This window comes from Mus caroli, unplaced genomic scaffold (assembly GCF_978045245.1).
Source record: "Mus caroli unplaced genomic scaffold, Mus_caroli_1 scaffold_4, whole genome shotgun sequence".
In the NCBI taxonomy this organism is placed as follows: Eukaryota; Metazoa; Chordata; class Mammalia; order Rodentia; family Muridae; genus Mus; species Mus caroli.
The window spans coordinates 109467562-109611740 of NW_028227259.1; the positions used below are offsets into that span (position 1 = coordinate 109467562).

The 144179-nt window shown below is 41.9% G+C and overlaps 3 protein-coding genes and 1 pseudogene across 10 annotated transcripts; all 4 read right to left on the reverse strand.

Annotated features, from left to right (window-relative positions):
• Nucleotides 1-15236: 15236 nt before the first annotated feature.
• LOC147005319 (guanylate-binding protein 6) lies at nt 15237-92404 on the reverse strand. Of its 2 annotated transcripts, none has more exons than XM_085836954.1 (11): nt 92298-92404; nt 35994-36201; nt 34670-34797; nt 24045-24154; nt 23663-23859; nt 21316-21561; nt 19714-19994; nt 18840-19046; nt 17535-17637; nt 17013-17206; nt 15237-16116 (listed from the first exon to the last, which is right to left on the reverse strand). In XM_085836954.1, the coding sequence occupies exons 2-11, from the start codon at nt 36175-36177 to the stop codon at nt 15931-15933; spliced, it is 1836 nt and encodes a 611-aa protein (XP_085693080.1). In that variant the 5' UTR covers nt 36178-36201; nt 92298-92404; the 3' UTR covers nt 15237-15930. The 2 variants fall into 2 exon arrangements, with proteins under 2 accessions (XP_085693080.1, XP_085693079.1); XM_085836953.1 differs by lacking the exon at nt 92298-92404 and adding an exon at nt 38789-38888.
• On the reverse strand, nt 64450-92359 carry LOC110294195 (guanylate-binding protein 6-like). Of its 6 annotated transcripts, none has more exons than XM_085836950.1 (13): nt 92298-92359; nt 87895-88054; nt 86406-86507; nt 83453-83660; nt 81587-81714; nt 74476-74585; nt 74094-74290; nt 71776-72021; nt 70710-70990; nt 69851-70057; nt 67966-68068; nt 67444-67637; nt 64450-67043 (listed from the first exon to the last, which is right to left on the reverse strand). In XM_085836950.1, exons 2-13 carry the CDS (start codon nt 87994-87996, stop codon nt 66846-66848), a joined length of 2076 nt encoding a protein of 691 aa, XP_085693076.1. In that variant the 5' UTR covers nt 87997-88054; nt 92298-92359; the 3' UTR covers nt 64450-66845. The 6 variants fall into 6 exon arrangements, with proteins under 6 accessions (XP_085693076.1, XP_085693074.1, XP_085693078.1 ...); XM_085836948.1 differs by having other exon boundaries at nt 91991-92307; XM_085836952.1 differs by lacking the exon at nt 87895-88054 and having other exon boundaries at nt 91991-92307.
• A 17859-nt stretch (nt 92405-110263) lies between the features above and the next one.
• LOC110294446 (large ribosomal subunit protein uL3 pseudogene) lies at nt 110264-111586 on the reverse strand (annotated as a pseudogene).
• Nucleotides 111587-112339: 753 nt separating this feature from the next.
• Nucleotides 112340-139853, reverse strand: LOC110294315 (guanylate-binding protein 6-like). 2 transcript variants are annotated; one of them, XM_085836958.1, is made up of 11 exons: nt 139696-139853; nt 136919-137126; nt 134770-134897; nt 121797-121906; nt 121415-121611; nt 118162-118407; nt 117144-117424; nt 116260-116466; nt 115168-115285; nt 114677-114870; nt 112340-113768 (listed from the first exon to the last, which is right to left on the reverse strand). In XM_085836958.1, exons 2-11 carry the CDS (start codon nt 137100-137102, stop codon nt 113556-113558), a joined length of 1878 nt encoding a protein of 625 aa, XP_085693084.1. In that variant the 5' UTR covers nt 137103-137126; nt 139696-139853; the 3' UTR covers nt 112340-113555. The 2 variants fall into 2 exon arrangements, with proteins under 2 accessions (XP_085693084.1, XP_085693085.1); XM_085836959.1 differs by lacking the exons at nt 134770-134897; nt 139696-139853 and having other exon boundaries at nt 136919-136989.
• Nucleotides 139854-144179: the final 4326 nt, after the last annotated feature.

The following is a 144179-nucleotide window of genomic DNA, read 5'->3' on the forward strand; positions in this document are numbered from 1 at the left end:
GTAAATTCTCCTGACAAATGGAGATTCTCCAGATACTTAAAAGTTACACTCATATAAGAATTTAGCAAGGCCTAGGAAATTAGGAGGGTTGTGATATTGCATTATTCACGAGGCCTGCCAAGAGCAGAACCCCTGGTGCTAGCCTTCACAAGGTTCAAAGGTATAACACTAGAGTATGAAATTCTTGCCTGTCACTAAGCTGATCCTAGGCAGGACTGCTTTATCTTTACTGTAAACATTTACCTGGTTCCTGTAAATCCTTTTGAAGTCATTCCTTTGTTTTGTACCTGGTAACTTCAATGTACCTTGCCTGCTGTGACTTCCTACCCCTTGTATTTTCTGTACTATAAAAAGTTTGATGCTTGACCTGACAATATACTCAGATTCTACACAATCTCTCATGTTGGTCTGTCTGTCAATGGCCGACACTTTGACCACCTGCAACTAGAGACACGTTCTATGCAGACAAAGGAACCCAAAAGGGTCTGCGACAGATTTGGCACCTTCGAACAGGGACACCAGAGCAGGTTAGTCTTTATTTCTTTTTCTTTCTTATTTCTTTCTCTTTTTACTTTCTCAGGCAAAGATAGGATCTTGTTATGACCCTGCTGCAGAGGGGCTGTTTTGTAGATCAGTTAAGAGATGAGTAAGTTTTATCATGGGGCAGTCAAAATTGAAAGGGAAGAGGTTGTTTCTGCCGGTCTTTAAGCACATGTTGTCTGGAAGAGGACTAAAAGGTCTCGGATAAATCTTTACAAGAATTTTATGATTTCATGCAAAAAATCAGTCCCTGGTTTCCTGTAGGCAGCTGCACGCCCAAAAGATGGCACCAACCAGCACCGTAAACAACATCATTGCACAGGTGCCAGCCTGAATCTGGCGCCAACCCCTCCCGAGCGGGTGTTACATATCAAAGGGGCCGACAGACTGACAAATCCCAGGAGGACATGTAGCTCTCCCCAGTGCTGGGGTGGAGATGGGGGGTCCTCCCGGGAGTTTTCCAGAGTTCCCGAGCAGCATGGAGGTGTTCCAGAAATAAAGAGAGCTGTTGAGAAGAATCCGACCGTGTTGCGTCTTTTCTTGCTGTACAAGGTGAGCGCAACAAAGTGGTGGCCCGTATGGGGAACGGAGGATTTCATGGATTCAGAACTCTTCAGCTGAGGAACGGCAATACCGGTAAGTCTCCCAAAATTGATCCCTGGTTATAAGGAGGGATATGATTCTCTTGCCCGTAGACCCAGTGTGGGTAGCTCTTAGTGTTTTTGTTTTGTTTTTTGTAATTTCTGGCCTCTGCTTTTGGGTGATAGGAGCAGTTAAGGCAGGTCAGAAAATTTTTATGGAACAAGAAAGTATGTCAGAGGAAGATAGGAAACATATAAGTAAAAGAAAAAAAGGGGCGAAAAAGAGAGAGAAAAGGAAAAGGGAGGAAAGGAAAATTCAAAAGGAAAAGGAATTAATGAGAAAGGAAAGGAAATAGCAAAAGGATATCCCTCATTAAAAGACTTAACAATAAGTTCAGCAAGTTCTGACTCCAGTGACTCAGAGCTTGATAAAGATGAGGAAGCTGACCTAGAAGAAGAGGCAGCTCGGTATGAGAGGGATAGGTACGAAAAAAGGGGGGTCGGCTGGCAAAGGAGTAAAGTGCCAACCGCTCCACCTCTTAACCCTGAGTATACAGTAAAAAAGGAATCCACAAAAGCTGGTAAACAAGGTACCTCATTGTGCCCAGAGGTTTGGAAGGAAGCTGAACTGACTTTCCCTGTATTCTTAGATGGCCAGGGACGACGGTATCATGAGCCAATAGATTTTAAAACTATTAAGCAGCTGGCTGAGTCAGTCCGTACCTATGGGGTGAGTGCAGCTTTTGTAGTTGCACAGGTCGAGGCACTTGCTAGATATTGCCTCACCCCGGGGGACTGGAATAATATTGCTCAGGCTTGTTTGTCGTCCGGACAGTGTTTAGATTGGAAGTCCTTGTCCTATGAATATGCAAACAGTCAGGCAGCAGCAAATTTAGCCACAGGACAAGATCCTCAGAGACATTGGGATGTAGACATGCTTCTAGGTTTAGGACGTTTTGCTTTAGATCAAACAAATTATCCTGAAGCAGTCTATGCTCAAATAAATGAGGTAGCTACCAAAGCATGGAAGGCATTGCAGAACAAAGGCGCAGTCTCAGGCAATCTTACGAAAATCTTGCAGGGTCCCACAGAATCATTTTCAGACTTTGCAGCACGCCTCATTGAAGCAGCCGCTAGAATTTTTGGAGATCCTGACATAGCTATGCCTTTAGTAAAACAGCTAGTGTATAAGCAATGCACTAAGGAGTGTAGAGCAGCTATTACACCCTATAAACATAAAGGTTTAGAAGTTTGGATGAAGGTTTGCAGAGAACTCGGGGGCCCGTTAACCAATGCAGGCCTGGCGGCAGCTGTGATACAATTGGGTAGATCTAATAATGATACTTTTATAAATGTGGCCAGAGAGGACATTTTAGAAGACAATGACCCGAAAATGAGAAAAGGACTCCATTAGATAAACCTAGACAGCCAGGAATATGCCATAAATGTAGAAAAGGAAAACATTGGGCTAATGAGTGCAGATCAATAAAGGACATAGAAGGCCGACCATTACTAGCAGGATATACTAAGGACATAGAAGGCCAACCATTACAAGCAAGATATAATGGCACTAGGCCAAAAAATGGACAGCGGGGCCCACGTCCCCAGGGCCCTCAAATATATGGGGCTCTTCAGAAAGACCAGACGAGACTTTGGCCATCTCTCCGTCATCCGAGAGACCACGGAGAGACACTACTGGCTCCGCAGGATTGGACCTCCATTCCACCACCAGACTCGTATTAACCCCACAGATGGGGGTACAACCCATATATACAGATTTTAAAGGCCCCCTTCCCAAAGATACTGTAGGACTATTGCTTGGCCGTTCATCTTCTGCTTTAAACGGACTACAAATTACCCCTGGAGTGATTGATCCAGATTATACGGGGGTTGTGAAAATCTTAGTGGCCTTCCCCAGTGGTATTTCAGCTATCTCTCCAGGAGATAGAATTGCTCAATTATTGCTATAGCCAAGTTTGCATAAACATTTTCCAGCAAATAATAAAATAAGAGGAGAGAGTGAACTAGGTTCTACAGGTTCTCGGTTCACTTTCTTATCAATGGAATTAGGAGATCGCCCCATGTTAACTTTGGAGGTTGAAGGACGATCCTTTCTGGGGTTGCTAGACACAGGTGCAGATCGCAGTATTATCTCCGCTCATGATTGGCCGCCAAAATGGCCTTCGCAAACATCATCTCAAAGCCTCCATGGTCTAGGTTATAAGACTGCTCCCCTTATAAGTGCTAAGGAATTAACTTAGAAACATGAGGAAGGTAAGTCAGGGAATTTTTTTCCTTATATTGTGGATATTCCTGTGACCCTATGGGGAAGGGATGTCTTAACCCAAATGGATCTTATATTAACTAATGAGTATTCCCCACAGGCCCGAGAAATTATGTCTAATATGGGCTACATCCCAGGAAAAGGGTTAGGAAAGTCATTACAAGGCAGGACTAGGTTAGTGCCCACAAAGTTCAAACAAGATAGAAAGGGATTGGGTTTTTCCTAGGGGCCGTTGAGGGTGGTATACCCATTACTTGGAAAACAGAGGAGCCTGTATGGGTTCTTCAATGGCCTCTTTCCTCTGAAAAATTAGTAGCTGCCAGAGAATTAGTAGAGGAACAATTGAAATTAGGACATATTCAACCTTCCCAATCACCTTGGAATACACCCATATTCGTGATTAAGAAAAAAATCAGGCAAATGGAGGCTCCTGCAGGATCTTCGAGCCATTAATAATCAAATGCAGATTATGGGCCCCATACAGAGGGGTCTGCCCCTACTTTCTAGTTTGCCCAAAGAGTGGCCTATTATAATCATTGATATTAAAGATTGTTTTTTCTCTATTCCCCTTGCATTGTGTGATAGTGAGCGCTTTGCCTTTACTCTTCCTTCTGTAAATAATGAAGAGCCTGATAAACGATATCAATGGATAGTTTTACCTCAAGGGATGGCAAACAGTCCTACTATGTGTCAACTTTTTGTAGGAGAAGCCCTACAACCTGTCCGTGATGCATTCCCAAATTAAGGATAGTACATTATGTAGATGATGTCCTTCTTGCCTCAAAGAATAAAGAAAGTTTAGATGAAGCCTATATTAAGCTAGTAAAAGAATTAGAAATGAAACAATTATTTATAGCTCCTGATAAAGTTCAAATGGGAAATTTAGGAGAGTTCTTGGGTGCTCGAATTACTCCACATTGTATAACACCTCAAAAGATAGAATTACGTAAAGATCATTTAAAAACATTAAATGATTTCCAGAAATTGCTAGGCGATATAAATTGGATTCGTCCATATGTGAGACTATCAAATTTTGAATTAATCCCTCTTTTTGATATATTGAAAGGTTATCCACAGCTTTCGTCACCTCGTGCTCTCACCCCTGAGGCCCGAGTAGCATTAGAAAAGGTAGAAAGGTATTTAGAAAAGGCCAAACTGTATAGATGGAAAGAGGGAGAGGACATCCTCTTATGCATTTTGAAGACATTCCGTCAACCAACAGGAGTGTTGTGGCAGCCAGGTCCTCTATTGTGGATTTATCCTCATGTATCTCCCAATAAAACCGTTGAATATTATCCCATTGCTGTAGCTCAATTAGCGATTTTGGGCATTAAATCGTGTATTCAACATTTTGGAGCACCCCCTCAGAAAATCATTACACCTTATAATGCTAATCAAATACAGATTCTAAGTTCTTTGATAGATGAGTGGGCTCTATTACACTGTAGTTTTGATGGGGAATTAGGTAATCATTATCCCAAAGATCCTTTGCTACAATTTTTTAGTGAACATCCAGTGATTTTCCCCAAAGTCACAGCATCTAAACCCATATCAGGTGCATTGGATATTTATACAGATGGTTCTAAAACAGGTGTTGGTGCCTATGTAGTTAATTCTCAAAAACCCGTTCTTTTTCAATACAATCCTGGCACCCCACAACTTACTGAATGTAAAATTGTGTTGGAAGTATTCAAAGCTTTTAAGGAATCTTTTAATCTAATCTCTGATTCGGCTTATGTAGTAAATGCAGTGCGTGCATTAGAAATTACAGGACCCACTAGACCTACCAGCCCTGTGTGCACCATCTTATTAGAGTTACAAAAATTGATTTGGAAAAGAACACATAAATTCTTTATTCAACATATACGAGCTCACTCTACCTTACCAGGCCCTATGGCAGAAAGAAATGCCTTAGTGGATGCTAGCACTCGCATGGAATTTATTTTTCATGCCACCCCACTGGAGCTTGCAAAAGATTTTCATCGATTGTATCATGTTCCTGCTGCTACACTTAAGCAGAAATTTGATATCTCTCGAGCCTCAGCACGAGATGTGGTGTTACGATGTCCACAGTGTGTACAATTTCACCACCCTCCTCATGTTGGTATTAACCCTCGAGGATTGCTTCCTCTAAAACTGTGGCAAATGGATGTTACTCAAGTCTCAGCATTTGGAAGATTAAAATATGTTCATGTTTCAATTGACACCTGTTCAGGTGTCATTTTCGCCTCCCCCATGTCCGGTGAGAAATCCCGCAATGTGGTTGGCCATTGCCTAGAAGCCTGGGCAGCTTGGGGAAGGCCAGATAGTTTAAAAACTGATAATGGCCCCGCATATACATCAAAATCATTCCAAACCTTTTGCAAAATAATGCAGGTTAGTCACTCTACTGGCCTTCCCTACAATCCACAGGGCCAAGGCATTGTGGAAAGAGCACATCGAACCTTAAAAGAACTCTTACAAAAACAAAAAGGGGGAATCGCCCATGGCCAGCCACCCAAAGAACAATTATCTTTAGCTCTCTTTACTTTAAATTTTTTAATTCTGGACGAACATGGTCGTTCAGCTGCAGATAGGCATGCTATGACCTCACCTATCCTTAAACAGGATGTCAAATGGAAAGATATCCTAACTGGAAAATGGTATGGCCCAGATCCCATTATTTCAAGATCCAGGGGAGCTGTTTGTGTTTTTCCACAAAGTCAAGAACACCCGATTTGGGTACCAGAGAGGCTGACGTGAAAATTACTCCCCCCCGACAGAGATATAGATTGTAATAGTTCCAGAAGGACATGTTTGTTAGCAGAATGTTGGCAGGGTATACTGCTGTGGTTGTGAAATTTCTCACCTTTGTGCCTATAGTAGATTTTGAAATGTTTGCCACCTACGCCCATTAGGTGCCCCTTGTATAAAGTTGTATAAGCTAATTTCTCTCAGTCTCTTGAACAGATTCACCTCTTATCTGAGTAGGAAATTGGTCGGCTAAAGCGGAGCAGTTGTCCAGAAAGCTGCTCCTCCAGATTGCCAAACTCAACAGCACTCGACTTGACCCTGTCACCTTGGGGGACTTCACTTCCTGGATCACCAATGCCTTCTCATAGTTTAAGGAGTGGGCAGGAATTTTGGCCTGGGGAGCAGTGGTCCTCCTGGGTTGTGTCTTTTGTGTCTGGCAAATGAGAGCACGCTCAGTATAAGGCAGTGGTGTACCAAGCATTGATGGCAATTAAAGAGGGCATCTCCCCTGAAGTTTAGTTCCTCTTTTGTAGAGTTCACCCTAGGTCATTTAGCAGTTACTGTCACACAGCACTGCAGTATCCAGAGACGGGCAACTTTCCTTATGCACAGACCAACCTAAGACACGGGGCCCAGTGGCGATAGGGTAACCCTAGGACGGGTAAGGCTGTGACATGAAAGGATCAACCTAAGACAGGAGCCGTAGCCTATGGACAGACTTGCCCAGACCTAGTCCAGCATCATATTATTAAACAAAAAAGGGGGAGATGTAGGCAGCCACACGCCCAAAAGATGGCGCCGACCTCCGGTACACCGGCGCCGTAAACAACATCATTGTGCAGGCGCCAGTCTGAATCTGGCGCCAACCCCTCCCGAGCAGGTGTTACATATCAAAGGGGCCGACAGACTGACAAATCCCAGGAGGACACGTAGCTCTCCCCAGTGCTGGGGTGGAGATGGGGGGTCCTCCCAGGGGTTTTCCAGAGTTCCCAAGCAGCATGGAGGTGTTCCAGAAATAAAGAGAGCTGTTGAGAAGAATCCGACCGTGTTGCGTCTTTCCTTGCTGTACAAGGTGAGCGCAATAGTTTCCAGAGGAGGGAAGCTTGACATTGGTGGATTGGAAGTGAGTAGGTAAGGATATGAGGAAGTTCCATGAAGAAAATTCATCTAAGGAAATCCCCAATAATGCCTTTATTTTGTGGCAACAAATGAGGGATCTATTGACTGAGAAAACAGACTTAGAATTCCTTGCAGAGGAAGCTCCTTCAGAGCCCCCTGATGATCAGAAAGAGAAACAGTATGCTTGTACTAAGAAATCGTACAGTACAGGCAAAAAGGGGAAAAGGCTAGAGAAAAGTGAATCAGAGACAATGGACAATGAAGGTGATGATGAATGGGATATTACTGAGGGGATGGCAAAGTGTGAACTTAAGGGAAGAAGAGATCATTTTTGTAACCACCTAGACAGCAGTGAAGAGGAGTCTTTAATTATGGCATCAGTCACCCGCAGACCGGTACCAAAGCCGGGTCGGCTCTTGCTGGTTGGTTTTGATGCTGCCATGACAGAGGCAAAAAGACAAGGAGACTTTACACTCACTTGCCCAATAATTTGTGTAGAAGGATGTTAGCCACGATGGGAACCTTTGCCGTTAAAACCTCCTAAGGAATTACAGTCAGTAATAAAAATGCTGGGTCCTACTTTACCTTATACCTTACAGGTTCTGGATGCAGTAGCAAGCCAGTGGCTTACTCCTTATGATTGGCACCAAACGGCAAAGGCTACTCTCACTCCCGGAGATTTCATTCTCTGGAGAACAGAGTATGAAGAGAGGGCCAGAAAGTTAGTTCAGGAAAGATCTTCATCGAAAAATGGAAGTAAACCCACAGTGCCCATGCTTCTTGGGCAAAAGGACTATGCTAAACCAGCAGCCCAATTGAAAAATTCAAAGGCAGTGTTGGAGAAAATTAATCAGATAGCCGTATCCAGCTGGCAGAGTTTACCTCCACCTGGGGCTAAGTCCACAGTCCTTTCAGGAATTAGGCAAAAGCATGATGAGTCTTATAAGAGTTTTGTGGCTAGATTGGAAGAGGCAGTTTCTAGGATGCTTCCTCCCTCGGAAAGAACTGATATATTAATGAAACAATTGGCTTGGGAAAACTCGAATACCTTGTGCCAAGACCTGATCAGACCAATCCGCAAGACAGGCCCCCTACAAGATTATATAAAAGCAAGTGTAGATGCCTCACCGGCCGTAATTCAGGGGATTGCTTACACTGCAGAAATGTAAGGGGAAACATTTGGCGCCTATGTCAGAAATATTTACGGAATTACATGTTTCTGGTGTGGTAAGCCAGGGCACCTGAGAAAAGATTGTAAAAATCTCTCAGGAAATAAAAAAAGCATTCCTTTCAGGTCCCTGCCCACAATGTGGCACAGGAAGAAAAGTCTCCATATGCATAAAATGAAAAAAAGTCTAAATAATGTTTTAAAAAGAAATCACTTGAGTGACTTCACTGAAGAAAAAAAATGTGTTCTGATACATTTTTTTCCTATTTATTTTTATTTATTTTTTTTATTTATTATTTTTTATTACATATTTTCCTCAATTACATTTCCAATGCTATCCCAAAAGTCCCCCATAACCCCCCCCCCCCACTTCCCTACCCACCCATTCCCATTCTTTTGGCCCTGGCATTCCCCTGTACTGGGGCATATAAAGTTTGCAAGTCCAATGGGCCTCTCTTTCCAGTGATGGCCGACTAGGCCATCTTTCAATACATATGCAGCTAGAGACAAGAGCTCCGGGGTACTGGTTAGTTCATCATGTTGTTCCAACTATAGGGTTGCAGATTCCTTTAGCTCCTTGGGTACTTTCTCTAGCTTCTCCATTGGGAGCCCTGTGATCCATCCAATAGCTGACAGTGAGCATCCACTTCTGTGTTTGTTTGGCCCTGGCATAATTTTTCATTAAAGATAGGGACCTTCATACATGTGGATATACATGATACAAGCAACATTCTGAGAAGTTGTAAGCATGAACAGATATTTCAATATGGCATAACAATGTGGTGATTTTATCCTTAGGAAAATGGATTTGAATGCTTGGTTCCCAGTTGGTAGAACTGGTTGGGAAGGATTAGGGGGTGTGTCCTTGATGGAGTTGGTGTCACTGGGTTGGACTTTGAGATTTCAAAAGACTCAAATTCCCATATAGCTCTTTCTGTCTGCCTTGTGCTTGTAGATCAGAGATGCGTAAGATCTCGGTTACTGCTCCAGGGCAGGCCTGCTCGCCTGTGCACATGTTTCCTGCCATCATGGTCATGGAATCACCCTCTAAAACTATAAGCCTCCAATAAATTCTTTCTTGTGTACATTGCCTCGGTCATGGTACCTTAGTAGAGTATACTAGAAAAGTTACTAAGACATGAATATTATCAAATATCTTTTTCTGTATAGAAAGAAAACAAAGTACTAAATAACGTGCTACAATGAAATATTCAACACATAGCACCATAGAAAAATATGATTTAAAAAGGAAGCTCACAAATCCCTGTGACTCTGATTCCCGGTCCTGAGCCTTGGCTACTGATGATGTTAGAACAGAAACGACTGGATTGCTCTAGAATGATTGTATCATGATTGTTTTCAGAAAACTGTGCCATAGAAAAATTTTTAAAAAAATACAGGGTGGTCAAAGACAGAACTCACCACTCTGGAGAGTAAAAATGTATTGTCTGTGGACATGTTGAAGCTTTCCACTCTGGGGTTGCATCCTGAGGATGAGGGAGAGGGAGTTACACTGAGCAGTCTTGCCCTGTTATAGGCCTCATTTTCATAATCCCTAACCAGGTAGAGACTTCCTCTACAATTGTGATGGTTTATATATGCTAGGCCCACAGATTGGTACTGTTAGGAGGTGTTGTCTTTTTGGAGTATGTGTTCAATGTGGTTGTGGCCTTGTTGGAGTAGGTGTGGCCTTTTGAGGTGGGTGTGGCCTTGTTGGAGTGGGTGTGGCCTTGAAGGAATAGGGGTGGCCTTGATGGAGTGGGTGGGTCACTGTGGATGTGGGCTTTATGAGCCTCATCCTAGCTGCCTGGAATTCAGTATTCTCTAGCAGCCTCCAGATGATGATGTAGAGCTCTCAGATCCTCCTGCACCATGCCTGCCTGGATAATCCCATGCTCCTACCTCGGCAATAGTGGACTGAACCTCTTAATCTGTAAGCCACCCCTAAATATATGTTGTCCTTTATAAGACTTACCTTGGTCATGGTGTCTCTTCACAGCAGTAAAACACAGCAGCTAGGAAGTGTTTATGGTCCATGAGATACTGAACAATCCCCAAGGGAGAATGTGATCCAACTGCACCCACAGAAGTGATGTCAGGTCATTGGTTTCATGATATGAAAGGGTTTTCCAGAGTCTGCTATGGACTTTGGTTTTGTTTGGGGAGAACAAATATCAACTTAGGAGTCTACCTCTTGGGCAAATGGCTCTTGACACTTCCAGTTACTGTCTGAGCTGCATGCTCTTCCATTTCACGTACCTTCATATTTTCACATGGAAAGTCAGCAGAGTACACTAAAGATAAAACAGGAAATCTGGAGTAACTATGCCAAAGAAAATGAATGTAGATTAAGCCATTCAAGACCCTTAGTAGTACATGAATAAGACATAGCTCTAGTGTGGCTGTATCTATGATACTGAAGGTGACCATGTGCACACTGGGCATTATTGACATGGGAAGAATTACCTGTCACAAGAGTTTGGATCAACTCGGGAAGTATTGAGCTGATACTTTGGTAAAATTGTTAAGTAGAATCTAAGTGGGTGAAATATAATTGAAGTCATGTGCTATTTCTAATGACTGAGAACTCACTCATTCCTGTTGAAAAGAAATTACTGATTTATACTGAAGACTAACCCACTCTATTCAAAACTTCAGTCCAAGGGGGACATAGCTGCTAAACACCAACAAGTAAGAGAGAAAATTATAATCTTGTTAGGTCAAAATTTGATCACTGAGGCATGCTGTCAAAAAAAATGTTCCATAATTTGGGACTTTTAGCAAATTTCCCCTCAGAAATTTTCACGGAATGACTAGAAATAGTTTTCATAGCTACTCGACAGGATGTCTTTCTCTGACGGGTTGTAAAGACACATCTGTGTGCATGTGCACATGAACATGTGACATATCGAGGTGATTGGGTATGTATATGTATTTAGGGCTAACAATAACTGAATAATCTAAAAGGGGGATCCTACTTGGAGAACACTGATTCTCCCTCTCAGCCACATTGATTGCCTATAGATCTTCATCTAGGTGCAGGCCTTGCGAAATTCCCCTAATGTGTCAGCCTCCACTCTGAGGATTTCCTCCCATAGTGCTATGTACACTGCCAGGGATAAAAGCAGTCAGTAGTCCTACCCTGAGCTTGCTAACATCTTTCTGACAGGTGGAAGGCAGGCTGGAGCTCCTCAAACCATTCACACAGCATCATTTGTACAGTAGAAGCAGCCATATCCGAAGAAACAAAAGCCCAGGCTGAGCAAAATCCTGCACTACAGAAGGAAGCAGCAGGCTACAAGGACCACAGCAGCACCCAGAACTCCTAGAAACCTTTGACAAGCATCTGCAGAGGACTTAGGCTGGGACAGTTTTCCCTGCTTAGTCTTACTCTCTTTATATGTTCACATTCAGACAATCTGCACCCAAGTGATCCTTAAATCTGTCTTCTGACTGGAACATCATATTCCATGGCATATGTATACACATGCATGCACACAAATAAACGAATACATAGAACTTTTTTTCATGAGAAAAGACTAACCAGGCACAGACTAAACCTGAGAAAAAGAACCCCTGAGCCTAGGACTTCTCCCTATAGCTAGAGCTCACTGGAGCTTCAGCACTTATCCACAATTCCAGGCCAGAGAACAGGTTCTTGCATCAGCCTCTGCTGCTATTCCTGTTGTCTACTGACAAGAACTCCCTTAAAGATCCAGACCTCCTGCATCAGAGACCAGGGATGCCATCACACTTCTGAGAGTGGCACTGGATCTCTGCTGACAGCCATGACTCCCAAGAGTTCAAATCTACTCCAAATGAATTGTTGAATCCCTGTGGCAATGAGTTTTATTCCATTAAAGTTGTTAAACCTGAGCTAGTAATCAAACACCTTTGTTAGACTGTCTATGAGTCTTCAGGTGGGGGCATTATCATGCCGTGTAGCATAACTTAGTTTAATATATACATATATCCCATGATCTCCACATTGACTGGCCAGGTAGTATGTCCTCAACTGCAATCTTGAGGTGGCAACAGATTTTTAATTGGACTTGATGTTCACTAAATAGTAACAAAATAAAGTAAAATTTGCTTTGCTATCTGACTAACTCATTATTAGAGAAGGCTGCTGAGATACTTCAGTGGGAGGTACTCTCTGCATACCACACCCGCAGCTCAGGAAAGTTGTGTGTGTGTGTGTGGGGGGGGGGATGTGCCTGCCTGCCTGCATGACTGACTGAGATGTGGAGAATATATGCTTAGGAGCTAGTGACATATTAGTAGATGCACTTGGGTTCACAATGTGTCCACCTCCTGTGTTTTTAAAGACTGGTATGTTTGAAGTCAGGATAGCTTTTCACAAATGTCTTCTCTGTGCCTTTGGGAAAATACTCATCGCCAACACACCTCTTTCTTGTAGACTTGGGCACAATAGAAACTTCTTGGTCCTTTTATGGCTTTGCTTTCTGAAAATTATCTAAAACAGACCCTGGAAATTCTACCTTCCTTCCAGGTAAACTTGTGGTAGGAGCCACCCTAATCTGCTTTCTCAGTTCACACCTCTTCTCCTCTCTCCCAGGAAGTATCTCAGTCATGGTAGATATCCATTCTCCTTTCTCATGTTATCCTCAGTAAAGATACTGTTCTTCCATTCCACATTGGTGATTAATGTTAGACTTGTCCTATTTTTCTTACCATAACTATTATTGCCACTTACCAGGCCTTCAACGTCCAAGTACTGACCAACCCAGCACGCTGTCATCTCAGCCCTTGTAGTGTCATTCTTCCAAAACCATTTTTAGGCACCAGATTGAAATACCAAATATTAACAAGCTTGATGTTTACTTTTATGCATTAAATTGTCAGGACAACATCTGACATTATACTTGGTCAAAACATTTATTTTTTCCTTTTCTGAATAATCCTGCAACTCTCATTCCGTATCAAAAAATCTACTTCTGAAAAGATATAATTCTGGCCACCTCAGCAAAGTGACTACCTAAATTAGAGTGTGGCTGTCCCAAAGGCACAAGTCAAGCAGCCTTGGAAGGGGGAGTGAGGATGATTATAAGAAAAGACAGAAAGAAGACTCAGAGAAAAGAATTAGAATTGGGAAGGTTGCAGGTGAATACCACATCAACCTCAAGTTTATTTTTCTTAGCTTTATTATATCTCTCAGTACCGTGGGAAACAATGTCACAAGGTGGCAGAAATAATAGCTGATGTACACACAGGATATCTTTTCTTATCCAGAGGATTTCCTGTTCCAACCACCAAGATGAATTGAACTTTCATCCCCTTGCCTTGAGCCTCAAGTGTATTTCCTCTTATAGTTCCATGAGTCAGTAGGCCAGGAAATCTGCCAGCAGAGCCTAACCTGACTTGATTGTGCCTGGCAGGTCGGCTTTCACTGAAGCAAACAAAATGGCTCCCAATAAAACAGCACCAAGATCTCTCTCTCCTTTACACAGTTCATTCTTTTGAACTTGACATTTCACAGGCATTAATAGAGAGGAAGTAGGCTTCTCCAAGATTCCAATAATCTTAAGAATGTCTACATTTTAATTTTGAAATAATTAATTTAAGCATTTTAAAAATAAGACCATATTGTTCTAAAATAATATTTTCTGGATATGATGGGGCTACAACAATAGTGACATTTGTTGGAACAAGATACATACTATGAAGCCAGTCAACATCCAGTGTGGAGAGGCAGTGAGCTCATGAGTCCCCACCCCTAGCTTAGGAGCTACTAGCAGTTGGTATCTGGTGACTGGGAGTCAGAGAGTAGGTTTTCTATGGGGATGTGGGTCATGATCAATTGTCCATGTTCTGGTAGATGGTGTCTAATGCCCAGGGACATTAGGCCAGCATTAATTTATTCACATTAAGAAGAAAGAGGAAGAGGTGGGGTAAGAGAAAACATGAAGATGGGAGGGGAATTTGAGGATGTCTTAGAGGAGCTGGGGTGGGTACACCTTAAATACATCATATTCATTAATGCACTAATAAGGGTCCTTGTGTCTTTACTCATATGGACCATTATCAATATTAACAGTATATTCCTTTAAATCTTACTTGTAAGTATGTATATGTGTGGGCTGGGGATATGTGATAGAAGTACCAGTGGCTCTTGGGTTTGAGAAAAGGAAGTCAGGTCCCTTGGAGTTAGATTTACAGGTAGTTGTTACCTGCCCCAGGAACCGAGATACCCTGGATGAACATTGTGCATTCTTCACCCGGAGCCATCTCTGAGCTGTCCACCTCCCATGTGCCCCATGTATTCTCTTATACTCTATATTATCATATGGCTCTTAATACAGTTTCCCTGTTACTTTGCAAATAAATATATATGATATAAAAAGCATGCATAAATTATTTTGATTGCCTGTTGAAATAACATTTTGATATGTGGCTTTACAAAAAAATGCATTATTTAAATTACTTTTAAAAATGGAAAGCCTTAAAGGAAAACATCATTAAGCTGCAAATATTATGCTTCCTGGTACTCAAGTCTTGTTCTTGGGTGAATTCTAGTGGCTTATGCCATTTCTAGAAGCAGATGTTTCATCATGCAGTGGTGAGTTTTAACTTATTGTCAATATCACTGTCACTTTCCCAGCACTCTTCATGAAATGTGTAAGACTGAGAACATCATGGAATGCACACATCACTTCAACTTTTGACTCCAACTTAATCTCTCTAGATGAAGCCAGTAGACTAGGTTTTTTACTAATCTTCCAGAGGGCATTTCATTTGTGTTCTTGTATGTTTGCATGGGATAGTAGCATTTCTAATAATAATCACACAGTTGTATGGTGTTTTGACTTTACTTTTAAGATATATTTTAGCTCAATTCAGATCATTTTACAGATAGCTTGACTGGCATTTGTTTCTTGTCTATATAGTACTCCAAGACCAAGTCATATTGAAATTCACTGCCAATCAAACAAGTGATGTTTAATTAGTTTCCGGGATTATCACAATTATGATATCAATGAATTTCCTCTTGCTGAGATGAAATACCCTCACAAAACCAACTTAAGAAAGGGTTTGTTGTGGTCTATGAATCATGATGATACACTCTGTCAAGGCTGGAGAATACATTCTGAGAGAAGTCGAGGCTGGCTTGTTGTATTGCATCCACAGTCAGGAAGCCACAAGTGGTAGGGCCATTTGTTTTCATCTTTCTCTGTTTCTTCAGTACACAGGAACAGTGCTGCCCACCCGTAGGATGGGTTTCCTACAATATTAACCTGAGAGAGTCCCCCATAAGCTAACCTGGGCTACATGGTCCTCATAGGAGTACCATAAACCTTGTCTCCTTGCTGATTCTATATGCAGTCAAATTGGCCAACAGTAATTACATGTAATTACTAATTGCGTAGCTTCCATAGGACTCATTTCAAAAATGTGTCCTCTAAAGGCTAACATTGTCTTTGCAGGCATGTATGAAACAAAGTGTATTTCACAGTCTATCATTTCCACAATTGTGAAGGACTCAATCATAAATGCTTTAGATAACGGAAAAGGTAATGAAAAAAAACTGTAGAAAATCCATTTAAGAGAGCGTCCTCAATTCGATCAGTGTTTCCTTTCTTATCCTTGATGACATCTCTCAGTTGCTGTATTTCTTTGTTCATTTCTTCAGCTTTCTTCTTAAATCCTTCCTCAAGGAAAGCCTTTTGATCCTAAAACAGTGAACATAACAAAGAAGTAAATAGTGCCAAGTCGCAACATTGTATGACTTAAAGTTTCAAAACTTTAGCAAGCGATCTTTAGTGCATTCCTAAAAATTTTCCCTTACCATGAAGAAGATGCACGAAAGATAGACCTACACATTATGAGGAAGTAGGGTTGAAACTTTACTAATCTTGATCCACCATGTTTGTTCCAGCTGCGATGCTAGCAGAGCTGTGAAGATGTGCTTATGCTCATGCCCAAAAAATGTCACTGGCCTGATTGCACAGCACTCAACCGACTTACACCGTGTGATAACTATATCTTACAGATGGGGGATAACTCACTGGATACTGAACAAGCTGATTACCATCTCACTTGCAGATGGACAATGGAAATCGCTCCAATGTCAAGTGCTTCTTCCAGCATGCTCTCTACCCCGGGGAAAGCTACAGAACCTGCAGAAGCTGCTGGTTCACTGTGCCTATGAGACTGGACATTTCTTCAGCTTAATGTCAACATAGATCATCCTGAGGAGGTTGGGGTTGGATGGGTATGGTTGTTGGGGACAGGCAGGTGCCTGATGACCTGGACAACCCAGACCAGTTGCTGAAATTAATACACTGCCTGCTTGGGAAGTTTATTTAGTGAACCCTCATAAAATTATTTTAAATATTCCAAGTCTATAAGCCAAACCACTGTAGTCATTAAAACCCTGAATGAGCAAAAGAAATCCTGATGTCCCCAGAGTCTACATAAAGAGCAAAATTCAAAGACTATATAACAATCGGGGGGGTGGTACTCCTTAGCGATAATATATTATGATTGTGTTCTTCATGTGACCTGGCTGACAACTTTCTCCCATTGCCTGGGGAATAAGAACCACCAGGAGGATGAAGAGCCCCACCTTCAGTTGCTTCTTCAGCATCATATCATGGTCTTTGATGTCCTGCTCTCTCTCCTGCATCAGCTTTTTCCTCAGTTGCTCTATGTTTTCCTTGTGACTTTTCTCTTGAGCCTCCATATACTCCTGCTGCTCCTTCTGCTTCTGTCTTAGCAGCTCTTGCTCCTTCTCTGCTGCCACCTTCTGGGCACGTTCCTCTGCCCCAGGAAGATTCCGGGAGAGAAGAAAGTGATGGGTCAAGTAAAATGTCAACATTCCAGAACCCAGAGAACAATTCAAATCTCAAAGGGAGCATAGGAAACCAGACTGCCCCTTGGTCCTCACCTGCAGAGCATGTTTCTGACAGTGATGGAGAAACCCTGCCCATGTGACTGAAACACAGCCAAGACTGCCTGTGGCATACAGATTGGGCATACACAGAAAGATAGAAAGCGACTGATCTGGCATGGATTTACTATGGCTTCCATCAGAAAGCCATGGTAGGAATCTGACCTCTCCTGAGAGCCAAGAGACATGTTCCTGTACCTGCAATGGCCTTCTCCCCAGCAGTGAGGGCTGTATCTGCCTGCAAGATGGAACTCTCGATGATGGCCTGTGACTGCAGAAAGCTCTGGAAGACTTCACTTGCCTGTAGGACCAAGAGGGAGCAAAGAACCCTGATAAATCCTGAGAGAGTGAGGACCCATGAGACTCACCAGAGTCCTCACTGTGCCTCATTGTTAAATGCCACAGTGAAGCCTGCAGATGGCAAAAGCTCTTCAGATGCCCTGGATACTTCCTGCTCTGTGGCTTAGTCCAGTAACCTCTGCTAGAGATGCCTGCATCCAATAAGATGCAGCCTGTCCATGTCATGTGCAGCTGTGCACGCTGCAACTTATGAAGCCTTTGGATATTGTATTCCACTGTAAAATACTGCATGGGTGCATATTAGCTACTTCCTTCTGATCTTGCTGTTTGTGTTCATTCATAGGTAAGTCACTTTAGCTGCCCAGGCCTTGTGGTAGAGATGTGTGACTGTGCACAGTAGTGGGAACATTGCTCAGTGCATTTAAATAACTAAAGAAAGGTCTAAAGAAAGTACTTACAATGGTATCACTGGCAATAACAGAGTAATATTTTTGCTATATTATTACACTCACTACTGCATAGGTAGATCATCCTGACAGACTTATACAGTTATCACTCAGAATGCTTTGGGAGAATATTTCTAAGAATTCATACTAAATAGGAGCCACTTTGCACCAAGCATGGTCAAGGTAAAGCACTTGCCTTGCCTTGCAAAGCCCTGACTTTGGTCACCAACACTAACATAAAGCTAAAGGTACCAGTCAGTCTTCATGTACTCTGACTCCTCTTAAGCAGTGTTGTGTGTTCTGGCTTTATGACATGCCCTTCCCTCTGCACTAAACTCCCATGCTCGCTGCCCCTCATCTTCATCAAGTTTCGATGTTTCCTGCTCAACTTCACCCCATTCACAGCCTGGGAATGTTCCCTGCTCCTCACCTTCACCCCTTTCCTATGCTCCCTGCTCCTCACTTCACCCCTTTCCTATGCTCCCTGCTCCTCCCATTCACCCCTTTCCTATGCTCCCTGCTCCTCACCTTCACCCCTTTCCTATGCTCCCTGCTCCTCCCATTCACCCCTTTCCTATGCTCCCTGCTCCTCACTTCACCCCTTTCCTATGCTCCCTGCTCCTCCCATTCACCCCTTTCCTATGCTCCCTGCTCCTCACCTTCACCCCTTTCCTATACTCCCTGCTCCTCCCACTCACCCCTTTCCTATGCTCCCTGCTCCTCACTTCACCCCTTTCCTATGTTCCCCACTCCTCACCTTCACCCCTTTCCTGGGAACCTGCCAGTAGTCATGTTCAATCTTCTCCCTCTTGTCCATGTAAAGCTTGTGTCCCCAAGGAACAAAAAATGTTGAAATATTTTCCATAAAATCCTTTGAAAGTCGATCCAGTTCTTCTTGACAATATTTATTTGATGCCTCTTCATTCTTCGACAGGAAAAGCTCTTTCTTCTCTCCTATTAATTCCTATAAGGGAAGTGTACAGAGATCTGACGAAATTTAAGGAATAGAAGGGAAAAAGTTCCAAGAATCATCATAGGAGAGCCAACTTACTTCCGATGAGAAAGCATTCCAGTGTAATAAGAACTCACGGGAATGTGAAGTGCTAAAACCTGAACTCAGATGCTCAAAAAGATGTGGAAGCCTACACTAAATGTTCTTTCGGTTCCTGGTCCTCAAGACCTTCTGAAAAGACCATCCTACAATCTCTGGTTCCTTGTGGGTGTCACATCCTGAAATTCTATCTTCAAGGACACAATGATATAACAAGGTACCACAGAAGAACGGTAAGCTGTAGAGAGACTCCAGTGAGAAACAGTGTCTTAGGAAGAGAAGATTATGGCAGCTTCAAGGATGCACTATAGATGTCCTGGCTAGGATCACAATCCACAAACATTAACTGGGTAAAGGAATTAGGACACTATATACTCATTATTCCATCTGTTCGACATTACTAGAATAAAAATACCGGAAATTTGGGAAGGGGACATGCAATCATTCATAACTGTATTCTTCATGATACTCTGAAACACATATCTTTAAATAATTAATGCATATATGGCCAATGAAGGCTCATCAACACTACAGTCTTGAAAGGGTAGCACCATGACAGTTAATGCAATCAAGAGATTACCACCAGCTTCTTCAGGAATTGCTGATTTTCATCCTTGAATGAATGCTCCATGAAGACAGCAATGGCTTCCTTCTCACAGGCTGCATGCACACCTAGTAGCTCCTGGAGAGTGTCTGTGGGAAGCCTCAGTTCCTGGTCCATCTGCTCACTATAGTGGTTGACTGCTTTCTGCACAGCTACTGAGTTCTCACGCTGGGCCAGAGTTGTCACAGCATCATCCAGACAAGGCACTGCTCCACTGTTGATGGCATTCACATAGGTTGTCACCAGAGTACCCAGTCCTTTGTGAATCAGGAATTTTAAGGGATAAATAATAGTGAATGGGATCCAAGGTGTTAAAACTATATTTTGAAAATTTTCACAACAACTCATGTGCACACACATATACACACATGCACACACACACACACACACACACACACACACAAACACACAAAACCTCCTTCAGCAAGCTATCAGTTTCTTTGTCCTATTCTCACTTTATTTCTTTGGTTTTCTAGTTCAGGATGTTAAAAAAAATTAATATCCATCCTCACCTAATAAATTCAACTGTCTATGAAAATGTAATTTTGTATTTAATACTTTGAATGAAAACATATGCATGAACTAAATATGAAAGGTATGTCACATTATTTCTGTGGTTATTATAAAAATATAAGTTTGCTTAAATACTAGTGTTTATATTGGAACTATTTAAATATCCAAATTATATTTCACATAGTCATTCTAACATATAACATACAAGATATCCCCTGTAAAAGTAGAAGGGATCAGCTTTAGTGGTTTAAACACTAATTCTATAATATATTAAGTACCTTTTCACTGGTGATTTTATTATCAGTTAAGAATTTTATGCAGGTATGTTACAACTGTAAATACTAATGATGTTGTCTGCATTCTTAAAGAAGGGTTTCTTTTTTTTATATACTTTTTATTAGGTATTTTCCTCATTTACATTTCCAATTCTATCCCAAAAGTCCCCCATACCCTCCGACCCAGTCCCCTACCCACCCACTCCCACTTTTTGGCCCTGGCATTCCCCTGTACTGGGGCATATAAAGTTTGCAAGTCCAATGGGCCTCTCTTTCCAGTGATGGCCGACTAGGCCATCTTTTGATACATATGCAGCTAGAGTCAAGAGCTCCGGGGTACTGGTTAGTTTATAATGTTGTTCTACCTATAGGGTTGCAGATCCCTTTAGCTCCTTGGGTATTTTCTCTAGCTCCTCGCTTGGGGGCCCTGTGATCCATCCAATAGCTGACTGTGAACATCCACTTCTGTGTTTGCTAGGCCCCGGCATAGTCTCACAAGAGACAGTTATATCTGGGTCCTTTCAGCAAAATCTTGCTAGTATATGCAATGGTGTCAGCGTTTGGAAGCTGACTATGTGATGGAACCCTGGATATGGCAGGCTCTAGATGGTCCATCCTTTTAAAGAAGGGTTTCTAATCTACAGTTATAAAATCTATACATTTCAGAATTGGGATACATGCATACTACCATAGTATATAAAATTAAAAACTTATATGCTAATAAGTTCAACATATACTACTCACTAAGGAAGTGTGATTTGAAGACAAAACAAAACACAAAAAAACTCACTATTCCCAGTGACCTTAATTCCCTCTTTGAGGGTCTTGATCTTGGCATAAGTGAAGATGTAAGAAACAAAAGCCTTTGTTACTTCCTGGAACTTAGGATCCAGTTGCTCTTCTGTGATACAATCAAGTTTTTGTAAAAGTTCTTTGTCATGCGTTGGCCGATCAAAGACAAAACACTTCCGGTTAGGAAAGAAAAGTCTGATACATTCCCTGCATGAATTGGATGCTTGCATTCTGGGTTTGTCACCTAGTGTTGGAGGAAACACAAAATTACAGGAGTCACCTAAGCACAGAGGACAGATGAAGGAGGCCCTGATCTACTTGAAATATTCTGCACTTACAGACTCTTTACAATATAATATGCAACACTTCTTTGCATATAAAACAAGTTTGAACTTGATAGAAGTCTGATCAAATATCTCAGGAGTTATTTGACTTCAGTGGAGAAGCCTATGGCTGAAATCCACAGACCTGAACATGGCATCAAGCATACTGTAGCTGTGGTGTCCTGCTGACTGAACAACAAGAGGCTAAAATTGATTTCTGGCCTAATCACTCCTTCCAGAAAGAGAGTTATAGGACAAGAAAAAAAAAAGAGCCAAAACTAAAAGATAACCATGTATTAAAAATAGGAACACTGGCAAATCTAAGATTGACTCCATAGTTACAGAAGGAGAACTACTTTGAGGCTACACAGAACTCATTTTTGTAAAAGTAAAATATACACTCAAAGAACTATATGTAACACTAAGACAGAAAGTCATGAAAATGTGAATGTATGTGTTGTGTATGTGTGTCTTGTGTATGTATGCATGTCTGCTTGTCTGTGGGTGCATATGGAAAGAGTCATTCTCCACCTTACTGGCAAAGGGTCTCTCAGGTGAAATGGAACTCTCTAATACAGCCAGTCTGGCTACCCACCATGCTCCAGAGTTTTCCTGTGTCCTCGGCCTGGATTGAAGGTAGACTATCATATCCAACCAGCATTAAAATAATTCTGGAAATCTTACCTCCAGTCCTCACACCTGGGTGACTGTGCTTTAACTATGGAGTCACCTCCTGGACCATATATTTGGGATTTTTCCTGAAACAATTTTAGTTGTTCATGGAAAGTTAGCAATGTGAGGTGATAGATGTATCATCTGTTCTACTGAGTAACCACTGCCTTAGTACCTGCATGTGTTCTATAGTATTTAGTTACAAAGCTCAAGTTCAACAAGGAAGAAAATTGTATACAGGGCTGTTAACCTTTTTCATCAACAATTATGAGGATATCCATGAGTTTGAGGCTACTATGGTCTGCACAGGGTATTCCAAGCTACCAAAGTCTACACTATGAGATCCTGTCTTCCAAAAAGAAAGGAAGGAAGGAAGGAAGGAAGGAAGGAAGGAAGGAAGGAAGGAAGGAAGGAAGGGCTAGTAGGTTGTGGCACACATCTTTAATCTTGATATATAGGAGAAAGAGGCACGAGATATGCTGTGAGCTCCGGGCCAGCCCATCTGGTCTACATAGTAGTAACCAACCAGCTAGGGCAACACAGTAACATCCTGTTTAAAATTAAACAATATTTAAATATCTAAATTGTAAGACTGTGCCTACTCCAGAAATTCTCTGAGATGAATAATTGCACTGATTTCATGGGCAGCCCTCTACCAACTACATGTGCAATGTTTAGAGAAAGCAGACAGAAAATGAGAGCAGTGAGCATTCCAGAATTGGTGTGACTCACAAGGCTCCATCTTCTTCACACTTGGGCTGACAAAGCCCATGCCAATGGTTGACAGACCATGAATATAACTGATCCTGACTCTGTGGCATGAATAAAAATGGGTAGCTATGACAGTCAAATAGACTCGGGAAAAACTATACTGACTATGGAGAAGGCATAATGTGAGAAGACACATGTGTTGCAGCTGCTTTTGCAGACAAGAAAATCAAGGCAGCATTAAAAACCTGTGTTCATCTATAAGGAGAACAATGTATCTCTCTGTGAAATGTATTTTAAGATGGGCTACATACAATAAATTCATGAAGAAGAATTAGGCAGCCAAAGGTTTCTTAAAGGAAGGACAACACAAAAACAGACAGTACAAACATCTGGACTTGAGCATGCATTGACTCTAGATGCTAACGTATAAACTGAAAAGAATGTCACCTTGAATAACTTTGCTGTGCTTTAGGCTCTACTCTTTCCAAATAAAATTAAACACCACATCCAAACAATATCAACCAATGACCTAGCATCATTTCTGTAGAACTCCATCCCATTGGGAAGACTCCACCAAGGATGGGAGTCACTCAGCAAATGACACCCCCCCCCAGCCTTCCTACCCCAGCCCTCCTGTACCTGGGATCAGCTTCAGGGCATTCTCCAGGTAGTCATCACTTGTGATGTCTTCCCCATTTAACTTCAGCTCCAGCATGAAATCCCGAACAGTCCAGACAAAGTCTGGAAAGAAACTCACAAACTCTGTGGAATTCTTTATTCCATCAGGATTTGGGGAAGACCTTGCTCTGATCAGCTCAGTGAGCTCTGTGACATAACTGGCACTTGGCTAAGGAAAAGGGACTTCATGCACACGCTCTCATGGTTCTCTTATTAAAATAAATCATTCTAAACACTCTGCTCTGCCCCATCAAAAGCCACATAGTGACAGGACAGGGCAGTGACTCCATATTCATTCCAGAGCACTCAATGAAACATGGTGGCTCAGATCCCAGAAGGATACTGAAGCTGCTCCAGGGCCTGGTGGTTGATGGTGTTCATGCTGTTGTAGAGGAAGGTGCTGCTCAGAAGCACGCTGAGGGCAAAGATCCACAAGTCGTTCTTAGGATCACCCTGGAATATATGTGAAGGAAAAAGGCTGAGCAGAGCACTATTCAGAAGTGACTTGGGCTGATCCTGTGGCCTTGTTACTCCAGGTACTCTGGGGGCCAAAGCAGGAGGAGCAAAAGCCCTTTACCTGGTTAAAGAAAGAATGTGAAGTCAACCTGAGAAACTTAGTAGAACCTATATTACCTTGCACAGAACAAATATATCAACTGGAGCAAGCATCTCAATGTTTGATCAGGTACACTGAATTTCATAGGCAAGGGGAGGGGAGAATAAACTTAAAATCATTTGCACAGGAAGACTTTCTTAACAGGTCACAGATCACACAGATGTTAAAAACAAGAATAAATAAATAGTTCTTTGTGAATAGGAAAAGTTATTTAACATTTATATTTCTCATAGATGGTTACTATCCAGAACATATACAGAACTTGAAAAAACAAAACAAAACAAAAAACAAACACAAAACTGACGGCACGCACTTCTTGGCATCCACAATACTGTCTGCATTTGGTGACTGTATGTGGGATGGATCCACAGGAGGAGCAGTCTCTTTATGGCATTTCTTTCAGTCTCTGTTCCATACTTTTTCTCCCTATCTGTTCTCATATTTTGTTACTCCTTCTAAGCCTGATACAGCTGTCTCCTGAGAGGCACTGCCAGAGCCTAACAAATACAGAGTTGGATGATCTCAGCTAACCATGGGATTGTGCACAGGTTCCCCAATGGAGGAGTTAGAGAAAGGACTGAAGGAGCTGAAGGGGGTAGCAACCCCATAGGAAGAAGGAAAACATCAACCAACCAGAACCTCCAGAGCTCCCTGGGACTAAACCACCAACTAAAAAGTACACGTGGAGTCACCCATGGCTCTAGCCACAAATGTAGCAGAGGATTGCATCAGTGGGAGAAGAGCTCCATGGTCCTGTGAAGGCTCCATGCTCCAGAGTAGGAGAATTCAAGCGTGGGTAGGCAGGAGTGGGTAGGAGAGTGGGGAGCACCCTCATAGAAGCAGGAGGAGGGGGAGGGTGGGAGGGAGTTTCAGGGGGGCTGGGGGGCGGAGACCAGGAAAGGGGATAGCATTTGAATTGTAAATAGAAAAAAATCCAATAAAAAACTGAATATCAAGAAAATACATAAAAATAAATGTCCCAATTTAAAATTAGTGATAGAAGTAAACATAGAAGAGTTCTGAAACAATGAGACACATGTGGCCAAGGAACAAATAAAAGGTGAGCCTCTGGTGTCCAACTGGGACACAGCCAGCATAGTTGAGCTGCATGCTGTTTCCTGAGCTCCACTGTCAGGCCAAAGGCTCTGCATGCCTCCCTGAGGAGTCCTGTCAGCAACAGGAACATCCAGCTAACCCCAGTACCAACCAGATGGCTATAGCATGAAGACACAACCAGAAAGATCCTGGGCAATATAGCACAACCAGGGCCCAGCTATCTTACCACAGCAAACCTTGGATATCCTAACATAGCCAAAGCAGAAGAAGATGACTGTAAACCCAATCTTATCAAGATTTTAGAGGCCTTTAAAGAGGAAATGAATAAATCCCTTAAAGAAATACAGGGAAATACAATCAAACAGGAAATGCATAAAACTGTTCAAGACCTGGAAATGTACATAGAAACAATAAAGGAAACACAAACTGAGGGAATCTGGGAGATGGAAAACATAGGGAAGAGATCAGGAGCAAAAGATGCAAGCATCACCCACAGAGTACAAGAGATGGAAGAAGGAATCTCAGGAATAGAAGATACAATAAAAGAAATGAATACATCAACGGGCCAGATAGTTTTAGTGCAGAATTCTATAACTTTCAAAGATGAGCTAATACCAACACTCCTCAAACTATTCCACAAAATGAAAACAGAAAAAACATTGTCAAAATCATTCTATGAGGTCAGTTTCACCCAGATACATAAAATACAAAGACTCGTAAAAGTAAGAATTTCAGACCATTGATACAAAAATAATCAATAAAATACTTGAAAACCTAATCCAAGAACACATCAAAATTATCATCCACCATGATCAAGTAGGCTTCATCCCAGACATGCAGGAATGTCTCAACATACAAAAGTCTATTAATGTGACACAACATATAAACAAACTGGAAGAAAAAAACATATCACATCATTAGATTCTGAAAATAGCCTTTGACAAAATCCAACATCACTTCATGATAAAAGTCTTGGACATATCAGGGGTATGAGGCACATAGACAAACAGAAAATGCAGCAAGCAAAAAGCCAACATCAAATTAAATGGAGACAAACTTATAGCAACTCTACTAAAATATGGATATATATTCAATATAATGTCTGGATTTCTACCTAAAGCAATAAGAAAACTAAAGGAGATCAAGGGAATACAAATTGAAAAGGATGATGTCAAAACACCATTATTTGTAGATGAAATGATAGTATACATAAGTGGTTCTAAAAATTCCACTAGGGAACAAATACAGCTGTTAAGCACTTTCACTGAAGTGGATGGGAACAAGGCTAACTACAACAAATCAGTAGCTCTCCTATATACAAATGACAGACTAAGAAAAGAAACAGGAAAACACTACCTTTCACAATAGCCTTACATAATATCACAGTGTAACTCTAACCAAGCATGTAAAAGACCTGTGTGACAAAAATGACAAGTCTTTGAAAAAAGAAATTGAAGAAGGTATTAGAGAATAGAAAGACTTCCAATGCTCATGGATTGGTAGGGTTAATGAAGTGAAAATGGCCATCTAACCAAAAGCTATCTACAGATTCAATGCAGTCACAACAAAATTCTAACACAGTTCTTTTCAAACCTTTAAAGAGCAAATCTCAAATTCATATGGAAAAATAAAAATCCCAAGATAATGAAAAGAGTTCAGTACAATCAAAAAACTTCTAGAAGCATCACCATTCCTGATTTCAAGCTGTACTGCAGAGGAATAATAATAAAAACCATACTGTATTGCAATAAAAACAGACAATTTGAACAGTGGAATAAAATCAATGACCCAGAGATAGATCCACACAGGAGATATAGAATAAAATTGAAGAAACTGATACATCAATGGGCCAGATGGTTTTAGTGCAGAATTCTACCAAACTTTCAAAGATGAGCTAATACCTACACTCCTCAAACTTCCACAAAATGAAAACAGGTGGAACATTGCTAAACTCATTCTATAAGATCACTGTCACCATGATACCTAAATCCACAGAAACACTCACTAAAGTAAGAATCAGACCAATTTCCCTTAATAACATTGATGCAAAAATAATCAATAAAATACTAACAAACCGAATGCAAGAACACATCAAAATTATCATCCACCATGATCAAGTAGGCTTCATCCCAGAGATACAGGGATGTCTCAACATACAAAAAACCATCAATGTAATACAGCATATAAACAAACTGAAAAAAAACAAAAAATGATACTATCACATCATTTGTTGTTAGAAATAGCCTTTAACCAAATCCAACATCACTTTATGATAAAAGTCTTGGAGATATCAGGGGTAAAATTTCCATACCTAAACATAATCTACAGCAAGCCAATAACAAACATCAAATTAATTGGAGACAAAGTTAAAGCAATTCTACTAAAATAAGGAACAAGACAAGGCTGTCTACTCTCTCCATATCTATTCAATATAGTGCCTGGAGTTCTACCTAGATCAACAAGAAAACTAAAGGAGATCAAGGGGATACAAATTGAAAAGGGAGATGTCAAAACACCATTATTTGTAGATGATATGATAATGTATATGAGTAGCTCTAAAAATTCCACTAAGGCACCTAGACAGCTGATAAGCACTTTCAGTGAAGTGGATGTGGACAAGGTTAACTACAATAAATCAGTGGCCCTCCTAAATACAAATGAGAGACTGAGAAAAGAAACAGGAAAACTCCACCTTTGAAAATAGTCTTACATAGTATAAAATATCTTGGTGTAACATTAACCAAGCGAGAGAAAGACCTGTGTGGCACAAATGTCAACCCTTTGAAGACAGAAACTGTAGAAGGTATCAGAAGATAGAAAGACCTCTCATGCTCATGGATTGATAGGGTTAACAAAGTGAAAATGGCCATCTTATGAAAAGCATTGTACAGATTTAATGCAGTTCTCATCAAAATTCCAACACAATTCTTTCCAGACCTTTAAAGAGAAATTCTCAAATTCATTTGGAAAAACAAAAAACTAAAGATAGAGAAAACAGTTCTCTATAATAAAAGAACTTGTGGAGGTATCACCATTCCTGATTTCAAGCCATTGCTATTATTATAGAGCAATAGTAATAAAAACCACATGGTATTGCCATAAAAACAGATTGATCAGTGGAATAGAATCAAAGACCCAGAGATAGATCCACATACTTAGAGACACTTGGTTTTTTACAAGGAAACCAAAACCATACAATGGAAAAAAGGAAAGCATCTTCAACAAATGGTGTATTTAGAAGAATGAAAATAGTGTACAAAACTCAAGTCCAAATGGGTCCAAGACCTCTACGTAAAACTGGATACACTAAATCTGATAGAAGAGAAAGTAGGGAATATCCTTGAACAAACTGATTCAGGAAACAACTTCCTATATGGAATACCCACAGCTCAGTCACTAAGGCCAACAATCAATAAATGTGACCTCATGAATTTCAAAAGCTTCTGCAAATCAAAGGACACCATCAGTAGGACAAAATGTCAACCTACAGAATGGGAAAAGACCTTCACCAGCCCTACATCTGACAGAGGGATAATGTTCAAAATATATGAAGAACTCAAGAAATTAAACATGAGCAAACTAAATAACCTAATCTAAAAATGAAGTACAGATCTAAACAGAGAATTCTCAACAGAGGAATCTCTAATTGCCAATAAGCACTTAAAGAAATGTCTAGTGTCCTCAGTGATGAAGAAATGCAAATCAAATGACTCTGAGATTCCATCTTACACCTGTCAGTATAGTGAAGATCAAAAACACAAGGGACAGTATGTCACGTACTTTGGTTGAGTCAGTTTGACATAGCGAAAGCTGGAAAACTGACCGATGAAGCAATGGGTTTCAAAGAGGACTCTCTTCCTGAAGTCTGACATTTTTTCTCCCCAAAATTTTAAAAATCATAATATTAATCCTCCACTCACCGTTAGTCTAATGTATAGACTCACGTGCACTCTATTAAGCATTACCTTATAGTAAATGCCTTTTAAGATTGAATTCTAACATAGCTAAAGCCTTTCCCAGTGTTCTAAGATACCAGATAACAGCAAGGAGCTTAACCTATTCAGTAACTAATTTAGCTCTACCATAAAACAATAAAACACTAGCCATTAGCTCAGTTATCTGCAAAAAGAGACTAAAAGTCTCACTGAGATAGAAATATTTACTACAAACTACATTCCACACCAGAGCAAGTTGATATACTATCCTGATAATGGGAATTCTCCAAACTAGATAAAATTTAACAAGGCCTAGAGAATTTCGGGGTCAGTGACACTACATTACTCTTGAAGCGTGTCAAGATTTAAACCTCCTGGAGCAATTAACAAAGTGTAAAACTTTTGCCTGGTCAGGGCTAAAGCAAGCGTTTATCTCTAAGTAAACATAGTCTTTTTAAAGTCACTCCTCTTGCACCTGGGAAACTTCAATGTACCGTATCTGTTATGTTTTACAATTTATGATATTCGCTGTAATATAATAGTCTCATGTTTTACCAAGAGATTACATTCAGATTCGACACCTCTCTTGTGTGTGTTTCTGTCTGTCCCATCTGACTCTTTGCCCATCTGCTCGAGAGAACTCTTTCCTACGCAGGCACGGGACCCAGAGGGTCTGCGGCAACAGTACATGCTGGTTAGGACAAGTAGCAAGGTGAACACTCCTCCATTGCTGGTGGGAAAAGAAAAATGCACAACCATTTCAGAAATCAGTATGTTGGTTGCTCAGAAAACTAGGAATAGTTCTACCTCGAGACTAAGCTATATCCTTCCTGGGCATATACCCTGGGACTGTTCAACCAGGGCCTTGGTCCAGATCCAGGAACTGAACCCAGAGTTAACGTCCTAAAGGGCTTTATAAGCTCATGATCTAGTTACACCTGTGACAGGTTAGTTCACCAATCAGGATTTAGGAACAGTGTGATTTCCTTAGGCACAAGTCTTTATCGTACACGTATCCTGCTTTCATTGGATGGGGTATTCAGCTGTGGCAATGGACTTGCCCTCTCTAATATTCATTTCCTAACTTGTCTACCAGGATTTGACTTGTCTTGCCTCACATTCGTGTCTTAACTTGTCTCCCAGTATATCAGTTGTGGGGCAGTGGGCTATGCAAAGACAGTCTGGTCTCCAGTCGAGCTGAGGTTGTGAACCCAGGAGAAACCCAGTAGTGATAATTCACCTACATGGGATGGAAGCCATTTCCTCATGTCTCCTGGAACCCTGGATCCTGTTGAAGTTACCACCCCCACAGTCCCCACAGAGAAGCATGTGGCTAGTAGTCATGTAGACAATGTCCCAAGCTTCTGACCTTCAAGCTAGCTCCTCCCAGTTACCTAACAACAGTAAGATATCAGCCCACTATAAGAGGGGCTGTTTGGCTCCACCTCATGCTCTCCTTTCACTCTCTTACTCTGCTCTCCCTCTTACTCTCTTAAGCTTTTACTTTCCTTACTCTCTCTTTCTCTCTCTCTCTTACTTCCTAAGTTTTTCACCTCTCTCTCTAACCTCTTAGTCTCTAACCTTTCTTCTCTCTCTCCCTTTCTCCCTCTCTCCTCTTGGCCATGGCCAGTCTACCTCTCTCTTTTACATTCTCTCCCCCCCCCACCCGACTTTCTACAATAAAGCTCTAAAACCATAGACTGTCTCTGTTCATCAAGGTCTGCTGTGCTTGGACGATGGGATAGGCTGTCTCCTACTGAGCTGTTTCTAATCTCTAGTCAGTAGGCCTTCCTGTGCTTGAGCCATGGACCAGACTAAGGACTCTTACCTGCGTGGGAACCTCTCTCCCTCTGCCATCTCTCCCATAACTCCGGGGACAAGGGTGTTGCCCCAGGGCCCCTGGTATTGGGGGCTGCCCCTTGTCCACCCCCTGCCATGTAGGATCAGTGGCTTAGATGCCCACCCAGGGCTGAGTGTAAAGTGTCCAGCAATCCTCCCATGTCTGCCTGTCCAGAGCATAAGAGGAACTCTGGCTGGACATGGACTCTTTCCCTCCCCCCTCTTCTCCTACACTCCCATGCTCCACAGTCAGTTACCCAAGTATATGCCTCTTTCTGCCAAGTAGGTTGTCAATTCTCAGGGAGATTTTGGGAACTAAAATTTTCTAAGCCATTACTCAAAATGGAAGTCTTATTGAAATAAATAGTATCTGATATTGGTGCAGACATCTCTCCTAGGTTGGTATCTATCCCAGGGGAGGCTTGTATCATAGAAGCTTATACACTAGTGCAGGAAATGCTGCTGGGTGCTTGGTTCAGGTCCAAGTTTACTGTAGGTAACTATACAAAGCAGTTCTACTGACTTCTATCATGATTGGTTTCCAAGGGCACAGAATGCAACAGAATATGTAATCAACTTGGCATTCAAAAGTTTCCTAGAAACAGTAGAAAAATAAAAATGTGTCCTTATAATGGTAAGCTAGCCAGGTTAACGTTACCTAGACCTAAACCTTTTTACCTAGGCCTTAACATTCCATCTGGATATTAATATTTTACCTAGGACTTGACAAAAAATGTCATCCTGAGTGAGGTAACCCAGATCCAGAAATACACCCATGGTATGTACTCACTTATAAGTAGATACTAGCCATAAAGTACAGGATACCCATGCTATAATCCACAGACCCAAAGAAGCTAAGTAATAAGGAGGGCCCATGGAAGGATGCTTGACTCTCACTCAGAAGGAGACATAAATTAGAAATCAGAGCTGTTTCTGTCAGATGGAGAGAGGGAACTGTGTGGGAAAGGGGATGGGGATGGGAAGAACAGGGTTAGGGAATCAGGTGTGGGAATCAGGTGTGGGGAAACAGGTGTGGGGGATCAGGTGGGCAGGAGTTCAGGTGTAGGGGATCGGGTGTGGGGGATAGAGGGCTGGGAGAAAGTGAAGGTAAAACTTAGGGAGCAGCATCTCTTGGACAAGCTGGAGATAAGATAGGGGAGATTCCTAGGAGGATACGGGGTGACCCTAGCTGAGACTCCTAGCAGGGAGGGATATAGAGCCTGAAATGGCTACCTCATGTAGGTGGGCAGCACTTCTAGTGGTAGGAGGGGATGCCAACCCAAACTATGTCTTGCCTACAAGATGTGCAGGGATAAAGATGGAGCAGAGATTGAGGGAATAGCCAACCAATGACTGGCCCAACTTAGACCCACCCTAAGGGAGACAGTCAACTCTTGGCACTATATTCTACTATGCTTGCAGACTGGAACCTAGGCTAATTGTCATCTGAGAGGCTTCACCCAGCAGCCAATGAAAACAGATGTAGAGACCCATATCAAAACATGAAGCAGAGCTTAGTGAGTTTTGTTGAAGAGTCAGGGAATATGACTGAGGGAGTTGGAGGGGTCAAGAATACCACAAGAAGACCTACAGGGTCAACTAAGCTATGCCTATGGGGGTTCACAGTTGTAGAGGAGATGTGACCAACTGCATCATGTTCCTGATAACTCCCTTGATGGGCTCTTGTAGAATCTCTTAGTAAGCATCACCTGTCAATAAAAAAAAAAAAAGCCTACAGCCAATGAGCTGAGGCAGAAAATAGGAGGTGGGGCTTCTGGAAGTGGGAGGGAGAATTCTGGGGAATAGTCAAGGGATTCCCCTGAAAATCTGAGGAGGAGATGTACATTAACCAGCCACTTAGCTGACCTCAAGTTAGAATAAGGGGAGATTCCTCCTGGGATGCTGAGAAGAGGGACAGAGACAAGCAGAGGTAAGACCAGCCATGTAGGTGAAGTAAGACCAGCCATGTAGGTGAATGCAGGTTAGAATAATAGGGATAAGTAATTAAGAGCAAGTTGGAGAACAAGCTTTGACTTGTGAACCAAGCATTTTTTAATAAATAATTAGTGTCAGACTTGTCATTTATGGGAATAAAGTAGCCGGGGGAGGGGGGAAAGCTTGGATTATTTTATACAGGCTATACCTCTGGAACACAACACAAGCCCTTTATCATGTAGGTTTTGTTGTTGTTGTTGTTCATGGTGGTGGTGGTGGTTGTGGTTCTTTTGCAGCTCTCAAGGATTAAACCACAAACCAAAGGGTACACATGGAAGGCCCTGTGGCTCCAGCCGCATGGGCCCTTGGTCTTGTGAAGGCTCAATGATGACTCAGCCTGGAGGAATGCCAGGGCACTGAGGTGGGAGTGGATGGGAGAGCACCCTCATAGAAGCAGGGGGAGGGCAAGGAGATAGGGCATTTGTGGAGGGAAAACTGGGAAGGGGAATAACATTTGAAATGTAAATAAATAAAATAACCAAATAAATAAATAAATAAATAAATAGGAATTCCCAGCATGCCCTCCCTATGGACTATTGATAAGTTTTACCATTTTTTTTAAATGTAAATCTGAGGGTTGTTCAGATGTCTGAATGGTAAGAATACTTGCTGTTCTTCCAAAGGACTGGAGTGTGGTTCCCAACATCCATGTCAGGCAGCTTCTAACTTTCTGTAACTCTAGCTGTGACCTCTGACCCCCAAGGATGCCTGTACTCACATGCAGAAACACACACTACACATAAGAAAACTAACAAAAATATATCTTTCAAAAATAAAAATATAATTCCTTAACCCCATCCCCAAAATGTACCCTTGGCATCTCAGAAGACAGGTCAGAAGCCATTCTTCACCCACTGAGATAAGCAGATGCCAACCACCTTCTCAGCAAATTGTCCTTACACATCACTGCTCCTAGTAGAAGTGACACTGTGCTGCCTGGGTCACTTTTTAAAACAGAAGGCCTTTTTCCTCTAGAAATACTCACAAGGCAGCACTTTGAATGACAAAGGCTTCCAGAAAAGACTTCCAGGAATAGAGAGGCAACAATAGGGATGGAGATCCACCATCCTTCACCAATCACAGACTAAGTCACAAGTTCCAGCCACAGCTTTCCCTCTGGAGACTGACAGATCAGAGGCTGGCCCCTGATAGTTCTTGCCTCTCACCCTACTGATTCGTTCCAGTTCCTGGACTATATCAGAGTAAACCCACATGGGATTCTTGGAGAATCTAGGAACTTTTTTTGAAGGAAGGGCCTTTATTCTGTTCACTAAAATCTAACTACTACGCCTTAAACCCAGCAATTTTAACTTTTGAATAAATTTCTACTAAACAGAATCAAATCATTCAACCAAATAGCAAGACATAAAAGCATGTTTTGCCTATTAAGATACAGGTCACTTTATCTGAGACTGAAGACTAAATAGGGCACTCTTTATCTCACTGGTTGCAGTTCAGTCAGAATTCACACATAGATTATAGTTAGATAACAAGGGCACAGAAGGCCCAGCCTGAGCCTCCTCCTACCTTTTCCACATCCCCCAGGCCCTCGGTGTCCAGGAGGACCAGGGTGTGCTCTGGCTTGGTGGGGTGTGGCATGCACCACATCCAGATGCCCTTGGTCTGAGACTGCACGGTGGAGCCCAGAGGGAAGCCTGAAGGGAAGAGAGGAGGAGGAAGGTCAGGATGTGAGTGTCCTGCACAGGCAGCCTTGTGTGCTAAATCCTCAGTGCCAAGCTGCCAGCATTATTGTGAGGGATTCTGAAGGTTTTAGGACTTGAAGCCCAGTGGAGGATGCAGGTAACTAGAGAAGGGATTTTGAAGGTTATAACTCAGTTTCCAGTCCCTTCCTCTGTTTCTGCCTGCCTCTTCTGTGAAGCCAGTTCCAATATCAATGAACCAAGAACTATGGAGTAAAATAAGTCAGGATAAGTGCCTCCTCATTAAGGTTTCCTCTTGAGTGTTTTGGTCACAGCCTTGAAAGAGTACAAAGAGGGGGCTATGCCCATGAGGACTGGCTGTAGCAGCAGAATGGAGGGAGTGTTGTGAGTACCTCAGCACTTGAAATGATTCCCCATCTCCCCTCAAGAAAGTCTTCCTTTATAAATGATGGATTCCAAGCTATAAGAAGCATTTAATCAGAAAATGAAGCCACACAAGGTCTCCAGATGGAAACAAAGAGACACCCACAAGGCAGAAAACATGAAGCTCTCTGGCAACTGCACAGAGTGTTTACAGCAGCCATGGTTGTACACACCTGCAATCCCTATATGCAGGAGACAAACATGGGCGGGTTTCCTGTAGTTTAAGAGCCACTAGGACCCCATGCTAGAGCCAGGCCTACCAACAAGACTTCTAAAAAAAAAAGAAGAGAAAAAAACAGAGAAATAAGGAAAGAAAGGAAGAAAGAAAGAAAGAAAGACAGAGATACAGAGAGAAAGAGAGGCAGAAAGAGACAGAGAGACAGAGAGAGAAGGGAGGGGAGGGGAGGAGAGGGGAGGGAGGGGGAGGAAAGGGAAGAAAAGGGGCAGGGGAGGGTATAAAAGGGGCAGGGGAGGGTAGGGCAGGGGAGGGTAGGGCAGGGGAGGGGAGGGCAGGGGAGGGGAGGGGAGGGGAGGGGAGGGGAGGGGAGGGGAGGGGAGGGGAGGGGAGGGGAGGGGAGGGGAGGGGAGGGGAGGGAAGAGCACAGGAGAGATTATTGGGGAGCAGTAAAGAAGGGATTCAATTTAGCATGAGAGGGTGGCTTTGCTAAAAAGGAGTTCTGCTGTCCATTGCTATAATTTGGAATAAGAATTAAGGAAATGTGACAGAAACAGTCAAACCTTTGGCTGATACACAGTGTGCCACTCACCATGATTCTGCCCTGCCAGACGGTTCAGCAAATAGGACTTCCCTGTACGGTACAATCCAACAATAGCCACGACTACCACTGGCTGAGAAATCTTGTCCAGAATCTCTATGGCTTCCTGGTTCACTGACAGCTGTTCATTGTGGTTTTCCACAAGACAAATGGGAGCCATTTGTGGTTGGGTCATGGCAATCGGCCAACGTATACGAATCTATGATAGAAGAAAGAGTTTAAAGTCATTCTCTTTCTCAGAGACACCCAATGGCTCAGCAGCTAAGACCAGTTGGTGACCTTTGTAGATTTCCTCTTTGCAGGGGGTAGCCTCCCATGGCAGTGTGTAACCTCGAGTCTGCAGTGGCCTCCTTCTCTTTCTTCATTATTCTTCAATGTTCTAAAGAAGATTTGGTAACGCATGGGCTGCTCTCATGTATAAATTTTTAATTCAATGAAATAAAAGCCTAACAATAGCGACCTTCCTCAAGGCAAATACATGCTCTATGATAATCTCTGTAATGTGCACTTTTCATATGTGACCTCAAAAGCCCGAAAATACTTACTTGTTACAGATTATTCCAACCATGCTGCTAATGAGAAAAGCAAGTTTCCAAAACATAACAACCCAGCAAAATGGCAGACTGGTGGGCTGCAGGCCGTTGGTATCTCCATGAATAGAGTTTAAATGGCTGAAAATATGTAGAAACTGTGAACAATTCCCATGAATTACACAAACACTGAGATGTGCAGCTGAATAAAGGGTGGGAATTACAAGAGTCCTTGTTTGTCTTTTTACTGCCTACCTCTGCCCTACCTGACAAATGTTCAGTCTGCAAGAAGCAACACAGAGATTAACTGCAACAGGCTAACCTGGGGCTACCCTGATCTCACTTTCACCTAACTTGTGTTTCAAGTAGGGATTATTTCTTGAACATAAATACAAAATCTCAACATGAACAAAGAAATAGAAAAACAGACTTTGTAAAATTAAGGACTTTTGTACACCAGAGCATTCTATAAAGACTGTAAAAAGTCAATGCAAGAATGGGTGAAGACGACCTGAAGTAAATCACATGTGTGATAAAGGGTTACTATTTTAAACAAAGTAGGAATACATTTCATCATAGACAACTCAGTTCTAAACTGAGAAAATCACTGGGTTGAAATTTCTGCAAAGGTTTACAAATATCCATGAGCACACAGGATAGTGCTCAATATTGCAAATCACTTTGCATGAGAAAACTATAAAATTTTTAAAATAAATTTATTTGAAAAAGATGCAATGTACAAACTGGGAAGTACCAGGGTGAAAGGTGAAGTGTCTCTGTTCTCAGGACAGAATGGCAATCAGGCTTTATTAGGGAAACATGGATGCAAAATGAACAAACATTTCATTACAATATTTAAGTTTTGCCAGGATGGAGGACCTAGTGTAAGAGCCTAGAGTTACATGATCATGTGTGATTTGGCTTCTTAGAGCTCACTGAGGCTGAGGGTTGCATTGGGTTAACACACATATTTCTTTGAAATGGTTTGCTTAGTTTTGCTGATGTTAGCAGTTTAAGCATAAATGAAGTTATTTTAAGAGCTACTTGGTTTTGTTGCTTAACAATTCTATAGACCCAGTGTTCATTATAACAGGGCTTTGAAAAACATTGAGGAAATGCCAATCAAACCACAAGGCATTACTTCATACCCACAAGGACAGCTACCACAGAAGGCAAAAACAAATACATATAACCTGGAATTTAAACAACTCATATGTCTATACTCCACAGCTAAGAACATAAAATATTACCTCACAGGAAACAGTCCTGGCTTCTGAGAATATATATAGTTATGTTTGACCTAAAAGCTCTTCTTTGATTACAACACAAACAAACTAGAAAACAAGGACTTGGATGAACCTTTGAACTGTATTGATCGTGGCAGCTGTATTTACAATACCCACAATGTGGACACAGCCCAGTCTCCCACTAACAGATCACCAACAGATGCATACATTAACACAGTCTGATAGCATGCACAATAGAATATTATTCAGCAAGAAAAAGGAATAAAATTCTACTGCACACTTCTTTATAGAACTTCATAGACTTGAGGCTATCCATGAATCCCTGCAGACCAGACAACACATAACCTGCTTTCCCTGCTCTGCCTTTAGTGCCAGATGAGCATGAAGACATTATGCCAAGGAAGGAGAATGTGCAGAATCCTAAAAAGTTAGATAGAGGTGACGTCTCTTAACTCCAGAAACCAGGCTCTCTGCAGCTTAGTCCCATGTATGAGATAAGACTAGCAGCCCAAACAAAATGCACATAGCACTACGTGATCTCTACATCACATACAACATAAACATCAAGAGAGAACTGGACTATCTTCTTACACTTAATACAAAGTCAGTGAGGTAGGAACTAAGTTATTTCCTGATAGATGTTTGCCAAGCTCTTGTGCTGAATTTTCCTCACAGGGTTCCTCCACAGAAAGACTTTCCTCTGACTACAGTTGCCTGTGAACCATGGAAGGAGCTCTTGCTGTGGTCCCAGCTGAGGCAGGACCAGGGCTCTTCCCATAGTGTGTCCAACAGAGCAGGGCAGCCAGCTGTGTCAGGCTGCCACTTTGTAGCTGTCTTCAATCAGAGGAAAGAAACTGACCTCCTAGACCTAAAGCCAGCCACAGCCCCCTGCAGACCAGAGAGCTCAGAACCTGCCTCCCTTCCCCTTCCCTCAGTTTCCCCTTTGACTTGGAAATCAAGCTGAGGTCCAGACTAAGTTGCTCCTTAAAGAAAGGAAAAGTAAATGTACCTGGTCCCACAGCACAGGTCCAAGTGCAGTTCTCAGCTGCTGCTGCCTCCTCAGGCTCACTTCTGCTCTCCTCCCTCCTGCTCTCTTTGCTCCTCTTTTATGTGAGCTCACACACACACACACACACACACACACACACACACACACAAAATGGAAAGAAATCACATGCTGCAGCAGAAACAAAACTGAAAGTAGAGTAGAATAAGGCCAATGGTAACTTAGCCAAAGCTGGGGTTGGGAGGGAGGTCAGAGGTTCCTGGCTGAAAGAAAAGCCAGTGAGATACTCTGTTGCAATCAAGGGACAGCAGGCCTCCACTCTGGAATGTGTTTACTTTCTCTTTCCTTTGAACCCATCTCCAGTTTCTTCCAGCCTTTTTGGCACAGATAAAGCACAGTAAACCCAGGCCTCCATCAGTGGAAATACACAATCTGGGAGGATTGCAAGTGTGCTTCTCTCAGGGGAAATCCCTGGTGCTTCCTGATCAAAGAGCTTTAATGTTTTAAACATGTGTTTTCCAAAGCAGGAACCATTACTGTTGCCATTTCTTCTGGGCTGCCCCACAGTTACCTGGTAACAGCCAGGTGGGCCTGACTTACAATAAAAGGGGCTGCTTGTCCATCCCCCTCCCCTCTCTCTCCACCCTTTCTCTCTAATAGTCCTCTCTTACTTTCTTACCCTCTTTCTTCTCATTCCCTCCTTCTCCTTCCTCCCCCACTCTCTGTCCCTCTTTCTCTGTATCTACTACCTCCTCACCTCCCCTCTCCAGGTCTTAATTACACTCTGTTCTATACTATACAACTGTGTGGCTGGTACCTCAGGAGGAGGAAGGGATGCTTCAGCACTGGCCCTCTGAGGCACCCCCTTCCACTTCACCATACCCCACCTCCACCACTCATGTCCCTGGCTTCTTTCTCTTATTCAAAAAGCACAGCAATCAATCTAAAAACCGTTTCTTAAAAGAAGTAATTAAAGAATAGTAAGTAGGAATTGTGTTCAAGGTAGATGCTAAGAAAACTCACTTCAGAGCTGGAAACTTAAAAATGAAAGCTTTAATTTCTGTTCCCTTAGGGAGGCAGACAGTTTGGGATCTGGCTGATTTCTTTTTTGGGGGTCTGGATTGTACTCTGGACACCGGTAGGAATAATCCAGTAACCCCCAAATACGTAATAAGATGTCTTCAAATGTACCCCCAGGAACCCCACTGGGATGTTTCCTGGTGCTGCAGACTATCCCCTTTCTTGGGTCTCCTATCTGTGCAGAACGGGTCTCTAGTTGCAGATGGGCAAAGGAGTTGGCGAATGACAATATGACAGGAGAGAACATGTTGAATTTGAATGTAATTTTTCAAATCAATCATCAAACTTTTTATACAGTAGAGTAACAAGAAACCAGGTGAGACACATCCACTGAGTTACAGTGACACAATACAAAAGGAATGTATACATCAAAAGATGGCAGGGACTAGGTCGTGTTTACCACTAAGATGGGAGCCAGAGGTAATGCTAGTCTGTTGTTAAGCCCACCACCAGAGGTTCTTAGTAAATGCCTGATTTATGCTGTTTCTTTGGACCTGGTCAGGAAACCTGTCTCAGGGGGATTCCCTAATTCTTTCATGGTAAACCTACCTATTCACTAGGCCATTGTGTATTCATTCCCTTGTTTGGGTGAGACTGGCTACTGTCATAAGTAATCACTCTGCAGACTAGTCCTGAACTATTCTAGCTCCCTTCTTTGTAATGCCTAATTAGTTTCACCATCTTGACTAGAAGTAAATTTGAATGTTACTGAATAGGTAACATTCTTACTTAATTCCTGCTGAATTCCAAGCTCATTGGCTTCGAGGATTTTCTAGGACATTGGAACTCTGATGGAGGCTCACCTATGTTAAAATTCAATCTTTAAAGACACTTATAATAAAACAATACTGAAAGAGAGCATACACCATACTAACACGGGGATAGGGTTTGAGTATACGGGTTATGAGAATGCCAAGGTTCCAGGAGACTGAGTTTCCTTGAAACTCTTTGCCTTGTGAATGCTTCCAGGCCTCCTGGCCTGTCAGACAGACTTCACTGGAGTGGGTGTAGCATCCTGGAAAATCTCAAAACTTTGAAGCTAACGCCCCTCTTGAAGGTATCAAAATTAATATACCTCTGCAATAACATCTGGATTCAGTACCCACTAGATAATGGTTCCAAATGGCCACTTAATGGTACCCTAGATCTCATTTTTATAGGGATCTAAACACATTCTGTCAGCAAACTGGCAAATGAAAAAGGTTATCTATATTAAAGCCTTCATTTGTCTTCAGTCCTTCTATGTGTTCTCCTTGTTCTCCAATCCAACTCCTTATAGCCATGAAACCTACACAACCTCTGCCAGATGACACCACAAAGTTAGATCCAGCTAATGAACCACCTCCTTTCCGCAACAGACTTTGTTCCATGCCACCGAAAACCCAAAGTGCTTCTTAAGTTTCTCCTCACTGAGATACCCCAGAGCATGCTACCTCTAACTCCCCTTCTTCTGTGTCAGCCGCAGGTCCCTCCAAACATTCTACATCGGCACCTACCTTCTCCCTGCCTATCACTCACTTTAAGGCCACAGTCAAATCCCCAAGTCCTTCCCCACCAGGGACATCTGACCCAACAACAGTTCTTCCTCTAAGAGAAGTTGCTGGGGTAGAAGGCCTTGTCAGAGTATGTCAGAGACCATCCCGTGAGAAAGTGAACCCTCTACAATCTCCCTAACAGGCCAAATGGCCTCATGCTAAGAGGTGGTTATCACCCCCTTCCTCCCTATTCCCATCCTGGCACCTAAGGCTGTAAAAGCTGAATTATAGTCCCCTCTTCCCTATCTCTTCCTGAGTTCCCATGATATCCAAGGACATGAGTTATGCCTGAGCCCAGCCTTGACACCCAAGGCTGTCAAGGAGGATCGATGTTCCGGAGATAAGATGCAAAGTGCCCTCTGCCTGGCGCCTGACTTCTGCCCCCATGTCAGCAGATGCCCACTTCTTTGTTCTTTGTATAATTCGCCCTCAACCCCTCCCATATTCCACGCAATATATGCTTTAAAAAGAAGGCACCTCGCATAATAAACGAGACCTTGATAGGTATCCTTCTTGGTCTCCTATTTCTCTTTCTTTTCCTCCCATCTCCTTCCAGGTTTGTGGTCCCCCTCGCACCCACGAATAACTGAATCCTATGGGACGGGATAAGAGTACATGTTTCTTTCTCACTGAGTGAACTTCCTCAGATAGGAAAGAGGCTAGGTTCTTATACCTCTAACTCCTCAGCCTTTATTAAAGAGTTTCAATTTATTACTCAATCTTACAGCTTGATTTTCCATGATATATATATGATACTTACTAAGAAATTGCTTCCTGAGGAACTCGGGCAAGTTTTGGGGCAAGTGAGAACACATGCAGATGAAATTCATCAAACAGATAGAGGGTATCCAGTTGGATCAGGGGGAGTACCTGACCAAGATCCTCAATGGGATTATAATTCTGCAGGTGTTATTTTATCCAGAGACAGGTTTATAACATGCCTTTTGGTGGGCCTAAGGAAGGCAGCCTGGTAAATTTTTTTCTTTTTTTTTTTTTTTTTTGGTTTTTCGAGACAGGGTTTCTCTGTGTAGCCCTGGCTGTCCTGGCACTCATTTTGTAGACCAGGCTACTGGCCTCGAACTCAGAAATCCGCCTGCCTCTGCCTCCCGAGTGCTGGGATTAAAGGCGTGCGCCACCATGCCCGGCAGCCTGGTAAATTTTAAAGCTGGTAAATTTTGAAAAGCTCCAAGAGGTTGTCCAGGACAAGAAAGAAAATCCATCTCGATTTTTAGAACACCTCACAAAGGCTTTATTGCAATATAATAATCTGGACCCTGAAAGCCCAGAAAGTAAGCAACTTCTGATGACCTACTTCTTTTCCCAGAGCTACCCCCAACATAAGAGCTAAACTTAAAAATCTGGAGATGGGACCCCTAACAGAAGTTTTAGCACTGGCCTACAAAGTGTACCATGGGAGAGATGACAAAGTCCACAAACAAAAATACCATATGCTGGCAAAGGCTATCCGACCAACCCCAGCCACTGCCCCGGCCAGACTCACAGTCTTCTAAGACTCAGAGACAACCAGGTACCTGCTACAAATGTGGTTGGCAAGGTCATTGGGCAAAAGCCTACCCTAACTTCTGCAAGCCAAGGGGACCATGCCCTAGGTGCCATCAAGAGGGACATTGGGAGGTTGATTGCGTACATATTACACAGAACAGAGGGATAACACCCCCAGACAACCCTCTATCTGATCTCCTAGGCTTGGCTCTAGCCCAGTGATGAGGCCCAAGCTCCCCAGACCTGACAACTGCCATCAAGCAGGGAACCCCGGGTAGATATCATTGGTATGTGGGCAGCCCACCTCCTTCCTTTTGGACACTGGACCACTTACTTGGCCCTGACGGAGTTTGGGGGACCCACTTATCCTTCTCGTTTTCCTATGGTCCGGGTAGGAGGACAGCCTTATTTCCCTCACTGGAACCTACCACTTAGTTGCATTTTTTGAGCTGTTCCTATCACCCATTCCTTTTTGGTAGCACCAACATATCCTGTCCCCTTATTGGGAAGGCATCTTCTAGCTAGGCTGGGAGCCTCTATTACCTTTGCTCCCCCCATTCACCTGAACCCAAGCTCGCCAGCAGTTCCTCTGCTCCTTCTTTTAGCCAGACAACCTACTAACAATACCATGTTATTTCTTTTACCAGTTTCTCAGGTAGATCCCCGAGTCTGGGACAGCCAGAAACCCTCTGTTGCTAAACACCATTCTCTTATTGTCATCCAATTACTGGACTCTAACAGGTACATAACCCAAGCTCAATTCCCTCTCTCTCCAGAGCCTCAGGGGACTTAAGCCTATCATTTCTTACCTCTTAAGAAAAAATAGTCCTTTACCCTACCTCTTTACTCTTTAACACCCCTATACCAGCAGTTAAGAAATTTAATGGTATCTATTGCCTGGTTCAAAACCTCAGGCACACAATTATGCAGTGTTTCCTCTCCATCCTGTTGTGCCTAACCCTTACACACTTCTTTATACTATCCCCTGGGGAACTTCCCGTTTCTCAGTACTTGACCCCAAGGATGCATTTTTCGCTATCCCTTTAGGTGCCCAGTCACAGAAAACATTTGCCTTTACCTGGACAGATCCTGATACCCACTTTTCTACCCAACCTACCTGGACTGTTCTACCTCGGGGATTCTGGGACAGCCCACACCTATTTGGTCAGGCCTTGGCTTCTGTCTTACTATCTCTGTCTCTCCCTAAATCTAAGAACAAACTTTAGGTAGATGATATCCTTCTCTGTAGACCCTCTCTAGAGATTAGCAAAGCTTAGACGTCTGCTCTTATAAATTTCCTCTCCAGTCTAGGCTACAGGGTCTCACCTCTTAAAGTCCAACTGTCCACCCCTCAGTCACCTATTTAGAACTAACAATTACCCAAATCCACAAGGCTATTACCTTAGATAGAAATAATCTGATTTAGTCTCTAACTGTTCTTCTACAAAAGAAGAGATTTTAACATCCCTAGGAATAGCCAGTTTTTATGTTTGGGGGTTCCTTCATTTTCCCTCCTTTCTCATCCCTTATATGAAGCACAATTGGGCCTCACCCAAGAACTTCTTCTCAAACCTATTACCAAGGCCTTTCAAAGGCTCCAACAGGCTCTCCATAAGGCCCTAGCTTTATGTCTCCCTGACTTGACTCATCCTTTTTCTGTCTGCATAATTGGAAAACAGGGATTTGCCCTTGGAGTCTTAGGTCATCAACTGGGACCTTGTTTTGCACCCATAGCATAGTTGTCAAAAAACACTAGATTTAACCAGCCAGGGCAGGGCACCTGGTATCCAGACCTTAGCAGCTGCTGAACTCCTTATTCAAGAGTCAAAAAAAACCCAAAAAACAAAAAAAAACCCCTAAACTTTGGGTTGACTATAACTGTCTTCTCTTCTTATAACTTGTCACATCTCCTAATGTATAAAGGCTTACAGATTCTACCTCACTATAGGGTTCTTTCTCTTCAGGTAGCTCTAATAGAAGACTTCATACTCACCACCTTCCAATCATGCCTCCCTCTTAATATTTCCAATCTTCTTCCTCGACCAAATACTGACCACTCCCTATCTCACTCCTGCACTGAAATTTTAGAGGAACTATTACCTCATCCTTCACACATACAGGAGGGCACATTGCCTCAGTCCATCCATTCCTGGTATACAGATGGCAGCTCCTTTTTACAGGAAGGTACCAGAAGAGCTGGCTATGCCATAGTATCAGACACTCAGGTGGAGGAGGCACAGGCTATCCCTGCTCATACCACCAATCAACAGGCTGAACTAATCGCCCTTACCTGTGTCTTTCAACTGGCACAGGGAAGATCACTCAACATCTACACAGATTTCAAATATCCTTCTCATATCCTCCTGTCCCATGCTGCCATCTGGAAGGTGTGTGGGTTACTTACCACAAAAGGAGGATCAGTAACTAATGCAAACCAAATTATGACCATGCTAAAGGCCTCCCATCTCCCCACAGCTATTCGGATTGTCCACTGCAGATCCCACCAGAACTCCAAGGGGAACAACCGAGCTGACAAGGCAGCTAGAACTGCAACCCTTAGGGACCTAGACTTGTCTCATCCTCCCCAGGACATTCTTACACTACAACCTACATCTCCACCTTCACCCACTGACACCTGACAAAGTCTTTGTTAAGACTCCAATACAGCCTACTCCTGAACACTTTGCTTTTTAAGATCTATCACTGCTTCTTGCAAAATCTGCCAGACGTCTAACTCCAACTCAAGGTATCATAGCACCCCTTTTCCTACCCATCAGGCTAGAGGTTCCCTTCCTGGAATTGACTGGCAACTTGACTTTACCCACAGGCCTACTTCCAGACATGCCAAGTACCTCCTGCTCTTGGTGGACACCTTCTCAGGGTGGATAGAGGTATTTCCCACAACTAACAAAAGATCTCAAACAGTCTCTGATCTCCTCCTCAGACAGATCATTCCCCAGTTTGGTTTCCCAGCCTCTCTCCAATCATACAATGCTCCCTAATTTACTTCCCAATTTCTCAAATCCTATCTAAGGCCCTAGACATCCCCTAGCACCTTCATATTCCCTTCCACCCTTGGTCTTCAGGTAAGGTAAAAGGAACTAACTCCTGTTTGAAAACCACTCTTGTTAAGCTGCCACAAGCACTTCAACTTGATTGGGTAAAACTCCTACCTCTGGCTCTTTTCAGGCTATGAGCTCTCCCTAAGCAACCTCTCCTCATCGTGCCCTTTGACTTCATGTATGCACGTCTGGTCCTAACTCCTGGTCTTTCACCTAAGTGCCCCCCGCCTCCACACACACCATTTACTTACCCCATTACTTTGCCATCTCCGTTCTCTCCTATGGAACTTTGCTGACCACCACCTACCTCGGCCACATTCTGTCTCTTGTCCACTGCCTGTCAACATTGGAGACCAAGTCCTTTTCTCTCCCCCAAATCATCAGGCCTCACCACTCTCTCCCAAAAGGCAGGGCCCTTTTAAGGTAATCCTTGTAACCCCTACAGCTGCTAAACCCAAGGAACTCTCTCATTGGGTCCATCTTTCTCACCTTACACCTTTGATTCCTCCACCTAAAGATGATGCTTCTTCATACATAGCGACCCTAACAGGACCATTTTCTGTTAAGTACCTGAAGACATTGAGACCACCCGTCTGTCCCCAATCCCAGAAAATGAGACTCAGCAGCTGAGCTTGACCTTGTTGGCTTAGACACGGGTTTCTGGTCCTCTCCCTGCTCTTCATTTTCATCCAGGGTAGCCTTTACATCTGGAGATTCAAAGTCCAGGAAACCCCCACAGATAAAAAAACAGTCTTTCTAAATAGGGTCAGGAAACTGCTCCATACCCGGATGCCAGGAACTGCTCCAAATTGCTATTATCCCTGTATCTGTTATCCCATCTAAATATTATGATTTCTATACTTGCTTCTTCTTTGACGAGACAAAAAATTATTGTAGAAAATGGCCAGACAAGCATGGGGGCTGCCCATATTGGTCTTATCACATACATATGCTAGAATCATGGAGCAATCATTTCTTCTATCAACACCATAAGACATTCTTTTTCTACATACAAGATGCACAGGAATCCAGGTGGAAAATAGGAGTTGTTGGTAAGCTCTACCGTAAAAATCAGCCCAGTTGCCCAGTAAGTACCATCCATAGCCAGAGAAAATGTGTCTTAATTGCCCAACCCCTGGATATAGGAAAAGTAGGAGAGATAATCAAAACACTGCTCTGAGGTCTTTACCTCTTTGACATCACCCATCATAAATGGTACTAACTTGTAATTGCCCCTTTTGCTTAGACCTTGACCTTAGCCTACCAACTCATTAATGTCACCAGGCCTGGATGCTTTAAAGATTGCTGATCATGTGTAACCCCTGGAACTAACTCACAATTGTCTCTTACAGTGTCTCCAGTGCAACTGCCAAGTAACCTTATCTTACCCTTTCTCAGCTGCCCTGACTCCAGTGTTGTCAAGACACTATACCTTACCTCTCTACCTCTCTTTGGGGTAGCAAACAGTTTTAAGACCTCCGGGACTCATCCTGTAGTAACACTGAGCTCCCTAGACTGCAATAGAACCATAACCCTCCATATATCATCTCTGCCACAATGCTCTGCAGTCCAGAAGATGTCAATTCTTTGTGGCACTCAGGCATATCATCACCTACCAGCCATCTGGTCAGGAGTTTGCACTTTGGCATTCCTTTTCCCTGAACTGGAAGTAATGCAGGGAAACAAGCCCCTGCCAATCACATTTGTAGATATGATAGCTGCCCAATGTAAAAGAGAAGTTCAGGTCGTGCCACTCTAGGTCACTACAGGACTAGCCATAGGTGCTGGTACTGGAATTGCAGGGATAAGACTTCCATGACCCAATATAATGCATTCACTTTCCCGTTTAAAAGCAATCTTCAAGAAATGACTAAAACTGTGCTTACTATCCAGAAACAGATCAATTCTTTGGCAGCCGTGGTGCTTCATAACTGATGGGGGCCAGATGTCCTGACAGCTAAAGAAGGTGGTCTTTGCCTGTTCCTCCAAGAAGAATGCTATTTCTATATCAAACAATCTGGGATAGTGAGAAATAAAATCAAGGAGCTACAGTCAGACATAAAGAACTTCAGAGACCGTGAGACCTCAAGTTGTGGGACTTTCGAAAATCCTATATATGGAAGTGGATACTCCCTTTTATAACACCTTTCCTACTCATCTTCCTGGAGTTATTATTTGCTTCTTGCCTCATTAATCTTGTTTCTGCATTCCTTCAACAACAAATAAAAAAAATTTCTAACCAAACTATTAATCAGCTCCTATTTCAGGATTACCAGGTGTTGCCCACAGAAGAGCCTCTGTCCACAGAGGAACATGATTCAGACAATTATCAAGTGGATCCCGATGGTGAAAGCCAACTACACCCAAAATTGATGACGCCCCTAGAGAACAGCTAGGAAGCAGCTTAAGAGACATGACACCCTCAATTCCTTTTCATCATCGGCTTCCCTCTCCCTTTTCCTTCACTTTTCTTTATAATAACAAGAATGGAGGTATGTTGGCATCAGGATATCCCAAACCTATGACATAACATAGGCAACAGCAAGACCTGCAACCTGCAGACCAGTTGCCAAGACATGCACCATATTCCCAACATCCACTGGGCTCACCTCCCACCTTTACCTATGTTATGTCATTTTCCATGTAAATAAGGAAAATGCCCCTTCCTCACTCTCCCCCCCCCCCCCCCTCTTCTCTTTCTGCCACTACTTTGTCTCTCCCTTCCAATAAAACCTCTTCCACATGGAGCTGCCTTGGTCTAGTGTGCTGTTGAGATGTGACCCGCCATTCTAACACATCAGACTGGGCCATATCCAGGCACCTAGCTTCAAGGTCCTTAATATATTCTCCTAGACATTACCTGCTGAGCTCAGAGTGATAAGGGGACAAAGGAGAAGGTCAGTTGCATGGAAGTAAACTGTTACCTTATTTCGACTTCAGTAAACTCTCCCCCTATTCATCTGGTGGGTCCACATGGCCACCCATTTGCAGGCCCAGGTAGAACACACACAGAGTCCACACCAGGACTGGGAAGAAGTTCATGTCAGCAGGTTCTTGGATTCCACTAAGGCCAGGGGAGTCTCTGGTCTGGAACAAAGCAGGGATGTGTACAGTTCTTGTCAGTTGAATGGCACTGCTGAGACAGGATTGAGGGGAACAGCAGGAGCAGGACTGCCTCTAACACTTGCTTAAGCCTTTTATTCACTTCAGCACTCAACTGAATCTATAAAATATCAGGATAAACCTGCGTGTTCCTTTCCCTGTGTTTCTCTTCTGTATTATATATATATTATATTAGAGAGAGAGAGAGGTGCGTGTGTGTGTGTATTTGTGTGTGCTTGTGTGTGTGTGTGTGTGTGTGTGTGTGTGTGTCTGTGCTTGAGCACAGCTGTGCAAATGCACATATTTGCTGAGGTTTTGAAAAAGTGCCTCTTACAAAATCAGGACCTCACTGCTTTGCTATACTAGCTGACTAGTGAGCCTCAGGGCCTTGCTGTCTCTGACCCCACCCCAGCCTTGGGATTACAGGCACATACTGCCATGCCCAGCTTTTCACTCTAGATCCAAATTGACTTCCCCATGCTTGCATAACAAACCCTTCACTGAATAAGTCATCTCCTTAAGCCCTGAATTTGAATTTTTATGAGTCCACAAGATAGATGCACAGTCCTGTCATAGATGAACAGGCAGCTTGCTCTCTCTAGTGTGGAGCTATGCTGGACCACAAAAGGACAATGGAGTAGGTGTACAGTCTCCTGGCCAATTAGAAGAGCATCATAGCTGAATAGCCCTCTGACCAGTTATGTCTGTGGTATTGTATACAAAGGTGCTGTGTAGATGCCTCTGCTGTGAGACTGCACTGCAGATTAAATGGAAAACTGTAAAGCCAAACAGTAGTGATGAAGGAGGGGTCAGGAATCCACTACTCCCTTGATAACTAAGCTGATGCGGGAGACAATATGGAGGCAGTAGAAGTCATAAGTAATAACTGAACTAGCAAAAAAGTGATGGGCAAATACAAAACGTGGAAAGTCAGGTTTAATGTTCCTTTTAAAAATAGCAAATCACACTGTAGCAGGAAATCTGGGCCTCGGTGTAATGCTGGGAGCCTCAAACAATCACAAAAGCATGTCCTACAGGAGTACCTAATTGAAGACTGCCTGAGGGAACAAGGATTGCTGGTGCAGACAATGCCAGCCAATTGGGAGCTACTGTTTAGAAGAGATGCTTTCTTGGGACCAATGGGGCTCAGGAGGAGGGTATTAAAGGAGCTTGCTGCAGTTTTTCACTTGCTCCTGGAGTCTTTGTTGTTGACTCTGTGCCACCTCAACTCCTACCACCAAGAACAGGTAGGATCCAGCAGTGGGTAGTCCAGGGCACAGGCAACATCACACTACTAAAAGTTTAATAGTTAGTGCATGGAATCATTTCACCCTTGTCGAACTTGTGGGTTCTTCCATATGGATTTCTGGGGCCATGTCTAAGATGTTACTTTATCTTTAGGGGAAAGTGTGGTATGGCCTGGAATTTCTAAAATATAGGGAAGTATCTTTTACTGACTGATCCTGGTAACATGTGACCTCTTACTATTGCTTAAGTTTCTGAAAATTCTATATCTATCTATCTATCTATCTATCTATCTATCTATCTATCTATCTTTCTATCTATCTATCTGAAATGGCAAATGACAGTAGTCCCATCCCTTATTAGACAGTATAGCCTTTTAAATACTTGATAGATAGATAGATAGATAGATAGATAGATAGATAGATAGATAGATAGATAGATAGATAGATAGATAGAGGAACATCATGTTAAGACAAAAGTCAGCTCTCCAAGTCTGCTTCTTACATGTCAGGAGTAAATAAATAAATATGTGTTTACATCAGCACAACTACTGGACTGAAAAAGGGGGCAGGCTAGTCTGGAGAGAGGGCTCAGAGATTAAAAACACTTGCTGCTCTTGTAAAAGACCTGAGGTTGGTTCCCGGCAGCTACATCTGGTGGCTGTCAACTGCCTTACACCCCATTTCCAATGGCTGTGATACCCACTCCTCACCTCTGTGGACACCCGTACCCATGTAGTATACATACATACACTCAGGCACACATTCATAAAAAATATAAAATATTTTTTCAAAGGAAACGATTGAATTTTCACAGGGGTAGATGGGGGAACACTTTTGTGAAGAAAAGCACCAGAAATGGGAGAGAAGATGCTGAGATGCTGGGATGGGGTTTGTAGAAGAAAGCCAACCTTTTAAAGCGATGCTTTAAGCTGTTTGCATTCATTATTTTTACTTGGGCTTCCATTATTTTGTACCACTTTGGGTGTGTGATTAGAAAAAGCAGGGGAATAAAATGTTTCTGAGTAGCTCAGTGGAAATCTGTAAGAATGACTCACCTGCTAAGGCTGTTAAGAAATCAGAGACAGAACTGAATGTGAAAGGGGTGAAAACCAGAAAGTGCTGCCACAGAAAAGCAGAGGGAGTGAGGACAGTCTCTGAGGAGACCCACACTCCCTCAGGGTGCACTGCACCTCACAGTCCCCCCCACCTCAGGAAGCTTCTCTTAGGGGCTGACCTGTCACCTTTTCCTTGTCTCACATTTGTCCTGAATTCATCAATGTTAGCTCTTACTCTGCAGCTCATTCCTCACTCTCCCTCAGGCAAATGGTACCAGCATCACTCTTAAACCCTCCAGGCCACAACCAGGAAAGGCTGCTTCAGATTTTACAAAGAAAGGGGTAAACTGAGCAGCAATCAAGGATACCAGGGGGGTTCAAATACAGCAACAAGAGAAAAGGAGTTGGGAGGTATTTTAACCTCTGAATTAGACCCTACCTATGCTGGCCTCTCACCCTCAAGAAGCAAATATAACTAGTCAGTGAATGAAATCTCCTAATCTTTATCTGGATGAGCAACCCTGCTTCTCTGATAATGACAAAATGTAACTTGTGACAATGACTGCACATCCCAGGCTTGGCCACCTTCTATCCTTCTATCTATTAAGCATATCTGACTTAAACAATCTCAGATTGTTTATAATTATTTGTTCTAGAATGTATCTAGCAAACAAAAAGAGTACATTGTAACTTAATGGAAATAGCAGAACAAGGCTAAATATATCTTGAAGGCAATGGTCTTTAACATTTTATTCTTATTTTTTTAATTTGATATTTTCTTTATATACATTTCAAATGCTATCCCGAAAGTTCCCTATACCCTCCCTCTGCCCTGCTCCCCAACCCACCCACTCGTGCTTCTTGGCCCTAGCATTCCCCTGTACTGTGGCATATGAAGTTTGTAATACCAAGGGGCCTCTCTTCCCAGTGATGGCTGACTAGGCCATCATCTGCTACATATGCAGCTAGAGATATGAGCTCTGGGGGTACTGGTTGGTTCATACTATTGTTCCACCTATAGGACTGCAGACCCCTTCAGCTCCTTGGGTGCCTTCTCTAGCTTCTCCATTTGGGGCCCTTATTCTATCTTATAGATGACTGAGAGCATACACTTCTGTATTTGCCAGGCACTGGCATAGCCTCATATGAGACAGCTATAACAGGGTCCCTTCAGCAAAATCTTTCTGGCATATTCAATAGTGTCTGGGTTTGGTGGCTGATTATAGGATGGATCCCCGGGTGGGGTAGTCTCTGGATACTCCATTCTTTCATCTTAGCTCCAAATTTTGTCTCTGTAACTCCTTTCATGCCTATTTTGTTCCCTATTCTAAGAAGGAATGAAGTATCCACCCATTGATCTTCCCTCTTCTTGATTTTCTTGTGTTTTGCAAATTGTATCTTGGGTGTTCTATGTTTCTGGGCTAAATCCACTTCTCAGTGATTACATATCTAATGATTTCTTTTGTGATTGGGTTACCTCACTAAGGATGATAACCTCCAGATACATCCATTGTCCAAGAATTTCATAAATCCATTGTTTTTAATAGCTGAGTAGTACTCCATTGTATAAATGTACCACATTTTCTGTATCCATTCTTCTGTTGAGGGATATCTGGGTTCTTTCCAGCATCTGGCTATTTATTATAAATAAGGCGACTATGAACATAGTGGAGCATGTGTTCTTATTACCAGTTGGAACTTCTTCTGGGTATGTGCCCAGGAGAGGTATTGCTGTATCTTCCGGTAGTATTATATCCAATTTTCTGAGGAACCACCAAACTGACTTCCAGAGATATTGTACAAGCTTGCAATCCCACCAGCAGTGAAGGCGTTTTCCTCTTTTTCCACATTCTCACCAGGATCTGCTGTCACCTAAATTTTTGATCTTAGCCATTTTGACTGGTGTGAGAGGGAATCTCAAGGTTGTTTTGATTTGCATTTTCCCTGATGATTAAGAATGTTGAACATTTTTTCAGGTGCTTCTCAGCCATTCGGTATTCCATAGTTGAGAATTCTTTGTTTAGCTCTGAACCCCATTTTAATGGGGTTATTTGAATTTCTGGAGTCCAGCTTCTTAAGCTCTTTGTATATATTGGATATTAGTCCCCTATCAGATTTAGGATTGGTAAAAATCCTTTCCCAATCTGTTGGTGGCCTTTTTGTCTTATTGACAGTGTCTTTTGCCTTACAGAAGCTTTTCAATTTTATGAGGTCCCATTTGTCAATTCTTGATCTTACAGCACAAGCCATTGCTGTTCTGTTTAGGAATTTTTCCCCTGTGCCCATATCTTTGAGGCTTTCCCCCACTTTCTCCTCTATAAGTTTCAGTGTCTCTGGTCTTATGTGGAGGTCTTTGATCCACTTTGACTTGAGCTTTGTACAAGGAGATAAGAAAGGATCAATTCGCGTTCTTCTACATGAAAACCACCAGTTGTGCCAGCACCATTTGTTGAAAATGCTGTCTTTTTACCACTGGATGGTTTTAGCTCCCTTGTCAAAGATCAAGTGACCATAGGTGTGTGGGTTCATTTCTGGGTCTTCAATTCTATTCCATTGATCTACCTGTCTGTCACTAAACCAGTACCATGCAGTTTTTAATCACAATTGCTCTGTAGTACAGCTTAATGTCAGGCATGGTGATTCCACCAGAGGTTCTTTTATTGTTGAGAATAGTTTTTGCTATCCTAGACTTTTTATTTTTCCAGCTGAATGTGCAAATTGTCCTTTCTATCTCAGTGAAGGATTGAATTGGAATTTTGTTGGGGATTGCATTGAATCTGTAGATTGCTATCGGCAGGATAGCCATTTTTACTATATTAATCCTGCCAATTCATGAGCATGGGAGATCTTTCTATCTTCTGAGATCTTCTTCAACTTCTTTCTTCAGAGACTTGAAGTTCTTATCATACAGATATTTCACTTCCTTAGTTAGAGTCACACCAAGGTATTTTATATTATTTGTGAGTATTGTTAAGGGTGTTCTTTCCCTAATTTCTTTCTCAGTCCATTTATCATTTGTGTAGAGAAAGGCCATTGATTTATTTGAGTTAATTTTATATCCAGCTAGTGTACTGAAGCTGTTTCAGATTTAGGAGTTCTCTGGTGGAATTTTTGGGGTCAGTTATATATACTATCATATCATCTGCAAATAGTGATATTTTGACTTCTTCCTTTCTAATCTGTATCCCCTTCATGTTCTTTTGTTGTCGAATTTCTCTGGCTAGAACTTCAAGGACTATATTGAATAGGTAGGGAGAAAGTGGGCAGCCTTGTCTAGTCCCTGATTTTAGTGGGATTGCTTTGAGTTTCTCTCCATTTAGTTTGATGTTGGCTACTGGTTTGCTCTAAATTGCTTTTGTCATGTTTAAGTATGGGCCTTGAATTCCTGATCTTTCCAAAACTTTTATCATGAAGGGGTGTTGGATTTTGTCGAATGCTTTCTCAGCATCTAACGAGATGATCATGTGGTTTTTGTCTTTGAGTTCGTTTATACAGTGGATTACGTTGATGGATTTCCATATATTAAACCATCCCTGCATCCCTGGGATGAAGCCTACTTGGTCATGATGGATGATCACTTTGATATGTTCTTGGATTTGGTTTGGAGGATTTTATTGAGTATTTTTGCATCCATGTTCATAAGAGAAATTGGTCTGAAGTTCTCTTTCTTTGTTGGATCTTTGTGTGGTTTAGGCATCAGAGTAATTGTGGCTTCATAGAATGAGTACCTTCTGTTTCTATTTGGTGGAATAGTTTGAGAAGAGTTGGAATTAGGTCTTCTTTGAAGGTCTGATAGAACTCTGCACTAAACCCATCTGATCCTGGGCTTTTTTTGGTTGGGAGACTATTGATGACGACTTCTATTTCTGTAGGGGAAATGGGACTGGTAAGATTGATAATCTGATCCTGATTTAACTTTGGTACCTGGTATCTATATAGGAAGTTGTTCATTTCATCCAGGTTTTTCAGTATTGTTGAGTATAGCCTTTTGTAGTAGGATCTGATGATGTTTTGGATTTCCTTAGGTTCTGTTGTTATGTCTCCTTTTTCATTTTTGATTTTGTTAATTAGGATACTGTCCCTGTACTGTCTAGTTAGTCTGGCTAAGGGTTTATCTATCTTGTTGATTTTCTCAAAGAACCAGCTCCTGGTTTGGTTGATTCTTTGAATAGTTCTTTTTGTTTCCACTTGGTTGATTTCAGCCCTGAGTTTGATTATTTCCTGCTGTCTACTCCTCTTGGGTGAATGTGCTTCCTTTAGTTCTAGAGCTTCTAGGTGTGCTGTCATGCTGCTAGTGTATGATCTCTCTAGTTTTTTTGTTTTTTTGTTTTTTTTTTTTTTTTTTGGAATAACTAAGGGCTATGATTTTTCCTCTTAGGACTGCCTTCATGTGGCCCATAAGTTTGGGTATATTGTGGCTTCATTTTCATTAAACTCTAAAAATTCTTTAATTTCTTTCTTTATTTCATCCTTGACTAAGGAATTATTGAGTAGAGTGTTGTTCAGTTTTCATGCAAATGTTGGCTTTCCATTATTTATGTTGTTTTTGAAGATCAGCCTTAGTCCGTGGTGATCAGATAGGCTGCATGGGATAATTTCAATATTTTTGTATCTGTTGAGGCCTATTTTGTGACCAATTATATGGTCAATTTTGGAGGAGGTACCATGTGGCTCTGAGAAGAAGGTATATCCTTTTGTTTTAGGATAAAATGTTCTGTAGATATCAATTAAATCCATTTGTTACATAACTTCTTTTAGTGTCCATGTGTCTCTGTTTAGTTTCTGTTTCCAGGATCTGTCCATTGGTGAGAGTGGGGTGTTGAAGTCTACCACTATCATTGTGTGAGATGCAATGTGTGCTTTGAGCTTTACTAAAGTTTCTTTAATGAATGTGGCTGCCCTTGTATTTGGAGCATAGATATTCAGAATTAAGAGTTCCTCTTGGTAAAATTTACCTTTGATGAGTATGAAGTGCCCCTCCTTGTCTTTTTTGATAACTTTGGGTTGGAAGTCAATTTTATTCAATATTAAAATGGCTACTCCAGCTTGTTTCTTCGGACCATTTTCTTGGAAAATTGTTTTCCAGCCTTTCACTCTGAGGTAGTGTCTGTTCTTTTCTCTGAAGTGGGTTTCCTGTAAGCAACAAAATGTTGGGTCATGTTTGTGTAGCCAGTCTATTAGTCTATGTCTTTTTATTGGGGAATTGAGTCCATTGATGTTAAGAGAAATTAAAGAAAAGTAATTGTTGGTTCCTGTTATTTTTGTTGTTAAAGTTGGGATTCTGTTCTTGTGACTGTCTTCGTTTAGGTTTGTTGAAGGATTATTTTCTTGCTTTTTCTAGGGTGTAGTTTCCATCCTTGTGTTGGTGTTTTCCCTTTATTATCCTTTGAAGGGCTGGATTCGTGAAAAGATATTGTGTGAATTTGGTTTTATCATGGAATACTTTGGTTTCTCCATCTATGGTAATTGATAGTTTTGCTGGGTATAGTAGCCTGGGCTGGCATTTGTGTTCTCTTAGTGTCTGCATAACATCTGTCCAGGATCGTCTGGCTTGCATAGTCACTGGTGAGAAGTCTGGTGTAATTCTAATAGGCCTGCCTTTATGTTACTTGACCTTTTTCCTTTACTACTTTTAATAGTCTATCTTTATTTACTGCATTTATTGTTGTGATTCTTATGTGTCGGGAGGAATTTGTTTTCTGGTCCAGTCTATTTGGAGTTCTGTAGGCTTCTTGTATGTTCTTGGGCATCTCTTTCTTTAGGCTTGGGAAGTTTTCTTCTATAATTTTGTTGAAGATATTTGCTGGCCCTTTAAGTTGAAAAATCTTCATTCTCATCTACTCCAATTATCCGTAGGTTTGGTCTTCTCATTGTGTCCTGGATTTCCTGGATGCTCTGAGTTAGGATCTTTTTGCATTTTACATTTTCTTTATTTGTTGTGCCCATGTTCTCTATGGAATCTTCTGCACCTGAGATTCTCTCTTCCATCTCTTGTATTCTGTTGCTGATGCTCACGTCTATAGTTCCAGATTTCTTCCTAGGGTTTCTATCTCCAGTGTTGTCTCACTTTGGGTTTTCTTTATTGTTTCCACTTCCCTTTTTAGGTCTTGGATGGTTTTGTTCAGTTCCATCACCTGTTTGGTTGTGTTTTCCTCTATTTCTTTAAGGACTTCTACCTCTTTAGCAGTGTTCTCTTGTATTTCTTTAAGTGAGTTATTAAAGTCCTTCTTGATGTCCTCTACCAGCATCATGAGATATGATTTTAAATCTGAGTCTTGCTTTTCGGGTGTGTTGGGGTATCCAGACCAGAACTGGCTGAGGTGAGAATGCTGAAGATGGTGAGTGGTCTTGGTTTCTGTTAGTAAGATTCTTATGTTTGCTTTTCGCCATCTGGTAATCTCTGGGGTTAGTTGTTATAGTTGTCTCTGGTTGGAGCTTGTTCCTCCTGTGATTCTGTTAGCCCCTGTCAGCAGACCTGAGAGTCTAGCTCTTTTCTGAGTCTCAGTGGTCAGAGTACTCTCTGCAGGCAAGCTCTCCTCTTGCAGGAAGGTACACAGATATTTGGTGTTTGGACCTGCCTCCTGGCTTAAGATGAAGGCCGGAAACAGGGCCTGTCCCAGAAGCTGTGTAGCTTCTGTAGTCCACACTCGCACCTGGGCAGACTAGTCTCTGAGGGTTCCGGAACCCAAGATGGCTCCTCCAAGTGCTCTGGCAGAGCCCTCCTGGGTGGGGTGAACACCTCTTTTCTGGAGGAGAAGGTACCCGGATGTCTGGAGCCTGAAACAGGGTCTGTCCCAGAAGCTGAGTCACTACTGCCTGTCCCAGAAGCTTGAAAATATCCTAAGATATATTCAGCATAAGTACTGTTAATCATGCTGCTTCTTCCCTCCCTGCCCTGGGGTTTGAAGTTCTTATGGGGGAAACTGATACTTTCCCTCAGTTCTCATGGTATTTCAAATTCTAAACAGACATGTAGAAGCAGGAGGCAATCACACCCTTCCTTAAAATGAGAGAGAGGAGTCCCAAAGCTGGTTATTGGACAGTCCATTCTCAGTTCTCCATTCAATTTAAGGCCTACTCCATGAGATGGAGTCTACACATGGCATTACTAAAGAGACCCTGAACCTGAATTGTTATGCTATCGGCCTAGGAGAGAATCAAATTCTGATGCTCTGAAAGAAGACCACAGCAATAAAGTGACTCCTTATGGCATACTACTTTGCCCATGGAGTAAAGTCCCATGGGGTACTTTTGACTTTTCCATTACAACTGTTCCACTGTTGATGGCATCCACCTACGTGGTCACCTGAGTCCTCAATCCTCTGTGAACTTTGTAAAAAGATATATAAATATCAAATCTCCAACTCAATAAGATCCATGGCTCTGAGATTGAGTCTAAAGTCATAAACACTCACTGAAATGGAATAAACATTTGTCTTCCTCAAAAATTCAGCCCTTGGACTCAACTCCACAGGATGTGCAGCCTTTCATGAGATGTTTCAGTGGCAGGTGCAGATGTTTTGTGGCTGGAATTGCTGTTCTTACAAAAGCTTCTAAGACAACGCACTGGCCTTCCCATAGTGTGAGGAGACACCATAAGTCAGTGGTCATTGACCTAAATGACAACTCCTCAGACACCAGCATGCTGGTACTCTGATTTTGAAGTCCTGGGGTCTAAAACTAAGAAATAATTTTCTGTTATTTTTATGTTCATCCTTTGTGTGGGGGTTTTTTTAATCCTACCACTAAAGGACACTAAAACATGCATGTCTATACTTATTCTGACAGTCAGAGCCTGAATGTTCAGGTTTACACTTAATTCCACTCTTCCCTGGACTCTAACATTAAACATAGGTTATTACCTCTGTTGGTCCAGGCCAGAAGGAATTCCAGTGTGGGAAAGAAACAAGGACACAATGTTTTACCCCTAGCTAAAGAGTCATGGTAACTGGGGAAAAGAGTCAGATTTTTATTCTGTAATGTTGCAGTCTCTGGTGGGTTGACCACACTCTAGGGAATAAAATGCACCCTAGAGTATATGGGCAGCACAACCTGTCCTTCATGGGATGGGGAGAAAAGATATGAAGTTGGGTGCATGGGGAAAGGACAAAGGTGAGTGGATATGGGATGAAAATCAATTGTATAAAATTCTCAGAGAACTACTACACTGATAGAAAATAAATTATCTACTTTGGAAAATAATAATAGTAGTTCACAAGAAAACACTTCCACATTAACATGAAATTTGAAGAGAAAATACAAAGTTGATAGGCTAAGCCACACTGTGTTCATTTAAATTCATGAAGTGTATTAATATTTTCAGAATCTTGTAATTTGGTATGGGTTTGGCATAGTTAGAAATCCCAATGGTCTTCTTAAGAAATAATTTCTCTATTAGAGGTACAGAGATGGTCAAAGGTTAAGAGCACTGGCTCTGGCAGAGGACATGGGCTCTTTCCCCAGCACATACATGAAGGCTTACAACCATATCTAATTCCAATTCCAGGATATCTGAAGCCCTCTACTACACTCAAAAGGAAATGCAGGAAAAGTCTCCATATGCATAAAATGGAAAAAAGTCTAAATAATGTTTTAAAAAGAAATCACTTGTGTGATTTCACTGAAAAAAAATGTGTTCTGATATTTTTTGAGTTAATGCTATTACATTAAAGATGGGGACCTTCATACATATGGATATACATGATGCAAGCAACATTCTGAGAAGTTGTAAGCATGAACAGATATTTCAATATGGCATAACAATGTGGTGATTTTATCCTTAGGATAATGGATTTGAATTCTTGGTTCCCACTTGGTAGTACTGGTTGGGAAGGATTAGGGGGTGTGTCCTTGATGGAGTTGGTGTCTCTGGGTTGGGTTTTGAGATTTCAAAAGACTCACATTCCCATATAGCTCTTTCTGTCTGCCTTGTGCTTGTAGATCAGAGATGAGTAAGATCTCAGTTACTGCTCCAGGGCATGCCTGCTCACCTGTGCACATGTTTCCTGCCATCATGGTCATGGAATCACCCTCTAAAACTATAAGCCTCCAATAAATTCTTTCTTGTGTACATTGCCTCGGTCGTGGTACCTTAGTAGAGTACACTAGAAAAGTTACTAAGACATGACTATTATCAAATACCTTTTTCTGTATAGAAAGAAAACAAAGTACTAAATAACATGCTACAATGAAATATTCAACACATAGCACCATAGAAAAATATGATTTAAAAAGGAAGCTCACAAATCCCTGTGACTCTGATTCCCGGTCCTGAGCCTTGGCTACTGATGATGTTAGAACAGAAATGACTGGATTGCTCTAGAATGATTATATCATGATTGTTTTCAGAAAACTATGCCATAGAATATTTTTTTAAAAATACAGGGTGGTCATAGACAGAACTAACCACTCTGGAGAGTAAAAATATATTTTCTGTGGACATATTGATGCTTTCTGCTCTGGGGTTGCATCCTGAGGATAAGGGAGAGGAAGTTACACTGAGCAGTCTTGCAGTGTTATAGGCCTCGTTTTCATAATCCCTAACCAGGTAGAGACTGCCTCTACCAATGTGATGGTTTATATATGCTAGGCCCACAGATTGGTATTGTTAGGAGGTGTTGTCTTTTTGGAGTATGTGTTCAACGTGGTTGTGGCCTTGTTGTAGTGGGTGTAGCCTTTGGAGGTGGGTGTGGCCTTGTTGGAGTGGGTGTGGCCTTGAGAGAATAGGGGTGGTTTTGATGGAGTGGGTGGGTCACTGTGGATGTGGGCTTTATGAGCCTCATCCTAGCTCCCTGGAAGTCAGTATTCTCTAGCAGCCTCCATATGATGATGTAGAGCTCTCAGATCCTCCTGCACCATGCCTGCCTGGATAATCCCATGCTGGTACCTCGGCAATAGTGGACTGAACCTCTTAATCTGTAAGCCACCCCTAAATATATGTTGTCCTTTGTAAGACTTACCTTGGTCATGGTGTCTCTTCACAGCAGTAAAACACAGCAGCTAGGAAGTGTTTATGGTCCATGAGATACTGAACAATCCCCAAGGGAGAATGTGATCCAACTGCACCCACAGAAGTGATGTCAGGTCATTGGTTTCATGATATAAAAGGGTTTTCCAGAGTCTGCTATGGACTTTGGTTTTGTTTGGGGAGAACAAATATCAACTTAGGAGTCTAACTCTTGGGCAAATGGCTCTTGACACTTCCAGTTACTGTCTGAGCTGCATGCTCTTCCATTTCACGTACCTTCATATTTTCACAGGGAACGTCAGCAGAGTACACTGAAGATAAAACAGGAAATCTGGAGTAACTATGCCAGAGAAAATGAATGTAGATTCAGCCATTCATGACGCTTAGTAGTATATAAATAAGACATAGCTCTGGTGTGGCTGTATCTATGATACTGAAGATGACCATGTGCACACTGGGCATTATTGACATGGGTAGAATTACCTGCCACTAGAGTTTGGCTCAACTTGGGAAGTATTGAGCTGATACTTTGGTAAAATTGATAAGAAGAATCTAAGTGGTTGAAATATAATTGAAGTCATGTGCTATTTCTAATGACTGAGAACTCACCCATTCCTGTTAAAAGAATTTTCTGATTTATTCTGAAGACTAACCCACTCTATTCAAATCTTCAGTCCAAGGGGGAAATAGCTGCTAAACACCAACAAGTAAGAGAGAAAATTATAATCTTGTTAAGTCAAAATTTAATCACAGAGGCATTCTGTCAAAAAAAAATATGTTCCACAGTTTGGGACTTTTAGCAAATTTCCCATCAGAAATTTTCACGGAATGACTAGAAATAGTTTTCGTAGGTACTCAGCAGGATGTCTTTCTCTAAAGGGATGTAAAGACACATCTGTATGCATGTGCATATGAACTAGTGACCTATCGAAGTGATTGGGTATGTATATGTATTTAGGGCTAACAATTAATAACTGAAAAATCTAAAAGGGGGATCCTACTTGGAAAACACCGATTCTCCCTCTCAGCAGCATTAATTGCCTATAGATATTCATCTAGATGAAGGCCTTTCAAAATTCCCCTAATGTGGCAGCCTCCCAACTGAGGATTTCTTCCCATAGTGCTATGTACACTGACAGGGATAAAAGCAGTCAGTACCCTGAGCTTGCTAACATCTTTCTGAGAGCTGGGAGGCAGGCTGGAGCTCCTCAAAGCAATCACAGAGCATCATTTGTACAGTAGAAGCAGCCACATCAGAAGAAACAAAAGCCCAGGCTGACTAAAATCCTGCACTACAGAAGGAAGCAGCAGCAGCAGGCTGCAAGGACCACAGCAGCACCCAGAACTCCTAGAAACCTTTGACAAGCATCTGCAGAGGGCTTAGGCTGGGACAGTCTTCCCTGCTTAGTCTTACTCTCTTTATATGTTCACATTCAGACAATCTGGACCCAACTGATCCTGAAATATGTCTTCTGACTGGAACAGCATACTAAGTGGCATATGTATACAAGTGCATGCACACAAATAAACGAATACATAGAACTCTTTTTTTTTTTTTCAGGAGAAAAGACTGACCAGGCACAGACTAAACCTGAGAAAAAGAACCCCTGAGCCTAGGACTTCTCCCTATAGCTAGAGCTCACTGGAGCTTCAGCACTTATCCTACAATTCCAGGCCAGAGGATAGGTTCTTGCATCAGCCTCTGCTGCTATTCCTGTTGTCTACTGACAAGAACTCACTTAAAGATTCAGACCTCCTGCATCAGAGACCAGGGATGCCATCACACTTCTCAGAGTGGCACTGGATCTCTGCTAACAGCCACGACTCCCAGAGTTCAAATCCACTCCAAATGAATTGTTGAATCCCTGTGGCAATGAGTTTTATTCCATTAAAGTTGTTAAACCTGAGTTAGTAATCAAACACCTTTGTTAGACTGTCTATGAGTCTTCAGGTGGGGGCATTATCATGCCGTGTAGCATAACTTAGTTTAATATATACATATATCCCATGATCTCCACATTGACTGGCCAGGTAGGATGTCCTCAACTGCAATCTTGAGGTGGCAACAGATTTTTAATTGGACTTAATGTTCACTAAATAGTAACAAAATAAAGTAAAATTTGCTTTGCTATCTGACTAACTCATTATTAGAGAAGGCTGCTGAGATACTCCAGTGGGAGGTACTCTCTACATACCACACCCGCAGCTCAGGAAAGTTGTGTGTGTGTGCCTGCCTGCCTGCCTGACTGACTGAGATGTGGAGAATATATGCTTAAGAGCTAGTGACATATCAGTGGATGCACTTGGGTTCACAATGTGTCCACCTCCTGTGTTTTTAAAGACTGGTATGTTTGAAGTCAGGATAGATCTTTCACAATTGTCTTCTCTGTGCCTTAGGAAAAATACTCATCGCCAGCACACCTCTTTCTTGTAGACTTGGGCACAATAGAAATTTCTTGGTCCTTTGATGGGTTTGCTTTCTGAAAATTATCTAAAACAGACGCTGGAAATTCTACCTCACTTCCATGTAAACACGTGGTAGGAGCCCCCTGATCTGCTTTCTCAGTTCATACCTCTTCTCCTCTCTCCCTGGAAGTATCTCAGTCATGGTAGATATCCATTCTCCTTTCTCATGTTATCCTCAGTGAAGACTCTGTTCTTCCATTCCAAATTGGTGATTAATGTTAGACTGGTCCTATTTTTCTTACCATAACTATTATTGCCACTTACAGGCCTTCAATGTCCAAGTATTGACCAACCCAGCACACTTTCATCTCAGCCCTTGTAGTTTCATTCTTTCAAAACCATTTTTAGGTACCAGATTGAAATCCCAAATATTAACAAGCCTGATGTTTACTTTTATGCATTAAATTGTCAGGACAACATCTGACATTATACTTGGTCAAAACATTTTTTTTCCTTTTCTGAATAATCCTGCAACTCTCATTCCGTATCAAAAAATCTACTTCTGAAAAGATATAATTCTGGCCACCTCAGCAAAGTGACTACCTAAATTAGAGTGTGGCTGTCCCAAAGGCACAAGTCAAGCAGCCTTGGAAGGGGGAGTGAGGATGATTATAAGAAAAGACAGAAAGAAGACTCAGAGAAAAGAATTAGAATTGGGAAGGTTGCAGGTGAATACCACATCAACCTCAAGTTTATTTTTCTTAGCTTTATTATGTCTCTCAGTACCGTGGGAAACAATGTCACAAGGTGGCAGAAATAATAGCTGATGTACACACAGGATATCTTTTCTTATCCAGAGGATTTGATCCAACCACCAAGATGAATTGAACTTTCATCCCCTTGCCTTGAGCCTCAAGTGTATTTCCTCTTATAGTTCCATGAGTCAGTAGGCCAGGATCTACCATCAGACCCTAACCTGATTTGATTGTGCCTGGCAGGTCGGCTTTCACTGAAGCAAACAAAATGGCTCCCAATAAAACAGCACCAAGATCTCTCTCTCCTTTACACAGTTCATTCTTTTGAACTTGACATTTCACAGGCATTAATAGAGAGGAAGTAGGCTTCTCCAAGATTACAGAAATCATAAGAATATCTACATTTTAATTTTGAAATAATTAAGTAAGCATTTTAAAAATAAGACCATATTGTTCTAAAATAATATTTTCTGGATATGATGGGGCTACAACAATAGTGATATTTGTTGGAACAAGATATACACCATGAAGCCAGTCAACATCCAGTGTGGAGTGGCAGTGAGCTCATGAGACCCCACCCCTAGCTGAGGAACTACTAACATTTGATATCTGGTGACTAGGAGAGGGACAGTGTGTTTTCTATAGGGGTGTGTGTCATGATCAATTGTCCATGGTCTGGTAGATGGTGTCTAAAGCCCAGGAACATGAGGCCAGCATTAATTTACTCACAGTAAGAAGAAAGAAGAAGAGGTGGGGGAAGAGAAGACATGAAGGTCGGAGGGGAATTTGAGGATGTCTTAGAGGAGCTGTGATGGGTACACCTTAAATACATTATATTCATTAATGCACTAATAAGGGTCCTTGTGTCTTTACTCAAATGGTCCATTATCAATGTTAACAGTGTATTCCTTTAAATCATACTTGTAAGTATGTATATGTATAAGATGGGGATATGTGATGGAAGCACCAGGGGCCCTTGGGTTTGAGAAAAGTAAGTCAGATCCCTTGGAGTTAGATTTACAGGCAGTTGTTACCTGCCCCAGGAACCGAGCTACCCTGGATGAGCATTGTGCATTCTTGACCCAGAGCCATCTCTGATCTGTCCACCTCCCATGTGCCCCATGTATTCTCTTATACTCTATATTATCATATGGCTCTTAATACAGTTTCCCTGTCACTTTGCAAATAAATATATATGATGTAAAAAGCATGCATAAATTATTTTGATTGCCTGTTGAAATAACATTTTGATATGTGGCTTTACAAAAAAATGCATTATTTAAATTACTTTTAAAAATGGAAAGCCTTAAAGGAAAACATCATTAAGCTGCAAATGTTGTGCTTCCGGGTACTCAAGTCTTGTTCTTGGGTGAATTCTAGTGGCTTCTGCCATTTCTAGAAACAGAGATTTGATCGTGCAGTGGTGAGTTTCAACTTATTGTCACTATCACTGTCACTTTCCCAGCACTCTTCATGAAATATGTAAGACTGAGAATGTCATGAAATGCACACATCCCTTCAACTTTTGACTCCAACTTAATCTCTCTAGATGAAGCCAGTAGATCAGGCTTTTACTAATCTTCCAGCGGGCATTTCATTTGTGTTCTTGTATGTTTGCATGGCATAGTAGCATTTCTAATAATAATCGCACAGTTGTTTGGTGTTTTGACTTTATCTTTTGGGTACATTTTAGTACAATTCAGATCATTTTACAGATAGCTTGACTGACATTTGTTTCTTGACTATATAGTACTCCAAGATCAAGTCATATTAAAATTCATTGCCAATCTAACAAGTGATGTTTAAGTAGTTTCCAGGATTATCACAATTATGATATCAATGACTTTTCCTCTTGCTGAGATGAAATACCCTCACAAAACCAACTTAAGAAAGGGTTTGTTGTGGTCCATGAATCATGATGATACAGTCTGTCAAGGCTGAAGAATGCATTCTGAGAGAAGTTGAGGCTGGCTTGTTGTATGGCATCCACAGTCAGGAAGCCACAAGTGGTAGGGCCATTTGTTTTCAGCTTTCTCTGTGTCTTCAGTCCACAGGAACACTGCTGCCCTCCCGTAGGATGGGTTCCCTACCACATTAACCTGAGACAGTCCCCCACAAGCTAACCTGGGTTACATGGTCCTCATAGGAGTACCGTAAACCTTGTCTTCTTGCTGATACTATATGCAGTCAAATTGGCCAACAGTAACCAAATGTAATTACTAATTGCGTAGCTTCCATAGGACTCATTTCAAAAATGTGTCCTCTAAAGGCTAACATTGTCTTTGCAGGCATGTATGAAACAAAGTGTATTTTACAGTCTATCATTTCCACAAAAGTGAAAGACTCAATCATATATGCTTTAAAAAACGGACAAGGTAACGTAAAAGGAAACTGAAAAGAAATGTAGAAAATGCACTTAAGAGAACTTCCACAATTGGAACAGTGTTTTTTTTCTTATCCTTGATGACATCTCTCAGTTGCTGTATCTCTTTGTTCATTTCTTCAGCTTTCTTCTTAAATCCTTCCTTAAGGAAAGCCTCTTGATCCTAAAACAGTGAACATAACAAAGAAGTAAATAGTGCCAAGTCCCAACATTGTACGACTTAAAGTTTCAAAACTTTATCAAGCAGTCCTTAGTGTATTCCTAAAAATTTTCCCTTACCATGAAGAAGATGCACAAAAGATAGAGAGAGAGATAGTACTTTTTAAATATTCCAAGTCTGTAAGCCAAACCACTGTAGTCATTAAAACCCTGAAGGAGCAAAAGAAAACCTGATGTCCCCAGAGTCTACATAAAGAGCAAAATTCAAAGACTATATAACAATCGGGGGTGGGGGGTACTCCTTAGCAATAATATATTATGATTGTGTTACTCCTATGACCTGGCTGACAACTTTCTCCCACTGCCTGGGGTACAAGAACCACCAGGAGGATGAAGAGCCCCACCTTCAGTTGCTTCTTCAGCATCATATCATGGTCTTTGATGTCCTGCTCTCTCTCCTGCATCAGCTTTTTCCTCAGTTGCTCTATGTTTTCCTTGTGACTTTTCTCTTGAGCCTCCATATACTCCTGCTGCTCCTTCTGCTTCTGTCTTAGCAGCTCTTGCTCCTTCTCTGCTGCCACCTTCTGGGCACGTTCCTCTGCCCCAGGAAGATTCCGGGAGAGAAGAAAGTGATGGGTCAAGTAAAATGTCAACATTCCAGAACCCAGAGAACAATTCAAATCTCAAAGGGAGCATAGGAAACCAGACTGCCCCTTGGTCCTCACCTGCAGAGCATGTTTCTGACAGTGATGGAGAAACCCTGCCTATGTGACTGAAACACAGCCAAGACTGCCTGTGGCATACAGATTGGGCATACACAGAAAGATAGAAAGGGACTGATCTGGCATGGATTTACTATGGCTTCCATCAGAAAGCCATGGTAGGAATCTGACCTCTCCTGAGAGCCAAGAGACATGTTCCTGTACCTGCAATGGCCTTCTCCCCAGCAGTGAGGGCTGTATCTGCCTGCAGAATGGAACTCTCGATGATGGCCTGTGACTGAAGAAAGTTCTGGAAGACTTCACTTGCCTGCAGGACCAAGAGGGAACAAAGAATCCTAATAAATTCTGAGAGAGTGAGGACCCATGAGACTCAACAGAGTCCTCACTGTGCCTCATTGTTAAATGCCACAGTGAAGCCTGCAGATGGCCCAAGCTCTTCAGTGACCCTGGATACTTCCTGCTCTATGGCTTAGTCCAGTAACCTCTACTAGAGATGTCTGCATCCACACAGATGCAGCCTGTCCATGTCATGTGCAGCTGTGCATGCTGCAACCTATGATGCCTTTGGATATTGTATTCCACTGTAAAATACTGCATGATTGCGTATAAACCACTTCCTTCTCTCTTGCTGGGTGTATTCATAGGCAAATCACTTTAGCTGCCCAAGCCTTGTGGTAGAGATGTGTGACTGTGCACAGTAGTGAGGATATTGCTCAGTGCATTTAAATAACTAAAGAAAGGTCTAAAGAAAGTACTTACAATGGTATCACTGGCAATAACAGAGTAATATTTTAGCTATATTATTACACTCACTACTGCATAGGTATATCATCCTGACAGACTTGTAGAGTTATCACTCAGAATGCTTTGGGAGAATATTTCTAAGAATTCACACTAAATAGGAGTCACTTTGCACCAAGCATGGTCAAGGTAAAGCACTTGCCTTGCCTTGCAAAGCCCTGATTTTGGTCACCAATATAAACATAAAGCTAAAGGTACCAATCAGTCTTCATGTATTCTGACTCCTCTTAAGCAGTGTTGTGTGTTCATATTTTATGACATGCCCTTCCCTCTGCACTAAACTCCCATGCTCCCTGCTCCTCATCTTCATCAAGTTTCGATGTTTCCTGCTCATCTTCACCCCATTCACAGCCTGGGAATGCTCCCTGCTCCTCACCTTCACCCCTTTCCTATACTCCCTTGCCATGGCACTCCTGTCAAGTCAGCTTGTCAGGCAGTGATGCCTAAAAGCCACTCATGAGGAAAAAAGAGTTTCACGGAAACTCCTTCCTGGAGTCTGGCGTCCTCTCTAACCCATAAATTTATTTTCCATTCCCACCTTAGTCTAGTGTATGGATCTAGTGTATGCTCTCTATTAATCTTTCCCTATTATAAGTGCCTTTTAAGATTGAATTCTGACATAGCTAAACCCAGTGTTCCAAGATCCCAGAAAGCAGCAAGAAAGTTTATCCTATTCAGTAACTAATTAAGCATTACAACAGACGGGGCCAGTGGCTCAACTGGTCTGCAGAAAGAGCCCGGGAATCTCACTGAGAAAGTAATCTTTAGTACAGGCTACATTCCATACCAAAAGCAAGTTGATATACTCTCCTGACAAATAGAGATTCTCCAGACAAGATAAGAATTAGCAAAGCCTAGGAATTTAGGGGTCCATGACACTACATTATTCTTGAGGCCTGCCAAGAGTAAAACCCCCTGGTGCTATTAACACTAAAATGTGAAATTCTTGCCTGTCACTAGGCTGATCCAAGGCAGGACTGCTAATCTCTATTGTAAACATTTACTTGGTTCCTGCAAATTCCTTTAGAAGTCATTTCTTTGTATCTGGTAAACTTCAATGTACCTTGCCTGATGCAATCCCTGGTATTTTCTGTACTATAAAAAAGTCTGATGCTCGACCTAACAATACATTCAGATTCAACACAACCTCTCTTGTGTGCATCTGTTTGTCAATTCCAACGCTTTACCCACCTGCCCGAGAGACCCTTTCCAAGCAAAGGGGCCCAGAGGGTCTGCAGCACTCACTGCTCCTCACCTTCACCCCTTTCCTATGCTCCCTGCTCCTCACCTTCACCCCTTTCCTGGGAACCTGCCAGTAGTCATGCTCAATCTTCTCCCTCTTGTCCATGTAAAGCTTGTGTCCCCAAGGAACAAAAAATGTTGAAATATTTTCCATAAAATCCTTTGAAAGTCGATCCAGTTCTTCTTGACAGTATTTATTTGATGCCTCTTCATTCTTCGACAGGAAAAGCTCTTTCTTCTCTCCTATTAATTCCTATAAGGGAAGTGTACAGAGATCTGACAAAATTGAAGAAACAGAAGGGAAAAAATTCCAAGAAGCATCATAGGAGAGCCAACTTATTTCCGATGAGAAAGCATTCCAGTGTAATAAGAACTCACGGGAATGTGAACTCAGATGCTCAAAAAAATATGGAAGCTTAAACTAAATGTTCTTTAGGTTCCTGGTCCTCAAAACCTTCTGAAAAGACCATCCTATAATCTCTGGTTCCTTGTGGGTGTCACATCCTGAAATTCTATCTTCAAGGACACAATGATATAACAAGGAACCACAGAAGAACGGTAAGCTATAGAGAGACTCCAGTGAGAAACGGTGTCTTAGGAACAGAAAATTATAGGAGGTTCAAGGATGTACTATAGATGTCCTGGCTAGGATCACAATCCACAAACATTAACTGGGTAAAGGAATTAGGGCACTATATACTCATTATTCCATCTGTTAGACATTACTAAAATAAAAATACCGGAAATTTGGGAAGGGGACATGCAATCATTCATAACTGTATTCTTCATGATGCTCTGAAACACATATCTTTAAATAATAAATGCACATATGGCAAATGAAGGCTCATCAACACTACAGTCTTGAAGGGGTAGAGCCATGACAGTTAATGACATCAATAGATTACCACCAGCTTCTTCAGGAATTGCTGATTTTCGTCCTTGAAGGAATGCTCCATGAAGACAGCTATGGCTTCCTTCTCGCAGGCTGCATGGACATCCAGCAGCTCCTGGAGAGTGTCTGTGGGAAGCCTCAGTCGCTGGGCCATCTGCTCACTGTAGTGGTCAGCTGCCTTCTGCACAGCTACTGAGTTCTCATGCTGGGCCAGAGTTGTCACAGCATCATCCAGACAAGGCACTGCTCCACTGTTGATGGCATCCACATAGGTTGTCACCAGAGTACCCAGTCCTTTGTGAATCAGGAATTTTAAGGGATAAATAATAGGTTATAAGTGAATGGGATCCAAGATGTTAAAACTATATTTCGAAATTTCTCACAACAACTAATGCACGCACACATACACACACATGCACACACACAAAACCTCCTTCAGCAAGCTATCAGTTTCTTTGTCCTATTCTCACTTAATTTCTTTGGTTTTCTAGTTCAGGATGTTAAAAAATTAATATCCATCCTCACCTAATAAATTCAACTGTCTATGAAAATATAATTTTGCATTTAATACTTTGAATGAAAACAAATGCATGAACTAACAAGGAAAGGTATGTCACATTATTTCTGTGGCTATTATAAAAAGTATAGGTTTGTCTAAATACTAGTATTTATATTGGAACTATTTAAATATCCAAATTATATTTCACATAATCATTCTAAAATGGAACATACAAGACATCCCCTGTAAAAGTAGAAGTTATCAGCTTTAGTGGTTTAAAAACTAATTCTATAATATATTAAGTACCTTTTCACTGGTGATTTTATTATCAGTTGAGAATTTTATGCAGGTATGTTGCAACTGTAAATACTAATGGTGTGGTCTACATTTTTAAAGAAGGATTTCTAATCTACAGTTATAAAATATATACATTTTAGAATTGGGATACATGCATACTACCATACTATATAAAATTAAAAAATTACATGTTAATAAGTTCAACATATACTACTCTCTAAAGAATTTAGAGATTTGAGAGAATTTGTGATTTGAAGACAAAACAAAAAACAAAAAAACTCACTATTCCCGGTGACCTTAATTCCCTCTTTGAGGGTCTTGATCTTGGCATAAGTGAAGATGTAAGAAACAAAAGCCTTTGTTACTTCCTGGAACTTAGGATCCAGTTGGTCTTCTGTGATACAATCAAGTTTTTGTAAAAGTTCTTTGTCATGTGATGGCCGGTCAAAGACAAAACACTTCCGGTTAGGAAAGAAACATCTGATGCATTCCCTGCATGAATTGGATGCTTGCATTCTGGGTTTGTCACCTAGTGTTGGAGGAAACACAAAATTACAGGAGTCTCCTAAGGACATATGAAGGAGGCCCCACTCTACTTGAAATATTCTGCACTTACAGATTCTTTACCATATAATATGCAACACTTCTTTGCATGTCAAAGTTATAACAAGTTTGTACTTGATAGAAGTCTCATGAAATATTTCAGGAGTTATTTGACTTCAATGGAGAAGCCTATGCATACTGTAGCTGTGGTGTCCTGGTGACTGAACAACAAGAGGCTAAAAGTGATTCCTGGCCTAATCACTCTTTGCAGAAAAAGAGTTATGGGACAAGAAAAAAAAGAGCCAAAAATAAAAGGTAACCATGTATTAAAAATAGGAACATTGGCAAATCTAAGATTGACTCCATAGTTACAGAAGGAGAACTACTTTGAGGTTACACAGAACTCATTTTTGTAAAAGTAAAATATACACTCAAAGAACTATATGCAACACTAAGACAGAAAGTCATGAAAATGTTTATGTATGTGTTGTGTATGTGTCTGATGTGTATGTATGCATGTGGAAAGAGTCATTCTCCACATTACTGGCAAAGGGTCTCTCAGGTGAAGTGGAACTCTCTAATACAGCCAGTCTGGCTACCCATCATGCTCCAGAGATTTCCTGTGTCCTTGGCCTGGATTGAAGGTAGACTATCCTATCCAACCAGCATTAAAATAATTCTGGAAATCTCACCTCCAGTCCTCACACCTGGGTGACTGTGTTTTAAGTATGGAGTCACCTTCTGGCCCATATATTTGGGATTTTTCCTGAAACAATTTTAATTGTTCATGGAAAGTTAGCAATGTGAGGTGATAGATGTATCATCTGTTCTACTGAGTAACCACTGCCTTAGTACCTGCATGTGTTCTATAGTATTTAGTTACAAAGCTCAAGTTCAACAAGGAAGAAAATTGTATACAGTGCTGTTAACCTTTTTCGTCAACAATTATGAGGATATCCATGAGTTTGAGGCTACTATGGTCTGCACAGGGTATTCCAAGCTACCAAAGTCTACACTATGAGATCCTGTCTTCCAAAAAGAAAGGAAGGAAGGAGGGAAGGAAGGAAGGAAGGAAGGAAGGAAGGAAGGAAGGAAGGAAGGAAGGAAGGAAGGAAGGAAGGAAGGGCTAGTAGGTTGTGGCACACATCTTTAATCTTGATATATAGGAGAAAGAGGCAAGAGATATGCTGTGAGCTCCGGGCCAGCCCATCTGGTCTACATAGTAGTAACCAACCAGCTAGGGCAACACACTAACATCCTGTTTAAAATTAAACAATATTTAAATATCTAAATTGTAAGACCGTGCCTACTCCAGAAATTCTCTGAGATGAATAATTGCACTGATTTCATGGGCAGCCCTCTACCAACTACATGTGCAATGTTTAGAGAAAGCAGACAGAAAATGAGAGCAGTGAGCATTCCAGAATTGGTGTGACTCACAAGGCTCCATCAACTTCACACTTGGGCTGACAAAGCCCATGCCAATGGCTGACAGACCATGAATATAACTGATCCTGACTCTGTGGCATGAATAAAAATGGGTAGCTATGACAGTCAAATAGACTCGGGAAAAACTATATTGACTATGGAGAAGGCATAATGTGAGAAGACACATGTGTTGCAGCTGCTTTTGCAGACAAGAAAATCAAGGCAGCATTAAAAACCTGTGTTCATCTACAAGGAGAACAATGTATCTCTCTGTGAAATGTATTTTAAGATGGGCTACATACAATAAATTCATGAAAAAGAATTAGGCAGCCAAAGGTTTCTTAAAGGAAGGACAACACAAAAACAGACAGTACAAACATCTGGATTTGAGCAGGCATTGACTCTAGATACTAAAGTATAAACTGAAAAGAATGTCACCTTGAATAACTTTGCTGTGCTTTAGGCTCTACTCTTTCCAAATAAAATTAAACACCACATCCAAACACTATCAATCAATGACCTAGCATCACTTCTGCAGAACTCCATCCCATTGGGAAGACTCCACCGAGGATGGGAGTCACTCAGCAAATGACACCCCTCCCCAGCCTTCCTACCCCAGCCCTCCTGTACCTGGGATCAGCTTCAGGGCATTCTCCAGGTAGTCATCACTTGTGATGTCTTCCCCATTTAACTTCAGCTCCAGCATGAAATCCCGAACAGTCCAGACAAAGTCTGGAAAGAAACTCACAAACTCTGTGGAATTCTTTATTCCATGGGGATTTGGGGAAGACTTTACTCTGATCAGCTCTGTGAGTTCTGTGACATAACTGGCACTTGGCTAAGGAAAAGGGACTTCATGCACATGCTCTCATGGTTCTCTTATTAAAATAAATCATTCTAAACACTCTGCTCTGCCCCATCAAAAGCCACATAGTGACAGTGCAGGGCAGTGACTCCATATTCATTCCAGAGCACTCAATGAAACATGGTGACTCAGATCCCAGAAGGATACTGCAGCTGCTCCAGGGCTTGGTGGTTGATGGTACTCATGCTGTTGTAGATGAAGGTGCTGCTCAGAAGCACACTGAGGGCGAAGATCCACGAGTCATTTTTAGGATCACCCTGGAAGATATGTGAAGGAAGAGGTCTGAGCAGAGCACTCCTCAGAAGAGACTTGGGCTGGTCCTGTGGCCTTGTTACTCCAGGTACTCTGGGGGGCCAAAGCAGGAGGAGCAAAGGCCCTTTACCTGATTAAAGAAAGAATGTGAAGTCAACCTGAGAAACTTAGGAGAATCTATATTACCCTGCACAGAACAAAAATGTCAACTGGAGCAAGCATCTCAATGTTTGATCAGGCACACTGAATTTCATAGGCAAGAGGAGGGGAGAATAAATTTAAAATCATTTGCACAGGAAGACTTTCTTAACAGGGCACAGATCACACAGATGCTAAAAACAAGAATAAATAAATAATGCTTTGTGAATAGGAAAAGGTATTTAACAGTTATATTTCTCATAGATGGTTACTATCCAGAACATATCCAGATCTTTAAAAAAAGAAAAAAAAAAACATAAAGCAAAACCAAAACTGATGGCATGCACTTCTTGGCATCCACAATACTGTCTGTATTTGGTGACTGTATGTGGGATGGATCCACAGGAGGGGCAATCTCTTTATGGCCTTTCTTTCAGTCTCTGTTCTATACTTTTTCTCCCTATCTGTTCTCATATTTTATTACCCCTCTAAGCCTGATACAGCTGTCTCCTAAGAGACACTGCCAGAGCCTAACAAATACAGAGTTGGATGATCTCAGCTAACCTTGGGACTGTGCACAGGTTCCCCAATGGAGGACTTAGAGAAAGGACTGAAGGAGCTGAAGGGGTTAGCAAACCCATAGGAAGAAGGAAAACATCAACCACCCAGAACCTCCACAGCTCCCAGGGACTAAACCACCAACTAAAAAGTGCACATGGAGTCACCCATGGCTCTAGCCACAAATGTAGCAGAAGATTGCTTTTTCTTGCATCAGTGGGAGAAGAGGTCCATGGTCCTGTGAAGGCTCCATGCTTCAGAGTAGCAGAATTCAAGGGTGGGTAGGCAGGAGTGGGTAGGAGGGTAGGGAGCACCCTCATAGAAGCAGGAGGAGGGGGAGGGTGGGAGAGAGTTTCGGGGTGGGGACCGGGAAAGGGGAACATTTGAATTGTAAATAGAAAAAAATTCAATTAAAAAAAACTGAATATCAAGAAAATAAATAAAAATAAATGTCCCAATTTAAAATTAGTGATAGAAGTAAACATAGGAGAGTTCTGAAACAATGACACACAAATGGCCAAGGAACAAATAAAAGGTGAGCCACTCTGGTGTTCAACTGGGACACAGCCAGCATAGGTGAGCTGCACACTGTTCCCTAAGCTCCACTGTCAGGCCAAAGGCTCTGCCTGCCTTCCTGAGGAGTCCTGTCAGCAACAGGAACATCCAGCTAAAGACAGTACCAACCAGATGGCTATAGCATGAGAATACAACCAGAAAGAGCCAGGGCAATATAGCACCACCAGGGCCCAGCTCTCTTATCACAGCAAGCCCTGAATATCCTAACATAGCCAAAGCAGAAGAAGATGACTGTAAACCCAATCTTATCAAGATTTTAGAGGCTTTTAAAGAGGAAATGAATAAATCCCTTAAAGAAATACAGGGAAATACAGGAAATGCATAAAAGTTTTCAAGACCTGGAAATGTACATAGAAACAATAAAGGAAACACAAACTGAGGGAATCTGGGAGATGGAAAACATAGGGAAGAGATCGGGAGCAACAGATCCAAGCATCACCCACAGAGTACAAGAGATGGAAGAAGGAATCTCAGGAATAGAAGATACAATAAAAGAAATGAATACATCAACGGGCCACATAGTTTTAGTGCAGAATTCTATCAAACTTTCAAACATGAGCTAATACCAACACTCCTCAAACTATTCCACAAAATGAAAACAGAAAGAGCATTGTCAAAATCATTCTATGAGTTTCACCCAGATACATAAAATACAAAGACTCATAAAAGTAAGAATTTCAGACCATTGATGCAAAAATAATCAATAAAATACTTGAAAACCTAATCCAAGAACACATCAAAATTATCATCCACCATGATCAAGTAGGCTTCATCCCAGACATGCAGGAATGTCTCAACATACAAAAGTCTGTTAATGTGACATAACATATAAACAAACTGGAAAAAAAAACATATTATCACATCATTAGATCCTGAAAATAGCCTTTGACAAAATCCAACATAACTTCATGATAAAAGTCTTGGAGATATCAGGGGTAAAATTTCCATACCTAAACATAATATACAGCAAGCCAATAACCAACATCAAATTAAATGGAGACAAAGTGAAAGAAATTCTACTAAAATAAGGAACAAGACAAGGCTGTCTACTCTCTCCATATCTATTTAATATAATGCCTGGAGTTCTACCTAGATCAACAAGAAAGCTAAAGGAGATCAAGGGGATACAAATTGAAAAGGGAGATGTCAAAACACCATTATTTGTAGATGATATGATAATACATGAGTGGCTCTAAAAATTCCACTAGGGAACCTAAACAGCTGATAAGCACTTTCAGTGAAGTGGATGAGGACAAGGTTAACTACAATATGTCAGTAGTCCTCCTAAATACAAATGACAGACTGAGAAAAGAAACAGGAAAACACTACCTTTCACAATAGTCTTACATAATTTAAAATATCTTGGTGTAACTCTAACCAAGCGAGTGAAAGACCTGTATGGCACAAATGTCAAGCCTTTGAAGAAAGAAACTGTAGAAGGTATCAGAAGATAGAAAGATCTCTCATGCTCATGGATTGATAGGGTTAACAAAGTGAAAATGGCCATCTTCTGAAAAATCAATCTACAGATTTAATACAGTTCTCATCAAAATTCCAACACAATTCTTTCCAAACCTTTAAAGAGAAATTCTCAAATTCATTTGGAAAAACAAAAAACTAAAGATAGAGGAAGCAGTTCTGTAAAGTAAAAGAACTTGTGGATGTATCACCATTCCTGATTTCAAGCCATTGCTTTTATTACAGAGCAATAGTAATAAAATCACATGGTATTGCCATAAAAACAGATTGATCAGTGAAATAGAATCAAAGACCCAAGATAGATCCACATACCTACAGAGACTTGGTTTTTGACAAGAAAACCAAAACCATACAATGGGAAAAATGAATGCATCTTCAACAAATGGTGCATTTAGAAGAATGCAAATAGTGTACAAAACTCAAGTCCAAATGGGTCAAAGACCTCAACATAAAACTAAATACATCAAATCTAATAGAAGAGAAAGGAGGGAATATCCTTGAACCAATTGGTTCAGGAGACAACTTTCTAAACAGAACACCCACAATTCAGGCACGAAGGCCAACAATCAATAAATGTGACCTCATGAAATTCAAAATCTTCTGCAAGGCAAAGGACACCATCAATAGGACAATATGGCAACCTATAGAATGGGAAAAGATCTTCACCAGCCCTATATCTGACAGAAAGATAATATTCAAAATATATCAAGAACTCAAGTAATTAAACATGAAAAAACCCAAATAAACTAATTTTATTATGGGGTACATACCTAAATAGGAAATTCCTCGCAACAGAGGAATATCTAATGGCCAATAAGTACTCAAAGAAATGTTCAATGTCCCTAGTCATCAAGAAATGTAAATCAACATGACTCTGAGATTCCATCTTATACCTGTCAGAATGGCTAAGATAAAAAATTCAAGGTACAGTACAAGCTGGTGAGGACCTAGACCAAGAGGAGACTCCTTCATTGCTGGTTGGAGTATAAAACTGCACAACCACTTTGGAAATCAATATGGTGGTTGCTCATAAAACTGGGAATAGTTCTACTTCAAGACTCAGCTATACCCCTCCTGGGCATATATACCCAAACAATGCTCCACTATACCACAGGGACCTTTGCTTGACTATGTTCATAGCAGATTTATTCAGAATAGTCAGAGACTGTAAACCACCTAGATGTTCCTCAAAAAAAAAAAAAAAAAAAAAAAAAAAAGAAGAAGAAGAAGAAAAGAATAGACAAAGAAACTGTGGTTGGTTTATACAATGAAATACAATTCAGCTATCATGAGATTGCAGTCAAATGAATGGAACTAGAAAATGCTGATGTCCGTGGAATCCTCTGACAAACCACATGAACACTGCTCTCAGTCTGACAGGATAGTTTATTGAGCATATGGCCCAGGACTGAAAACCAGGACCGTGGTCCAGATAGGACCTATAGGACCCTTAAAGTCCAAGACCTATGAACATTTGTGCCCAAGTTATTCCACCAATAAGGATTTATGAACAGGGGAATTCCTTAGTATAGATTAATTGAGTCTGGTGCAAAATGGAGGACTTCTTTTACCAGTAGGTCTTCCCCTTCTCTGACCTTGTCTGGGGATCCCTACTCCTCACATCCCTGCAGGTGGGGTAGAGAGAGGAAAAGGTTGAGCAGCCCTTGGCAGAACTACAAATTTCCTCACCTTCTACTCTCCCATCAGAACTCACCAAGCAAGTACCTGGGATTCCTAGACTGCTTCTCCATGCAAATGAGGTACACAAAGAACTTTAAACCGTAGCCAATGATTTTCATTTGCCCTGAAAACTCCTCCCCAATCTATAAAATCCATATATAGCCCCTGGTTCACTCTGAATTAAGTGCTTTCAAGCCCATCCCCAACTCCGAATAAAAGTATGTGTACAAGCTAAACTTGCCTAAGAGGTATTTCATTGAAGACCATCAGAGAAGGCCTTCACCTAAAAGAGCTCTAACACTAAGATCCTTGGAGAAGGCCTTCTCTTCCCACACCCTTACTCCCAGCCAGACCAGGATCCTGCAGAGCTCCACCGATTCTGGACTCCCCTTGAAATTTCCAGCCCAGTGTGTAAGTATGGACACCCTGAGAACGATAAATTGGAGGACCTGGACCACAGCTGGTCCCCTAGAATACACACCACTTTTAACAAAATTAAGCTTCACCAAGAACAGCAACACACATTCTGATTTAAAACAAATCATCAGGCTATATTAATCAGAACAGTATGGTTTATATGAAAATCGTTTTCTTTCCTTATTTTTTTAATTTTTTTTATCTTTTATTTATTTTATTTTGAGACACAGTTTCTCTGTGTAGTACTGGCTGTCCTGGAACTCACTCTGTAGGCCAAGCTGGCCTCAAACTCAGAAATCCACCTGCTTCTGCCTACCAAATGCTGGGATTAAAAGCATGCACCACCACTGCTCGGCCCAAGTGCTGTTAACAGATAAGGAGATGGCAGTGGACACTGTCTGTCTTGGAATATCATGGTGAATCCCATTCGCTTGTACAATTAACATGTATCAATGACTATTCTTAAAGTATGATAATAATAAAAACAAGGATATACACTAATGGGGCAGAATAAAAGACTCTAAAATAAACCCACGAGTTAACTGTCAAATGATCTTTGCAGGGGTGTCAGGAACACACAATGCAGGAAGACGGTGTCTTCAACAAAGAGTGCTGGGGAAAGAGGGCATCTATGTGCAGACAGCAAAATTAGATCCTACCCACATAAACCCAAGTCAGCAAAAATAGAGAGTTAAAAGCAAAATGTGAGATTTTGTACAGCAACCTCAGCAGTGTGTAGATGCAAAGGCAGTGAAAGTAGCACCCAACAGCACAGCTGCAGTGCTCAACAGCCAAGGCCTGGACTCTTCATGAAGTAGGTGAGGATAGAGAAAATATAACACACTTGTGGAATGGCCTCTGACACAGACACAGGAAAGAAGGAAGGAAGGAAGGGAGGGAGGGAGGGAGGGAGGGAGGGAGGGAGGGAGGGAGGGAGGGAGAGAGAGAGAGAGAGAGAGAGAGAGAGAGAGAGAGAGAGAGAGAGAGAGAAGAAAGAAAGAAAGAAAGAAAGAAAGAAAGAAAGAAAGAAAGAAAGAAAGAAAGAAAGAAAGAAAGAAAGAAAGGTGGAAGACAGACAGGAAGAAAGAAAGAAGAGACAGGTCGGCATGAAGGAAAGAAAGAAGGAAGGAAAAAAGGATGGAATGAATCCTGTGGTGGAAATGTGTGAATGAGTATAGCATGCATCTAGGAAAATAGAATGACCAAGCATAAAGAAACAAATGCCACAAGACCCAACTCACATACAAATCTTAAAAAGTTGAATAGAAAGAACATAGTGCTGGTTCCCAGTGTCCTGAGAAGGGCAGCACTACAGAAGACACTACACAAAAATTTATAAAATTTCAGTTACATAATAAAGTTAACAGTAACCATGAAACACTGAGAAGGAAAATTGGGTTTTTCATCATTAATATGGATAACAGCAATGTTAGCTATGACACAAAACGTAGGAGAAACAAACTCAAAATTTGACGAGTGGGGCAGAACCTGACCAGAAAGCTTCTTGCCAGAAAACAAAATAACCAATCAACAATACAGAACAGAACGGGAGAGCAATGTCTGCAAACCACATGTCCTCCAGGGGACATTCAAACATATACAGCCAGCATGCAACCCAACAGCAAAACAAATCCAATACTCCTCATACATATGAGGAAGATCTTGAACATATGTTTCTGAAATGAAAGCACTCAAGGGGATGATAAGTTTATGAACAGACAGTGAACATCATCGATGCTCAGGGGAATGGAGTCAAACTGAGAAGGGCATCATCACCATCTTAGGGCCGCTGCCACTAAAAAGACAACAGATAACACGTTTTGATGAAGGGAGTTTAAAAACAGATCCTGCACTCTATTAGACAAAACAAGAATTGGAAGGAAGAACCTTTATTTTGTTCACTAAAATCTAACTACTAAGCTTGGAACCCAGGAATTTGAACTGTTGAATAAACTTCTACCAAACTCAATCAAATCATTTGCCCAAATGGCAAGAAATAAAAGCATGTTTTGCCTATTAAGATACACATAACTTTATCTGAGAGTGAAGTCAAAATAGAGCACTCTTTATCACACTGGTTGCAGTTCAGTCAGAATTCACACACAGATCATAGTTAGATAACAAGGGCATAGAAGGGCCAGTCCTAGCCTCATCCTACCTTTTCCACATCCCCCAGGCCCTCGGTGTCCAGGAGGACCAGGGTGTGGTCTGGCTTGGTGGGGTGTGGCACACACCACATCCAGATGCCCTTGGTCTGAGACTGCACAGTGGAGCCCAGAGGGAAGCCTGAAGGGAAGAGAGGAGGAGGAAGGTCAGGATGTGAGTGTCCTGCACAGGCAGCCTTGTGTGCTAAACCCTCAGTGCCAAGCTGCCAGCATTATTGTGAAGGATTCTGAAGGTTTTAGGACTTGAAGCCCAGTGGAGGATGTAGGTAACTAGAGAAGGGATTTTGAAGGTTATAACTCAGTCTCCAGTCCCTTCCTCAGTTTCTGCCTGCCTCTTCTGTGAAGCCAGTCCCAAGATCAATGAACCAAGAACTATGGAGTAAAATCTAAGTCAGGATAAGTGCCTCCTCATTAAGATTTCTTCTTGAGTGTTTTGGTCACAGCCTTGAAAAAGTACAAAGAGGGAGCTATGCCCATGAAAATTGGCTGTAGCAGCAGAATGGAAGGAGTGTTGTGAATACCTCAGCACTTGAAATGGTGCCCCATCTCCCTTAAGAGTCTCTTCCTTTATAAGTCATCAATTCCAAGCTATATGCAACATTTAATAGGAAAACAAAGGTACACAAAGTCTCCAGATGGAAACAAAGAGGCACCCACAGGGCAGAAAACATGAAGCTTTCTGGCAACTGCACGGAGTGTTTGAAGCAGCCATGGTTGTACACACCTGCAATTCCAATAGGCAGGAGACACACATGGGAAGGTTGCCAGTAGTTTGAAGCCACTAGGACCCCATGGCTAGAGCCAAGATGACCAATAAGATTTGTCAAAAGAGGAAGGAAGGAAGGAAGGAAGGAAGGAAGGAAGAAAGGAAGGAAGGAAGGAAGGAAGGAAGGAAGGAAGGAAGGAAGGAAGGAAGGAAGGACAGAAGGAAGGAAGGAAGGAAGGAAGGAAGGAAGGAAGGAAAAGGGAAGGGAGAGGGCAGAGGAGGGGAGAGAAGGGAAAGGAAAAGAAGAGAAGGGAAGGGAAGAGAAAACGAACAACAACAAAAATACACACACACACACACAACAATAACAAAAATTCCAAAGGTATTTTTGCAAATGTTGGGAAAACAGCATGGGCTCCAAGAGAGAGACACATAAAAAATAGAAAAAGGAAATGGTTTCCATACTTTTTGCACTCAGAATGATTAAAAACAGAAGTGTGCTGCTATAAAGGGTATAAAGTCCTTTTTGAAGGTTTTTTTCAAGACTTATTTATTTCTAAGTAGAGTATTTGTAAGATTTACAAATTTCATTTAATGAATATGAGAATTTTGTCAGTCTGTATATGAGTGCACCGTGAGCATGCCTGGTGCCTACTGTAGCCAAAAAAAGAGCATCAGTTCCTCTCAGGTTGGACTTTCTAAAAAAATATGTCACCATGTGGGTGTGCAGACCCAAACCTTGCCTGCATGAGCAACCAGTGCTCTTAGCCACTAGACCAACTCTCCATCTCTACCTATCAGAGATTTTTTAAGTCGTAAGTATTCAAAGACTTTCTATCCTGATGGAAATATCTTATTGAGAAAGGAGAACCTGCAGTAGGAGACAGGGGACTGAGGTGAAGGATTCCATTGTTCTGGGCATCAGAAAAAGCCTCATCTTGAGCACTCAGAAGGGAGATTTTCTTTAACAGCATGGAAGGGAAGAGCACAGGAGAGATTATTGGGAAACAGCAATTAAGGGATTCAATTTAGCATGAGAGGGTGGCTTTGCTAAAAAGGAGTTCTGCTGTCCTTTGTTATAATTGGGAATACAAATTAAGGAGAAGTGATAGAGACAGTCAAACCTTTGGCTGGTACCCAGCATGCCACTCACCATGATTCTGTCCCACCAGACGGTTCATCAAATAGGACTTCCCTGTACGGGACCATCCAACAATAGCCACGACTACCACTGGCTGAGAAATCTTGTCCAGAATATCTATGGCTTCCTGGTTCACAGACAGATGTTCATTGTGGTTTTCCACAAGGCAAATGGGAGCCATTTGTGGTTGGGTCATAGCAACCTGCCAACGTAGATGAATCTATAATAGGAGAAAGAGAGTAAGTCATTCTCTACCTCACAGACACCCAATGGCTCAGCAGCTAAGACTAGTTGGTGACCTTTGTAGGTTTCCTGTTGGCAGTATGTAGCCACAAATGGCAGCATGTAACCTCGAAACTCCAGTACGGAGGGCCTGCTTCTCTTTCTTCATTATTCTTCAAAGTTCTAAAGAAGCTTTAATAACACATGGGCTGCTCTCATTTATAAAGTTTTGCTTCAATGGAATAAAATCCAAAAATAATGACCTTAATGAAGGTCACTGCATGCTCTATGATAAGCCCTGTAATGAACACCTTTAGTATGTGACCTCAAAAACCTTAAAGTACTTACGTGTTATGGATTATTCCACCCATGCTGCTAATGAGAAAAGCAAGTTGCCAAAACCAGAACAGCACAGCAAAATGGCAGCCTAGTGAGCTCTAAGCCCTTGGTATCTCCATGAAAAGATTTTAAAATGGCTGAAAATATGTAGAAACTGTGAACAGTTCCCATGAATTACATGAACACTGAGATGTGCAGCTGAATAAAGTGTGGGAATTACGTGAGTCCTTGTTTGACTTTTTACTGCCTACCTGCACCCCACCTGACACAGGTTCTGACTGCAGGAAGCAATGCAGACCTTAACTGCAGCAGGCTAACCTGGGGCTAACCTGGTTTCAGTTTTACCTAACTTGTGTTTCAAGTAGGGATTATTTCTTGAACATGAAAACAAAATCTCAACATGAGCAAATAAATAGAAAAAATCCATTTGTAAAATTAAGAACTTTCATGCACCAGAGCATTCTATACAGAGTGTAAAAAGACAATCCAAGAATGGGTGAAGATGACCTATAAATCACATGTGTGATAAAGGGTTACTATCTGAAACAAAGTGGCTCTACAATTCATCACAGACACCTCAGTTCTAAACTAAGAAAAGCACTGGGTTGAAATTTCTGCAGAGAAGGCTTACAAATGTCCATGAGCACACAAGATCGTGCTCAATATTGCAAATCACCTTGTATGAGAAAACTATAAAATTTTAAAATAAACTTACTTGAAAAAGATGTAATGTCCAAATTGGGAAGTACCAGAGTGAATGGTGAAGTGTCTCTGTTCCCAGGACAGAATGGCAATCAGGCTTTATTTGGGAAACATGGATGCAAAATGAAGAAACTTTTCATTATATTATTTCTGTTTTGCCATGCTGAGGGACCTGGTGTAAGAGTCTAGAGTCACATGATCATGTGTGATTTGGCTTCTTAGAGCTCACTGAGGCTGAGGCTTGCTTTGGGTTAACATACATATTTATTTGAAATGTTTACTTAATTTTGCTGATGTTTACAGTTTAAGCATGAATCATGTTATTTTAAGAACTACTTGGTTTTGTTGCTCAACAATTCTATAGACCCATTTTTTCTCATAAGGTGGCTTTGACAAATATTGAGGAAGTGCCAATCAAACCAAACACACAAGAACAGCTACCACACAAAGAAAAACAAATACATGTCACCTGGAATTTTAACAACTCAGGTGTCTGTACTATGCAGCTAAGAACACAGAATATTACCTCACAGGAAACAGTCCTGGCTTCTGAGAAAATAAATAGTTATGTCTGATCTAACAGCTCTTTTTTGATTACAACACAAACAAAATAGCAAAGAAGAACTTGGATGGAACTTTGAGCTGTAGTGATCATGGTAGCTGTGTTCACAATACCCACATTGTGGAGACAGCCCAGTCTCCCACCAACAGATCACCAACAGTTGCATACATTAACACAGTCTGACTGTGCACAATAGAATATTATTCAGCCAGAGAAGGGAATAAAATTAACTTCTGTACACAACTTTGTAGACCTTCATAGACTTAAGGCTAGAGACAGACCCCCTACAGGTCAGACAACACATAACCTGCCTCCCCTGGCCTGCCCTCAGTCCCAGATGAGCATGAAGACATTATGCCAAGGAAGGAGAATGTGCAGAATCTCCAGAAGTTAGATACAGGTGACATCACTTAATTCCAGAAACCAGGCTCTCTGCAGCTTAGTTCCATGTATGAAATAAGACTAGCAGCCCAAACAAAATGCACATAGCACTACGTGATCTCTACATCTCACATGTAGACGCCCGACTCGCCAGCAAGAAAGATGCCACCACAGGATCCTTCTGCAACACGTTTATTGGGAGAGCTTTTACTGCGAAGGCCAAAGACCCCGAGCCCCAGAACTGGCACTGCTTATATAGGCCTAGGAGAGGCGTGTCTATACTTGATTGGTTATGCTTTCAGTACCCCACCCACATACCTCGGGCCAGGCAGTGACTCGGCAAGATACTCTTATGCACATGCGCACATTGGTTGTTTACCCATATTCATGGGCGTCGACTTATTGAAACCAGCGCCATCTTGTAATGGCGTTTGCGGCTTCCCACATCTTCCCATTTTTATTTTAATAAAAAAGGCCTAATCCAACGATCTAGTCTCGCACTTCCTCAGCACAAAACAATCAAGAAGGATTTAGAAGGGCAAATCATGATCACCCTACCACATGGGATGAGGAAACCTCAGCGCTGTGCAAGGACTGATTAATGATCTTTGAGTCTCTCTCATTCCAGTGCAATGGATCCATAGATCCGTGGGGTGCAAGAGCAGAGGACTCAGATGCCGACTAATTCTTGAGCATAGATAACCAAACTTCAGGGGAGGTGCCGTTTTCAATGGCTAAAAGTGCTTGAGTTATAATCACCTTGTCACGTTTTTGTTGGGTTCTGGATTTGCAAACCAACCAAAGCATGAACACCAGTCCACAGCATATGGCAGCATGAAACAAAATCACTCCCACCCATTCCTAAAAGTAAGAAAATGCAGAGGTAAGCCAAAAGGTAAAGTCTCCAAGGGTCACTGGTTCCACTCTTGTTCGATTAAGGTTCAGGATCTGTATCTGCAGCTTCGTCTGCAACCTTTCCAGCTCCTGTGACCAGTTCCCCTTCAGAAAATCCAATAAATCTGTACTTTTAATGAAAGAATTGTTAACATACCTAATAGGAGTAATGCATACATGTGGGGTTGATACCACACAACTCATTTGAATGACATCCATCATCTGTTCCATGTTATGTTGTAAAATATCTACTCTTTGATTCACTAACATTAACCCTGAGGCGATATGAGAATCTACCCTTTGCAGGGTAAGCAATGCCTCAGACATTTTTTCTGCTACCTGATTTATGGTGTCAGCAGTATTAACTTGATTGGCCACAGCAATTCCCGCGGTAACTGCGGATGCCGGAGACACTGCAATGGCAGTAACAATGGCAGCTGTGATACCAAAATCTCTCTTTTGCCGAACAAGACTCATGATTGGGAACTTCTCTGGATCTGCCTCAACAGGTACAGGGACAAAGGCTGGTAGATGTACCACTAAGGCTAAGAATTTGTTTCCATTCCAGCATTGAGTCAAAAAACAAGTGACATTTGTACAATCTAACCATTCTGTATTATTTTGAAATTCAGCCAATATAAAGAAAAATGGAGGAATGACACAAACTTCTACTGGAGAAGTAGTCATATTTCTGATAATTCTATTAGATGTCACATTATCTAAATGAGCAGAGGTATTGGAAAGTGTGGCAGAAACATTCAATATCTCATGAAAGGTTCCAGTCAGCAATGCAAAGGCTGACAAACTGGTACTAGCACCTGCCTCATTACTTAAAATCCATTGGTAATATGGCCAAATATTTTCTTATCCTGTAGCATCTCCTTTATCAATCATTACGGCAAAATCCAATGAAGGTGACAAAACAAAATCCTTTGCTATTTCTTTCCAAGGAAAAATTTTTGATTAACAAGGTGAAAAAACTATAGGAAATGCAAGGTCCAGATGACACCAGGGCATGCTGCATTTAATTGTAGCATTACCAACAGGGCATCGTGATCTTTTGGGAATAGTCACATTTCCCTTTATCATAATAGTGGTGATGTTTATAGGTGAAGTTACATTATTTCCAACATCACTTGAGCCTGATTGTGCTCCTTGCACAACTTGCATTAAAGCATAAATTATACTCCAGAGACTTTATTTTGGCTAATGGGATCTGCCCAATTAGATAATTTAAATGAAAACTCCTACTATTATACACCTGTGGCTCTTGAGGAGTTTGTCGTGCACAAGGCACATCCAAAAAACATTCAGTTGCAAAAGACAAAGGCAAGATAGAAGAATTGGAATGTACCAGTAAGGGTACTGGCCATGATCTCACTATGGCCCACAAAGGTATACTTATCCCTGTCTCAATTATCAGGAGTAAGAATAACAGGATCATCTTGGGATTCATCTTGTTCTTTCACGGTCCTTGTCAGCCGCATCGGAACCCAAAGTGGATTATCTTCACCCTGTGGAAAAACACAAATAGCTCCCCTGGAGCTGATTAATATGGGATCCGGGCCATACCATTTATTATCAAGGACATTTTCCACTTGACCATTTCATTGGGCGGTTGAGGCCATTGTCTGTGCCTTTCAGCTGGTGATCTCCCAGCATCATCCAATTTTAAAAAATTAAGAGTAAATATTGTAAGGGATAGAGCCATCTTTGGCGTCATAGCCTCTATTCCCCCTTTTTGTTTTTGCAAATATTGTTTCAAAGTACGATGGGCTCTTTCAATGATGTCTTGGATCTGTGGATTATAGGGCAACCCAGTAATATGGTTCACTTGCATTTGTTTGCAAAATTGACTAAATTTAGAAGAAGTATATGCAGGACCATTATCTGTCTTTAGAAGCAGGGGCTTGCCCCATGCAGCACAAGCCTCTAAGCAGTGGGATATGACATGAACTGCCTTTTCCCCTGTAAAGGGAGAGGCATGTAGGACACCAGAACTGGTATCGATGGATACATGTACATATTGTAATTTACCCAAAGCTGGGATATGTGTGATGTCCATCTGCCAAACATCTAGGGGTCATAATCCGTGAGGATTAACGCCCACGGAAGGTGCATTAATAAATTCTACACATTTACCACACTGTAGGACAATATCTCGAGCTTCTGTTCGTGTGAGCTTAAATTTTTGTTGCAGTGTAGAGGTAGAGACATGATAAAGTTGATGAAAATTCTTAACATCATCTATAGAACTTTGTGATAGGAAAACCATATCTCTGGTGGCTGAATCAGCAATTGCATTTCCCTTAACCATAGGTCTATGTAATCAACTCAGAACGAAAATCCAGTAGCTATCAACAAGGCGGAGGTGCCACTGCTAACCCTGTGGCCACAGCACCCTTACTGCAGCTCTCAAGTGAGATTGAACACCTCATGAGTCAGGGCTATTCCTACCAGGACATTCAGAAAGCTTTGGTCATTGCCCACAACAACACTGAGATAGCTAAAAACATCCTCTGGGAATTTGTTCCTATTTCTTCTCCTGCCCACGTAGCCACCTAGCACATCTCTCCCTGCCATGGCTTCAGAGGACCCATGAGCCAGGCTCTTACTCAAGGACCACCTAGGAAAGCAGTGGCTTCTTTTGGACTGAAGCCAGCTTATAGGATGGTCTTTCTAATGTGTGATGGTGTTGGTTTGTTTGGTAGACTACGTGGGAAGGAAAGTACTATTCTGTGGTTAATTGATGCTAGCGCCTAACACTGGTCACTCCAAAGTGCTGTTTCTATAGGAATGTTGAATTTGTTTTTGTTTTTTTAAAGAAGTTTTAATTCTCCTAGTTATCTAATGACCGGTTTGAGATAGAGGCCTTCATATACATTCTGTGTCCTCCCCAGGACATAGCCTGTGGGAGTTGGTTGCCTTGATGCCAGGTGCAGGTCATGAATGATTCTGCCTAAGAGGAACAGAACATTTGTTTCCAGGGTGGCTTTCCAGCCCAAAACCATAGAGCTTTTAGGAAGCGTCAGTCATATATACTATTTAGATTTACAAAATAAACAGCTAGGACTTATCTGTTTAGTCTTTCTTGCCAGTGGCTAACTTCAGCTTAGGAATTTCTCCCTTGAATAGGAGCCAGGTAATGATGTATGTGCTCTAATATGTTGAATATAAAAGGGGTGTCCATGCAACAAAATACAATCTTGTATTTTCATCAAAATTTTAGATACTGGACTGTTAGTCAGTTTTAATATAACATGGACAGTGACTAATTACACTTTCAAATGTTTCTCTTGAAGAGAGATTGTAACTAGAATGCTTGAAAAGTTATTATAGTCACATGTGTATAATTTATTTATTTATTAGTCAGAAATAAGAGAAAGTCTTTAAAGTTGTCTCTGCAAATAACTATCTTCTAGGGAAAAACAGCTTGAGTAGTAAGTCTAAAACCCAAATAAATATAAGGATCCTGAGTTTGTACCCTTTTAGGAGCTATCTGGAATCTTTATCAGTTAAAGCTTTATGTAAACCTCTATAACACAAAACCAAATCCTGGGAGTCTTTTCCAGTCGACCCAGGACAATTTCTTAACTGCCCAAAAACAATCTTCTTAAAGGAACAGTATTTTTTTTTAGAAGTTGCATAAGCAATTGCAAGCTCTGAGATATAATATTGACTATTAATATACAACTTAAAGTTTGATTGTTCAACATTTTTAAACACCATCTACAGCACACAATTTAATTATCTGTGCTGAAGCAGGAGGAAACTCAAAAGAATAAGCATGTGATTCAATTCACATATACTTTTCTCTCATATAAAGGCTATTTTTTAAACACAGTAAATGGGATGCATGCATGCATGAATTTATAGAAGATATAGGAGCATGAATAAAAACAATGTTTAACTTATCTATGGGATAATGATTATCAATTTTACTTAATGGTATGCAACAGATCAAACATCAATATTCTGCAATAACCAAATTAATGGCTGTTTGGAACAAGGAAAAGACACTTATACACATAAGCAAACTCTGTACACTATAACTTTATATATGTCTTGATAAATTCCACAGCCTGATTGACCTTTTATAAACTTTGAATTTAAATTTTATTTAGAACAACATCTGGCTAGGTCTGTAACAAGGCTCTTTCAGCTAAAAGAAAGGGAGGGAGAGCTGAAGTTTCAGGTTTCCCTAGTCACGGTTTGCAAAACAAAAGAAGTGCCACACAAGCCACTCTGAAGCTGCTCCCCTCCGAGCTCAGCCTCAACCCAAATGCAAACTTTTCTCAATCTGAACATTTTGCCAGAGTCCTGGCCCAAAAATTATCCCTATTTTGAAGTATCCTTAAAGACCTGTTTTCTTGTGTTTGTTCATGTTTTTTAGAAAGACTCCAACCCTGAGTTCCCAATTTTAAGCTAACTTTCTGTTACAAGCAAAAGGCTGCCTGCCCCTTTAATAGCTCCATTTGCAATTGGCCCTCAGCAGGGCTTTTTCAGCTGTATTTGACTCCTAGCCACAGTGCAGTGTAACTTATCAGTTTGTGCTGTGCAAATTGAGACTGCTTTTTAAACAAGTTAAACTAAATCAAAGGATGGACAGCCAGCAGATAAAGTTTTAACCATTTATATTTTTCAACATGAAACACAGAACAACAATCATTCAGACAACCAATCAAAAACAAACATGAATTGACAGACATATGGACAATTTGGTGCACCAAAAACAGACAATAGACAGGGAATAGAACTTGATGTCTCAAAGGGACACAGATATCCTAACCAGAGCTAAGAATATCTCCATAGGAGCCAGAGAGGAAGCAGGACGTCTTCCGTTTTCCCTCAGTCCCTAGGAGAGCTCTGAAATAGCTTATTTTCATTTTTTCTCTTTTTTGCTAAAAGATCCAAAACAGGGGATAACTGCTTTTCTGAAACTTACTTTCTCTCTCTCATGTCTAATTCTTTATCTCCTTCTTCTGGGAATTCTGCCAGAGAAAAGAGAGGAGGCACAGTGGCTGCTTCTGATACTTACTCCTCTTTCCCTGAGAGTTATCTTTAAGCCTTTGATGAAGGCTGCCTCTTTAGTCAAAGTCCTCGAGAGAAGGGTAAATTGACTTAATATTTTGATCTTCATTCTTTATATTATCTTTTGTATCTTTATATTTTGGTTTCTTTTCCTTTTCTCTTTTTATATTTCTTATTTTACTTATTTTTCTGCGTGCACCTTCTTTTTCATTTCTCTCTGTTTCTGATATGCCTTCCTGGTGCTCCTGCAAAAGTCGCAGCCCTTCCTTAACAGCTGGTTCACATTTCTTATCCTAGATAGACTGGCCAGTATCAGGACAAGAAAGAAAACAAGCAACACAACCCCAGCAACAATTACTGGATCTATTCTGAAAGAAAGCATACCTCTCAGAGACTTATATTAATTTCTTTTTACTTACCGGTACCATTGTTCCCCAGCTGAAGAGTTCTGAATCCACGCAGTTGAATCCTTCTCAACAGTCTGCTTTGCGGGAACACTGCATTAACCTCTCAACCCCTGTGATGCAGGGCAGCCAAGAGTGTCAGGCTGCCACTTTGTAGCTGTCTTTTTTCAGAGGAAAGAAACTGACCTTCCTAGACCTAAAGCCAGCCACAGGCCCCTGCAGACCAGAGAGATCAGAACCTGCCTCCCTGCCCCTTCCCTCAGGTGCCACTTTGAATTGGAAATCAAGCTGAGGTCCAGACTAAGTTGCTCCTTAAATATACCTGGTCCCCACAGCACAGGTCCAAGTGCAGTTCTCAGCTGCTTCTCTCTCCTAGGGATCACCTCTGCTCTCCTCCCTCCTGCTCTCTTTGCTCCTCTTTTATGTGAGCTGAACACACACACACACACACATACACACACACAAACACACACACACACACACACACTTGAAAGAAATCACATGCTGCAGCAGAAACAAAACTGAAAGTAAAGTAAAATAAGGCCATGTTAACTTGGCCAAGGCTGGCAGGGGAGGTCAGAGATTCCTGGCTGTCAGAAAAGCCAGTGTGATACTCTGTTGCAGCCAAGGGACAGCAGGATTCCAATGTGGAATGTGTTTACCTTCTCTTTACTTGGAACCCATCTCCAGTTTCTTCCAGCCTTCTTGGCACAGATAAAGCACAGTAAAACCCAGGCATCCATCAGTGGAAATTACAAAATCCGGGAGTATGCAAGTGTGCTTCTCTCAGGGGAAATTCCCAGTGCTTCCTGATCAATGAGCTTTAATGTTTTAAACATGTGTTTTCTAAAGCAGGAACCATCACTGTTGCCATTTCTTCTGGGCTGCCCCACAGTTACCTGTTAATAGCCAGGTGGACCTGACTCACTATAAAAGGGGCTGCTTGTACACTCCCCTCCCTCTCTCTCTTGCTCAATAGTCCTCTCTTCCTTTCTTACCCTCTTTCTTCTCTGTCCCTCCTCCTCCTTCCTCCCCCCTCTATCCCTCTTTCTCTGTCTCTACTACCCCCTCAACTTCCCTCTCCATGTCTTAAATAAACTATATTCTATACTATACAATTGTGTGGCTGGTACCTCAGGAAGAAGGGATGCTTCAACACTGGCTGTCAGAGGCACCCCTTTCACCTCAACATACTAGGTGTGATGGTTTGTATATTCTTGGACCAGAGGGTGGCACCATTTGGAGATGTGGCCTTGTTGGAATAGGTGTGACCTGGTTGGAGTAGGTATGTCATTGTGGGTGTGGGCTTAAAATCCTCACCCTAGTTGCCTGGAAGTCAGTCTTCTACTAGCAGCCTTTGGATGAAGACATAGAACTCTCATCTCTGCCTGTGCCATGCCTGCCTGGATACTGCCATGCTCCCACCTTGATGATAATGGACTAAACCTCTGAACCTGTAACCCGGCCCCAATTAAATGCTGTTTTTTATAAGACTTGCCTTGGTCATGGTGTCTGTTCACAGCAGTAAAACCCTAACTAAGACACCAGGCATCCACCAAACATATACCTGACTTCTTTTTCATTTTCATAAAACACATCAGTCAATCTAAAACCTGTTTTTAAAAGAAATAATTGAGGAATAGTAAGTAGGAGTTGTGTTTTGCATAGAAGCTAAGAAAACTCACTTCAGAGATGGAAGCTTAAAAATGAAAGCTTTAATTTCTGTTCCCTTAGGTAGGCAGACAGTTTGGGATCTGAACTTTGTCCCTGATGGGAAATTGAACAGCATTTGTAAAGGATGAAACACAAAGTGAGAGGGGAGCTGCAGAGTTATCCATTGTCTTTTGACATGAAAAATTAAACAAGGGAGTACCCCTTGGAGGCAGTGTTGGCATCAGGATATCCCAAACCTGTGACATCACATAGGCAACAGAATGTTCTGCTACCTTCTGACTGGTTGCCAAGACAACAGGCACCATATTCCCAGCATCCACTTGACTCACCTGTGTTACAGCATTTTCCATATAAATGAGAACGCCCCTTCCTCACTCTCTCTCTCACCCTCTTCTCTTTCTGCCACTACCTTGTCTCTCCCTTCCAATAAAACCTCTTCCACATGGAACTGCCTTGGCCTACCCGGCATTTTAACACATCAATCTGGGCTATATCCTGGCACCTAGCTTCAAGGTCCTTAATTTATTCTCCTAGACATTAGGTGCAGAGCTCAGAGTGATGAAGGAACAAAGGAGCAGGTAAGTGGCATGGAGATAAACTGTTACCTTGTTTCAACTTCATTGAACTCTGGCTATTCATCTGATGTGTCAGCAAGGCCACCCATCTGCAGTCCCAGGTAGAACTCACACAGAGTCCACACCAGGACTGGGAAGAATTTCATGTCAGCAGGTTCTTGAACTCCAAGAAGGCCAGAGGAGTCCCTGGTCTGGAGCAAAGCAGGCATGTGTCCAACTCTTGTCAGTTGAGTGGCTCTGCTGAGACATCATTGTGGGGAACAGCAGGAGGGGGATTGCCTCTAACACTTCTCTATTATATTGAGAGAGAGAGAGAGAGAGAGAGAGAGAGAGAGAGAGAGAGAGACTAGTGAGCCTCAGGGCCGTGCTGTCTCTGACCCCACCCCAGTCTTGGGATTACAGGCACACACTGCCATGCCCAGCATCTCACTGCAGATCCAAATTAACATCCCCATGCTTTCATAACAAACCCTTCACAGAATAAGGTGTCATAGACACACAGGCTGCTTGCTCTCTCTAGTGTGGTGCTATCCTGGACCACAAAACGACACAAGAGTAGGTGTACAGTCTCCTGACCAATTAGAATAGTGTCATAGCTGAATAGCCCTCTGACCAGTTATGCCCATGGTATTGTATACAAAAATGCTGTGTGGATCCCTCTGCTGTGAGACTGCACTGCAAATTAAACAACAACCTGAAAAGCAGAACAGTAGCGATGAAGGAGGGGTCTGGAATCCACTATTCCCTTGATAACTAAGCTGATTCGGGAGACAAGATGAAGGCAGTAGGAGCCATAAGTAATAACGGAACCAGCAACAGAGAAATGGGCAAATACTAAGCGAGAAAAGTCAGGTTTAATGTTCCTTTTAAAAATAATATATCACACAGTAGCAGGAAACCTGGGCCACCTCTGTGTAAATGCTGGGAGCCTCAAAAAACCACAAAAGCTTCTCCTACAGGAGGACCTAAATGAAGACTGCCTGAGGGGCCAAGGATTGCTGGTGCAGACAATGCCAGCCAATTGTGTAGAAGAGATGCTTGCTTGGGACCAATGTGGCTCAGGAGGAAAATATTAAAGGAGCTTGTGCAGTTTCTCACTTGCTCCTGGAGTCTGTGTTGTTGATGCCCATGCCATCTCACCTCCTACCCCCAAAAGCAGATAGGATCCAGCAGTGGGTAGTCCAGGGCACAGGCAACAACATCACACTACTAAAAGTTTAATAGTTAATGCATGAAATTATTTCACTCTTGTCCTACTCCTTATCAGGGGAACACGCTTGGCCTTTTCCAGGAAGATGTTAAAGAATAAACAGATATGGAGTCTTAGAAAAAGTCCCTTTATCTACCAAGAAACATGAACAGCAGCTGAGGCACAAAGGCCAGCTCTGACTTTCCAGCCCTGCCCAATCTATCTCTCCTCACACTCCAGGCTTGCCTTGTGGCTGGGGAGATGAGACTCAGGAAGGCCTGCCTGGTGGCACTAACAATTTGTCTTCGCAGTTAGCTTGGTCCTCTAGTAAGATTTGCCTGTGTGATAGAGGTTCACAATTCCACCACCACCAGTGACTACATAATGGCAGACAAGATCTCCAGTTTTTTTCTGACTGGCCACTAGCCATTCCTAGTTGTTAAGGATGATACTTGTGGGTTCTTCCATATGGATCTCTGGGGACATGTCTAAGATGTTACTTTATCTTTAGGGGAAGAGGTGGTATGGCCTGGAATTTCTAAATTATAGGGAAAGATATTTTACTGACTGAACCTGGTAACAAGTGACCCCTTAGTATTGCTAACTTTTCTGGTAATTATAGATATCTATACCTGTATATCTATATCTATGTATATATACACATAGATATGGATATACAGATATATATATATATATACATGAAATAGCAAATGACAGTAGTCCCACATATTTTTGACCCTGCAGCCTTTTAAGTACTTTATAGATAGACACAGGAAAATCATGTTATGACAAAACTCAGCTCTTCCAGCCTGCTTCTTACATGTCAGGAGTAAATAAATATATATGTGTTTACATCAGCGCAACTACTGGCATGAAAAATGGGGCATGGCTTGTGTGGATAGAGGGCTCAGAGTTTTAAAACACTTGCTGCTCTTGTAAAAGACCTGAGTTTGGTTCTCAGGCACCTACATCTGGTAGCTCTCAATGCCTACACCCCATTTCCAATGGCTGTGATACCCACTCCTCACCTCTGTGGACACCCGTACCCATGTAGTACACATACATACACTCAGGCATGCACCCACAAATAATATAAAGTATTTTTTCAAAGAAAACGATTGAATTTTCAGGGGGCGGCTTGAGAACACTATTGTGAAGAAAAGCACCAAGAAATGGGAGAGAAGATGCTGAGATGCTGGGATGGGGTTTCTGCAAGAAAGCCAACCTTCTAAGCGAACCTTTAGGCTGTTTACATTCACCATTCTTACTTGGGCTTCCCTTATTTTGTACCACTTTGGGTGTGTGATTAGAAAAAGCAGGGGAATAAAATGTTTCTGAGTAGCTCAGTGGAAATCTGTAAGAATGACCCAGCTGCTAAGGCTGTTAAGAAATCAGAGAGAGAACCCAATGTGAAAGGGGAGAAAACCAGAAAGTGCTGCCACAGAAAAGCACAGAGGGAGTGAGGATAGTCTCTGAGGAGACCCACACTCCCTCAGGGTGCACTGCACCTCACAGTCCACCCCACCTCAGGAAGCTTCTCTTAGGGCCTGACCTGTCACCTTTTCCTTGTCTTTCTCCTTTCTGCTGAATTCATCAATGTTAGCTCTTACACTGCAGCTCATTCCTCACTCTCCCTCAGGCAAATGGTAACACCATCACTCTTACATACTCCAGGCCACAACCCAGAAAGGCTCCTTCATGATTTTACAAAGAAAGGGGTAAACTGAGCAGCAATCAGGGACACCAGGGGGTTCAAATACAGCAACATGAGAAAAGGAGTTGGGAGGTATTTTAACCTCTGAATTAGACCCTACCTATGCTGGCCTCTTACCCCCAGGAAGCAAATATAACATATATTAATTAATATCAGATAATATTAATCTATATATTTTGAGCAGATAAACCAAACAGCAAACCAGGCCAAGATGATTCCACATGGGAGAGGTTTATTGTGCAGGGATGGGGGAGGGGGTGGCGAAGTGGGTAGAAGGGCAGAGAAGAGGAAAAGAGAAGGAGGAGGGGGTGACTTCCTAATTTATCCAGAAATGACATCATGCCAGTGAGGGTGGGAACTGAGATGAATGGGTTGTGGGATTGAGGGTCATTGCTCTGGCAACACAGGTCAAGGGTCACATAGTTAGGCCAGGGTTTGGAGTGTCCTGGTGCTAACAATAACCAGACAGTGAATGAACTCTCCCAATCCTTATCTGGATGAACAACCCTGCTTCTCTGATAATGACAAAATGTAACTTGTGACAAGGACTGCACATCCCAGGTCTGGCTGCCTTCTATACTGAATAGAATATGATAAGACTAAATCGCAATGGTCTCTTCCCACCTAGGCCTTATCTTACTTCAGAGGCAGAGTGCAAAGCTGGCAAGAAAGCTGCTCTCGTGGGGTCCCCAGGTGTGTGAAGGAGTGGGTCTGTTTCCTGTACCTTCTCTTGGTATTTTTCCCCTTCTGTTTGTTTTGTTCTATTCTGATGTGTTAGTTTTTGCTTTCTCTTACTTTATTTTATTATTGTTTCTAGAAGCCTGTTTGTTTTCTAATGAGAGGGGAGATAGGGAGGAGAATGGGGAGGGGAAACTGCAATCAGTGTTTATTATATTTGAGAAATAATGTATTTTCATTAAGTGGGGATTTTTTTTCACAATAGCCCGACCCATCTCTCTCAGACATACTTACGAATGTAAGAGAAAAGTATCTCTCCACTAGGTTATGAGTTTGTATGCATAATCAACTGTTTTACAGTTTTTTTTTTAAAGTGAAGGCAAGTTTTCTTTGGAGAGGGCTTGGCAAGGGTGCCAACCATTATTCCCATACTGAGCTGTGTTTGTTTCTGATAAATACTGGAAACTCCCTTCTCCTCCCAGCTCTCTCATACTCAGAGAACCTTAGCCATGGAAGCCAACAGGACTTTCTAAACTACAAAGCAAACAGAGACTACAAAATAAGTTGAGCCTACACAGTTAAGGCGAATTCCACAAGGTTGTCAGATGGAAGGCTTGGAGGTCACCGCCAGGCTTTCACAGAAGTAGCCCATAGTTGCAGAAAGAGAATTTTTTACTATTATTTAAAAATTGTTTTAGGCATAGTTTATTTTATCTCTTTTGAAATAGGGTGGTATTTTCTTTGGTTTGAAAGCAAATACTGATGTGTCTTATAAAGTCAAGGATATGTTTTATAGAGCGCTGTATGGTGTGGTGGGAGGGGGTACCTCAGCAGGCCCATGCTCAGGCATCCCTGCCCATTCCCCAGTTACCAGCCATAGAAGGAGTCTAGTGTAGAATAGAGTATATACTGGGGCATGGGAAGGAGAGTTGAGAGTGGATTAGAGACAGGAAAAGTGAGGAGACAAAGATACACACAAACTCACACTCCTGCACACAAACAGAGAGAAAGAGAGAGGGAGGGGGGAGAGAGAGAGAGAGAGAGAGAGAGAGAGAGAGAGAGAGAGAAAGAGAGAGTGAGAGGGAGAGAGAGGGAGAGAGGGAGAGAGAGACAGAGCGAGAGAAGAAGAGGAGGAGGAGGAGGACATGTGAAGAGAGAGGGGAAGGGGAAGAGCAGAGAGGGAGAAAGGGGTTATGGAGAGCAAAAGGAGATGAGAGTCAGAGAGAGTCAGAGATGCCAACAGTCTCTTTTATAGCAAGCTAGGCCTACCTGGCTGTTGCTAGGTAACTGTTGGGCAGAGCCTAGAAGATATGCCAACATTCCTCCATTTTGGTTTGACATTAAAAAGGAGAAACTAGAGAGAGGTGGTGGTGAAGCAGGAATAAGGTCGTCCTGATCTTTAGTTGTTTTCTGCTGACTTTGGGCAATGTGTCTCTGGGAAATCTAAGAAAATGGAGGTGAGCATGTAGGTCCAGTCTCAGAGTTAGCTGTTTCTTTGCTTTTCTGGGGTCTGTGGAACCATCTGTGGATAGGAAGGAGCAGGTCCAGTAGAAGTGTCTGTGTCTGTGAGAGTAGATTCGAGTGTTTCTGGGTTGCTTCTCTGGAGCTGTCCTGGAACAAACATCCACACACTCCCCTATATAGAGAGAACAAAGTTTAGTAGGTTTGGAAGAAAAACTTTTCTTAGGTGTATGTTTGAAACCCTCAGGTCTTGGTGGTTGAAGTATTATTCCTGCTTCACCACCACCTGGCTAAACCTATCTTTAAGGCAATGGTCTTTAAGATTTTTATTGTTATAAATCTTAAAATTAATATTAAAATTATTATTTACCAAGGGAGGATAGTAATTCTATGAAATCTTTAATTTAATTGGAAAGTGTCTTTGGAGACCTTAAATCAGGCTGTTCTAAAATAATAAGACAATGAAGAACTACCCATACCAAAGATGGCAGATAGCCAGGAGACTGGTTTTAACGAAAATGGCAGTGAACTACAGCTAGCCATGTGACTGCCCTTAGATAAAATGGCACTGAAGTGATACTTCTGCCTGTCAGGGGAAAAATCTTGTGTCTGTTATACCTTAAAATGGAATGGCAGAAGTGTGGCCATGTATCAGCAGGGACAAATAGACACATTTTCTCTAGTAGACAGGGCAATTTGTGCATTTGAGGCAGCCTCTCCCTGTCACTGCAGGCAGCCCCTGCCACTGTGCTTGGAGTGGCAAAGTGGTGGGGCTCAGTGGTACACAGTGCAACTTGGTTGCTTCTTCTTTAGCCACAGCTGTCAAGGGCCAGAATGGAAAGAAACCAGAAATAAACTTTCCCAGGAAGTAGAAATCTAAGACGGGAGCAACATCTGGCAGCTGTGGTGGCAGGCTGTAGCTGCTCATTAGGGCAGGGAGCAAGAGAGCAGGAGGGGAGAGGTAGAAAACAGAAAGCAAGTTAACTGGAGCACAGGTGGGGAGAAGCATGCACACAGAAATCTTTTCATTTTCTGGATCACTGCTGAGGGTTGTAAAAGATTTTTACCTTTTAAGCACCATAAAGCAACCATTTAGAGTTTTCACTTAGTGGGTATCAGAGGCTAATTTAGTCTGAGAATTCAGAGGCCTTTAAGACTGGGAGGTATCCCAGTAGGGAGTCTGGAAGTAACAAGGAAGACTTTCCCTTTTGAGTGAGAATAGAAGTTATCCATTATCCCTACCAGTCCTGAAGGTAAATTAATAACTAGGAGCAGACATCGAGGCCAGATCATCAGGCCTTCATGACGTGAAACTAGAGATTGAACTCAGGGCCAGCACCACAGTGAAAGGAGAACGCTTTACCTAGGCCTAGGATTTTACAGCAGCGAAACCATCTCGAGGAGAGACAAACATCTCAGCCAAGGGAAAAGTTGATGAGTCATCAGGAAGGCCAGTCATGACTGTGAACACCTCCATCAGGGCACCAGAAGGTTGCTATGAATTCAATGCCCCCCCCCCCTTTGAGACCATGAGCCATTTAAGCTGACTAGAGGTGAGGGGAGCTTACCAATCAGCCAGTGATTAGTCTAGCAATCCAATGGCTGGAAAGTCCATGTGCAAGTGGTGGGAAATGGGAACCACCCATTTGTAAATTCAAGTTTCAGTACCAAATGAGGTGCTTTATAAGCCAAGGATCTGTTTTATAGAGTGCAGTAGGTTGAAATGGGAGGAGATGCCTCATTGGGCCCATGATGAGCACAGCATAGAAAGATGGTGAACAGATACCATCCTCAGATGCATTCATATGGAATAAAATTTATTTCCTTGTTAGTAGGGCGACAGGGTTTCTTTTGTGGGTTCATAACTCCTCACATAAAGGAAATCAAGAATGGGCTTAGGGACAAACAGAAAGACAATTTTATTGGTGTTCCAGAGCAAGAGGGCAAACAGGCTGCAAACCTTGTCAGCTATACAGAAGAGGAGGAGCACACTAAGAGGTAGGAGAGTGGGTCGTGCTCTCTGGTTATGGACCAAGAAAGGAGGGGAGACCAACAGTGGAAGTCTATAAGTTCCAAATGGGAAAGGGATTTCTCAGAGAGAGAGAATGAGCATGCCCACTGCCTCACATCAGGACAACAGGCTGGGGATTTGGACTGGCACCCCCTTCCTCCAAAAAATCAAAGAAGGCAAAGAAAGAGTTACACTTTCTAACTGAGGGTTGACTAACAAATACACAAATAGTACCATCTATACTTATGTTTGAGTATAATATGTGTTTTAATTGACAACTTTTTGAGAGATATTTTCTAGTCCAGGTGATTAGATAGGCTCATTTGGATAAACTCTTATGGACAGGAACAATAGCACGTTTTTGTAACACACCTGCCATATCCACACCTGCCTCTTCCACACCTGCTCTTCTATACCTGCCTCCTCCACACTTGCCTCTTCCATATCGGCTTCCTCCACTCCTGCCACTTCCACACCTGCCTCCCTTTTCTAAGATAATTTCATCATATGTAAGGTTAATCATGCTGCTCCTTCCCTCCCTGTCCTGGGGTTTGAAGTTCTTATGGGGAAACTGTGATACTTTCCCTCAGTTCTCAAGGTATTTCAAATTCTTGTGGGACATGTGGGAGCAGGAGGCAATCACACCCTTCCTTAAAATGAGAGAGAGGAGTCCAAAGCTGGTTATTGGACAGTCCATTCTCAGTTCTCCAAAACCTGCTTATATCTGAGTAAAGTGATGCCTAACTGTATATTCAGTAAGTAAGAATGATATTATTGTTTCTATTCATTGCGTGCCAGGTGGTACGGAGCACTACCTCCCAGCTGGGAAGGCTGAAGGAGCACATTCAGCATTCAGCACATCACTAGGTTTTTCTGTATCCCTGTTGAGTTAATTATAACAACCATGATTACAATACTGTGGGTTGTGCACTTAGGAGTAACCATTCACTTTCTCATTGGATTTAAGGCCACTCCATGAGATGAAGCCTACACATGGCATTACTAAAGGGACCCAAACCTGAATTGTTATGCCATAGGCCTAGGGTAGAATCAAATACTGATGCTCTGACAGAAGACCACAGCAATAAAGTGACTCCTTCTGACATACTACTTTGACCTCGTTCAGTCCACTGCAGAGATGCTTCCTCTTGCAGTAGATAGAAATCAACAAAGAGACCGACAACCTCTTGCAGTAGATGAAAATTGACACAGAGACCTACAACTGGTCAATGTGCAGATAAGGAGGCACTTTGTACTCTCAGTCTTAACTGGGACATCTTCATCACACCTCTCTTCTCAGGGAAATACATGGAAGAGGAGGCAGAAAGATTGTGAGATCCACAGGTGATTGAAGACAAAAGGAATCAAATGTCTTTCAGACACAAGACTGACACACATATAAACTCACAGAGATGGTTGAAGCATGCACAGGACCTGCACAGGTGTAAGTCAGAGGGGATCACAGTACTGAGATGGGTCCTGAACACAGGCTCTATGCCTAACCATTCTGTTAACACTAACATTCAGTTAACACTAACTGACAACTGCTTGCAAAGGAAACGTCTGTTTTCTCCAAAGTAGTCAGTGGGTAATTAGCCATACTTAATGGGTAGAAGCCATGCCCAGCATATGATGGCTAACACAAAAGGAGATCAGTGGTATTTGTGTAGACATTTTACCTCAAGTTGCTTTGGTTTTTTTGTTTGGTTTTGTTTATATGGTGTGGGGGAGACCGTTTTATTTTATTATATTTTATTTTTTATTTTTATTCTGTTTTGTTTCCAAGGAATCTGTGACAACACAAAGAGACTAGCAATGCACTTTTTTCCCAACAGACGATTTCACCCCACATATACAGCCAATTCCAAGCAGAGTTAGCATCCCTGTGATGGGCTTGCCCTCCCCCTCCTGGGATGTTGCTCTCAGAGCTACACTAAGACATTTGTTTCCCACGGACTTTCCCATTCACTGAGTCCAAGTCGGTTCTAACTTGAACATGCAGTCTCAAAGTCCATGCCCACCAAAGCCAAGGCAAATCAAAGGCTCCTCCATTTTCCTGTGGTGCTTGAGTGAGCTCAAAGGCTGACTCAGAAGTTGCTGGGTCCAGATCTGAAGCCTGCTGCAGCAGAAAAGATGCTGTGCTCAGGAGTGTGGCCTGGGCTTGGGAACGGTGGCTTCATCTGACACAGAACTGGGTTCATTACTTTATGGGAACCCCACTTTACATGGGAGACCCCAAAACTCAAAGACTAGTGTGAGAATCTCACTGCAGGTCAGTATGTGATTTTTTTCTAAAGACTCTAACTGTCACAATTGAGGGAACCCACAGACTCTCAACCCCTTACACTTGGCTGCACCCTCTCCTTTACCTTATTCTCCCACTCTTGGAGACCATGAAAACATTCTCTAATGGGACTGTAACGTCACTCTTTCATTGTTCAGGTCTCTTCTGGTGTTCATATTCTTATTTATGTCCCTGCCCTGCTCTGAAGGTATGTTGAGAGATTTTATAAATCTCTTTTTACAAACATTTTTATCAAGAATTTACATTGGATCTTAAAATAATAAACTTCTCATTTTGCCTTTTTACTATATTTTCTCAGTAGGTATTCTCTGACAGATGACAGACTGTGGAATAACACAGACAGCTGAAAATCACACAGCCACACTGACTTTGGAAGCCCTGCGGGAGGCTTTCACTATGGAGGTCAGGGAGACAGCAGACACTGAAGAGTCACAATGACAGTTGTGAGACTTCAGTGAAGTTTTCAACTAAAACCATCACCCATGCCAGGAAGCCTTTCTAGATGTGACACATAGGTATGACAGTGGGAAAATCCAGTGTCTACAAGCACTCTGCAGAAGTACCTGGGTTGTAGACACATGGCTTAGTTTGTAGATCCCTGGCCATTCAAGCCTGAGGACCTGAGTTTAGGTTGCACAGCAACTCTGCTAAGCTGAAACTGCATTCAGTTTGGATGGTAAATTCTCATAAGTCGAACCCCCAGACTCACAATTTCATGTCAGGTGTATGTATGACATAGTTAAAGTCTTTCAACTGCATGTAGACAGGCCTGCTGTATCCATGAGCATGAACATGTGCACACATGTGCACACATATGCACATATATTACAGTGCACAGACATACACACCCACACAGACACATACATGTACACACATGCACATACATGATCTTGGGTGGTATAATAGGTCATCATTCAGGTCACTGAGTTTGGTTCCCAAGGCTGAAAAGAGGGTAAGGTGCTTTGTTTTCTCAGGTTTTTCAGGAGCTGCAGTGTGTCAACACCATCAGACACCTCCTCATGCTCACCTCATAGCTTCCGTGCTCCCTGCTCCTCACCCTCACTCCTCTCCTGTGCTCCCTGTTTCTCACCCTCACTACTCTCCCGTGCTCCCTGTTCCTCACACTCACTCCTCTTTAAGATCCTATTCCTCGCCCTCACTCCTCTTTCATGCTTCTACCTCCCTACCTTCACTGCTTTCTTGAAGAGCCTCCAATAGTCATGCTCAGTCTTCTCCCACATGACCTTCAAACACTGAAACATAGGGGCTGGATTCTCTCTGTTAGAGGCGCTGAAGTGGATCCAACTCTCCCTCGGTGTTCACAGATGTCTCTTCATTATTTTATTTAACACCCTACCTATTTGCTACTGATTCCTACAAGGAAAATGTACAGAGACGTGACCCAATGGGGAAAAAAAACCAGAAAGGAGCTTTCAAAGAACCAAGTAGAAAAGTCAGTTTGATTACATCTCATGAGAATTTCTCATGAGCAGTTTCTGGTGTATTAAGACTTGGAATAAGTAAAAAATGAAAAATGTGACTTATTTACAACTGAAAAGACAACAATGACTTCCTTCTCACAGGCTGTGTGACCATCAGCAGCCTCTGGAGCATGTCTGCGGGAAGCCTCAGTCACTGGGCCTTCGGCTCACTGCAGTGGTCAGCTGCCTTCTGCACAGCTACTGAGTTCTCAAGCATGACTAGAGTTGTCCCCGGACAAGGCACTAAGTATAGTTTGTGAAGCCCATACAGTCTTGGTACTATAACATTCACACTGGAGGGTGGTCATCCAACCAGGGGCTGCAACATTTAAAAAATAAAAGACTGATTCCATCCCCACACTCCACCCCTGCCAGTAGCTGTGACTCCTTAGCTAGAAGTGGAATTCTGCATACCCTTCCACCTAGCCTGGACCAATAACAGTGATAGTATTTCTACCACTTATGTGACAGAAATAACTTTTCTATTACAACTGCTAAACTGTTGATGGCATCCACCTAGGTGGTCACCTGAGTACTTAAATCCTCTGTGAACTTTGTGAAAAGATATATAAATATCAAATCTCCAACTCAATAGGATCCATGGCTCTGAGACTGAGTCTATGATCACAACCAATAAAATGGAATAAAAGTTTCCCTTCCTGAAAAATTCAGTCCTGGGACTCAACTCCACAGGATGTAGAGCCTTTCATGAGATGTTTAAGTGGCAGGTGCAGAGGTCTTGTGGCTGGAATTGCTGTTCGTACAAAAGCTCCCCAGACAACTCTCTAGCCCTCCCATAGTGTGAGGAGACACCATAAGTCAGTGGTCATTGACCTAAATGACAACTCCCCAGACACCAGCATGCTGGTACTCTGATTTTAAAGTCCTGAGGTCCAAAGGTAAGAAACAATTCTCTGTTATTTTTGCGTTTATCATTTGTGTGTGGGATTTTTAACCCTAGCACCAAAAGACATGAAAACATGCATGGCTGTACTTATTCTGACAGTCAGAGCCTGCATGTTCAGGTTTATACTTCATTGCACTCTTCCATGGGGTCTATCATTAAACATAGGTTAGCACCTCTCTTGGTCCAGGCCAGAAGGAAATCTAGTGTAAAGAGAAAACAGGGACACACAGTTTCACCCCTAGCTAAGGAGTTATTGTTACTGGGGAAAAGAGTCAGCTCTTTATTCATTAATGTTGCAGCCTCTGGTGAGATGACCCACGTCTAGAGAATAAAATGCACCCTGGAGTATAGGGGCAGCACAATCTGTCCTTCATGGGATTGAGAGAAAAAAATATGAAGTTGGGTGTGTGGGGAAGGAAGCAATGTCAGTGGACATGGGATCATAATCTATTGTATCAAATTCTCAGAGAACTAATAAACTAACAGAAAATAAATTATCCACTTTCTAAAATCATCAAGTTGCCCACAAAAATACTTCCATGTTAACATGAAATTTTGAAGGGAAAAGACAGAGTTGGCAGGCTAAGCAACTCTGTGTTCATTTAAAGTCATGAGGCATATGAATATTTTCAGGACCTTGTAAGTTGGCACTTCCTTTGGCCTGGTTAGAACTCCCAGTGGTCTTCTTAAGAAATAACTTCTCTATTGGAGGGACAGAGATGGTCAAAGGTTAAGAGCACTGGCTCTGGCAGAGGTCATGGGTTCTGTCCTCAGCACACACATGGAGGCTTACAACCATCTCTAATTCCAATTCCAGGACATCTGAAGCCCTCTACTGGACTCCAAAGGCAATGCAGGAAAATTTCCCATATATATAATATAAAATGAAAATCTAAATAATGTTTTAAAAAGAAATCACTTATGTGACTTCACTGAAGAAAAAAAATTTTGAGTTAATGCTATTTTATTAAAGATGGGAACCTTCACACATGTGGAGATACATGATGTGAGCAACATTCTGAGAAGTTGTAAGCATGAACAGATATTTCAATATGGCATAACAATATGGTGATTTTATCCTTAGGATAATGGATTTGAATGCTTGGTTCCCAGTTGGCAGAACTGGTTGGGAAGGACTAGGGGGTGTGTCCTTGTTGGAGTTGGTGTCACTGGGGTGGCCTTCAAGGTTACAAAAGGCTCACATTCCCATATAGCTCTTTCTCTCTGCCTTGTACTTGTGGATCAGAGGTAAGTAAGACCTCAGCTACTGCTCCAGGACATGCCTGCTCACCTGTGTGCAGATTCTCTGCCATCATGATCATAGAATCACCCTCTGAAACCATAACCCTCCAATAAATAATTTCTTCTGTACATTGCCTTGGTCATGGTACCTTGGTACAGTACTAGAAAAATTATTAAGACATGAATATTATCAAATACCTGTTTCTGTATAGAATGAGGCCAGAGTACTGAATAATGTACTACAATGAAATATCAATGCAGAGCACCACAAAGAAGTAAGATTTTAAAAGGAGGTTCACAAATCCTGTGACCTTTACTCCCCATCCTGAGCCTTGCACTAGTGAAGATGTAAGAGCAGAAAACATTGGATTGCTATAGAATGTTTGTATCACCATTGTTTTTAGATAACTAAGCCATAGAATATATTTTTAAAAAATACTGGATGGTGAAAGACAGAACACTTCCTTCTGGAGAGTAAAAATGTATACTCTGTGGACATGTTGAAGCTTTCAGCTCTGGGGTTGCTGCCTGATGATAAGGGAGAGGGAGTTACACTGAGCAGTCATGCAGTGTTATAGGCTTCTATTTCTTCATTCCTAACCAGGTAAACACTGCCTCAATCAGTTTGCTGGTTTGTATGTCCTAGGCCTAGGGAGTGGTACTATTAGGAGGTGTGGCCTTGTTGGAGTAGGTATGTTCCTTTGGGTGTGGTTTTTGGAGTAGATGTGGTGTTAAGACCCTCATTCTAGCATTCTGAAAGTCAGTATTCTGCTAACAGCCTTCAGATGAAAATGTAGAACTCTCAGCTCCTCCTGCATCATGCCTGCCTGGATACTGCCATGTTCCTCCTTTGATGATAATGGACTGAACCTCTGAACATGTAAGCCAGCCCCAAATATATGGTGTCTTATATAAGACTTGCCTTCATCATGGTGTCTGTTCACAGCAGTAAAACCCTAAGACAGCCAGCAAGTATTTATAGTCCATGAGATACTGAAAGATTCCCAAGGGAGAATGTGATCCACCAGCACCCACAGAAATGATGTCAGGTCATTGGTTTCATGATATGAAAGTGTTTTTCAGAGTCTGCTATGGACTTTGGTTTTGTTTGAGCAGAACAAATATCACCTTAGTAGTCGGCCTCCTAGTCAAAAGCCTCTTGATGACACTTCCACTTTCTGTCTGAGCTGTATTTGCATGCTCTTCCATTTCAGGTACCTTCATGTTTTCACACAGAAAGTCAACAGGATATAGTGAAGATAAAATGGGAAATCTGGAGGAACTATGCCAGAGAAAATGAATGCAGATTCAGCCATTCAAGACCCTTAGAAGCATATAAGAAAGACATAGCTCTGGTGTGGCTCTATCTATGATACTGAAGGTGACTATGTGCACACTGGGCAATGTTGGCATGGGTAGAATTAGCTGCCATTGGAGTATGGCTCAACTTTGGAAAGAATTGAGCTGATACTTTGGTAAAATTGTTATGAAGAAACTAAATGGTTGAAATAAATTAAAATCATGTGCTATTTCTAAAGATTTGAGAACTCATCCATTCTTGTAGCTAAGAAATTCCTGATTCATCTTGAAGACTAACCACCTGCATTCAAAACTTCAGTCCTAGGGGGGTCAGCATAGCTGCCAAACACCAATAAGTAAGGGAGAAAATTATAATCTGGTTTCACCACACTTTGATCACTGAGGCATACTGTAAAAAATAAGTATCATAGGGTTTGGGACTTTTAGAAAATTTTTCCTCAGAAACTTGAAAGAAATGATTAGAAGTAGTTTCCATAGCTACTGGACAGGATGCCTTTCTCTGAGGGATGTAAAGACACATCTGTGTGCATGTGCACATGCTCATGTGCTCTATCGAGTCTATTTGGTATTGCTGTATGTATATGTATTTAGGGCTGACCACTTATGACTGGATAATCTAACAGGGGACTCCTACTTGGAGAACACAGATTCTCCCTCTCAGCAGCATTGATTGCCTATAGACCTTCATCTAGGTGGAGTGCTTGGGAAATTCCCCCAATGTGGCAGCCTACCCTCTTATGATTTCCTCCCATAGTGCTATGTACACTGCCATGGAAAAAGGCAGCCAGTAGTCCTACCCTGAGCTTTCTAACACCTTTCTCAGAGCTGGGAGGCAGGCTGGAGCTCCACAAACCAACCACAGAGCATCCTTTGTGCAGTAGAAGCAGCCACATCAAAAGAAACAAAAGCCCAGGCTGAGCAAAATCCTGCACTACAGAAGGAAGCAGCAGGCAGCAAACTGCAAAGACCACAGCAGCACCCAGAACTCCTAGAATCCTTTGACAAGCATCTGCAGAGGGCTTAGGCTGGGACAGTCTTCCCTGCTTGGTGTTACTTGCTTTATATTGTCACATTCAGATAATCAAGGGATCTAGTTTTGAAAAGACATGTTTCTGGCCACCTAAACAAAGTCACTACTTAAATTAAAGACTGTGTGATCCCTTCAGCCCAAAGTCAAGCAGCTTCTGAAGGTGGAGTGAGTATTATAGGAAAGTCAGAAAGAAGACTCAGAGCCAAGAATTAGAATTGGGAATGTTGTGGGTCAATACCACATCAGCCTCGAGTTTATTTTTCTTAGCCTCCTTATATCCCTCTGTACCATGGGAAACAATATCACAAGGTAGCAAAAATAATGGTTGATGTACACACATGATATCTGTTCCCACTCAGAGGCTTTCCTGGTCCTTCCACCAAGATGAATTGAACGTTAATCCCCTTGCCTTGAGCCTCATGTGTATTTCCTCTTCCAGTTCCATGAGTCAGCAGGCCAGAAAATCTGATAGCAGACCCTGACCTGCCTTGACTGTGCCTGGCAGGCAGGCTTTCACTGAAGCAAACAAAATGACTTCCAATAAAACAGCACTCCTTTACACAGTTCATTCTTTTGAACATCACATCTTACAAAACATGAAGAGAGCAGAAGTAAGCTTCTCCAAGATTCCAGAAATCATAAGAATGTCTACATTTTAATTTTGAAATAATAAATGTAAGTACTTTAAAAATAAGATCATATTGTTTTATTTTTTTTTAGTAGAAATATTTTATTGGTGAGACCCCACCATCTGCACAAAGTGGTCCTGGAATCAAGCGCCTTCCTCCTTCGCAATGCGATCTTTCTTGAGTGGTCCCATGAATGCTTTCTTCTCCTCCATGGTCTGGAAGCGACCATGGCCAAATTTGGAGGTGGTGTCAATGAACTTCAGGTCAATCTTCTCCAGGGCCCGACGTTTGGTCTGGACCAGCAAGGACTTACAAAGAGTAAGTACTCGCTTCTTGGTCCCCACCACACAGCCTTTGAGCATGATGAAGTCATTGGTCACCTCACCATAATGGACAAAGCCACCCAGTGGGTTGATGCTCTTGTCAGACAAGTCATAGTCTGTAGATGCATTGTTCTTGATCAGTTTGCCATCCTTGATGAGGTAGCCTTGACCAATCTTTTAAATCTTCTTGTTAATCTCTGTTCGGTGATGGTAGCCTTTCTGCCCAGCTCGAGCCACAGAGAAGGCGACACGGGCAGGGTGCCAGGCTCCAATACAGGCAACTTTGCGCAAACCTCGATGTGTCTTTCGGGGCAGTTTCTTTGTATGCCAACGACTGGTTACCCCTTTGTACCCTTTGCCTTTTGTCACGCGGATGACATCAATCATCTCATCCTGGCCAAACACCTGGTTCACGGGAACCTGCTGCTCGAGTCTCTCTCGGGCCCAGTCGAGCTTCTCAGCCACAGTGCTTCCATTCACCTGGATCTCCATCAAGTGTGCCTTCTTCTGGCGCAGAGGAAGCAGACGCATCTGAGTGTGGGCAATGATGCGGATGACCTGGCAGTACTTCTTCATGCTGTTGAAGTCCTTCTCCAGCTGCTTCTTGCCTGTGTCATCCTGCCATTTCTTACAGTACTTGGTGAAAGCCTTCTTCTTAGACTTGTGCCAGTTCTTATAGAAGCGCCTTTTACACTCATCGCTGATGTGCTCAGCAAATACAGTCTTGAAGGTCCGGAGGCCTCGTGGGGTCTCAACATATCCCACAATGCCCACAACCACCATTGGGGGGGGGGGTTCCACAATGGTCACAGCCTCCACGACTTCTTTCTTGTTCACCTTAGATCCTGGCCTGTCAACTTCCCGGACGATGTGGGTCATGCCAGCCTTGTAACCCAGAAAGGCTGTGAGGTGAACAGGCTTGGAAGCGTCATCCTTAGGGAAGCTCTTCACTTTCCCACGATGCCAGCTGCTACGCTTTCGAGGCAGGAAGCCCAAGGACCCATGCCTGGGAGCTGAGAATTTCCTGTGAGACATCTCGCCACCGCACGCCGCTGATAGAGACTCATATTGTTTTAAAATAATATTTTCTTAATATGATGGGGCTGTGACAGTAGTTATGGTTGTTGGCACAAGATACACACTATGAAGCCAGTCAACATCCAGCAAGGAGAGGCAGTGAGCTCATGAGACCCCACCCCTAGCTGAGGAACTACTAGCAATTGAAATCTGGTCAGTAGGAGACAGAGAGTGTGTTTTCTATGGAGGTGTGGGTCATGATAAATTGTCCCTGGACTGGTAGATGGTATCTAAAACCCAGGGACATGAAGCCAGCATTTCTTTATTCAGAGTAAGAAGAAAGAGAAAGAGATGGAGGAGGAGAACATGAAGGTGGGAGGGGAATTTGAGGGTGTCTTGGAGGTGGGTACACTCTAAATACATTATATTCATAAGTGCACTAATAAGGGTCCTTGGGGCTCCTTATTCATACAGCCCATTATCAATGTTAACAGTGTATTCCTTTAAATCTTCCCTGTAAGTATGTATATGTGTAAGCTGGGGATATGTGATAGAAGCACCAGGGGCCCTTGGGTTTGAGGAAAGGAAGTCAGATCCCTTGGAGTTAAATTTACAGGTAGTTGTTACCTGCCCCAGGAACCCCGAGCTACCCTAGATGAGTATTGTGCATTCTTGACCGCTGAGCCATCTCTGAGCTGTCCATCTCCCATGTACCCCATGGATTCTCTTATCCTCTATACTATCATTTCTCTTTTAATACAGTTTCCCTGTTACTTTGTAAATAAATAAATATGATGTGAAAACAGCATGCATGAATTATTTTTATTGCCCGTTGAAATAATATTTAGATATGTGGGTTTACATAAAATGCATTATTTAAATTACTTTTAAAATAGCAAAGCCACAAAGGAAAATATCTTTAAGCTGCAAATGTTATGCTTCCTGGTACTCGAGTCTTGGTCTTGGGTTCCTTCTAGTGGCTTCTTCCATTTCTAGAGGCAGAGATTTCATTGTGCAGTGGTGAGATTTAACTTACTGCTTCTATCTTAATATGTAAATTTGCTTTCTCTGCACTCTTCATATAATGTGTAAGACTGAGCACATCATGGAATGCACACATCCCTTCAACTTTTGACCTCAACTTATTCTCCCTAGATGAAGCCAGTAGATCAGACATTTTACTAATCTTCCAGAGGGCATTTCATTTGTGTTCTTGTATGTTTGCAAGGGATAGAAGCATTTCTAATAATAATAACATGGTTGTATGGTGTTTGACTTTATCTTTTGGATATATTTTAGTACAATTCAGATCATTATACAGATAGCTTGACTGAAATTTGTTTCTTGACTATATAGTACTCCAAGATCAAGTCATATTAAAATTCATTGCCAATCTAACAAGTGATGATTAAATAGATTCCAGGATTACCACAGTTATGATATCAATGACTTTTCCTCTTGCTGAGATGAAATAACCTCACAAAACCAACTTCAGAAAGGGTTTGTTGTGGTCCATGAATCATGATGATACATTCTGACAAGGCTGGAGAATGCATTCTGAGAGAAGTCGAGGCTGGCTTCTTGTATAGCATCCATAGTCAGGAAGCCACAAGTGGTAGGGAGATTTCTTTCATCTTTCTACTGTGTCTTCAGTCCACAGGAACAGTGCTGCCCACCTGTAGGATGGGTTCCCTACCATATTAACCTGAAATACTACCCAAAAGCTAATATGGGCTACATAGTCCTCATAGGAGTGCTGAAAACCATTTTGCCTAGCTGATTCTATATCCAGTCAAATTAGCCAACAGTGATCACATGTAATGATAATCGCATGGCTTCCATAGTAGTGGCTTCAAAACTGAGTTCTTTAAAAGCAAACGATGTCTATGCAGACACATGAGAGTATGTTCTATCTCATGTGGGCAGGGTACAGATATCCTCTAATCAGCACTATTTTTGTTTAAACTTCGATGAGTGGAAATGGAAGAGGCAGCTTTCAAAAAAAAAGTGTATGTCACAGTTTATCATTTCCTGAAAAGTGAAGCAATGCCCCTTAAAGCTTCCCTAGCACGGTAAATGGGAACAAAAATAACTGTAGCAAATCCTTTTAAGATGTGTTCCACAACAGAAACACTGTTTCGTTTCATATCCTCGATGATATGTTTCAGTTGCTGTATCTCTCCACTCATTTCCTCGGCTTTCTTCTTAAATCCTTCCTCCAGGAAATCCTTTTGATCCTAAAACAGTGAGCACAACAAAGAAGTAAATATTTTTAAGTCCCAACATTGTTCGACTTATACTTTCAAAACTTTTGCAAGCGGTCCTTAGTGTATTCCTTAAAACTTTCCCTTACCATGAAGAAAATACACCAAAGATAGACCTACACATTATGAGGAAGTAGGATTGAAACTTTACTAATCTTGATCTACCATGTTTGTCTCAGCAACAATGCTAACAGAGCTGCGAAGATGTGCTTATGTTCATGCCCACAAAAATGCCACTGGCCTGTTTGCACAGAGCTCAATCCACAAAGACTCTGTGACACTATATCATGCAGACAGCGGCAACTCATTGGATGATTAAGCAGTTGACTACCATTTCTCTTGCAGCTGGACAATGGGAATACCTCTGATGTCATGTGCTCCTTCAAGGAGGCTCTCTACCCTGGGGACAGTTACAGAACCTGTAGAAGCTGCTGGTTCACTGTGCCTTTCAGACTGGACATTTCCTTCAGTTTAATGTCAGCATAGATCACCCTGAGGAGGTTGGGGTGGGTAGGGCAGGGTTGGGGGCACTCAGGTGCCTGATGATCTGGACAACACAGACAGACCAGCTTCTGGCATTATTACACTACCTGGTTGAGAAGTTTGTTTACTGAAGCCTCATAAGGTCATTTTTAAATATGCCAATTCTATAAGCTAAACCACTGTAGCCATTAAAATCCTGAAGGAGCAACAGAAAACCTACTGTCTCCAGAGTCTACAAGAGCAAAATTCAAAGTCTACATGAAACATAACACTTGGAGTGGGGGCAGGGAGAATTCTTAGCAATAATATATTATGATTATGTTCCTCCCATGACCTGGATGACAACTTTCTCCTGATGCCTGGGGTACGAGAACCACCAGGAGGATGAGGGGCCCCACCTGCAGTTGTTTTTCCAGCATCATCTTCAGGGATTTGATGAGCTGCTCTCTCTCCTGCATCAGCTTCCTTCTCAGTTGCTCTATGTTTTCCTTGTGACTTTTCTTTTGAGCCTCCATCAACTGCTGATGCTCCTTCTCCTTCTGTCTTAGCAGCTCCTTCATCCTCTCTGCTGCCTCCTTATTGCTATGCCTATCTACCCGAGGAAAATTCAGGGAGAGAAGAAAGTGATGGTTCAAGTAAAATGTCAACATTCCAGAACCAAGAGAGCAATTCAAATCTGAAAGGAAGCATAGGAAACCAGACTCCTCCTTGGTCCACACCTGGAGAGCACGTTTCTGAGGGTGATGGAGAAGACCCTGCTCATGTGACTGAAACACAGCCAGAACTGTCAGTGGCTTCCAAGTTTGGAATCCACAGAAAGATAGAAAGCTACTGATTTTGGCATGCATTTACTATGGCTTCTATCAGGAAGTCATGGTAGGAATCTAACCTCTCCTGAGAGCCAAAGGATCAAAGGCCTCCCCAGCAGTGATGGCTGTATCTGCCTGCAGGATGGAACTCTCAATGATGGTCTGTGACTGCAGAAAGCTCTGGAAGACTTCACTTGCCTGCAGGATCAATAGGGAGCCAAGAAAACTGATAAATCCTGAGAGAGTGAGGACCCGTGAGACTCAACAGAGTCCTCACTGTGCCTCGTTAAATACCACATTGAAGCCTGCAGATGGCCCAAGCGCTTCAGTGGAGCACAATAATTCCTGCCCTGTGGCCCCTCCAATAGCATCTGCTAGAGAAGCCTGCCTCTGCTCAGATGCAGTCTGGCCATGTCATGTTCAGCTGTGCATGTTGCAACCTATGATGCCTTTAGATATTGTATCCCAGTGTAAAATGCTGCATGATTGTGTAGGAGTCACTTCTTTCAGCTCCTGCTGGGTATACTAATAGGCAAGTCACTTTAACTGCCCAAGCTTTGTGGTAGAGAAGTGTGACTGTGAACACTAGTGGGGGCATTGCTCAGCACATTTAAATATCTAAGGAAAGGTCTAAAGAAAGGACTTACAATGGTATCACTGGCAATAACAGAGGGCTATTTTAGCTTTTTTATTACACTTACTATTCCATAGGTAGACCATCCTGACAGACATATAAAGTTATCTCACTCAGAATGCTTTATGGGAATATTTATAAATATAGTATGAATTATAATTCATAATAAATAGAAGCCATTTTGCACCAAGCATAGTTCTGGTAAAGCACTTGCCTTGCATTGCAAATCCCTGGTTTTGGTCACCAACATAAAGCTAAAGGTTCCAGGCTATCTTCATGTTTTCTTATTCCTCTTAAACAGTGTCATGTGTCCATGTATGACAAGTCCTTCCTTCTGTGCTAAGCTCCCATGGTCCCTGCTCCTCATTGTCACCATGTTCACATGTTCCCTGCTCATCTTCACCCCATTCCCAGCCCGAAAATGTTACCTGCTCCTCGCCTACACCCCTTTCCTATACTCTATGCTCCTAATTTTCATCCAATTGTTGTGCTCTCTGCTCCTCTCTTTCACCCCATTTCCGTGCTCCCAGCTCCTCACCTTCACCCCTTTCCTTGGAACCTGCCAGTAGTCATGTTCAATCTTTTCCCTCATGTCCATGTAGCGCCTATATCCCCCAGGAACAGAAAATGTTGAGATGTTTTCCATAAAATCCTTTGAAAGTCGATTCAGTTCTTCCTGGCAGTATTTATTCGATGCCTCTTCATTCTTCAACAGGAAAAGCCCATTCTTCCAACATATTAATTCCTACAAAAGAAGTGTACAGAGATCTGACACAATTGGAGCAATAGAAGGGATAAAATTCCAAGAAAACTCACTGAAGAGTGAACATATTTCCCATGAGAAAGCATTCCAGTGTAATAAGACCTCAAGGGAATGTAAAGTACTAAAACCTGAATTTGGATGCTCAAAAATCTGTGGAAGACCACAGTAAATGTTCTTAAGTTACCTGGTCCTCAAGAGCTTCTATGAAGCAATGGGGCTGCATCCTACCATTTCTGGTTCCTTGTGGGTGTCACATCCTGGAATTCTATCTTCAAGGACACAGTGATAAAACAAGGAACAATAGAAAAACAGTGGGCTGTAGTAAGATTCCAGTGAGAAACAGTGTCTTAGGAACACAAAAATATAGCAGCTTCAAGGATGCACTATAGATGTCCTGGGAAGGATCACAGTCCACAAACATTAACTGGGTAAAGGGCTTAGGACACTATATACTCATTATTCCACCTGTTAGACATTACTAGACTGAAAGCACCTGGAATTTTGGGAAGGGGACATGTAATCGTTCATAACTGTATTCTTCATGACACTCTGAAACACATATCTTTGAATAATAAATGCACCTATGGCCAATGAAGGCTCATCAACACTACAGTCTTGAAGGGGTAGAGCCATGACAGTTAATGACATCAACAGATTACCACCAGCTTCTTCAGGAATTGCTGATTTTCATCCTTGAACGAATGCTCCATGAAGACAGCAATGGCTTCCTTCTCGCAGGCTGCATGCACATCCCGCAGCTCCTGGAGAGTGTCTGTGGGAAGCCTTAGTCGCTGGGCCATCTGCTCACTATAGTGGTTGACTGCTTTCTGCACAGCTACTGAGTTCTCATGCTGGGCCAGAGTTGTCACAGCATCATCCAGACAAGGCACTGCTCCACTGTTGATGGCATCCACGTAGGTTGTCACCAGAGTACCCAGTCCTTTGTGAACCAAGAGTTTTGAGGGATAAATAAGAGGTTATAAGTAAATGGAATACAAGATTTTAAGACTACATTTCTAAATCTCTCACAACTACATAACGACACATGCACACACACACACAACCTCCTTCAGCAAGCTATCAGATTCTTTTTCCTATTGCCACTTTATTTCTTTGGTTTTCTCATTCAGAATGTTAAAAAAAACTAACACCCATCTTCACCTAATTAATTCAATGGTCTATGAAAATGTAATTTTGCATTTAAAATTTTGAAGGAAAACAAATGCATGAACTAACAAGGAAAGGTATATCACATTATTTCTGTGGCTAATTCTAAAAAGTATAGGTTTGGTTAAATACTAGTGTTTATATTGGAATAATTTAAATATCCAAATTACATTTCACATTTGTCATTCCAAAATGTAACATGCAAAACATTTCCTATGAAAACACGAGGTATCAGGTTTAGTGGCTTTTAACCTTTTCACTGGTGATTTTATTATCAGTTGAGAATTTTATCCAGGTATGTTGCAGCCATAGATACTAATGATGTGGTCTGCATTTTAAAGAAGGGTGTCTAATCTACAGTTATAAAGTGTATATATATATATATACATTTTGAGTTGGAATATATGCATAGTACCATTGTATATACAATTTTAAAAGCATATACTACTATATACAGAAGTGTGATTTAAAAACAAAACAAAAAACCAACACCACCAACAACAAACTCACCATTCCCGGTGACCTTAATTCCCTCACTGAGGGTCTTGATCTTGGCATAAGTGAAGATGTAAGAAACAAAAGCCTTTGTTCTTTCCTGAAACTTAGGATCCAGCTGGTCTTCTGAGATAGTCTCAAGTTTTTGTAGGAGTTCTATGTCATGAGTTGGCCGGTCAAAGACAAAACACTTCCGATTAGGAAAGAAACGTCTGATGCATTCCCTGGCCAAATTGGATGCTTGGATTCTGGGATTGTTACCTAGTGTTGGAGAAAACACAAAAGAACAAGAGTTGTCTTAGCACAGAGAACAGATGAAGGAGGCCCTGGTCTATGTGAAATATTCTGCTCTTATATGACTCTTTACCATATCCTGCAACATTTCTTTGCATGTCAAAGGTATAACAAGTTTGTACTTGGTAGAAATCTGATGAAATATTTAAGGAGTTATTTGATTCAGTGGAGAAGCATATGGCAGAAAACCACAGACCTGAACATGGGGTCAAGCATACTGTAGCTGTGGTGTCCTGTTGACTGAACAAGAGGCTAAAGGTGATTTCTGCCCTAATCACTGCTTGTAGAAAAAGATTTGTGGGACAAAAAAAAAAAAAAAAAAAAACCAACAAAGGGTAATCAAGTATTAAAATAGCAACATTGGTAAATCTAAGATCGATTCCATGATTATTGATGAAGAACTACTTTAAGGTTAAACAGAACTCATTTTTGTAAAGTCAAATATACACTCATAGAAAGTAAAAGTGAGGAAGAAAGGAGGGGCTATGGACACACATAGGATACATAAGTCTAGAGAGCTAATGAGGAACATTAATATAGAATTTCATGAGACTGTGTATGTATGTGTTGTATATGTGTGTGTTGTATAAATATGCATATCTGTTTGTGTGGGGGTGCATGTGGACAGAGTCATTTTCCACCTTATTGGCAAAGGGTCTCTCAGGTGAAGTAGAACTCTCCAATGCAGCCAGTCTGGCTACCCATCATGCTCCAGAGCTCTCCTGTGTCCTCAGCCTGTGCAATGGATTGAAAGTAGACTATTATCCCCCTACCCACCCAGCATTGAAGTCATTCTGGAGAACTCACCTCCAGTCCTCACACTTGAGTGACAGTGCTTTAAGTACTGAATTATTTGGGATTTTTCCGGAATCAATTTTAGCTATTCACAAAAGTAAGCAATGTGAATTGATAGACATATGGTCTGCTCCACTGAGTAACCATTGCCTTAGTACCTACATGTGTTCTATAGTGTCCAGTTACAAAGCTCAAGTTCAACGAAGAAGTGTTTTCTGAAAATTGTATTCAGTGTTATTAACCTATTTCATCAAAAATTATAAGATGATCTGCAGGAGTTTGAGGCTACTAGTCTACATAGGGTATTTCAAGCTAGCAGAGTCTATGCTGTGAGATATTGTCTTTCAAGAAAGAAAGAAAGAAAGAAAGAAAGAAAGAAAGAAAGAAAGAAAGAAAGAAAGAAAGAAAGAAAGAAAGAAAGGAAGAAAGGAAGAAAGAGGAAGAGAGAGAGAGAAAGGAAAGAAGGGAAAGCTAGTAGTTTGTGGTACACATCTTTAATCCTGATACATAGGAAGCAGATACAAGAGAAATGCTGTGAGTTCCAGGTCAGTCCATCTGGTCTACATAGCAATAACCAACCAGCTTAGGCTACACAATGACATCTTGTATACAATTAAACAATAGTTGAAGATTGTATGTAAATTGTAAGGCTATGCCTACTCTAGAAATGTTCCAAGATGAATAATTGCACTGGTTTCATGGGCAGACCTCTAACAACTACATGCACAATGTTTAGAGAAAGCAGACAGAAAATGAGAGCAGTGAGCATTCCACAATTGGTGTGACTCACAAGGCTCCATCAGCTTCACACTCAGGCTGACAATGCCCATGCAAATGGTTTCCAGATCATGAATGTAACTGGTCCTGACACTGTAGCATGAATTAAAATGGGTAGCTATGACAGTCAAATAGACTCGGGATAAACTATAATGACTATGGAGAAGACACATGTGTCGCAGCTGCTTTTGCAGACAACATAATCAAGCCAGCATTTAAAATCCTGTGCTCTCTTTCGCTGCTGTGAGTCTGCTCAGGCTGCAGAAGAGGCTTGCCTCTAGTCTTTTCTGCTGTGGTTGGACCCTATGAGACCAATGAAATCACCACTGCCAACTCCCGTTAGCAGATCAGGAAGCTGATCAAAGATGGGCTGATCATCTGGAAGCCTGCGACTGTCTGATCCCAGGCTCAATGCTGGAAAAAAATACCTTGGCCTGATGGAAGGGCAGGCATATGAGCATAGGGAAGAGGAATGGTATTGCCAATGCTCGGACGCCTGAGAAGGTGACCTGGATGAGTAGGGTGAGGCTCCTGCACCGGCTTCTCAGGAGATACCGGGACTCTAAGATCAACCGCCATTTGTATTATACTCTGTACCTGAAGGTCAAAGGGAATGAATTAAAAAAACAAAAAACAAAAAAACAAAAAAACAAGCAGATTTTCATATAGCATATCCACAAACTGAAGTCAGACAAGGCCCTCAAGAAGCTACTGGCTGACCAGGCTGATGCTCAAGGAAGAATGTCCAAGGAAGAATGGAAGTGCAAGGAGGAACGCCTCCAGACCAAGAAGGAAAGAGGTCATCCAGACAGTTCAAGGAGGAAGACACCAAGAAATAAAGCTTCACTCATGTCTGTACATAGAGGCCTGTCTGTAGGCTCATATGGATCAGGTATTAAAATAAAACAAGCCAAAAACAAACAAACAAACAAACAAAAAACCACCTATGTTCCTCCATAAGGAAAATGATGTATAACTCCATGAAATATATTTTAAGATATATTTCTTAAAATATATACCTACGAAAAAATTCATGAAAAAAAATTAGGTAGCCAAGAGTTTTTTACAGTAAGGCAGACAAGAAACCTTCAGGAAGTTTAGATGCATTGACTCCAGACACTAATGTCCAAACTGAAGAGAATGTTGCCTTGGATTACTTTGCTGTGCTCTAGGCTCTACTCTTCCCAAATGAAATTAAACACCACTTCCCAGAAATTATCAGTCAATGACCTATCAGCACTTCTTCAGACCTCCATCCCATTGGGATTACAGAAGGACTCAACAGAGGATGAAGGCACTCAGTAGATGACACCCCTCCCCAACCCTCCCAACCCAGGCTCCCTTCCCAGCCTTCCCATCCCATGCCTCCCTCCCTAGCCTTCCCACCCCAGCCCTCCTGTACCTGGGATCAACTTCAGGGCATTCTCCAGGTAGTCATTACTTGTGATTTCTTCCCCATTTAACTTCAGCTCCAGCGTGAAATCCCGAACAGTCCAGACAAAGTCTGGAAAGAAACTCACAAACTCTGTGGAATTCTTTATTCCATGGGGATTTGGGGAAGACTTTGCTCTGATCAGCTCTGTGAGTTCTGTGACATAACTGGCACTTGGCTAAGGAAAAGGGACTTCATGCACATGCTCTCATGGTTCTCTTATTAAAATAAATCATTCTAAACACTCTGCTCTGCCCCATCAAAAGCCACATAGTGACAGTGCAGGGCAGTGACTCCATATTCATTCCAGAGCACTCAATGAAACATGGTGGCTCAGATCCCAGAAGGATACTGCAGCTGCTCCAGGGCCTGGTGGTTGATGGTGCTCATGCTGTTGTAGATTAAGGTGCTGCTCAGAAGCACACTGAGGGCGAAGATCCATGAGTCATTTTTAGGATCACCCTGGAAGATATGTGAAGGGTAGAGAAGGGAACTGAGAAAAGCACTCCTCAGAAGTGACTTGGGCTGCTCCTAAGGCCTTGTTACTTCAGGTAATCTGGGGGCCAGAGCATGAGGAGCACAAGCCCTTTACCTGGTTAAAGGAAGAATTTAAGTTCAGCCTGAGAAACTCAGTGGAATCTATATCACCCTGCACAGTACAAAAACTACAAGTGGAGCATAGACCTCAATGTAAGATCAGGCACCCTGAATTTCATTGGCAAAAGGACAGGGGGAAATAAACTTAATATCATTTGCACAGGAAGACTTTCTTAACAGGACATATATTACACAGACTCTAAGAACAACAATAAATAAATAGTGCTTTGTGAATAGGAAAAGGTCTTTAACAATTAGAGGTCTGATAGATGGTTAGTATCCAGAATATATAGAGAAGAACAAAAAAACAAAAAAACAAACAAACAAACAAACAAAAAAAACCAACAACTCTGAATATCATGAAAATAAATGACCCAGTTTAAAATTTGGGACAGAAGTAAACATAGGCAAGTTTTCAAATGATGAGACACAAGTGGACAAGGGACACATAAAAGGTGAGCCACTCTTGTATACACCTGGAACACAGCCAACAAAGATGAGTCCCAAACTAATCCCTGGGCTCCACTGTCAGGCCAAAGGCTCTGAGAGATCTGTCAGCAGGAGGAACATCCAGATAATGCCAGGAACAACCAGATGGCTAAAGGACAGCATAACAACACAACCAGAAAGAGCCAGAGCAATATGGCACCATCAAGGCCAACCTATCTTACCACAGCAAGCCCTGGATATCCTAACACAGCCAAAGCACAAGAAGATGACTGTAAACCCAATCTTATAAAGATGATAGAGGCTTTTAAAGAGGAAATGAATAAACCCCTTAAAGAAATACAGGTAAATACAATCAAACAGGAAAAGAATAAAACTGTTCAAGACCTGGAAATGGACATAGAAACAATAAAGGAAACACAAACTGAGAGAATCCTGTAGATGGAAAACCTAGGGAAGAAAACAGGAATAACAGATGCAAATATCACCAACAGAATACAAGAGATGGAAGAGGAATCTCAGGTATAGAAGATACAATAGAACAAATTGATACATCAATGGGCCAGATGGTTTTAGTGCAGAATTCTACCAAACTTTCAAAGATGAACTAATACCAACACTCCTCAAACTATTTCACAAAAAGAAAACAGAAGGAATATTGCCAAACTCATTCTATGAGATCATTGACACCCTGATACCTAAACCACACAAAGACTCAACAAAGTAAGAACTTTAGACAAATTTCACTTAGTAACATTGATGCAAAAATTATCAATAAAATACTAGCAAACCTAATCAAAGAACACATCAAAAATATCATCTACCGTGATCAAGTCGACTTGATCTGCCAGAGATGCAGGGATGGTTCAACATACAAAAATCCATCAATGAAATACATCATATAAACAAACTGAACGACAAAAACATATTATCACGTCATTAGATGCTGGAAATAGCCTTTGACAAAATCCAACATCACTTCATAATGAAAGTCTTGGTGATACCAGGGGTATAAGGACCATACCTAATCACAATAAAGACTATATACAGCAAGCCAATAGCCAACATCAAATTAAATGCAGACAAATTTAAAGCAATTCTACTAAAATAAGGAACAAGACAAAGCTGTCCACTCTACTCTTCAAATCTATTCAGTTTACTGCCTGAAGATCTAAGCAATAAGAAAACTAAAAAAGATCAAGGGGATACAAATTGAAAAGAAGATGTCAAAACAGCATTATTTGTAGATGATATGATAGTATACATAACTGGCCCTAAAGATTCTACTAGAGAACGTATACAGCTGATAAACACTTTCAGTGAAGTGGATGAGAACAAGGTTAAAAAACAAACCAGTAACCTTCGGTTATACAAATGACAGATGAGAAAAAAACAAACAAACAGGAAAACACTACCTTTCACAAAGCCTTACATAATATAAAATATCTTGGTGTAACTCTAACCAAGCAAGTGCAATACCTGTATGACAAAAATATCAAGACTCTGAAGAAGGAAATTAAAGTATGAGAAGATGGAAGGATCTCCCATGCTCATGGATTGATAGGGTAAACATAGTGAAAATGGCCATCTTACCAAAAGCAATCTAAGTACTCAATGCAGGTACCATCAAAATTTCAACACAGTTTTTTCCAAACCTTTAAAGAGCAATTCTCAAATTCATATGGAAAAACTAAAAACCTAAGATAGTGAAAACAGTTCTGTACAAAAAAAGAACTTGTGGATTTCAAGTAGTAGTATTACTACTTGAAATCCACAGCTTGAAATCCACAGCTTGAAATCAAGTAGTATTACTACTTGAAATCCACAGCTTGAAATCCACAGCTTGAAATCAGGAATGATTTCAAGCTCTACTACAGAGGAATAGTAATGAAAACCACATGGTATTGCCATAAAAAGAGACACATTGATCAATGGAATAAAATCAAAGACCCAGGAATAAATCCACACACCTACAAACACTTGGTTTTCAACAAGAAAATCAAAACCATGCAGTGGGGAAAAAAAGAAAGCACCTTCAATAAGTGGTGCATTTAAAAGAACACAAATAGTGCACAAAACTGAAGTCCAAATGAATCAAAGACTTCAACCTAAAACTAGATACAATAAATCTAATAGAGGAAAAAATAGGGAATATTTTTTAATAAATTGGTTAAGGAATCAGTTTCCTAAACAGAACACCCACAGCTTAGGCACTACGACAACAATCAGTAAATGTGACCTCATAAAACTCAAAGCTTATGTAAGGCAAAGGACACCATCAATAGGACAACATGGCCACCTACAGAATCAGAAAAGATCTTCACCAGCCCTACATCTGACAGAAGGATAGTGTTCAAAATATATAAAGAACTCAAGAAATTAAACATGAAAAAACCAAATAAATTAATTTAAAAATAGGGTACAGACCTAAACAGAGAATTCTCAACAGAGATTCTCTAGTGGCCAATAAGCATTTAAAGAACTGCTCAATGTCATTATTCATGAAGAAATGCAAATAAAATGACTCTGAGATTCTATCTTGTATCTGTCAGAATAGCTAAGATCAAAAACACAAGGGACAGTACATGCTGATGAGGACATGGAAAAGGGGAACACTCCTCCATTGCTGGTGGGAGTATAAAAATGCAAACCAATGTCAGAAATCAATATGGTGGTTGCTGAGAAAACTGGGTATAGTTCTACCTAGTGACTCAGCTATACCCCTCCTGGGCATATACCCAAAAGATGCTCCACTATACTACAAGGACCTTTGCTCAACAATGTTCATAGCAGATTTATTCAGAATAGTCAGAGACTGTAAACCACCTAGATATTCCTCAAAAAAAAAAATAGATAAAGAAACTCTGGTTGGTTTATACAATGGAATACTATTCAGGTATTAAAAACAAGGCATCATGGAATTGAAGTCAAATAGATGGAACTAGAAAATGTTAGTGTCCAGCCTGGCGTGGTGGCACATGCCTTTAATCCCAGCACTCAGGAGGCAGAGGCAGGCAGATTTCTGAGTTCGAGGCCAGCTGGTCTACAAAGTGAATTCCAGGACAGCAAGGGCTACACAGAGAAACCCTGTCTCAAAAAACCAAAAAAAAAAAAAAAAAAAAGAAATGTTGGTGTCCATGGAATCATCTGACAAACCACATGAACACTGATCTCAGTCTGACAGGGATAGTTTATTGAGCATATGGCGAGGACTGATGATCCAGGGATTGATCCAGATACAGGAACTGAACCATGACCCAGAGTTAATGTCCTGTGGGCTTTTTGAGCCCAAGATGTATGAACATCTGTGGCAAGTTATTCCACCAACAGGATTTAGGAACAGCAGGATTTCCTTAGGCACAGGCATTTATTGTACACTTGCCCTGCTTCCTTTGGATGGGGTATTCAGCTGTGGCAAGGGACTTACCTTGTCTAATATTCATTTCCTAACTTGTCTACCAGGATTCAAGTTGTCTTGTCTAACACTCATGTCTTAGCTTGCCAACCAGGATGTCTTTTACCCAAGTACATGTCTCTTTCTGCCAAGTAGGTTGTCAGTTCTCAGGGAGGTCTTAGGAACTTATATTTTTCTAAGCCATTACTCAAAATAGAAGTCTTGTTGCAAATAGTTTCTAATATTGGTGCAGATGTCTCTCCTAGGTTGGTATCTATCTCAGGGGCAGCTTATATTATAAAATCTTATACACTGGTGCAGAAAATGCTTCTGGTTGGTTGGTTTGGGTCCAAGTGGATTGTGGGTAACTATACAAAGCAGTTCTACTGACTTCTATCATGATTGATTTCAAAGAGCACAGAACACAACAGAATATGTAATCAACTTGGCATTAAAACGTTTCCTAGAAACAGCAGAAAAATGTTTCTGTATAATGGCAGGCTAGGCAGGTTAAAGTTACCTAGGCCTTAACATTCCATCCGGGCCTTAATATTTTACCTAGGAATTGAGAGAAAATGTCATCCTGAGTGAGGTATGTGTTCACTTATAAGTAGATGCTAGCCATTAAGTACAGGATACCCATGCTATAATCCACAGACCCAAAGAAGCTAAGTAATAAGGAGGGCCCACGGAAGGATGCTTGACTCTCACTCAGAAGGAGACATAAATTAGAAATCAGAAGTAGATGGAGAGAGGGAACTGGGTGGGAAAGGGGATGGGGATGGGGAAAAATATAAGTTCCTAAGACCTCCCTGAGAACTGACAACCTACTTGGCAGAAAGAGACATGTACTTGGGTAAAAGACATCCTGGTTGGCAAGCTAAGACATGAGTGTTAGACAACAGGGTTGGGGAATCAGGAGTGGGAATCAGATGTGGGGATCAGGTGTGGAGGATCAGTTGTGGGGGAGTTCAGGTGTAGGGGATCAGGTGTGGAGGATCAGGTGGAGTATCAGGTGTGGAGGATCAAGTGTGGAGGAATTTAGGTGTAGGGGATTGGGTGTGGGGGATGAGAAGGGTGGGGGAAACAGAAAATAAAACTTAGGGGGCAGCATCTCTTAGACAATCTTAGAGATAGGGGAGATTCCTAGAAGGATATAGAGGTGACCCTAGCTGAGACTCCTAGCAGTGGGGGATATGGAGTCTGAAATGGTTACCTCATGTAGGCAGGCAGCACTTCTAGTGGAGGGAGGAAACACCAAGCCACCTCCAAAACAGGAGGGGATGCCAACCCAAACTTTGTCCTGCCTACAAGATGTGCAGGGATAAAGAAGGAGCAGAGATTGAGGGAATCGCCAACCAATGACTGGCCCAACTTGAGACCCACCCTATGGGAGACTGTCAACTCTTGGCACTATATTCTACTATGCTTGCAGACTGGAGCCTAGGCTAATTGTCATCTGAGAGGCTTCACCCAGAAGCCAATGAAAACAGATGTAGAGACCCACAGCCAAACATGAAGCAGAGCTTAGTGAGTTTTGTTGAAGAGTCAGAGGATATGATTGAGAGAGCTGGAGGGGTCAAGAGTACCACAAGAAGACCTACAGGGTCAACTAAGCTATGCCTGTAGGGGTTCACAGAGGCTGAACCACCAACCAAAGAGCATGCAGGGACTGGACCTAGGGCCCATACACATTTGTAGCAGATGTGCAGCTTAGTCTTCATGTGGTCCCTTAACAACTGGAACAGGTGCTGTTTCTAACTATTGTCTTCCTTTGGATACCGTTTTCCTAGCTTGACTGCCTGGTTGGCCCTCACTGGGAAAGGTGATGTAAAGTGAATAGATAAATGGGAGAAAAAAGGAGATCAACCAGGGAAGTGTGAGTTAAAAGTGCTGTGGGTCTTCATCCTATGACAGTTAGAATGCCCACATGCAATAAAGCAAGCTTTCCCAGAGACTGTGACAGCAAGCACAGGACCTGCACAGGTTCAAACTAGATACTGAGCAGGGAAGTAGACATGAAGACTAAGGAACGTTGATGTTAAAAATATGCTTGTTGCTTAATAAATGGTTTCTAAGTACTTATAAATATGCCACCTGTGTTAGCATGTTGTCTAAACTCCACCCCACAGTTACCTGGCAACAGCCAGGTATGCTCCTTTCCACAGTTACCTGCAACAGCAAGGAAGGCCTGCTGTACTATAAAAGGGGTTGCTTTCACACACCTCTCTCTTGCCTCTCACCCTCTTGCTATCTTGCCTCTCCCTTTTGCTGCTCCTCTCTCCCCATTTCCAAGAGAACAGCATCAGTACTCAATAGCCAAGGCATGGACTCGTCATGAAGTAGATGTGGATAAAGAAAGCATAGAACACATGTGCAATGGACTCTGACACAGAATAGGAAAGAAGGAAGGAAGGAGCAGGGCATGGTGGCACACTCATTTAAACCCAGCACTCAGGAGACAGAGACAGGCAGATTTCTGAGTTAGAGGCCAGCCTGGTCTACAAAGTGAGTTCCAGGACAGCCAGGAATATGCAGAGAAACCCTGTCTTGAAAAAAGAAGAAGAAGAAGAAGAAGAAGAAGAAGAAGAAGAAGAAGAAGAAGAAGAAGAAGAAGAAGAAGAAGAAGAAGGAAGAGGAGGAGGAGGAGGAGAAGGAGGGAGGGGGGAGGGGGAGGGGGAGAGGGAGGAGAAGGGGGAGGAGGAGGAGAGGGAGGAGGAGGAGGAGGGGGAGGAGAAGGGGGAGGAGGAGGAGGAGGGGGAGGAGAAGGGGGAGGAGGAGGAGGAGGGGGGAGGGGGAGGAGGAGGGGGAGGGGGGAGGAAGGAAGGAAGGAAGGAAGGAAGGAAGGAAGGAAGGAAGGAAGGAAGGAAGGAGAGAGAGGTAAGCAGGAAGAAGAGAGAGGTAGGCAGGAAGGGAGGAAAGAAGGTAAGGACAGAAAGACAGGAAGCAAGAAAAGAAGGAAGGATAGACAGATAGAAAGGAAAAGAGAAGGAAGGAAGGAAGGAAGGAAGGAAGGAAGGAAGGAAGGAAGGAAGGAAGGAAGGAAGGAAGGACAGACAGATAGGAAGAAAGGAAGGAAGGACCGACTGACAGACAGACAGACAGACAGGAAGAAAGGAAGGAAGGAATCCTGTGTTGGAAATGTGTGGATGGTTATAGCATGCATATAGGAAAATAAAATGACCAGCACAGAAAGACAAATGCCACAAGATTCAACTCACATACAAAACTTAAAACGTTGAACAGACTTTTATCATGAATGGGTGTTGGATTTTGTCAAATGCTTTCTCAGCATCTAACGAGATGATTTTTGAGTTTGTTTATATACTGGATTACGTTGATGGATTTCCGTATATTGAACCATCCTTGCATCCCTGGGATGAAACCTACTTGGCCAGGATGGATGATTGTTTTGATGTGTTCTTGGATTCGGTTAGCAAGAACTTATATTGAGGATTTTTGCATCGATATTCATAAGGGAAACTGGTCTGAAGTTCTCTATCTTTGTTGGGTCTTTTTGTGGTTTAGGTATCAGAGTAATTGTGGCTTCATAGAATGAGTTGGGTAGAGTAACTTCCTTTTCTATTTTGTGGAATAGTTTGTGAAGAACTGGAATTAGGTCTTCTTTGAAGGTCTGATAGAACTCTGCACTAAACCCATCTGGTCCTGGGCTTTTTTTGGTTGGGAGACTATTAATGACTGCTTCTATTTCTTTAGGGAGTATAGGACTGTTTAGATTATTAACCTGATCTTGATTTAGCTTTGGTACCTGGTATCTGTCTAGAAACTTGTCCATTTCATCCAGGTTCTCCAGTTTTGTTGAGTATAGCCTTTTGTAGAAGGATCTGATGGTGTTTTGGATTTCTTCAGGATCTGTTGTTATGTTTCCCTTTTCATTTCTGACTTTGTTAATTAGGATACTTTCCCTGTGCCCTCTAGTGAGTCTGACTAAGGGTTTATCTATCTTGTTGATTTTCTCAAAGAACCAGCTCCTTGATTGGTTGATTCTTTGAATAGTTCTTCTTGTTTCCACTTGGTTGATTTCACCCCTGAGTTTGATTATTTCCTGCCTTCTACTCCTCTTGGGTGAATTTGCTTCCTTTTGTTCTAGAGCTTTTAGGTGTGTTGTCAAGCTGCTAATGTGTGCTCTCTCTAGTTTCTTTTTGGAGGCACTCAGAGCTATGAGTTTTCCTCTTAGGAATGCTTTCATTGTGTCCCATAAGTTTGGGTATGTTGTGGCTTCATTTTCATTAAACTCCAAAAAGTCCTTAATTTCTTTCCTTATTCCTTCCTTGACCAAGTTATCATTGAGAAGAGTGTTGTTCAGTTTCCACGTGAATGTTGGCTTTCTATTAGTTATTTTGTTATTGAAGATCAGCCTTAGTCCATGGTGATCTGATAGGATGCATGGGACAATTTCAATATTTTTGTATATGTTGAGGCTTGTTTTGTGACCAATTATGTGGTCAATTTTGGAGAAGGTACCATGGGGTGCTGAGAAGAAGGTATATCCTTTTGTTTTAGGATAAAATGTGCTGTAAGATCGAGAATCAATAAATGGGACCTCATAAAATTGCAAAGCTTCTGCAAAGCAAAAGACACCGTCAATAAGACAAAAAGGCCACCAACAGATTGGGAAAGGATCTTTACCTATACCAAATTGGAAAGGGGACTAATATCCAATATATATAAAGAACTCAATAAGGTGGACTCCAGAAAATCAAATAACCCCATTAAAAATGGGGCTCAGAGCTGAACAAAGAATTCTCACCTGAGGAATACCGAATGGCTGAGAAGCACCTGAAAAAAATGTTCAACATCCTTAATCATCAGGGAAATGCAAATCAAAACAACCCTGAGATTCCACCTCACACCAGTCAGAATGGCTAAGATCAAAAAATCAGGTGACAGCAGATGCTGGCAAGGATGTGGAGAAAAAGGAACACTCCTCCATTGTTGGTGGGATTGCAAGCTTGTACAACCACTCTGGAAATCAGTCTGGCGGTTCCTCAGAAAATTGGACATAGTACTACCGGAGGATCCCGCAATACCTCTCCTGGGCATATATCCAGAAGATGTCCCAACCGGTAAGAAGGACACATGCTCCACTATGTTCATAGCAGCCTCATTTATAATAGACAGAAGCTGGAAAGAACCCAGATGCCCCTCAACAGAGGAATGGATACAGAAAATGTGGTACATTTACACAATGGAGTACTACTCAGCTATTTAAAAAAATGAATTTATGAAATTCCTAAGCAAATGGATGGACCTGGAGGGCATCATCCTGAGTGAGGTAACCCAATCACAAAGGAACTCACACAATATGTACTCACTGATAAGTGGATATTAGCCCAGAATCTTAGGATACCCAAGATATAAGATACAATTTGCTAAACGCATGAAACTCAAGAAGAATGAAGACCAAAGTGTGGACACTTTCCCCTTCTTAGAAATGGGAACAAAACACCCATGTAAGGAGTTACATAGACAAAATTTGGAGCTGTGACGAAAGGATGGACCATCTAGTGATTGCCATATGCAGGGATCCATCCAATAATCAGCTTCCAAACGCTGACACCATTGCATACACTAGCAAGATTTTGCTGAAAGGACCCAGATATAGCTATCTCTTGTGAGACTATGCCGGGGCCTAGCAAACACAGAAGTGGATGATCACAGTCAGCTATTGGATGGACCACACGGCCCCAGTGGAGGAGCTAGAGAAATTACTCAAGGAGCTAAAGGGAACTGCAACCCTATAGGTGGAACAACAATATGAACTAACCAGTACCCCGGAGCTCTTGTCTCTAGCTGCATATGTATCAAAAGATGGCCTAGTCAGCCATCACTGCAAAGAGAGGCCCATTGGACTTGCAAACTTTATATGCCCCAGTCTTTATATGCCCCAGTACAGGGGAACCCCAGGGCCAAAAAGGGGGAGTGGGTGGGTAGGGGATTGGGGGGTGGGTATGGGGGACTTTTGGGATAGCATTGAAAATGTAAACGAGGAAAATAGCTATTAAAAAAATAAATAAATAAAAAACATTGAACAGAAATAACACAATGCTGATTACCAGTGTCCTGTGAAGGGCAGCACTTCAGAAGATACTGGACAAAAATCTATTCAGTTACATAATAAAGTTAACGGAAAGCATGAAGCACTGAGAACAAAAATTGGGTTTCTAGTCATTACTATGCATAACAGCAATGTTAGCTATGGCACGAAAAGTATGAGAAACAAAATCAAAATTTGACAAGTAGGGCAGAACCTGACTAAAACTTCTTGCCAGAAAACAAAATAACCAATCAAATATACAAAACAGAACGGGAGAGCAATGCTTGTAAACCCCATGCCTTCCAGTGAACATTCAAACATAGAAAGCCAGCATGCAAACCAACAGCAAAACTAATCCAATACCCCCAGTAAATATGAGAAAGGACTTGAATGTATGTTTCTGAAATGAAAGCACACAAGTGGTTGATGAATTTATGAACAGACAGTGAACAGCATCAGCCCTCAGGGAACTGGAGTTAAAGTGAGATGGGGCATCATCACCATCTTAAGGCGGCTGCCACTAAAAACAAAATCAATAATAGGTTTTGATGATGGGAGTTTAAAAACACACCCTGTGTGCTATTGGACAGAACAACAATTGGTATACACACTCTGGGGTGTGTTAGAGCACTTCCTAAAATAATAAAAGTAAAAGTCTGTATGATCCAGAAATCCCATTTCTATGCATAACTAATGGTTAATTTTCATTGTTGACTTGAGGCAATTTTACTTCAAATCTCTGAGCATTTCTATGAGGGGTTGTCTAGATGACATAGCATGGGGAGACCCATCCTAAAGAAGAGTGGTCCTATTCCATTGGCTGGATCTCAAGCTGAAGGGAAAGGAGGAAGAGAACTGAACACTGCTCTCTTTCCATGGCTTCACAGTAGTAGAGGAGATGTGACCAACTGCCTCATGTTCCTGATGACTGCCTTGATGGGCTCTTGTAGAATCTCTTAGTAAGCATCACCTGTCAATAAAAAAAGCCTACAGCCAATGAGCTGAGGCAAGAAATAGGAGGTGGGGCTTCTGGAAGTGGGAGGGAGAATTCTGGGGAATAGTCAAGGGATTCCCCTGAAAATCTGAGGAGGAAATGTACATTCAGCCACTTAGCTGACCTCAAGTTAGAATAAGGGGAGATTCCTCCTGGGATGCTGAGAAGAGGGACAGAGACAAGCAGAGGTAAGACCAGCCATGTAAGTGAAGTAAGACCAGCCATGTAGGTGAATGCAGGTTAGAATAATAAGGATAAGAAATAAAGAGCAAGTGGGAGAACAAGATTTGACTTGTGAAGCAAGCATTTTTTAATAAATAATTAGTCTCAGACTTGTCATTTCTGGGAATAAAGTAGCCAGCAAAAAAAAGGCTTGGATTATTTTATATAGGCTATACCTCTAGAACACAACACAAGCCCTTTATCCTGTAGGTTTTGTTGTTGTTGTTGTTGTTGTTGTTGTTCATGGTGGTGGTGGTGGTTGTGGTTCTTTTGCAGCTCTCAAGGATTAAACCACAAACCAAAGGGTACACATGGAAGGCCCTGTGGCTCCAGCCACATATGCAGCATAAGATGGCCTTTCCTGACATCAATGGGAGGAGAGACCCTTGGTCTTGTGAAGGCTCAATGATGACTCAGCCTGAAGGAATGCCAGGGCACTGAGGTGGAAGTGGATGGGAGAGCACCCTCATAGAAGCAGGGAGAGGGCAAGGAGATAGGGTATTTGGGGAGGGAAAACTGGGAATGGGAATAACATTTGAAATGTAAATAAATAAAATAACCAAATAAATAAATAGGAATTCCAGGCATGCCCTCCCTATGGACTATTGATAAGTTTTACCATTTTCTTAAAAAAATGTAAATCTGAGGTTTATTCAGATGTCTGAATTGTAAGAATACTTGCTGTTCTTCCAAAGGACTGGAGTTTGGTTCCCAACATCCATGTCAGGCAGCTTCTAACTTTCTGTAACTCTAGCTGTGGCCTCTGACCCCCAAGGATGCCTATACTCACATGCAGAAACACACACTACACATAAGAAAACTAACAAAAATATATCTTTCAAAAATATAAATATAACTTGTTAACCCCATTCCCAAAATGTACCCTTGGTATCTCAGAAGACAGGGCAGAAGCCATTCTTCACCCACACAAATGGACAGATGACACCCACCTTCTCAACAAATTTTCTTTACACTTCACTGCTCCTAGTAGAAGAGGCACTGTGCTGCCTGGGTCACCTTTCAAGACAGAAGGCCTTATTCCTCTAGCTTTGAGTACAGGTGGGTAACTGCACTCACACACCAGCATTCTGAATGGCAAAGGCTTCCAGGGAAGACTTCCAGGAATAGAGAGGCAACAGGAATGGAGATCCACTATCCTTGACCAAACACAGACTAGGTCACAAGTTCCAGCCACAGCTTTCCCTCTGGAGACTGACAGATCAGAGGCTGGCCCCTGATAGTTCTTGCCTCTCTCCCTACTGATTCTTTCCAGTTCCTGGACTCTATCAGAGTAAACCCACATGGGATTCTTGGTGAAACTAGGAACTTGTTTGGAAGGAAGAACCTTTATTCTGTTCACTAAAATCTAACTACTACGCCTTGAACCAGCAATTTTAACTGTTGAATAAACTTCTACTAAACAGAATCAAATCATTCAACCAAATAGCAAGAAATAAAAGCATGTTTTGCCTATTAAGATACACATAACTTTATCTGAGAGTGAAGTCTAAATAGCACTCTTTATCTCACTGGTTGCAGTTCAGTCAGAATTCACACACAGATCATAGTTAGATAACAAGGGCACAGAAGGGCCAGCCCTAGCCTCATCCTACCTTTTCCACATCCCCCAGGCCCTCAGTGTCCAGGAGGACCAGGGTGTGCTCTGGCTTGGTGGGGTGTGGCACACACCACATCCAGATGCCCTTGGTCTGAGACTGCACAGTGGAGCCCAGAGGGAAGCCTGAAGGGAAGAGAGGAGGATGAAAGTCAGGATCTGAGTGTCCTGCACAGGCAGCCTTGTGTGCTAAACCCTCAGTGCCCAGCTGCCAAAATTATTGTGAGGGATTCTGAAGGTTTTAGGACTTGAAGCCCAGTGGAGGATGCAGGTAACTAGAGAAGGGATTTTGAAGGTTATAACTCAGTCTCCAGTCCCTTCCTCATTTTCTGCCTACCACTTCTGTGAAGCCAGTCGCAAGATCAATGAACCAAAAACTATGGAGTAAAATGCGTCATGATAAGTGCCTCCTCATTAAGATTTCTTCATGAGTGTTTTGGTCACAGCCTTGAAAAAGTACAAAGAGGGGGCCATGCGTGTGAAGACTGGCTATAGCAGCAGAATGGAGGGAGTGTTGTGAGTAACTCAGCACTTGAAATGATGCCCCATCTCCCCTCAAGAAGGTCTTCCTTTATAAATGATGGATTCCAAGCTATAAGAAGCATTTAAACACAAAATGAAGCCACACAAGGGCTCCAGATGGAAACAAAGGGGCACCCACAAGGCAGAAAACATGGAGCTCTCTGACAACTGCACGGAGTGTTTGGAGCAGCCATGGTTGTACACACCTGCAATCCCTATATGCAGGAGACAAGCATAGGAGGGTTGCCTGTAGTTTAAGAGCCACTAGGACCCCATGGCTAGAGCCAGGCCCACCAACAAGACTTCTGAAAAAATGGAAAAATAAGGAAAGAAAGAAAGAAAGAAAGAAAGAAAGAAAGAAAGAAAGAAAGAAAGAAAGAAAGAAAGAAAGGAAGGAAGGAAGGAAGGAAGGAAGGAAGGAAGGAAGGAAGGAAGGAAGGAAGGAGAGAAAAAAGGAAGAAAGAAAGAGGGGGAGGGATGGAGGAGGAAGGAGGGAGGTAGGGAAGAAGGAAAAGAAGGGAAAGGAAAGGAGAGGAGAGGAGTTTGAGAGGAGAGGAGAGGAGGAGGAGAGGAGAGGAGAGGAGAGGAGAGGAGAGGAGAGGAGAGGAGAGGAGAGGAGAGGAGAGGAGAGGAGAGGAGAGGAGAGGAGAGGAGAGGAGAGGAGAGGAGAGGAGAGGAGAGGAGAGGAGAGGAGAGGAGAGGAGAGGAGAGGAGAGGAGAGGAGAGGAGAGGAGAGGAGAGGAAAGGAAAGGAAAGGAAAGGAAAGGAAAGGAAAGGAAAGGAAAGGAAAGGAAAGGAAAGGAAAGGAAAGGAAAGGAAAGGAAAACAAACAACAATGACAAAAAACCCAAAGGTATTTTTACAAATGGTGGGAAAATGGCATGGTCTGTAAAACAGAGACACATTAAAAAAAATAGAAAAAGGAATAGTTTCGATAGTTTTTGCACTCAGAATGATTAAAGACAGAAGTGTGCTGCTATAAAGGGTATAAAGTCCTTTTTGAAGGTTTTTTAAGACTTCTTTATTTCTATGTAAACTATTAATAAATATACATATTTCAGTTAATGAATATGATGATTTTGCCAGTCTGTATATGAGTGCACCATGAACATGCCTGGTGCCTACTGTAGCCAAAAAAACAGCATCAGTTCCTCTCAGGTTGGACTTTCTAAAACTATATAAGTCACCATGTGGGTGTGCAGACTCAAACCTCGCCTGCATGAGCAACCAGTGCTCTTAGCCACTGGAACAACTCTCCATCTCTACCTATCAGAGATTTTTAAAGTCTTAAGTATTCAAAGTCTTTCTATCCTGATGGGAATATCTTATTGAGAAAGGAGAACCTGCTGTAGAAGACAGGGAACTGAGGCGCAGGATCCCATTGTTCTGGGCAGCAGAAAAGGCCTCATCTTGAGCACTCAGAAGGGAGATTTTCTTTAACAGAATGGAAGGGAAGAGCACAGGAGAGATTATTGGGGAGCAGTAAAGAAGGGATTCAATTTAGCATGAGAGGGTGGCTTTGCTAAAAAGGAGTTCTGCTGTCCATTGTTATAATTTGGAATAAGAATTAAGGAAATGTGACAGAGACAGTCAAACCTTTGGCTGGTACCCAGCATGCCACTCACCATGATTCTGTCCCGCCAGACGGTTCATCAAATAGGACTTCCCTGTACGGTACAATCCAACAATAGCCACGACTACCACTGGCTGAGAAATCTTGTCCAGAATATCTATGGCTTCCTGGTTCACTGAGAGATGTTCATTGTGGTTTTCCACAAGACAAATGGGAGCCATTTGTGGTTGGGTCATAGCAATCTGCCAATGTACAGGAATCTATGATAGGAGAAAGAGTTTAAAGTCATTCTCTCCCTCACAGACATGCAATGGCTCAGCAGCTAAGACTAGTTGGTGACCTTTGTAGGTTTCTTGTTGACAGTGTGTAGCCACAAGTGGCAGCATGTAACCTCGAATCTGCAGTATGGAGGGCCTGCTTCTCTTTCTTCATTATTCTTCAAAGTTCTAACGAAGCTTTAATAACACATGGGTTGCTCTCATCTATGAAGTTTTACTTCAATGCAATAAAATCCAAAAGATAATGACCTTAAGCAATTCACTGCATGCTCTATGCTAAGCCCTGTAATGAGCACCCTTAGTATGTGACCTCAAAATCCTTAAAGTCCTTACATGTTATGGATTATTCCATCCATGCTGCTAATGAGAAAAGCACGTTGCCAAAACCAGAACAGCACAGCAAAATGGCAGCCTAGTGAGCTCTAAGCCCTTGGTATCTCCATGAAAAGATTTTAAAATGGCTGAAAATATGTAGAAACTGTGAACAGTTCCCATGAATTACATGAACACTGAGACGTACAGCTGAATAAAGGGTGGGAATTACATGAGACCTTGTTTGACTTTTTACTGTGTACCTTCACCCCACCTGACACAGGTTATGACTGCAGGAAGCAATGCAGACCTTAACTGCAGCAGGCTAACCTGGGGCTAACCTGGTTTCAGTTTTACCTAACTTGTGTTTCAAGTAGGGATTATTTCTTGAACATGAAAACAAAATCTCAACATGAGCAAATAAATAGAAAAAATCCATTTGTAAAATTAAGAACTTTCATGCACCAGAGCATTCTATACAGAGTGTAAAAAGACAATCCAAGAATGGGTGAAGACGACCTGTAAATCACACGTGTGATAAAGGGTTACTATCTGAAACAAAGTGGCTCTACAATTCAGCACAGAAACCTCAGTTCTAAACTGAGAAAAGCACTGGGTTGAAATTTCTGCAGAGAAGGCTTACAAATGTCCATGAGCACACAAGATAGTGCTCAATATTGCAAATCACCCTGTATGAGAAAACTATAAAATTTTAAAATAAACTTACTTGAAAAAGATGTAATGTCCAAATTGGGAAGTACCAGAGTGAAAGGTGAAGTGTCTCTGTTCCCAGGACAGAATGGCAATCAGGTTTTATTAGGGAAACATGGATGCAAAATGAAGAAACTTTTTGTTACACTGTTTCTGTTTTGCCATGCTGAGGGACCTGGTGTAAGAGTCTAGAGTCACATGATCATGTGTGATTTGGCTTCTTAGAGCTCACTGAGGCTGAGGCTTGCTTTGGGTTAACATACATATTTATTTGAAATTGTTTACTTAGTTTTGCTGATGTTTGCATTTTAAGCATGAATGATGTTATTTGAAGAATTACTTGGTTTTTTTGCTCAACAATTCTATAGACCCATTATTCCTTATAACGTGGCTTTGACAAATTTTGAGGAAGTGCCAATCAAACCATACACACAAGGGCAGCTACCACACAAAGAAAAAACAAATACATTTAACCCAGAATTTAAACAATTCAGGTGTCTGTACTCTGAAGCTAAGAACACAGAATATTACCTCATGGGAAACAGTCCTGGCTTCTGAGAAAATCAATAGTTAGGTCTGATCTTACAGCTCTTCTTTGATTACATCACAAACAAAATAGCAAAGAAAGACTTGGATGGTCCTTTGAGCTGTAGTGATCATGGCAGCTGTGTTCACAGTACCCACGATGTGGAAACAGCCCAGTCTCCCACCAACACATCACGAACAGATGCATACATGTAACACAGTCTGACAGTGTGCATAATAGAATATTATTCAGCCAGAGAAGGGAATAAAATTAACCTCTGTACACAACTTTGTAGACCTCCATAGACTTAAGGCTGGACACAGACCGCTACAGGTCAGACAACACATAACCTGCCTGCCATCCCCTTGCCTCAGTCCCAGATGAGCATGAAGACATTATGCCAAGGAAGGAGAATGTGCAGAATCCTAAAAAGTTAGATAGAGGTGACGTCTCTTAACTCCAGAAACCAGGCTCTCTGCAGCTTAGTCCCATGTTTGAGATAAGACTATCATCCCAAACAAAATGCACATAGCACTACGTGATATCTACATCTCACATACAACATAAACATCAAGAGAGAACTGGACTATCTTCTTACACTTAATACAAAGTCAGTGACGTAGGAACTAAGTTATTTCCTGATAGAGGTTTGCCAAGCTCTTGTGCTGAATTTTCCTCACAGGGTTCCTCCACAGAAAGACTTTCCTCTGCCTACAGTTGCCTGTGAACCAGGGAAGGAGCTCTTGCTGTGGTCCCAGCTGAGGCAGGACCAGGGCTCTTCCCACAGCTTCTCCAACAGAGCAGGGTACCCAGGAGTGTCAGGCTACAATTTTGTATCTGTCTTTCATCAGAGGAAAGAAACTGACCTTCCTAGACCTAAAGCCAGCCACAGGCCCCTGCAGACCAGAGAGATCAGAACCTGCCTCCCTTCCCTTTCCCTCTGTTGCCACTTTGACTTGGAAATCAAGCTGAGGTCCAGACTAAGTTGCTCCTTAAATATACCTGGTCCCCAAAGCACAGGTCCAAGTGCAGTTCTCAGCTGCTGCTGCCTCCTAGGGATCACCTCTGCTCTCCTCCCTCCTGCTCTCTTTGCTCCTCTTTTATGTGAGCTGAACACACACACACACACACACACACACACACACACACACACACACACACACACTTGAAAGAAATCACATGCTGTAGCAGAAACAAAACTGAAAGTAAAGTAAAATAAGGCCATGTTAACTTGGCCAAGGCTGGCAGGGGAGGTCAGAGATTCCTGGCTGTCAGAAAGCCAGTGTGATACTCTGTTGCAGCCAAGGGACAGCAGGCCTCCACTGTGGAATCTGTTTACCTTCTCTTTCCTTGGAACCCATCTCCAGTTTCCTCCAGCCTTCTTGGCACAGATAAAGCACAATAAACCCCTGGCATCCATCCGTGGAAATTACACAATCCGGCAGTATTGCAAGTGTGCTTCTCTTAGCGGAAATTCCCAGTGCTCCTGGTCAAAGAGCTTTAATATTTTAAACATGTGTATTCTAAAGCAGGAACCATCACTGTTGCCATTTCTTCTGGGCTGTCCCACAGTTACCTGGAAACAGCAAGGTGGGCCTGACTCACTATAAAAGGGGCTGCTTGTACACTACTCTTCCTCTCTCTCTTGCTCAATAGTCCTCTCTTCCTTTCTTACCCTCTTTCTTCTCTGTCCCTCCTTCTCCTTCCTCCTGCCTCTATCCCTCTTTCTCTGTCTCCACTACCTCCTCAACTTCCCTCTCCAGGTCTTAGATAAACTATATTCTATACTATACAATTGTGTGGCTGGTACCTCAGGAAGAAGGGATGCTTCAACACTGGCTGTCAGAGGCACCCCTTTTCACCTCAACATACCAAGTGTGATGGTTTGTATATACTTGGACCAGAGGGTGGCACTGTGAGACCCTGGCTTAAAGCATTTCTCCCTGGAAGGTAAAGCCCCTAAAACATTTCCCCAAGCTTGTTTTCCCTGATCTTTAAAAATACAGCTAGAAAGAAGCTCTTTGTTCTCTATAGCCAGCAAAAGGCTTTTTTGTTTCTATACTGTACAACCAGAGATGCTGGCCTTCCTGGGCCGAGGACACAGAGATAAAAATTCAGAAAGAACTCACTCCTCACTCCTGCCTTGTAAATGTCACCAAGGACACCGGAAAGAAAAGAACTCCTCCCAACTCTCCTCCCAACTCCTGCCAATTCCTCAGCTAGCTGTTAAAAGCCCCCTACTGTCACCTCTCGGGGTCGAACTCCCCTGCCCTGCGAGGCGCGAGGGGTTCATCCTCAGCTAGCTGATAATAAAACCTCTTGCAGCTTGCATCAGGTGTGGTTTTCTCTTGGGTCGGTGGGGTGTTGGACAGTTCATCCCGGGACTTGAGTGGAGGCCCAGCATCCGGGGCCTTACATCACCATTTGGAGATGTGGCCTTGTTGGAATAGGTGTGACCTGGTTGGAGTAGGTGTGTCACTGTGGGTGTGGGCCTAAGATCCTCACTCTAGTTGCCTGGAAGTCAGTCTTCCACTAGCAGCCTTTGGATGAAGACATAGAACTCTCATCTCTGCCTGTGCCATGCCTGCCTGGATACTGCCATGCTCCAACCTTGATGATAATGGACTGAACCTTTGAATCTGTAACCCAGCCCCAATTAAATGTTGTTTTTTATAAGACTTGCCTGGGTCATGGTGTCTGTTCGCAGCAGTAAAACCCTAACTAAGACACCAGGCATCCACCAAACATATACCCGACTTCTTTTTCTTTTTCATAAAACACAACAGTCAATCTAAAGCCTGTTTTTAAAAGAAGTAATTAAGGAATAGTAAGTAGGATTTGTGTTCAAGATAAAAGCTAAGAAAACTCACTTCAGAGATGGAAGCTTAAAAATGAAAGCTTTAATTTCTGAGCCCTTAGGGAGGCAGACAGTTTGGGATCTGAACTTTGTCCCTAATGAGAAATTGAACAGCATTTGTAAAGGATGAAACACAAAGTGAGAGGGGAGCTGCAGAGTTATCCATTGTCTTTTGACATGAAGGATTAAACAAGGCAGTACCCCTTGGAGGCGTGTTGGCATCAGGACATCCCAAACCTGTGTCATCACATAGGCAACAGAATGACCTGCTACCTTGTGAGCGCCTGACTCGCCAGCAAGAAAGATGCCACAACAGGATCCTTCTGCACACGTTTATTGGGAGAGCTTCATTGCAGAGGCAAAAAGACCCTGAGCCCCAGAACTGGCGCTGCTTATATAGGCCTAGGAGAGGCATGTCTACACCCGATTGGTTATGCTTTCAGTACCTCATTTGCATGCCTCGGGCCAGGCAGTGACTCAGCAAAATCTATACTGCATATGCGCACATTGGCTGTTTACCCAAACTTATGGGTGGTAGCCAGCGCCACCTTGTAATGGCACATGTGGCTTCCCACATCTCCCCCTTTTAATTTTAATAAAATGATGCTGGACTACACCTGTGCAATTATGTCCATCTGCCACGGCTCCTGTTTTAGGTCATTCCTCTAGTGTCACATCCTTACCCGTCATAGGGTTACCCTATTGCCACCAGGCCCCATGTCTTAGGTTGGTCTGTGCACGAGGAAAGTTGCCCGTCTTTGGATACCGCAATGCTGTGTGACAGCAACTGCTAAATGACCTAGGGCGAACTCTACAAAAGAGGCAAGCCAAGTTTTAAGGGAATGAATTAGTGGGGAAATCATGATCACCCTACCGCGTGCAATGAGGAAACCTCAGGGATGTGCAAGGGCTGATCAATGATCGCTGAATCTCTCTCATCCCAGTGCAATGGATCCATAAATCCGTGGGGTGCAAGAGCAGAGAACTCAGATGCCGACTAATTCTTGAGCATACATAACCAAACTTCAGGGGAGGTGCCGTTCTCAATGGCTAAACGTGCCTGAGTTATAATCACCTTGTCACGTTTTGTTGGGTTATGAATTTGCAAACCAACCAAAGCATGAATACCAGTCCACAGCATATGGCAGCACCAAAGAAAATCACTCCCACCCATTCCTTAAAGTAAGAAAATGCAGAGGTAAGCCAAGAGGTAAAGTCTCCAAGGGTGACTGGTTCTACTCTGGTTCCATTAAGGTTCAGGATCTGTATCTGCAGCTTCGTCTGCAACCTTTCCAGCTCCTGCGACCAGTTCCCCTTCAGATAATTCGAAAGGTCTGTACTTTTTATGAAAGAATTATTAATATACCTAATGGGAATAATGCACACATGCGGAGTTGATGCCACACAACTCATTTGTATGACATGCATCATCTGTTCCATGTTATGTTGTAAAATATCCACTCTTTGATTCACTAACATTAACCCTGAGGCGATATGAGAATCCTCCCTTTGCAGGGTAAGCAATGCCTCAGACATTTTTTCTGCTACCTGATTTATGGTGTCAGCAGGATTAACTTGATTGGCCATAGCAATTCCTGTGGTAACTGCTGACGCTGCAGACACCACAATGACAGTAACAATGGCAGCTGTGATTCCAAAATCTCTCTTTTGCCGCACAAGACTCATAATTGGGAACTTCTCTGGATCTGCCTCGACAGGCACAGGGACAAAGGTTGGTAGATGTACCACTAAGACTAAGAAAGTAGTTCCATTCCAGCATTGCGTCAAAAAACAAGTGACATTTGTACAATCTAACCATTCTGTATTATTTTGAAATTCAGCCAATATAAAGAAAAATGGAGGATTAACAAAAACTTCTACTGGAGAAGTAGTCATATTTCTGATAACTCTATTAGATGTCACATTATCTAAATGAGCAGAGGTATTGGAAAGTGTGGCAGAAACATTCAATATATCATGAAAGGTTCCAGTCAGCAATGCAAAGGCTGACAAACTGGTACTAACACCTGCCTCATTACTTAAAATCCATTGGTAATATGGCCAAATATTCCCTTTTCCCATAGCATCTCTTTTATCATTCATTACGGCAAAATCCAATGGAGGTGACAAACAAAACCCTTTGCTATTTCTTTCCGAAGAAAAATTTTTGATTGACAAGGTGAAAAAACTATAGGAAATGCAATGTCCAGATGACACCAGGGCACGCTGCGTATAGCAGTAGCATTGCCAAAAGGCCATCATGATCTTTTGGGAATAGTCACATTTCCCTGTATCATAATAGTGGTGATGTTTATAGGTGAAGTTACATTATTTCCAACATCACTTGAGCCTGATTGTGCTCCTTGAGCAACTTGCGTTAAAGCATTAAGTAACACTCCAGAGCTCACTTTATTTTGGATAATGGGATCTGCCCAATTAGAGATAATCTTTTTCTTTAAAAACATACAGGGTGTAAAATGTTTATCCACATTATGCACAAAGCATAGTGTATAATTTAAATGAAAACTCGTACTATTATACCCATGGCTCTTGAGGAGTTTGTCGTGCACAAGGCACATCCAAAAAACATTCAGTTGCAAAAAACAAAGGCAAGGTAGAGGAATTGGAA

Coding starts and splice junctions, on each gene's coding strand:
- LOC147005319 (XM_085836954.1), bottom strand. CDS start 36,177: ATGACCCAACCACAAATGGCTCCCATTTGTCTTGTGGAAAACCACAAT. Junction 21,562..23,662: donor TGCCCTGAAGCTGATCCCAG/GTACAGGAGGGC, acceptor CTCCAACACTAG/GTGACAAACCCAGAATGCAA. Junction 17,638..18,839: donor TTCCCAGGAAAGGGGTGAAG/GTGAGGAGTGGG, acceptor TTGGTCCTACAG/GCAAGTGAAGTCTTCCAGAG.
- LOC110294195 (XM_085836950.1), bottom strand. CDS start 87,996: ATGAATCCCAAGATGATCCTGTTATTCTTACTCCTGATAATTGAGACA. Junction 72,022..74,093: donor TGCCCTGAAGCTGATCCCAG/GTACAGGAGGGC, acceptor CTCCAACACTAG/GTGACAAACCCAGAATGCAA. Junction 67,638..67,965: donor TGGGGAGAAGGCCATTGCAG/GTACAGGAACAT, acceptor TTCCTGGGGCAG/AGGAACGTGCCCAGAAGGTG.
- LOC110294315 (XM_085836958.1), bottom strand. CDS start 137,102: ATGACCCAACCACAAATGGCTCCCATTTGTCTTGTGGAAAACCACAAT. Junction 117,425..118,161: donor AATTAAGGTCACCGGGAATG/GTGAGTTTGTTG, acceptor TGGTTCACAAAG/GACTGGGTACTCTGGTGACA. Junction 113,769..114,676: donor TGCTGGAAAAACAACTGCAG/GTGGGGCCCCTC, acceptor TCACTGTTTTAG/GATCAAAAGGATTTCCTGGA.